The sequence below is a fragment of the Atractosteus spatula genome, chromosome 22 (assembly GCF_055471065.1).
Source record: "Atractosteus spatula isolate fAtrSpa1 chromosome 22, fAtrSpa1.hap1, whole genome shotgun sequence".
NCBI lineage: Eukaryota > Metazoa > Chordata > Actinopteri > Semionotiformes > Lepisosteidae > Atractosteus > Atractosteus spatula.
In genome coordinates this window covers 10,462,827-10,597,212 of record NC_142727.1, presented here as the reverse complement: position 1 = coordinate 10,597,212, position 134,386 = coordinate 10,462,827, and the positions used below count along the sequence as shown (strand labels likewise).

Sequence of the window (134,386 nt, the reverse complement as noted above, 5' to 3'; positions counted from 1 at the left end):
ATATCCTGCTCATATCAACCTCCACTCAGGGTAAAGTGAAATCAGATTTGTCTAACCTTTCTGTGCATGCCTTACTTTCTAGGAACTATCTTGGTAACTTTATTTGAACTTTGCCTAGAGAGTCAGTATTCCCAGCCTGTTTACCTGATTATATCATTCTGTTCTACTTAACAGATTAGCTGGAAACCTGGTGAATTAGTGAGCAAAGTATTAATCTGTCTTGTTTCCACACGATTTCATAGCAGGATGTTAACAGAAGCTGTAGAAACACTGTCAGGGGAATTGAAATATTATCACTTATCAAATCATATCACTGCAATATGATATGGAACACCAATTCTGACCATCTCCAATGCTGAAGAGACTGAAGACAGACCCCCACCTCTCAGTCAGGGCTCTTCTGGGCTGAAAATCTCTCTAGAAGGTCTTTTTTGTAAACTTATCTTCATTGGAAACATAAAAAAAGATATGTTATCCACAAGCCGTTAAAAGACTTCCTCCAGCAGTCACTCAAGACAGACGCAGTACTGGCAGGGCTAGCAAATTGTTAACAAAGTGTCCATCCATAGAATAACTGAATCACTGTAATAACAGGATCATGTAATTATAGAACAATAAGCCTGAATTACATTATTGTATTCGAAGCACTGCTGTTCCTGTTTATAGCGATGACCTAGATTCTGGTATAATTAGTACACCGGTCAGATGTGCAGACAATAATAAAACATGATATTCAGAAAGACCGAGATAAAGTTCAAGGCTGGGAAAACACCTGCCAGGTGACAGAATATTACATGCCGCGAGTACAAAAAGGGAAAAACAGAGTTTGAAGAGGCTGCTTATGAAACGGATATAGGCGTTTAGAACACGCTGCATAAAAAAGGCACACAAAATGTTCCGATAAAGCATAGGATTTAATTGAAGGACGTCATGTTTAAAACGAGCAATGCACAAGCAAGGGGGCAGTTGGAATATTGTGTACAGTGGCTAAAGACATTACAAAACAAAATGTACTGCTGCTCTGGAACCCATCTAGAGAAAAATAAGTAGTTGCATTGCCCATCTTAAAAGAATATTCTGATCTCTGCCAGTAACCCTATTGTCTGGGTGGTCTTAATTTGTCTGGCTTGTTTAACTATTAACGGCTTAATTAAATAGTAACTACCAAAAAGGGCTGCATAAACTGAATGCCCTACTTACTTACTGTAATTGTTTGGTTTTCACAGTAAGAAACACGAATGCCACTGCCCAGGCTGAGGTTTTCTTTTCTATGAAAACCTACCTAAACTACTGTGGGCTGGGACAGCTCATTTCTACCAGTGTTGGGCTTTGTAGATTATTTTCCGAGGAAAAATTAATGAAACAAGCACTGTTCAAGCGATCGGGGATCATGCTCAGGCAGGGGCCAGCAGTATTGTCAGACAGCTCTGCCCTGGCAAATGAGTCTTCAGGAAATATCTGTTCAGCTACTTCACAGGTTTTTGCGGCTGGCACTTTTAGGACAAAAACGAACATTCCTCTGAAGCGTTCATGATAAAATCCTCTGTGTAATTTAGGATGCATAGCACCTGCCAGAAGAAATCATACAATGCTGTTGTATTACATACCGATAGGAAGTTTTACATCTATAGGATTCTCATCCACCAACAGAAGACCTTGAAATTGCAGCCCAGAAGACTAGCAACGAACACAAACCTGTTCAGCACCCCAGTGCCCATCTGTACCCAAGCCTTTTGTCTAATGCATAAATCTAAATGTTCCCTGCAGCACTTACTTTGCCCTTGACTGCAATGGGAAACAGACAAGTTGGAAATCCACAGGCTGAAGTTTTATCCGAGACAGACGGAGGTTATTTGCAAGGGAATGAAAATAGCTCTGGACTCCCGTAGAGGCTATAACTACATTTTCAGGGAGAGTTGCAGCTTGATTTCAATTTTGTAAGAGGCCTTAAGTGAAAGCATTCTATTCTCAGACAAAATGTTTTTTTTTTTATCATAGGAATTTCACCCAGTATCCTACAAATAATCTTTTGTTTCCATTAAAGCTTTTTATGCTTGCCTCAAGGCAATGGCTATAAAAGGTCACATTAAAATTCTTCAGAACTTCAACCCAAATTACCCTAAACAGTTCAATGGTACTCAAAACACAATATACACAGTTTCCATTTGCTTGTTGATCTGGAATAATATGGCTTCATTGGTTTCTATCAGCCTTTTCACAAAGGAATTTGATTAAACTGCTCCTTGAAAGTGAATCAATAGTGGGCAAATGTGCACCAACAACACTGTGTTTTTGTCGAAATTTCTCGCGTGGGAAATCGTAGGCAAATTGTCTTTTATTTTGTTGAAAGGGGTGTTCTCCCATAAGGACAATAAAAACCCCAGTCTGAAGACAATACTGTACAGTAGTTCTTACTTTCAATCCGGAAAGCATTTGCAGTCCATACTCTTCTCTGTTATGAAATAACAGCCTTGATGCTACAAAGATTTTTAATTATACATTAACGCTGTGTTGATAAAATATACTGTACAGAAACGAGTACTTCCTGCTCCTATCTGGCAGACATTCGACATAGCTTAACCTTCAGTTTTAGTAAATAAAACAATCAGTTTTCTGGTTATAAGACAGTGCTTTGAAACACAGTGGTCTCCATGCATATGATGTTCTGTACCAATGCCACTTCTTAAGAGTTTTAGTATTTTCTTAGGTGAAAAAAGAGTCTTTTCACACTCTTTTCGATGGTATGGTGCATTCACAGTGCACAAGAGCGAAACCCTACAACACACCCAGACACACACATGCGGTCCACTTTGGAGCCACCTGTAAACCACGACAGTATGTGTCTGGGATGGTGGCAGGAAACTGGAGGACCCCAAAAAACCCACACCCCGCGCCAGAAATTCCAGCTGCTTTCCCAACAAATGAATATCTTCAATAACAGAAAAAGAATCCCGCTCATCTTGGGCCCAGTCTTGACGCAGTACATGTAGCACCGACTCTAATGACAAAAGGAAAGTGGAAGAGAGAGCCATTGACTGTTCTCACTCACATGAGTCCTAGTATTTAATTGATCCAGAAACCTCATTATAGATTTACATGGAGAATCCCAGATCAAATCGCTATGACACAGTTTTCTGCACATATCGCAACACCCCGAGCAGCGTAGTTCTACCACAGATTCACTAATAGTTAATAATTCAGAATTCACTAATAGTCCCTCTCAGGGGGCACAAGGTGGACGCACTAAGTAAACAGGATGAGGACTGCTAAAAAGTTTCATTACTGGCACTAGTGATGTGAAAAGAAAATCTAGCTTTGCTCTTTCACTGCAAAACTCTCTGCAGACAACAAATAACAGGGATCCTGTTAAATACACACAATGTCCTTGGCAAAAGATCTCCGAGCCTCTGCAGGAGTGGCAGGAAAGTACTGTACTTCTGACCTGTACATTTTCTGTGTCATTTTGACCTGTAGTCAGCAAAGTATGTTTATCTGACATGCAAATATATGTATTATTCCTTCACAGCTGGTTGCTAGCACTTTAGCAAACAAAAAGCACATTACAATTTTGAATTCTGAACACAATGTAGCACTAAAATTGATTCAGAATGTGGCATACTACTACTATATTACTTAAAGTAACTTTGAACATCTTCAGAAAATGAAAACTGTAATTAACACATATGCAGCCAATACAAAATACACGCAAGGCGTAATCTTTCATGAAGGTAGGTCACCTTTCCCTTAACTTAAAACAGGTCTTTGCATTCATTGCAGGTCCTCTGACATCAAAAGTGCCTTGACATGTAAAGAAACTTCCAAAACTCCTTTAACATCATCAGCATCATCACTGAAGAAGGATCTTGTTTCAGCAATGAACACTGGAGATGTTTTCTCTCAGGGCTGCGATCAGAATAAAGCTCAGCCGAAAGACTCAGTCCGTACCTGTTGTCCTGTCCAGAGCTGTACAGTAGGTTTCCAAATGGACTTGTTTTCTGCGCAGACTGCCACTCTCCTTACACTGCTTCGCTCTGCTCACAGAGGAAGAGAAACAGCTCTTAAAGAGAAACACCAGACTTTAGAGTGACTCCAAAAATACAGGACAAGAGCATTATAGTTCATTCCTCACAAGTTGAGCAAAACAGATTTCGAAGATGTCAATCATTTTATAATTAGATTTTGCCTATTTATTGGATTGGATTCTACATATTTGCATGTGGTTCCAGAGTTTACTGTCTGAATACCAGGACTGGTAGGGCAGAATAAAAGGATTCTGACGTCATGTATCTTAATTGAAATATATCAATTCAACTATTGTCCTTCTTCTGCAGACCGTAGGGCTAAGAAATGGCATTTGATATGCATCCTTTATGTACAATAGGATTCTTCTGTCTTTAAAGGGCTGTAAAAGAGGTTTCTTAGGAGAAAATGTTAAAAACTGGTTTGACTGGCTCTTGTATTTTAAGGCAGATAACTGAAACCATGGCATTAAACCCTAAGCTTTGGACGCTGAGTTTTTTACAGCGTTTCTACGTCACTAAACAGAAATGAAATTAATAATAAATTAATGGAGGTTCTCTTCAAGGAATATGCGCACCACAATGTTTATTTTTTCTTTTGCAATTAATTATTGCTGATGTGACCATTGCACTTTATGTATTGAAAGAACCTTTGAAAGAATATACTTTTCTGAGACAGAGACAAACCTCTGTGACCTCTGACATAGGCACTTGACTCCCATCATGCGAAAACACATTCATGTGATAAAAGATGAGAAATACACCTCCCTTCTATACCTGTGCAGGCAAGACTGTGTTCTTGTCAGGTGTATAGTTGTGCAGTGGACAGTGACAGGGCACTCATCCATGGGACTGTCACAACTCAGACACTGCACACCCTTTTAACCAACAGATGATGCTTGCCAATAATATATCAATTGATGAATTAACTGTATCTCCCAATTTTCCACTTCATTTCAATAAATCCATTGATTTCACTGATTTTTTCTAATAATAATAATTCCTTACACTTATATAGTGCTTTTCTGGACACTCCACTCAAAGCGCTTTACAGGTCATGGGGATCCCCTCCACCCCCACCAGTGTGCAGCCCCACCTGGATGATGCACCAGTACTCTCACCACACACCAGCTCTCACTGGGGAGGAGAGCAGAGTGAGGAAGCCTGTTCACAGATGGGGATTATTAGGAGGCCAGGTTTGGTAAGGGCCAATAGGAAATTTGGCCAAGACACCGGGGTTACACCCCTACTCTTTTTGAGAAACACCCTGGGATTTTTAATGACCTCAGAGAGTCAGGACTTCAGTTTTAGTCTTTTAACAGGATAGCATCTCCTTCACTATACTGGGGCATTAGGACCAACACAGACTGCAGGGTGAGCGCCCCCTACTGGCCCCACTTACACCTCTTCTAGCAGCAGACCCAGGAGGTCTCCCATCCAGGTACTGACCAGGCTCAACCCTGCTGAGCTTCAGTGGGCTGCCAGTTGCGAGCTGCAGGGTGATATGGCTTCTGGCAAAGAGACACATTCCCATATTGGGAGTCGAACCGGGGCCGCCTGGGTGAAAACCAGGAATACTAATACTAGACTATATGGTAGCACATAAATATTTTTAATACTTTTTTCAAAACTGGAAATCTAGATTTTCTCTGTTAGTTTTAGCAACGTTACATGATTATGAAGACGATGGCTCATTTGACCGGCATTTGAGCTAACATTGATCGAGCATGCTGTTTATAACAAAAAGAGGGTTTAAATCTACTGAAGTGTTTTGACCAGAAGAAACACTACCACCTGTTTCTCACAGGAGTGGACACCTGGTTAGCAACTGCACTTATCTCTTCACTTCATGGTGCTATAGTAAAGAAAACGATCGCTTTGATACTTCTAATAAGAATACTTCACACAATGTTAGGGCACACAATTTGATAAAACATAATCAATGAACATGCAATTGAAGGAAATTGTCACCATTCACCGGACACAGAAAACACCGCATAGATTGAAGCTGAAGTAAAAACAGTGTCTCCTTCAGCAACTAATGCATTATTGTCCTGTGCTGCCTTTTTATGTAAGATCTGTCAAAAACACAGGCTGAGTGACAGCTTGTCAATGGTCACAGCACACCACTAGGTCTTCCGTACTGTATTACTGTATATTCAATGCACAAAAGACAAGACTTTCCATTTCGGGGTATTATCAGTTCCGTTACAAACGCTTTCCTAGAAAACTGTCATTATTATCCATCCATCGTCAGAAGGACACTTATTCACTTAGTGAATTAAGGATCCCAGCCACCTGAAGTCTGTAGCAGGCCAAACGCGCACATATACACACCCTGTAGCTTCACAAAGGAACTTTGACAGCTTGTCTTTGAGAAGCAGAAGGAAGCCAGCACATGGTGAGACCATGCAAACTCCACACGGAAGGTGGCACCGTCCAACACCGAACTTGGGACTCCGGAACTGTGAGGCGACAGCACTAACTGCTGGGTTATTTTGCATCTCCAGCTATTAGAATTTCCAAATGAAAAGGCCAAACCGAAGGGTTGAGGCGGTGAAGGTATAGCAAATGTGTGGGGGGTTGCGCCTTCTTCTTGCAATGTTATTCTCAGACTACAGCACGTCTCAGTGGACCAATTACAATGGAGCTTTTTCCTCAGAGACACGGTGAACTTCAGCGAGCACTTCTTCTGCACTACTGCAGTGATCATGAATCTTGCATCAGATCACACTCTTATGCAACTCAATCATCACTCTACAGAGAACTTTCGTAGATTTGACCTGTTGTGCCCTACTAAATACACTGAGATCACGGTGTTCGCAAGAACTGCAATATTGCAAACCACACTAAGAGGAAACTTTGTTTGAACCCCTAGTTACAGTTCTGCAAACAGGTGGGGTTAACAAGCTCCTTTTTGCACACACTCAAGCATGCAAACTCAATCTCTTCGATTTGTCTGCCAAGGGGAATCAAGGAGCAAGCATGGTTATCTCTTATCATACCTCTGTGTGGTTTACAATTTCCATTCCATTATGTTTCTATTTTAAATAATCTACAGGTATTAGGAAATTTTCAAACTTCACAGCCCAGACTCTAACAGGATGGTGCATGGGGTGTTTTAAAACTATAGAGAATTTTACACTTAAGCCCTTTTTAATGTTTCTGAACTGTACATGTTTTGAAAAGAGTAAGAAGAGAACCTAAAACCATGCAAATTTTCCAGAACAACAACTCAGTCAGCAACTCTTTGTTAACACCTAAATAAAAAAAAAATCTATTTTACCTGCAGCTCGAAACACGAGGCACAAAGAATATCAAGGCACAAAGGGTGAGGCTATGGCAATCACATAGCAACAGCAAACTGAAAAAAAAATGTTTAAAACAGGGGGCAGTGTTCGCTATTACTATAGCAACAGGAAGAAGTTGCTACTTCAATCAGCTTTGGGTTTTGAGGAAGAAAAAAAAAAACTTTGCATAGCAACTCCAGTTAAAGCAGGGTGTTAATCGGTTTCTAATACTACTCCGAGACGTTGTACCTGAAATGAACTTGATGGCTCATCTGCGATTGGAACTGATAAAATAAAACCTGCAACTTGCAACTGCAAAGACATAGAAGTGAGAACTATATATTGAATAGCTGCATAATGGGTAGACTGTGGGTTTTCCTCCTCAGAGTTCAGCAGTAATAAACAGTGTCTGACACAGTAGCCCACTGAAGAAAATACAAGCTTACATTGTACATACATTGTAAATCTGTGCATTTTAGCCTGTTGTATATGGGAATTGACTAGCCTTGTGATATAGAGGATGAATAAATAATGTGAGTTTGAGGACAAAACCCTACAGACCTCTCTCCTTTAGTTGTCTATTGTGAAAATAAGCTTCAATGTTACTGCTGCAGATGACTGGCCGTTGACAGTGTCTGTCTTGGCATACATTTCACAGACCCACCCTGATGCAGCAGAAACACCTTAAACAATGAGTATTAAAGATGGAAAAAAAAACACTTCAAATAAAACCTCACCTTCTTGCAAGACTAGGCAGGGCAAAGCATATGGAATAAAAGATATTTGGCTTCTGTAAATGAAATGTTTAAAATGTTTATACAGTTAATAAAAATTCATTAACGAAAGAGTTTTTCCTGTAAATTAAATAACTAAATGCATGAACACAACTAAAGGATGATGTCTTCCAGACATCTTTAAACCTTTTCTTTGGTGTCTCACACAGTTTGAATGAACTTTAAATTCCATTAAGATCATTTTGAATAGTGCATATAGTTAAGAGCGGGAGATATGTGCAGTGGGTGACCTTGCTTTGTTGAATCCTCTATATTTTTTATAAATGATACATTCTTTTTGCAAAAATCCAGCCTTTACAACTTCTTAAAATCACGCTGTCAGCCAAACATCGAAATGCAGATTTTTCGTAGACCACGTGGCTTCTCACGCCGTAGTTTGTGTATTTACAACGCACACGTGACAGAAAAAAAAGTTATTTTTCCCTCCGACCGTTTCCCCCTTGAGAAGCGAAGCCTTTCGCTAGCTACCCAATTAAACGCCCACGACCCAGCCAATAGAGCTGCGACAGGCTTGCTCCAGCCAGCGAATCTGCTAGCAGCCCAGCAAGCTGATGCAACAAGCTTGCAATAGGAGTCAATATTCTGCCGGGTGAAAGACTGTGTCCTTCCTCGTCTTCGAGAATTTAACTAGTCCCCCCTCGCCCTGGTGCTGAGAACACGCGTGCTTTAAATTCATTTTATCGCAAAACCGTGCGTGACCACTCCCCCCCCCCCCACAGTCTTCGTGTTCTGCACTAATGTATTGCTGACAGTAACTTTCTTTCATACACTTCCACAGAACAGCAGCCATCCTAGGCAGGCGGGATGGGTTTTAATCCAAAGCATGCAAGATAATCGATCTTGTCCACTTTCCAGTGTAGAACCTGTAAAAAAGCGTTAGCACTGGATGCCAATTCCCCAGCCGATGGCATTGCTCCTGCTATTAGCCCGCTATAGGCGACTATGTCGCCGAATCATTCATAAGTGACAGTGACCGCGGAGGGATCCGAGCATCCCCGGGTGACGCGGTTGGTTGCTGGGTGTGGGTGAGGAACTACTTTACGTTCCGGCAACTTTCATTCTTAACTCATCTGACAGCGAAGCAGCAGAGCACTTTGCAAACTGTCCCGGATTATCCCAGGGAACAATGGCTTTTTAATCTGAGAGTGTCGCCACCCCGAGAAAACCGTGCTTTGCATCTGCAACGCACCCTCTACAAACAAACACGAAATTCTGCAAGAATGGAGTGAGTGATTTCGTTTTGTACACATGCTGCGTGAGCGATAGATTACCGCTACTGAACCTTTCTCTGGTGATGTTATGTAGCGCCCAGCTGAAAGATTAATTGCGATTCGAGCTGTGACACTGTAAATCGGAATCTTTATTTGGGTAACGTTAAGTGCCAGTACAATATTCAGTGTTTTAAAAGTGTGTTGGAAAAGTTGAAAAACTTTTGATAGATTTGACACGATTCATTGAAAGGTTGTATTTGAAATAAAGCTTATTAATTTTTTTTTGCGATCGTAGCACGTGTAGTTTTTGATTAAGTCAGTGAATTAATCTGACTTTGCCGAGCGTTGCAGATATGAACAAAGTTTCAGTGTATTGCACTTTGTAACTATAGCCGGGAGGTAGCTTGGCTTCATCAAAATAATGACTGATGGCGACATTTGATCACATGCTGATGATCGTCTTAATCCACATTAGAAGTCTTTACGTGCGGTTAATGTCATAGTTGTGCCCTGCTGTTAAAAATACCTGATTCTGACAAGTGCATAATGTGGAGTAAGTAAAAAGCAAACGACCCATTTGTAACCTGGTGGTCCGCCGTACAAGTGTGACAGTAAGCAGTAATACTGTACTTCGCAACTATGTGGCTCAGCAACAGATGTTCCCGGTTATAGAATTACGCTGCGGTTCAGTATCGCATCACGCTGCAGTTAGGAATGCACCGTGTTTCGTCACAAAGAAGGGAGGAAAATCTATTTTATGGTTTCTGTGAGGAGGGGATTGTCATTCTTGGCGGCCGTGACGAACTACATTACGTCGCCCTCGCTCAACTTTGCTGTACTGTTCTAGCAAAATTCACGCCTTTTTCCCCCTGTTGTATAATGTCTGTCGCTATTAGCGTTATTCCTAGTTTAACTGTCGTTCCTTGTGTTACTATAAATACAGTAAAATAGTATGTGTCTATTACTTTTGTTCTGTAATTAACCCGAACGCACGTAGTTTTCCACTCGAGCGCTTTGCCGATGGGACAAGGAATCCTGCCGGGAAACTGCTGTGGTGTAGGCAGGCAAAACTGGAGCGTACCGATCTGGTGATGATCTAGTGGTTTACCCCTTTAACTCGTGACTTGCTTGTAAGGCACGGCCGTGTAATTTCAACATGCCTTACAGTTTAACGGATGTTCATGAGTCACGCCACTGGTGCCGGCTAATGTCTCAACAGCTACACACTGGATCCCGCCTGACTTGACAGACTTGAAAGTCCAGGTGGAGATGAAATTTCCTTCTTTCGACTCGGCTGTAACAAGCCAGAGGTGTGGGCATGTGGGAGGGTGGCGCTTAGGGCATAGACATGATTTCTGAATGTTCACGGTTTCCAGAGGAACTACCCTTATAGCTTTGGATTGAATTCACTCTCTTGCCCCCTGATTGCCGAGTGACCCAACACCAAAAAAAAAAGGCTCAGATAGTTGGGTTTAGGAGGGACGGGTTATGCAGCTCAAGATATGTCCGGTCATTGGTCTGGTGAAGACCAGATCTTGAACATTTGTGTAGTTTTGAGAAGATGGCTTTCAAAGGCACTATATCAGATTCCTCCCTAAGGGCAGATTTTTGGAGGAGAAAGCAAAGCAGCTCTTTCAAGAAGCCACATAGAATGTGGAAGCAAACTCTGCAAAATGGATGTTGTTGTTGCTGATGGGGCTCTTGTAATAGACACAGCTCTCACTTGCTCAGGTAGATAACAAGGCAGGGCTGTCTCATAAAGCTCTCCTGGATTCTCTTTTTGTCCGTCTGTCTCTCTCTCTCTCTCCCAGGTCTCACAATGCTCCCTCAGCTCTGTCCTCCGTGGCTCATCTGCGCAGCTCTGGTACATCGCATCCGTTCGGAGTCCTGAATCGAAATCCAAGGAATGATGGCGACGTCGGCTGCTCACTGGAAAGTGAGCCCCCTCGCCTGCCCGGCAGACCACCTTGCTCTGCCTCTCCCACAGGCTAACGCCAGCCAATCCCAGGGAAGGAGGGGGGAGGAGTCAGCCGAGAGCCAGCACTTAATTGGTGAGTTCCGGTGAGGCGATTTTTGTTGGTTCCCCCCCCCCCCCCATTACAGGTGTCAACGCTCCAGCATGAGGAGACGATCCCAATCGGACGCTTTCTCGTTACATGGCACCCTGTGAGAAAGGCGAATTGATTGGACCCTGTGCTGTGAGACGGCAGTTCTTGTGTGTTCCGAACGCGCAAGGTACCGAAGGTCTACGCTCGTTTATCTAATTGGTTCTTTATATTGCATGTCTGCTTGTCAAAAAATGGAAAATGTTCTACTTATCAGTAGTTTAGGGAGGGCATTGTGTCTGCCGTTACGTGGAACACCACCATTATTTATCACCCAACCGAAGGCGCAGAAGACTAGGAAACCTTCGCCTAGCTGTCGATGTCATCTTCTTTTCCTGTGTTTTGCAGGTGATGGTCTGACCGACTGGATGACGGAAAAAGTGGATTTCTCCTCTTACCTCCCTCCCTCTCACTCCTCCCCCTCCCCCAACCCCTCCCTTCCCCCCTCCCCCCCCCACCAACACGACGTCCAGGTGCCCTCCGACCTGGAGGTCATGACCTCCCTGCTGCAGGAAGAGCTGGCGCAGCTGGAGGATTACTTCCTGTCGGAGACGGAACCGGAGAAAATGGAGAAAGCCGACAAAGCGCCTCTCCCAGCGGGGCCCCAGTCTTACTACCAGTTGCCCTATACCGCTTACAGCTCCGGTCAGCCAGAGTCCAGCCCGCTTCTCGTTACTCTGGCAACGGGGGAGCTCGACCTTCTGAGCTTCTGCGGCGGCCCCATTGGCCGACCCAAAACGCCTAGACCCGCCCCTTACAGCTGCAGCCACCCAGGTGGCAGTGGCGGTCGTAAGAGAGCTTCCGACAGTGGGAGGGTAGACGACAGATTGGATAATAGCATCTGGAACGGCAAAGGAAATAACTCAGGAACGCCGGGGGTGGCTCTTAGCTACTGCTTCATAGTGGACGACGTGGACAACAGGGTGGCCGGGGAGGAGTACTGTCACGACAGCACAGCGGGAGCTAGGAAAGACAGCACGTTGCTGAAAGAGGAAGAGAATTACTGTTTTGCGGAAGGTGTCACTAGTGGGGTTAAGGTCGTTGGGGCGTATTGTCTCGGAGGCGGGCTGGAGACCGCCCACAAGAAAGGGGGGCAGCTGTTTTACGGGTCGAAGGAGGGCGGCGGCAGGAACGATGGCACTGAGGTGGACAAGCTGGGCGGCGGTAGAGGCAGCGACCTGCTAGAAATAGTCGGCAGGGAGGCGGGCGGCGAGCCCTGTTTCGCGGAGGTCGCGGCGACGGGAGAGCCCTACGGCAGCTTCCTGGAGGCGGCCGCCCAGTCCGCGAGAGACGGGGAACTGGAGGCTGGAGGCCAGCACGAGGGGTTTGCCTTCGCTGGCTTCCTGGGAGAGCAGGCGTTAGGGGGAGAGGGGGAAGAGGAAGGGGGGTTGGTGGGGGCGGGGGCAGTGTCTCCCCCCCCCAGAGCAGCGTGGGTCACAGCGGGGGTCAGAGGGGCACAGGAAGAGGACCCCGAAGTCAAGTCAGAGCCAGAAACTGCCACCGGTGAACCCAAGAATGGAGAACGCAAGCAGAAGAAAAGGGATCAGAACAAGACTGCCGCTCACAGGTAGGTCTCCTTTGGAACATCTTAGTTCTGCCTTCTGTGGTCTCAACTACCAAGACGGCTAAGGATTTCGGCCTTGAAACGGTCCGAATTAGTCATGCCCGCACTACTACCTTACAGCTGACTGATCCTGTGTGAAGCCATTTTTGACATTAACAAGATGACAACCGTGACCATGCCTGACCGGACTTAACGTGGCCTCCTCTCCGAGAGCCGGCGACCCCCCGCCAGCTGGAGGTCGCGGGGTGTCGGGTCGGGTTAGGAACGCTCACGTGTCTCGGGTTTTCCGCGCCAGGTACCGCCAGCGCAAGAGAGCGGAGCTGGACAGCCTGGAGGAGGAGCTGAGGGGGCTGGAAGGCAGGAACCGAGAGCTCCGGGACAAGGCCGAGTCTGTGGAGAGAGAGATCCAGTACGTCAAAGACCTGCTCATCGAAGTCTACAAGGCACGCAGCCAGCGCCTCAAACAAGACACCAGCGCCTGACACCCCGGAACAAGGGGCACCCAGCTTTAAACACCAAGAAAACCAAGGACCTAGAGTGTCAAGGGGGGGGGCAGGAGACTGTAGGTGATTCTTCCCTTTTTTTTGTTGTTGCGTTATTGATTTCAGTCTGTCGGCTCCAAAACACAATTTGACGGTCCTTCTTGTGTCACCTCTGATGCCATCCAATAATATTTATTGGTGAAGAGAAAAAAGAAAACTGATTACATCCATTAGCACTGTGAAACTGACCATCTCTGGCGTTTTGGAACTTGTTATAAGGTCTTGAAACGCATTGCTTTTCCTTATAATTATTAAACCGTACAGTTTGTTTTGGTGTCGCTTTGAAAAGATTTACATTTGTCTTTTGTTGCTATACCCTTGCGCTATATTGGATGGGACACATAAGTCTAATTTTTGAAAACATTTTGCTTTTATTCCTGAAGACTGACTTAAAATGTTGTATTTCGTTCTTTATCAATTCATGAATCAGAATACATTTCATTAACGTTGAAGCTAAGAAAATGTGTTCATGTCAAAGGAGGGAGAGATTTCTTTGATGTACTGTTTTTTAACTTGCAGTTACCATAGTTAAAGAAGGCCGTGTTTGCAAAGTGGTGCAACAATGAATAAAAATAAATATACCATTTACAAAACCTCATACAATACATTTCCAAATATGCACTTCATAGCAATTGCAGGCTTATCGTATACAAGTTAATCACTCTTCTTTGGCTACAGTAGCCAAAGTTAGATATAATTAATAGGTTACAGGAATTACAGGTTGCATCCCAAGACAACTTCAAAAGTCACAGATTTCTGTATTCTGCATGGCACCCCTGACTGCCAACAGTAGTGAACGTTTAAGCACCTCGGGGCAACCTTGTTGTGAAAGGCGCTATATAAACATAAATTGAATTGAACGTTTTGGAGTTTTGTGAATGGACGCGGCACTGATAAGTGTGTGCAGATCTACACCAGCTCTTGTACAAAAAGTCAGCTTAAAGACTCCCCCCCTCTCCCCCAATACCCAAATCTGTATCTGCTCCTCACACAGGGATTCCTTTTCAAAGAAACTTGATGTCACTGCTGCACAAAAGGCGTGTTTGTCTGCTGACTGCTGCTTTTACATACTGCTCCTAATACCCTTTTCCCCCGGCTGTGGAAGCAAATTAGAATACTCTTCGAATTGTGTCTTTTTAATATTGCAAGGAAAGAGCTGTTGATCTTCTTTGGCTGTTTTTATTCCAGACTAGTGCTTTTGTGAAGTGTAGCTCTGCTTGACGAGATGCAGCGTCCTGGGTTTTTTTTTCCCATCATTTTATTAGCACTACTATTGTTAATACCTTTATGTAGGCAGCATGGCTATAAGCTTGCTATGGCATTCTGCAGTGGCTCTTGTAATGCTGGGAAGAGCCTTTTAATAGCTTTTTTTTTTCTTGCACTCGATGCATGAAGTGCTCGTTTACTTCTTAGAAATCGCGGAGGAGAGACCAGGAAGCTGCATCGTTTAATTTACGCGTTGACACATCTTGGCGATGTACAATCAGCTAGTTACATAGCATTCGTGTATCCAGTTTTGTCTCGTCTTGTTCTGTGTTTCGAGAGGTCCGAATTGGGACGAATATCTGAGCTTAATATATAATGTATCCAAGGTTGTCATGTTGATATAGCAGGGAATTACGAGGTGCTATCAGTACACTGATTTTGTATCGGCAAGTGTTGTAACTTAGTCATCTCTCTGCTTTGTTTTAACTTGTTAATCCTGTCATCTGAATAAAGTGACTTGTATCTCTGTTACTAAACGCATTTTCAGTTTTCACTTTAAGAGCCTGAGCATTCCACTGATATTGATGTTTGACGTTACTGGGAAGTGGAGCAGGCAGTTGAGAGAAAGGTTGTATCTTTCTGGTTTAATGCGTGAGAGAAAATGATTACAAATAATTGAATCTTTACCAACAATATTGATATTCAGGCAGACGTGTTTTTCCACTGTGGTATACACAATGTTGCATTGCTGTTTAAATGATCTTCTCGTGTTTTTAAAACAATGCGCGATTATTGCCGACTACAGTTTCAGCCACACAAAGAGTCGTGTTGTTGGAGGACTGGAGCTTGGTGAGGTGCTTCTACCCTACCAGAAAACACCGCTCAGCTCCAGTGGGTGGCAGAAAGAAACTCTCCAAGGTGAGGCCCTATGGGAGAAGTGCTTCTGGGAGCAAACACAGTGCGACTATGTCAGCTGTCAAAGCCTAACACCCAGCATACAATAGTGAACAAGAAGGACACAGAGGTAAAAGTGTTCTGCACACATTTGCATTCCTACCATTCCAGAGAAAGACAGATTGCAGACACATGCTAACATAAACTGCATTGGAAAACTATCTGGTGGCTTCCTGTAACACACCACAGGTTTAACATAAAGAGCGTAACCTGTCCTTGATGTAACTTTTTTTAAAATTTGGTACGTAAAGTCATTTCCTGCCCTGTTCCTAAAATTAGTTAAAAAAGTGATTCATGCAGCTTTGGCTTTTGGTATCTCTTTGGTCAAAGTCATTATTTTAATCTGCTGTATGAGTCGATTGTGAACGTGTTTTCAATACAGACTGTAAAATGTGAGCCAAAGGAGTTAACAGTCCCCCCCCCCTCCCCCTTCCCTTCCAAATTAGTGTTGCTTTGTCAACGTGTGTGTTGAGGGAGATTGGAGCAGAGAGACAGCAGCACTAAACTCCAGAGGTCGGGGCTATTCCTCACCTTAACGGTTTCACCTAACTACAGTGACTTCGGAGACAGAGACTAGAACACTCATCCTTTGAATGCAAATGTGTCAGCGGTTAATTCGTGTTTCAGTAGGGAAACACTTGTTTCCTGCAGCAAAAAAAAAAAAAGAGTGCAGTTATTCGCAGATTTTAGATGCTCATCTTGTTTTAAGTTGAGACCACATAGCGGTCAGGAAGTCACGTTTTTTTGATGGGTAAGGCAGATAAGCAAAAACGAAGATGTTGAGCACGACCTTGACAACAAAGCCCTGTGCGCATCTGTTTTTTTTTTTACATTTCAGATCAGTGAAAAGGGTTCTCCAGTGTCTGGAGTTGTTTTGTAAAGCTAAAGCAAGCACATGTGTGCCCCTCCTGGATAAAGCTGCAGGTGTTATTTGATGAAGAGGATGTTTTTATGTTGAAGGATATGTAATATAAGCAAGTGTGCTGATCACGGGGTTGCAGGGTAGTGCAGTGGTGTTATGTGACAGAAGCACATTTTAAAAGAAAAGGTGTAAAAAGGACAGCTTTTAACACTATCTTGCTAAGTGGCTCTATATTTTTAACCACCCATAAAAATATATTAATCACATATATTATACAATTTACATTATCTATAAACAGTTATGATATAGTAACATATCCATAAGACATAACAGATAAGGTTATATTTAATATTTATATGACATATAAATCACATCAATTATTTTTACATGAGTTCATATAACTTAAAATACTGTATGAGTTTTGTGTCACAAAAGATCCTGAGAACGTTTCTAGAATTAAGGCATTCTTGCTTTTATTTCCTCTTAACTACTGTACTTTTCACAAAGTGCCTGATATAAAGGCCAAGCTTAAACCTTTTCCCACAGCTGTAGTAAAAGCACTGTTTTTCTGCCAGTTTCTGTTTACATGATATAGGTGCATTTAGACCAGCGTCAAATTAGAAGGCCTGACCCACCTGATAGTCACAAATCCGGGACCTGAGACTGGATTTCCTTGGCATGTAACTTCTGTTGGGCGGAAATCTATCTATGGAAAACATGTGAAGATGTCATAAGCTATATATATATAGACATCAAGGGAGAGGTCTGCTGGATCTGAGGGAAGGAGACCATGTTTAACCCAAGCATTCACAACTCCAGGCCTGAGAGGCTGAGAGGCTGTGGCATCTGCAGCTTTCTATTCTACCTAAGCAGTCAGCTGGCTAATTGATCAAATTATTGTTTTAACTAGACCGACTGCCCCCCCCCCCCCCTGCTTTAGGCTCTGGTTAAATTGGTTTAACTATATTTGCACGTCTGCTGCTTGTTGCAAATGAAATAACTTTTAATAATGACAAACCAATAAATGCTGAGAATGAAGCACTAGATTACATGAACTTCACAATTTGTGGAGCAACATTGCGAAGGGAAAATGGAAGTCATACCTTTGTGACAGAGCAATATGGTATACCTTCACTGATAATCTCTTAATCAGCAGTCACAGCACCCACAGTGTCCAGTTGCCTCCCTGTCCTCAGACTCATTTCCAGCTCATTTTCTGGATTCCCTGCCGCATATCAAGTCCGGGCGAGTTCTATAGCACAAACCAGTACCACATTCTCCTTATAGAAGATCAGGTACATAATACAGGAGATACAGTGGCTCTGAGCTTCACACAAGGTTTTCCCATGTCTTATGCAATAGTACCTTTCCCCTGCACAGCAGTGGCTTGTGAAGAGTACTGAAAAATAAACAAGTGGTGCACAATAGAAACACAGTATGTATAAAACAGCCAGCTGACCTCATGCAAAGCTCTGAGCTTGTCCTGTTCTCAGAGCTCTTTGAAGCTCAGTCTTACAGATCTTGCACGTCCTGATGGATTCTCCTGCAAGTTCCTTTCTGAGCTGTGTCTAGCAATATTACAAATATAATGTACAGTATTCTCATATACTTTTTAGTCAAATTGGTGTCTTCATATTCCTCCCCAACAAAAATAAAGGTGAATCCAGTAAAATGCAGGACGAGACTGAAACTATATTAGGGTAAAAAAACATCTTTATTCCAAATAAAGTCGTAACAAAGTCTACGTTTGAAAAGATTACAAAATATGTCAAATCTTTCTAATATACATCCAATAAATAATAATTTTGAAGCATTTGGAACAAGAGAGTTCAGTTGTCCTCAAGTTTCTTGAGCTTGAACTACCGAAACCTGAGCAGATACATTTTTTTACGGACTTTCCTTAGATTTCTTACACATTTCACGCGCTGACTGAGGGGCGGAGCTTAGTAATGAGCCAATGGCAGTGGCGCTGGTGGGGTGCATGCTGGGAAACACGCCGCAGTTTCTCACCAGCGTCCAGGGAAACTAGAGCCTGCAATAGACGGATAGAGAGAGAATAAGACTTTAAAGAACAATTATTATTCTGTAACAGTAGCAGGCAGCCTAGGATGCATGCAGGGTCACCTTTTTGGTCCTCATAGGCTACAGCACTCCCAACAAAACAATTAAAAACTAATTTTACAACCACAAGTCCCCTTTAATTCATGCATTTCATAACGGTAAACTGTTCAGAACATAACTCCAGCGACAGTAATACTGGTAGTTTATTTTGTAAATCTCCTGGTAGCCACCACTTATGAGACTTGTAGACACTGGCCTTCGAATGATAGCAAGAATAGGTCAGCACAGAATTACGTGGTTGGCTTTTTTCTGAATAATTGATATTAAGGGTGACTGTTAACGACACGATAATGTCAAACTGAGCAAACGCTTATGCCTGCTGGTCAGTCTGGCTCCTGCGGCACACTGATCGGAGAGCGGCGTGTCGTCGGAGCCCTCACCTGACGCAGGGCGTCGTGCTGGCTGAAGGCGCGGAGGGCGGTGAGGGCCGCCAGCTGCACGGCCGGCTGGGAGTCCGTGCAGGCAATCCGAAGGAGCAGGCGGGGCCCGTCGCCCTGCAGCAGGGCAGCCCTGCCCCCCTCGATCGCAGCGAGGTTCCCCAACGCCGCGCAGCAGTGCCGGCGAACCACGGGGTCTGGCTCGGACGAGAGCGGCAGCAGCGCTCTGACCCCACCCCGGGCAAGCTCCACCCAGGCGCCAGTCCCGGCCGTGCCGTCCTTGGAAGGAAAACCTCTGGCTGGCTTGCCACCACCTGGTCCTTTAGCTGTCTTACTCACGTCCCCCTTCCTTTTCCCTGCCTCACGCTCTGTCCTTGTGAACAAGTGCCGGCCTTCTTTCAGCGGGCCGGTGCCCATGCCGGGCTTAGCTCCATGCAGCCTGGGCTTCTCATTCTCCATGTGTGACTCGGCCTGGCCGACGAGCCCCACCCAATTCCCTACGGCCCTGCAAGCGAATCGCCGGACTTGTATGGAGGGGTCCTGGAGCTTCTCAATCAGGCCCTGGAAGAGCAGGGGTAACAGCTGACCAGATGGGGCATGGGCGTCCAGCGGGCTGATATTTCCCAGAAGGCTGCAGGTGGCGGCTCTCACCCGGTCGTCCGGGTGGTCCATAGCTGTTCTGAGGAGGGAGGGCCTGACATACAACACGGGTAGAGGAGGGTGGAGGGAGCAGCGGGCAGCCTGGGAGATGAGGGACAGCAACTCCACGGCTGATCCTGACAGGCCTTCTGATTGGAGGAAAAAGGCCAGCAGGGAGCTGGCGGTCCGGCGCTCTGATTGGCCGGTGCCTCTGACATCACCCTCTCCGGCCCCACCCCCCTTGCTGCCAGCGGGTTCAACTCCGGGAGGCGGGCCGGCTCTGTTGCGCTCTGCTTCCGCGGAGGGGAAGAAAAAGCCCCAGGCCTCGGCCGCTGCTATAAACCGCGGGAGGGATTGCTGGGGGTCGCTGAGCAGGAGGCGGCACAGCAAGGAGAGCGGGAGCTCCAGGAGAGTGAGGGGGAGCGCCAGAGAGAGCTGGGGAGACACACGAACACACGGTGCGGTCAATAACACACCTGCTCAAGGACCAGCATTTGGAACCGATGGAGGCTCCGGGGGTTCAGCAGATAACTGTCCTTTGGTCGACCACGTCGGCATCACCAACAGTCCAGCGAGCCCACATGTAGTGCTTCTAGAACTCGGATAACACCACACACCACAACGACCTCTGATATGGCGAATGCGGATTCTGATCGTCTTGCAGGCTGCCGCAAAGGGTACTCAGATGTAGGAGTAAAGAAATACAACACAGCCACACCCAGAAGGCTTTGGCCACAAGAACGAGACTATAACTGCCACCTCTGTTCCAATTCAAAAACTCCCTACTGGAGTGCAACGGAAAAGGAAAATCGGATCTATAGTATTTACTTTGTTCCATTTTCTACTTACTGCAAGTAGACCGATGCAGTTTTTTAAAGATATCTGCCTAGCCTTGAACCCAAACCCCCTCATTTTGTTTCACTGCATTGAGACACATTTCTTCCCCAATTCGCACTCTTGGTGTCCCAGGCGCGAGCCGGGAACTCAAACCCGTGCGTCTGACCTGGAGCAGGCGAGGGACGATGTCGCAGCGCTGATAGGACTGCAGGATTTCCTCCACAGCCTGGTCAGGGATGTCAAGAGCGAAGGGGAAACACAGCAGGTGACAGGTCATCACCGACACGCTGTTTGCACCAGACGTGGAGTAACCGGAGGCGCCGTTCTCCTCTCCCGACATCTCCTTGATTAAAGCACTGTGGGGAAATGCGTTTCGGATCCTCAGCACAAGGCAATCACTTGCATGAACTTGTAGAACAGGAAATCTCATAAACAAGCAATTTTATACTTGGGGTAATGAACATATAAACAGAAACGCAATGATAGACATTTTTTTTAATTTGATATATGACAAGCTTTATGTCATATTAAGGCATGGAAGAAAAACTTAAAATAAATACTGACCAATCAGCAGTAAGGAGGTGGGCAAGGGTGGTTAGCACACCGTCTGTGTTGCTATTGGCTAACAGGGGAACACATTTGTACGGCTCCCTGGTGAAGACAAACTGAGCGAGGGACAGAAAGACCTGCAGACCTGTGGTAAAGAGAGAGAGTGTTCTAATTAAGAAAGAAAATCAGTTCTAACCATAAGACTGAGTATCGGTGACCTATTAATATAAAATCTTTTTAATATAAAATTGAAATGTTATGCTTTTAGCATTTCCCCCAAAGCTTGACGGTCAGATCGTGCTGAGGGATATTTTTATAGATAACATCTGCACAGTCAATCGCAGTGTTGGTACTTTACCGGTGAGTGAGAAACAATTCAGGTGAGGGGTAGTCTCCTCTAGTGCAAGATTAACTCTTAACCACAGGTGGCGCCACAGAGCAGAATCCAGAAACTGAGAGACTGAGGAACTTCCATCCTGCAGAGAGAGAGAGCACTGCAAACTGCAACCAGCCCTTTCCAAAATCATCACAGGGCATTCTTGCCTTTAATCAAGAAACTATACAGATGGACCAGTTATTATTTCATACATTTTCAAGCTGGCTGCTGTTTATCCAGAAATGTAATGAGCTCTTACCTTGAGTGAAATAAGGTATAATTCTATTATATTACAAAAAGGAGATAGTGTAACACTAGCATTGTGATATTACAATTACTGTTTGTGTATAGTTGGACAGGTATCTGTTCATATGTCAAATATATATGTAATAAACGTGTAGTAACATGTAGTTATATATGAAATAACCACAGTCAACGGGCTGCAACAAGACTACTTGTAAAGTGTTCTGGGAAGGTACACAACAAAGTTAACGCACTATATACAGAGAACACTGATGCGTAACACAATAGTGTGATTTTACTTGAACAGATATATTCAGATATCTGCAAAGATGACAAAAGGTACCATACCTTACCATAGCCCCTCGAAGGGCATATAAAGAGCAGACTGAGTGAGAGACTCACCTCGGAGACAGTCCGGTACAGCAGGGTGAGGAGCCCATCGTACAGACCCCAGCCAGGAAGCGCAGGCACACTCAGCTGAGAGGAAGAGAGCAAAAGACCATTACCGATACACATGAGGGATAAATCAAGAAACAAAGTACCAAGAGGAATTACCATGCGAGACAATATGTGTTACTGGAGCAGAGATCTACAAGTGACAGAGCCCGTACAGATGAATACGCACTCTCTTGAGTACACACCCCCTTTAAATGGAATGAAATGGCACTCTCCAAGCTCAGCACAGACAGCTGAAGCACTCTGCTGTCAGGGTTATCAGCCCAGCTCTCAGTGCCCTGGAGAAATGGCACTTGACAGAATCCGTTCAGTTGTCATGGTCTGTAAAAGCTGAGCAATCAAGTGCTTCATGAAGCTCAGGATGTAGTAGCCCCTTCCAATGTCCCATCCCTTTAAATTCCATCTACACATATCCATTCATTCATGTTCTGCCCGCGTTATCCAACAGGGCAGCCAGTGCCTATCCAAGAAAGGATGCAAGAAATGGGCACAAGGCAGGATACACCCTGGATGGGACGCCACATTCCAATTCACAAAAAGCAGAAATGCAATGCACTGTCCAGAAATGCACATTACGTAAGATACAGTAGATGTATTTTTACTGTCCCAAGAGTTACCACGAGTGAGTGTATGCAAACAATTGCTTCTGGTTTACTTTTACACTGAAAAATGTAGCCCGTACTATATTTGAGCTTGCCCCTAAATATTAATATTAATATTAATATTAATTAAAAGTAATTTAATTCTATTTGAGTACTGTGGATTTGAAAGATCCACCTCTGTACACATACCTCTACTGGAGACGATAACGTTTTCTCCATCGCAGCCATGAACTGGTCAGTCCTCAGCTCCACAGGAACACCGTGATGGGACAGCAGAGTGAGCAGGGAGGCAGCGAGGGACTGCGAAAGAGGCAGGCAGTGTGAGCAAATCATCTTCCCAACTAAATTCCCCAATTCAACTGGTCCATCACATAATCAAGAAAACAGACCAACACAGCACTCAGCTAGAAACCTTTTAGGAACACCTAAGGAACAGATTCAATAAAGTTCAAACCCTAATTCAATTATTGGAGTAATGTCACGTATTGAATGACTCCAGGAGCTCAGGACGCGAGGATATGATGATTCTGTAGAACTGAGTGCAAGATACTATGAGCGTGTGAATACCATGTGTAAGCCACATTAAGAATATCTTGTGCTCTATCGTTTTATCCAAATGAAAGTATGTTAGTTTAAAAGTAAATAATGTCCATCGTGGGTTAAACATCATCATCATAGCTGGGTCCGTTGTGTCTTATTTCAGAAAAATTCAGATTGGTCAGAAAACGTTTGGTGCAGAACTTCCAGTTTCTGCTGTGGCATGAGAGATGTTTATCCCAATTAACTGTAAGAAAGAGAGAAGAGTGTGGGATTTGCACCAGTAGGAACTATAGCACATGGAAAAGTATCATGGTTTAACTATGAAACTTGAATAGTTTGACCACATCTTTCCTTTTGATAGACTACGTACCCTCCCTTCAACCATAATTTCATTTTGGTAAATGGTATATCACTCCGGTAAATTATGCTGTGGGTAGCATCTTATCCCCACTCTTCTTTATTTTGCTTTTGCATTTATTAATCCTTTCTTGCTCTGTTGTGTATTTGCCTATCGTATAGTGAGAGGCATTAACAACACAACAAATGTGTACTTAACTGGAACCAAAAGGATTAGCTGCATCTTGAATGTCTCTCAGTACAACTGGAGCACCTGACCTTTTACTGTTTTTACACTGTTTTCTATTCTCCACTTGTACGCAACGTGTTACATTGTCAGGAGTGTAAATTAGAACAGTTTCATGCACGTGAGGAAAAAGTCACAGAGCCAATTTTCCAAGGTCGTGCAATGACTGGGACACGATGAAGAGGAGTCTCGGCAGCAGGGCCAGTGGTCTTACCGTCAAAGGAGCAAGGCAAGCAGAGTGCAGGACAGCAACCAAGAGCCCAGCAGCCTCCCCCATCCTGGGCGAGAAGGAATGAAGAACAGCAGTATGAACACTCGCCATGCAGTGCTCAAGATAAGAAGAGATCAGATCACTTTATTGGCCATATACAATTTCTTGCATTAGGAATTTGTCTTTTCGCATACCCCAACTTGCTCTCCATGAGACACACAGACAGGGAGAGAAGCCTGGGGTCAGAGCGCAGGGTCAGCCATTTATACAGCGCCCCTGGAGCAGCTGGGGTAAAGGGCCTTGCTCAGGGGCCCAATAGTGTAGGATTCCTCTGCCGGCTACAGGATTTGAACCGGCAACCTTCCAGCTACAGGCGCAGATCCTTAGCCACAGAGCTAAGGATCTGCTCCGCTCAAGGCGTGTTTGTCACTGTTTAAACCGTAGTCCGGTAAGCAAAGCAGCAGAAAGACAGACCACTCAGTGACACTCAAATATGCATTAGTGTATATACAGTATGAAAATAACCTAAATATTAAGAAATGTGTAATCAACCATGGGCAGCAGTTCCAACTGGATAACTGAATCTCTACTTATACTATTTGTACATGTTATAAGTTGAAAAATATCCGCATGGAAGTTTCAAGTCTTATGTAAATGTCACTGAAGATTTCAGGCAACACACGTCAACAAATACAATTTAAATCCGTACAAATACTAAACTATCACCGTGATAGTATTACAGTGTACCGTGCTAAAAAGAGCACAGGAGTTGAACTGCCTTGAGCTACATCAGAAGGTGCCCACGGAAGGGTATAGGGATGTTTGGCAATACCCTCAGTCTCTCTGCACCACATCTCTACTCCTCCTCTTCCTCCAGCCTTTCTCTCACCCCCTCTCTCTCGACTCCTGTGACAGCCGTATCTGTCTTTTCTTTTTGTTAGCTTCCTTTATGTTTGCTGTAAATTTCACAAGTTAAATGCACATCTAATGTATGTACTATAGGTTGCCCAATACTACTACTACTACTACTACTAATAATAATAATCCAATTTATGCCAGTTTCTTACTGTACCTGTCTCCTTCCGTATCCCAGTTGAAGTGTTTCTCCCAGTACACACCCACTGCTGTCATCAGGTCTCCCAGCACTGCAGCACACCATGGCTGCTGTAACAGGGAAAGAGTGGCTTTCATGAACATTAAACTAATGTGGATGGGCATGCATAGGAAATACACCTGTCACTAACAGAGGAGGTCAAACACCTGCACTGCTCGAGGCGTTCCCAGAAAGGATGCCTGAGAATCTGAATGATTCCCTTATAAAAAATCCAGCCTCTGTTTCCATGCAGTGAAGCATTTTGTCTTCAGCAATTTTACCTGGGACTTTGGTATATTCCGCTTAATGAAAGAGCACACGATTCCACCAAAGCCAAGCGATTAAGAAAAAGAGCACATACGACCCTCACCTGCTTCACCTGTTCATTCCCCAGCAGATCCGCGATCAGATCAAGCAGGAAGTGAGGCAGTTCGATTTCCTCGGCCACGGTGCCGCACAGCCCGGGATCTGAGTTGACGGTCAGCAGGTTCCACAGGACCCTCAGCGGCTGACGGATCCGACACGCCCCCTCCAGCATCCCGTCCAGTATCTGTGCAGAGCAGGGAGAGCACTCAAGCTGTTGTCCTGCGACGCCGAAGGAAGCTTTTCACGGACAGGCGGACAGAAAGGGCATCACCTGGGCTCTGGAGCTCAGGAGCCTTTGCTTCAGACGGGGCACGAAGGATACTGGAGAAGGCAGGGGGGCCTGGCTTCCTGGCTGTGTGGTCTCCACCAATCGCTGCCACTCTTCGTCACTCTCCACTTCCTGTCCCAGAATGGTAGAAAAAGGCTAAGACAACACTACGCCATCTAGAAAAACAACCACTTAGAGCAATCACCAAATCGCTCAGCTCAAAATCAAACAATCTCTGTTCTCAATAACCCTCAAAATCGTTGAGCCTGTCGTGGTCACCTGAAAAAAAGCAGACTGACGCCCCTGGTGAGTCAGATCTGAGCGCTCCCCCTATGGTGCAGATACAGGTGGGCTTCACAATGACGGTTTTATCAGCTACGCAAGAATCAAGCCCCCATGAGTCCAGCGCCACAACCTCTGTCACTGGCTTGGCAGCAAACAGGCCAGAGGGCAGGGTTAAGCCCTTTCATCATCACAAAGTATACAGCCCTTGTGTACCGCAGAAGTACCGTCTTTTATAACAACTTACAACGGTCGGTTGCCAGTGTTCTAGAAGCTTCAATCCAAACCGCATGATGATTTGCATGAATTAGTAAGTAAAAAAATCACAAACTGAGAGGTCAAAAAAATAGAAAAACGCAAGAGTTCCAAGAAAAGTTCGGGACAATTTATCCTGCTGGTGCCCTCTCAGGTAAGCGTGACACCACGTAGTTTGGGAAATTAGTGGATATACTGTATACACCCACACGTATATCCACCCCTGCTAGATACAGCTATGTCACTGGCTTGGCTCAGGGGCAGCTGCTTGCTTCCAGAGAGCGTTAATAGCTTGGTATTCGACACTTTGTGGAAGGGGAGACTGTGTTGGAAAATAAATTACACCATGAAACTAATTCTGGGTCTTTCAAATAAAAAAGAAAATACTAACCAGATTGTATAACAACACACTGGTGCCATGATTACACTTAAAACATTTCATTGACGATCAACTGCCTTCATTTTGAGTTGTGCCTCAGGACCATTTGACTCCTTAAAAGGGTAGAAATCGTCACACCCAGTTTCAATTTCAAAATTCAAATGCTGAACAAAATACACAGAATCTACTAAATAGGTCACATCTAAACACCCCCCAGACACAGAAGGATGTCTGTAACAACTGCCGGTGAGTGGGCGTGCTGATTCTTGAAGAAAACATTGAAACGGTATTATAGACAGACCTCGTTTTCCAGCCTGACCGCCCCCAAGCTGCTCCGCAGTCCCTTCTCACGTCTAGCGACCTGCCTCGGACCCACTTCCACGGAAGGGAACTCCCGTGCGTAGTCCCTGCTGATCTGCCCCTGCCTGGGAGAGAGGGCGCGCACGGATCAGCACAGAGACGAGCCGGATCCGAGGGGGCACATGTGTAACAGAAATCACCAGTTCAGCAGCGCAGGCCCTACAGTACAGCATGTAAGTCACGTACACTCATCGCTTTGCCTGTCCCAGCCTCCGAGCTGTGGTGGCGCAATGCTGTTTCTTATTTCGGCGTGGAAATATTGCACACCACATTTACTCCAGGAAAGAAATCTGTCACATATGCACGGCAAATGCAGGAAGCTATGAAGCGCTTGTGAAGCAGTATACTCTGCTGATCCCTTGCTGTACTGCTTCAGGGGACAGCAGATTTTTCAAGACTTTTACCTTGCGTCGTTGTTAATATCAATACCCGGGAAGTGAGTATACTGAAAGAATGATGGAGTTTTTTAGTCAAAATCTGGCTTAAGCCATGTGGTTATGGGCAAAACTCCTGGGCTGGGCCGCAGTGTGAGGTGACCAAGGACCATCAGAGTTGGAGAAGGGTATAATGTTCTAGGTGAGGAAATGGCGTCCGGACTGATTGCGAATTACTAACGGCTGAGTCCAATTAAACTTGCCTGTTGTCGTCCCTCCCGCGTGTCTGTTATAAAACATTTTTCTGAAAAGCCTCGGCCTGACTATCTCTCGTTACTTCTGTTCGCTTCTGATCTGTGCTAAGTGGTAAGTGTGGTAAGGTAATTTGATAGGCAAGGGCCGCTGGGGAGGTTACCCTTGGGCGGGTGGCTGGGCCACACGCTCATCTGATGTGCAGGCAGCAGGAAGCCTGGGATTGCTGTCGGATGGTTTAGGACCCACCAGGGCTGGCTCCGCGTGTGCCTTATCAAAATCACCTCCACCTGTGTTCTTCCCTTGAGCCCTGACTGTCAGGTCCTAGGAAAGGAATAAGAGATAAGGGTAAGAGTTTTTCAATCTCAAATAAGAAACTGGCCAGTATTCTATATCACACCTACTCTATTTATCCACACATACCTGGGGAAAAGTGTCTGAGGGCACATTAAGTTAGCCCTAGGTGAGGTGCCCCTTAGGAGGTTTTGAGCCAATGTACTGCCGAAAACCGCCTTGTAAACGTTGACTGAAAACGTTTTGGCCACCCTGACAAAACAGCGTATGCGCACCACAATTCCTCTTTCCTCCATGAAAAGTCAAACGCAAGGAATTTTAACCTTTCTCACATGGATTCCAGCAGACTTTAAAAAACATTCACTGCGAATAAAAGGAAACGTTTCCAGTTTTAGGTTACATTTCCCCCTGCAAACATTTGACATGCTGGGTGCCGTCAAAGTCAAAAGATCTGCACCTCCAGCTTAACCCAGATACCGTGTTAGAAACCAGCAAATAGGAAAAAAATGGACTTGGGTCAGCTGTAAACTCCAGATTTCAGGTTTGCACAAAAATAAGTAAATACACTACGGTGTGACTGGCCCTTGCAATATTGGGAGTCTCTGGTTGCACTTTGTAAAGTGGCAGCAGGGCTCCCAATATTGCAATATTGAAATAAAGACCTTACTCAGGTGAGAACTCTCTCTTGTGGCTTCCTTGATAGTTATATTTCCATGACACCCTTCACCCCTTTTCTCATTTCACCAGCTTTTTACAGTTTCCTAAATTAAAAAAGCAGATTTTTGGTTCAAGTAACCGTTTTTGCTGAAGATAACCTGAACCTGCCCTTTTAATTTGAATCAGTTTAAGTAGCACAAGAGTGGTGTGTGAATAGCAAAGACCCTACCAGTTTTAACAACCAATTCTTTTCTAATACCAGGACAAAATAATTGTACCAAACATTTAATGCCATATTCAATATGGAAACGGATCTCATTCAATCTCTGGATATGCAAGGGAATGGAAAGACATCCTAAAAAAATATGGAAATCGTCTCATTCGCTGGTGCAGAAAACAAACGGAAGGTATCTTCCCAGGGATACCTTGCTTCCCAGGGATAACAGCCCGGTTTCTCTTCAGCTCCACTGCTCTGCAGCCCTGTACCTGCTTGTGTTTTTCTCGTTCCTGCTGCTCTCTGGCCTTGCGCAGTAACCTCTGTTCTCCACTATGGGGCGCTGCCTTCTCCTGAGCCTGCTGTAGCTTTAGAGCCTGCAGATCGGGGCTGAGGGACACGGTGAGAGGACTGTCTGTCTCTTCATCTGAGAGGACTGATCGGCGATAAGGAGAACACAAAGACAGGAAAACTTTTACTTTTGAAACCTATTCCCAGGAAGCTAAAAAAAGACCACAAAGGCGCAGAGGCATGCAAACACATGAATTTGTTTTGAGTTCTCTGATAATGACTTCAGAAGCCACAGATTACACAAACACACAAATTCAACCCCAGGGACTTCTTCAGGCAGTACAAACACAATATAAACAGAAAACACTCAGCCTGAAGATGCTACTTACTGTATGAGAAAAAGTGTTTATGCTGAGAGACCCCTTACCTCTATATAACAATAGAAGGGAAACAGTGTTAGGATTTATAGTTCAGATGTAGGATTTAAACTAGGGGAGGTGAGGTTTAAAATTGCCTCAAGACCCCATTTACAATATTGTGTGCGATATTTGGTCATTAAATTCCAAACAAGATATTTCTACTTCGGACGCTTTCCAAAGAAGAGTGACCAGGCACACTCTTGGGCTCAAAGGCAAATCCTACACTGACAGGACGAAGGAACATTTTTAGTCTTCAACAGAGGAGACAACAAGGGGACCTCCTGCAAGTATTCAGAATCCACAAAGGCACTGACAGAGCCAACACAATGAACGTTGACAGAATTACCAGTGAATAGCAAATATGTCATTCAGAACTTGGAACAGGAACCGCTATTTTAGAACAAAGGACTGTGGGTCTGGGACAAGCTACCCAGCATTCTTTCAGAACAGGTGTCCTGGCTTTTTTAAAGAAATTTTCCGGATGGGATTCTTGAATCAATTAATTACTGCCAACCAAACAATGCCTCCTCATATTTCTGTTCTCATGTCTCAAGATAACTTAATGAATGTGTCCTTTCATAAGCACAGACAACCAGAGGCTTATATACAGAGATAAAACTTTGCACTCTCTCCTGTTTTGAAGCGTAGTTTAATTCAGCTGGGTCACTATCACGTATGAGACAATGCATATGCAAATAACAGACAACCAAAGTCCATCAGCTCCTGATGTTTTCAGGTGCGCTCTGTATTAACCGTGTAAAATATTTTAAGCTGGACTCCTAAATCGAAATAAGTCCAAACTAAACCCATCTTATCTAAAGAAAGTTCAGAGCAATTAGCTAGCAGGATAATTCCATGGATTAAAAGAGGCAGGAAGAGAACCTACAGAGACAAGATCGGAAACTCACCTAAGACTCCCTCAGAGACAAAGGGGTGCTTTAACAGGTGAGGCCAACACAGCCTTTTCTGGGGGTCCTTGGTCAACAGGCCCTTCAGGAAGCTCTGTGAACAAAGAACAAGCATCCTCTGTAACTCATGGCAAAGAGAAAAACAAAACAGCAAAAACACTGAGAGCACACGGTCAATTACACACATGCGCAGCAGCTGAAGAAAACTAACAAACGTCAGAGGTAGTTAAAATTGCCTGTGATCAAGGATCAATACTGGACTTACTCATGAGAGGCGGTGTTGACGTTGCTGCTCTATATCTACACAAACAAAGAAGACTGACAGGAGATCATATCTAGGTCAGACACATTTGAAATTGACTCCAAATAGTGTCCTTCTTCAAAGAGGATTGGTTAACTTCCGTTCTTACTCATCTAACCGTTAGATTCCCCCCCCAGATGGAACACAGTGTCAATGTGTTTGCTCCTACAGTAGACGCTCTTCGGGTGTTGGTGAGAAAGACTCCATGACTGCGACCTACCGTTCCAAGGCGCTTAACTCGAAAAACGGCAGGCACGGTCACCGCAGGATTGGTTAGATTTGATTTTTTCTTGCCCAATCAGGCGGCTCCCTTGCCGCTACAGAAGGGCTGGGAGGCGGGTGGGGAGTGTGAACGTCATTTCACTCGAACAGCGTGACGCTACCGTGCAATCAGGGCTCATGCTCTCCGGCCACTTGACCGGATCCCGGACAATGAGCTGCACCAGCTGGAAGATGGAGTTGGTGTAGAAGGGCGGGGCCCCAGTGTGGAGCTCGTACAGGATGCAGCCCAGGGACCAGAGATCAGCCGTGTGGTCGTAAGGCTTCTCCTCCACCAGCTCTGGCGACATGTACAGCGGGGTGCCTTTGATGGAGGTGAGGACCAGGGTGGAAACGCTCATCGCCCGAGCAAACCTGCCGTAGCACAACCGGGACATGAGGAGACGCGTCGGAATGCCACATCCCGCGTTCAGATACGCGCGCCTGCGGTTTGCAACATCAGTTTGCGTCAGTATCTATCAGAACTATTTCCCCATAAGCTCTTTCACTGATCAGCTCTAAAAGAGATTCACATCTAACTACTGACATGATATTTAATACCCATACTTACTTATTGGGTCCCCAAAAGCGCGGGTATTTTCAATTCATTTCCAGCTATCTGAATTCTGGAAGGTCATTTTAGGTAAGCTATAAACACAGACTCGAGCCTGTCGTTCCAGTAGATCTGGATGCTTGCCTTTCCTGAAAGGACTGAACAGAACTTCACACAGAATGCATCTGTTCAGGGTTGCTAAAACACTGGAGGAAAAAAAAAACTAAAGACTCACCTGCACTGAGTATTAGATGGACATGAGTCCCTCAGTGAAACTCTTTTTCATCACGTGCTTTTTCTCTTTTTCATTCTAAAAAGGGCTGTACAATCCATTTTTATTTTACTTTTTTGTCTCTTTCTTTATTATATTAATACTACATCTGCGCCGGAGGTGAAAAAGTTGCATTCACTGTACAATAAAAAATACAGTTTCTGTAAAATGGGTAGAATGTTTTAAATTGTGATCTTTTGATTCCTCAAGACTACTTCCTTAAGCTTTCAACTTGAATGTCGCACACTATGAAAAGTGGACCTGTCTGGCTTAAAGCCAGCAGGGCGAACTTCAGTGACCTCGGAGCAACTCTGTGACAGCTCTGTAGGAGTTTCAGGTCATCTGAATGACTTTGCCAAAACTTAAACTAACAGCCTCATTACTGACTTCAGTTGCTCCAAGCAATGGCTGACATTTAATCAGTGCCAAAGACTCCACTTCAGAGCCACACGTACATACCCAAAATCGCACAGCTTGACAACTCCGCCCTTGCCCAACAGGATGTTCTGTGGTTTCATGTCACGATGAAGAATCCTGTGAGAATGCAGGTAATAGAGAGCGGAGACCAGCTGACAGGCTATCTCGCGGACCTAGAATACATAGGGCATGAAACAGGAGGCCACTCCTTGCTCACTATCCTCCAAAAAAGCACAAAAAAGTTAAATGCAGCTGATGATTTTCAGAGTTGATCTCAAAGGATTATTAACATCACATCACATCACTTTATTAACCCTATACAATTTCTTGCATTAGGAATTTGTCTTTTCGCATACCCCAGCTTGCTCTCCATGAGACACACAGACACACAGATAGGGAGAGAGAAGCCTAGGGTCAGAGCGCAGGGTCTGCCATTGTACAGCGCCCCTGGAGCAGTCGGGGTTAAGGGCCTTGCTCAGGGGCCCAACGGAGTACGATTCCCTGTTATATGGGGAGACCAGAGCTCATTATCTCAAATAGAGACAAAAAAAGGCAAATAAGACTTCGAGGGAAGTGCAGGTCAAATATGACTTTTTTTATCATGTCGATGCAGATAATCATGTAGTACTTGAGGTACTGTTTGTGGGACTTTCCAACTGGTACACCTGAGGAGATGAAAGCCGGAAAAGGCCATCTCATTTGGTAAACAAAGTGGGCCTGTAGCGTAGTGTCCCACCCAATCTCCTGGATTCCTTGGACACGGCTCTTCACAGCTCCCAAGAGTGGAGATAAATCCTCTTCCAGTTCTGGCATATTTTCATCAGCACTGACGGCTAATGTATCCTGAAGACTTTTTTCCACTTTTTTCCCCATGACTGGATTTTACGATGGAGTGTTTGGAGTCAGGCTTGTGCACCAGCTTCAAGTGCAGTTTGGAAGATCATTTCGTTTTCAACAGAAAAGGTTCCATCCGGTCGGCATTTTCACAAACTCTTTTTTTTTGCAATAACTATGGGAATAAAAAAAAGTTTCTTCTAGGGAGAGCAGGGGGCTGCAGAGGATAAAAATAACTCACCTGAGCCTCAGGTAAGCTCCCATCATCCTCTAGAATCTGAAACAGTTCTCCTTCTGCATATTCTGTCACCACAACGACCTGTTGGAGATCAGCGTGCCCATTAGATTAAAAAAAGAAATGCAGCAACCGCTCAACGAAAAACGTCTATTCAAATTCACAGGTGGACACGTTTCCATCTCGTGAAAGAGGGCGACACAAAACAGCAGGGTTTGCCTCAGGAACAGGACTTGCAAGAGAAAACACGCCCCCACCTCTCTGTCCGTCTCAAAGCTGTCCAGCAGCAGCACGACGTTAGGGTGCCTGAGCCCCCTCATGATTTCGATCTCCCTCCTCAGACTGCGCAGTTCTTTCTCGGACCGGCCCACTTTGGGAATGAATTTGAGCGCCACCACCTGGACAAAGAGAGTATTAGTGCTGGGCAGAAGCGCAGTGAAGTCCGATCTTTATCTGTTCCGATAACCCACATTCAAAGACACGTGACTTTTACACAAAGGCACCGTCAGCACCTGGAACTTGTCTTTAGTCTTTTGGGGTCTTCCATGCAGGAGGTTACCCACACTCAGAGCTGGAATCCCTAGCTACAGGTCTTTCTCATGTCCATTCCCCTTGACTTCCCAACCAAAATATGCAAATTGATCCGAGTCTTTGCTTAACCAGATGCTCTATTTACCTATTTAACGGACAACTCAACAATTTGTGCTTTACAGAGATGCTGGCAGGCTGGGAAACGTTGTCTGCATCTTACATACAGTACAAAAGAAACCAAAAGCACTGGGCCCTCTCTGAACATTTTCTCAAGGCTTCTGTGAAAAGAATCTTAACAGACTGGACAGATTTCCTCATCACAGCTTCACTTAAAGAAAAGTCCACTCTTGCATTCACACACATTCACGTAATATACCTCATAGGCATCGAGGTATCTCGAGGTATACCACAGCAGTGCCAAAACAGAAAAATGAGTGCTGAACTGCTCCTGCCCTCTAGAAATACCGAACATTTTGGTGTCCTAGTTGAGTAGAGAGCTTATTTTACACAGTGAGACAGTGATTAGCACTGCTGCCTTGAAGCACAGGAACCCTGGATTCAGTTTCTGGGGTGCTATCTGTGTGGAGTTTGTATGTTCTCACTGTGTTCATATAGGTTTCCCCTAGGTGCTCCAGTTTCCTCCCACAGTCCTAAAACATACAGGGAGGTTAATTGGCTTCTGAGATGTTACCCTGTCTTACCCCCCTGACCCTGAATTGGATGAAGCGGTTAGCTAATGATTGGATGGATGGTTATTTTACTGCCTAGGAGATAAGGCATGTTGTTTATATGGTACCTGACCACTGTACTTCTTTCGACCTTTGTAGACACGTCCAAAGGAACCTTCTCCAATCATCTCCAGTACATGGTACTTCTCCATGGCAGAAATGCGATCTCAATGGAGCTTTTACAGGAAATGGAAAACAATTAAAACAAGTCAGGACGGCAGACAAAAGGTTTGCATGCAGACGGACTATTAAAGCTAGAGCTGAAAAACGCTTTACTTTCGCTTACGTCTGCCAGTCCTAACGAGATACCGTGCTTAAAGGAACTGTTAAATAGTATTAAGTAGGGGCACAATAATAAAACATAATAATGAGGAATACCAAAATAAAAATGATTATAAAAGTTACATTTTCATGCAGTTGCATTTTATTATGCATTTCACAAGAAATTAACACTCAGAGACGTTCGATTAGTTTATCGCTCTACAATCAACGCATGATTCACATTCATTCACAGCGTTTTAAATAATGACACAAACACACATACAAGAAGCGTGTGGATTTTTAAAACAGGAATGTACATTATTAGTAGTCCGCACAAGGAAAAAAAAAAGACAAACCTGCTTCAGAATTCACGGTTGTTACAATACAGTTCAATGCAACACCAGAATAGAAACGGGTGCTGATGATATTGCGCTCCGTTCAGAGCACTGCAAGAATACGAACCGCATCATTCACTATTTTGTCAAAGACTTTTCTCATTTTAGCCTTTGAAAATAAATTAGCACTTATGAGTCTGGCACCTAATTTTTAAATCAACTACAGTGTCTGAATCTTGTCGTTTTGACGACGTAATTGTAACAGGCGAGCCTCAGACAGCTAAAACAGTGTCCGGCAGCTGAAAATGCGTGAAGGACCCTTTGTCTTAACAACCAACATGCGTCTTGGCAACCGCGATCCCTCAGTAAACACGACAGTCCACATGGCTGGGCAGGCGACAGTATGGAGTCGTGAATTTGTTTTATACACTTTTATTTTTCAGATAGTGTTTCGTATGTGTTTTTCAAGCAATAATGTACTATATTAGAAACAATACTTTGAAAATACTGTAATATACCACAGTTAATTGTTCAGTGCTCAATAGCGTTCGGCTTTTGTTACAGTACATGTACTGTATAAAGGCGTGAAAGAAACCTGAAAATACTGAAATGTAGCTAATGTCATTAGGCGATGAATGTGGGTGTGTTGGGTTGGAGGCAAGACATCCCTCAAATGTGTTTCAGTGCTACGAGTTTTAACCTCAAATTCCCCTTATTTAATAGAATCTGAAAATAAATCTCCCTGGTTTTCAGTATAGAACCGTACTTACTGGAACTGTCTGTCATAAATAGCCTCACGATTTATCGATCATGTTGTACTAAAGGTGGAAAAAACGAAATACTGTAGTCAAAACAAAAACTAATAGACTAGCAGACTCCACCACCAGCACAGCTATTTCACTTGTGTTCTTAACATTGACATACTAACTATAACGTAACTATAACGTACTGGGGCTTGCCTAGTTATTCTGTATATTGGAAACAAAGAGCAATCAAAAAAAGGCGGTTTGGCCATATCTTTAAAGGTACATTTGTTAACCTGGAACCTTGTTTTGAATGTTTTGCATTTCATTATTTCCATATTTTAAGATAAACCAATTTAGTGCAAAAATCACAATTAAGCATGAGATATTTTTACATTCCACTCCTCTGTGTTAATTTCATGTGGGCTGTGACTAAAACAATCTCCCCAATTATTTTGTTAAAGTGGCCAACCTGGGGTCATTTAATAAACAATAATGTAATACAAAAATTCCAGTGTCTGGTGCAAACTAATAAAAATTTTATTCTGTTCAGTCTTAAAATTCTCTGTAATTTGTGACCTTTCAGGTATCCTCACAGGAAAAAAAAAAATCACACGGCTTCAAACTCTTTCTAACAGTTTTCAGAGTTCCCCCTCCAATAATACATTTCCTTTTTAAAATGGAAAGTTTGTTTGTTCACCCTATGTACATTGCAATCTGAAAAATCAAAGCATCGTTGTTTGAGTTGTGGCATACTAGATCATGAAAATATAATTTCTCCACCTCTTTAAAGTTTCGTGAAAAAAAATAAATCATAAATAATTAACTTCTCAACACTTGTGTTTAGATGACTATAAAGTTGCCCTTTACACAGTGTGTAAATTCCACTGAGTGTGAAGTGTTTTGTGGACCTTTTAGAACTAAGCCTATCAGTGACATAGATCTAGTGTAAAATGTTCAGTGTAAAGGGTGACAATAAAACAGCTTAGAGCTGGAATGAGAAAGCAATCACAATTATTTTGAAATCCTATTTTCTACATTATCATGCACCTCCTTCTTTTCCATCAAGCTTTCCCTTAACAGACTTTAAAGACAAGCAATCACAATTGTGCCTTTTTCTTTCTTGGAAAGTATAGAAGTACTGCCAATCACCTTTTAGCGTTCCAGGATTTCCAAAGTGCCTGATAATTGCTACATAAACATTACTTTTTTACATGAGTCTCTTGTTGTTTCTGCTCAGATCATTGCTTGACAATAATTGTAGAAAGAAGTACAGTACATGCACATTTTATAGCTTTTCACAGTGCATTTGTCTAGCCTTGTTCAGTTCCTAGCAATACTCGTGAAGAATCTGTTTCAAACCCCGTTCTATTTTTAATTGGTTTATGTTGTTCCTGTAACAGATAGAATTGAGGACATTTAAGAATATACAGGATGAACATTAGAATGAAAAAAATACAGGACGATGGAGGTTATCTAATCTTGTGTTGATATCTAAAGTATCGTGTGAAATAATACTACTTTGTTATGTGTTGTTCTTTTAATACATATTGTACCTTGTGTGCTTCCAAATTAGTAATTTACTGTGCCCTATGATGTCTTCTAGATACAACAATCTTGATTTGCATTACAAACATAAGTTGCTGTTTGGGTGCAAATGTATAGATTTTTTAGTAAAAGGATTTGGATGGTTGATCTTGAAGGGAAATAAATAGTATTTACTAGTATTTGCAAGGCTCTGGCCTCACTATTCAAAGGAGATCATTAAAAAGTCTGTCTACACACTGGGGCAGGTTCTGACAGACCATTGAATGACTCTGCTGGCAAAAATGAAAACATACAATTAGTGGTCGAAGCCCCTTGTGTTTTGTTTTGGGAAATTTTCAAATAAAGATAAGAAGTCTTCTAGTAAAGACAAACATAAACAATACATGTCTCAGAGGGCTGTAACTGCACCATGGGTATATCCATGATAGACCTCAGGCTACATATCCTCTTAAAGTAAAAGACACGCATTAGGATAACTGTTAATGGTTATTAGGAATCGAATTCAGATTAAAATGCTTTTCCACATTAGTTACAGTTAATTTTGTTTATAAATGACATTCTAAACCCCTTTTTAGAAAGAAGACCTTATGCAAATGTTAAATATGCAAACATACTGTTTTCTCCTTAGTCTACCCACTGATAGGTGAGTCTGCTGTCTTGCTTTTACAACGTAGCGAAACACTTTCTAAATTCTTTATCGCTATGCAGGTAACATCTGAAACCTCTGAAATGAGTTTAGAGAATGAACAAAAAACTTTTGCTCATCTGGCAAAAGACATATAATGAAGTCATTAATGTTTAGGGCTTTTCTTGATGTTTCTGCAGTCTCTTGTAATACACAGCACAGCTGCAGGTTTGTTTTCAGTAATTCAGTAAGAATAATAATGACCATGTGACATATTAAAAAAAAGAATATTTTATTCAAAACATCAATGCTCAAATCAAAGACAGCTACAGTAGATGTAACAGTAGTACAATAACAGTAACACTAGTACAATAAGGTTCAGTACGTTACAGTAAAAGTCAGCAGAAACTGAAGCAAAAAACAACATGAAATATGTTAATGGTGTAAGTATTCAGACCAATATTTACCGGAGGCACCTAAGCACCTTTGGCAGTAATTACAACCACAAAACCTTTGATGGAAGAGTCTACCAACTGTGTGCACCAGCATATGTAATTTTTGCCCATTCTTTCATTAAACAGAGATTCGCTCAAGCTTCCTCAAGTTGCTTGGGGATAGCTGATGGATAGCAGTTTTCAATTCTTTTCCCTTCAGGAGCGTCATGTATAGTCCAGTATTTACAGTGCCCCTGACAGAGTGTAGGTGACCCATCATCTTTTCATTGGTCAGGCAGGAGGCTCGGCACTACTGATATAGGAAGCTATTGAAATTGAAGCAGGTAGGCAGCCCACTCCACACAAGCATGCCTCTTTTCCGTCCTCCAAGTCGATGAATTCTTTTCTCATACTGGCCTGCTTCACAGCCAGGTTCAGGAAAGCAGCCAGTGTTTCCCTGGAAGGGAGTTATCAGTGAAAGGAGCTTTACCTGATCATTATCTCACAGCCCAAAGTCCATGGTTTTGAAGCAAAAAGTGTGGCTTTTCTGACCTGTTCACGTGTGGAAAACCTGCCTATGTCCTGTGTAGAGTTGGGAAACCTGGTACGCAAGGTAACAGCCGACTTTTAGCTTTGTCCTCTGATGTCAGAACCAGAAAGACACATAAAAGGAAAAAAAGTTCCAGTAAAAAGAGTACATTTACAGAATTCCCAACAGAAACTCAAAACTGGGAAAAAAACCAAAAGTCGGATGTCTCTTTTTGGAGAACAGCACCACTTTTTTGGGATTTCAGGCCTTCCTAAAAAAAGTTACCACCCATTTAACACCTGCCAGTCAGCACTTCTTAGAGGGATGTGGGACAGAGGAAGACTGTTGCAAAGGTTTTAAGACATCCCTTACTTCCTGAAGTGCTTCTGAACTCCAGGAGCAGGAATCAGATGTGGGAGTTTAAGGCCAGGGCACCTCCATCTATAGTAGTGCGTTATATGAGTGATGACATCAAACATAAACAACCTTAAATAAATTAAAACTTGAAATGGCTATATATAATATATCATTATTTAAATTTTAACCATTATTTACAATAAAGGAAAATATTCCTTGAATGGAGAACACTTTAGTGACAAAAACAAATCAAAGTATCAGTGATTCCCAACTTCCCTCAAGAAACACGCAACCTTCATTTCTAATTTCAAACTGATAAAAAGAAAGAGTTCTGTCTTTCTATACCTCAAGGGGAAAAAAAGCTTTGTTGATATGAATTCGATGCAGCATTTTGCTCCAGTAAATGATGGTTCTTTTTCCTCGTATAAGGACCGCTTGTCAACACAGACACAGGGAGAATGTAAACAGGAAGCACATTTATGCCCTCAGTTACTCTTCTGACTTCTCACTCTCCATTTCTCTTTTTATCAACACCTACCTTGCTCTATATTATAGCCAACAGTCCACCAATAAACCTGAAAATAATGTCACAGCACTACAAAATTAGTTGACACTCACAGACTTGACACTCTGTACCTGTAATTGAATGACAAGTGGCTTCTTAAGGTCAACAGACAATCTACCAAAATTCCTATGTAGTCTCCTTTAAGCAGAGAACTGCTCACCGCATTGTAAACTGGACTTGTGTACAACCCAGTAGTTAAACAAAGCTCTACAAAGAGAATATTTTCAGTTTTCTGGCCAGTATCATCTTACCTCTGGACTTTTTCTGTCACAACAAACACATTGTTCTTCAATTCCGGCTCTGGCTGTTAAAATCCTGTTGTGATCTTAATCTTTGCAATTGAACAAAAAAAAAGGATATGTAAATCAGTTCAGAAGTGAGTTAAGTGTAAAGGATAAAAAAGAAAGCAAACAGGTTTTTGCACAATGTTTTCTTTATAATTAGTGTGTTCAATGAATTTACACCTCAGCCCTGGGGAGATGAAACAGTGTGATAGATGAAGATACAGAATCACTTAATGAATCCATGTGAAAATCCCTAAATAGGCTTTGGAAAGCTAAATTATTCAAAGACTAAAAAGTGTTTAAACTGGAAAGATCTGAAGTCTGCACTAAGGATCTGCGCCTGTGGTTGCCGGTTCATATCCTGCAGCTGGCAGAGGAATCCTACTCCGTGGGGTCCCTGAGCAAGGCCCTTAACCCCAACTGCTCCAGGGTATAGGCAGTATAAATGGCTGACCCTGCGCTCTTGACCCCCAGCTTCTCTCTCCCTGTCTGTGTGTCTCATGGAGAGCAAGGTGGGGTCTGTGAAAAAAATGAAATTGTGTATGGCTAACAAAGTGATCTTATCTTATCTATGGCTGTTTCTTTTGAAGAGCAAACACAAAAGTTTCTTTTTGCACCCTGACGTTTTCAAAAACGATATTATTACACAGGGAAACATCTGATCCTGTCTTCAATCCCCAAAGGAAGGAGTCTAAAATGTGCCATCTAAAGCCATCTAAAGTGGTGCAGCCATCACTACACTATTATGATCCTTGCATTCCACAGCTCCTTTTCTGCTTGAAGACTCTTGGCTGTGTAGTTTGTAATAAAGTACATCGTCTATAGCTCCTATAAACCCTGTTGTCTTACAAATTATTAAAGTCTTTGAATTGGTCATCAGCTACATATACAACTATATTAAAGAAAGGTTGAAACTTGTGCAGCCAGTACCTACAGTATATAAAAAATAGAAATTATCTAGTCCCTGCTTTGCAGGATTTGAGAGAACTAGAGTGAGTTACCATCATGATAAAAACATTTTCTGAACACTAAGCCACGGTGCCAAAAACATCTCAAAAGGTGAAAATTAAAAGCTGTGTATTCTGGCAGACATGAATGGAAGCATGATAAAGGCTGAACGGGGCTTGTTTTCACAAGCATTCGCACTCAAGATTTAATATAGGGTTATGCAACCAGGTGTAGATACCTAGGCCTGAATCACATTTCAGAGAAATTCCTGTTCAGTTTTCGTGGAATGTTTGGTAGAGAAGACGATCTATTCAGAAGCCTTTCCCTTATAATTCCTCGAGTTCTGGGGTGACTCATTGGTTATTTTTACACGAAATTATTGCATTATTATCACCAGTGGGGCTGTAACTGGAAATGTTTAAGATGTATTTAGAGTGAAATGTGTGTTTGATTTGGAATTTGGAATTTTTTTATTTGATTTAATCCTTTGATTTGATAAGTCAATTGAGAACAAATTCTTATATACAAAGAGAGATCCCAGTTGATGCTCTAACATTCACTCTCAGGCCTCATTCACTCATGAGGCTCCCAATATGAATATTACAGCTGTGTACACTCACATCACGACTTTGGAAATCCTGGTCACAGTCCACTGGCAATGTTTCCTCCAACTACCTCCGGAGTACATAGCTGAGCTGGCATTCCAAAGGGGAACTTTTCCTGATAATTTCTCTGGGGAGCCCCTGTTACTCAGACTTTCTGAGGAAAGGGACCTTCATTGTGTAAAATTTGGGAAGTCATTCACAGAAGTTCAGAGTTCTCTGGTTTTAGTTGAACTGCCTGTTTTACTAACATCTTGACACTTTTGTCTACCTGCTCATAGCAGGCTATTGTGTCGTTTCAAGTCACTGGCAGTTACAAGAAATGCGTTTTTTGACAGGTGTTAAAGTTGGCGCTTTTTTTGTGATCAGCAATAGATGAGCTGAAGATGGTGAGCAAACAATATGTGGGTTGAAGATAAGGCGTAGCCTGTGTTTAGGCGATAGTTAGTGAGCGCTGGCTGTCCTGTGAATAACATCTGTCTCTCATTAACCGTAACTTGTCAAAAATGTATTTCAACATTCGGCTACTATGCCGGGTATCCTTTACCTTCATTAACTGAGCTGTGCTGTTTGCGATTCAGAAGACACTTAAAATTGTGTCTATAATATAATTATAATATAATTCTGAAGTATCATCATTTTCGAATAGTCAACTGCAAACCTTGACCACTGCCAAATCCCCAACAAGCTACCTGGAAAGATGGGGACTGTGCTGAAAAAACATAGGGAAAGACTTCGCTAGGATCAAGGCCTTACTTGCAGTCTGCCACAGTGCTTACTTTTGATTTATTTGTAAAAGACAACTTTTAGTAAGTAGGCTCAGAATGCATGCTTTGTAACTTAAGATCACAGGTTGAAAGGTGGCAGGCCAGGGCAAATAACTGCCAAGGCTTTGATATTAATATTCTCACCCTTGGAAAAACAGAACTGGGAAACCCACACAGTGTGGCGTCCACTTTATTGATACTGTAGGTGCCTGTGTAAGTTAGTGTGTCAAGCAAATCTAGTGTGAGCCTGACTGTTCTTTTCAGGAAACACTTGAGGTGTTGGCTTTCTGGTACCTGTGGTACTAAAGAAAGCAGTTTAACACAAACACACACAAAACGTCCTTACTTCATCTTGCTTACTGTACCCATTGCCCTAGTCCTGATTTGTAAGCTTCTGCTGAGCCTTAACACAGCAGAACACCCTCATGCCCCTGTATGTGGAAAGCCACACAAAAATAAACCTTAAATTAGCTCGACAGGTTCAAACTCAGCAAGTGTATGGTAGATCAAGGCACAAGTGCGTGTCTGCGTTTGTTTGTTTCTTGTGAAATTGTATACCAAGGACCTGAAATAATGCTAAGAATCACGAGAAAAGGCAAATGTCCAATCTGAGGCTTTGAGCAAAGCAGAAGTTTCCCAAGAAATCAGGCCTTTGTTTTGCTGCTGTGTAAAAAAACAAATATTGCTGCTCTTGGAAAAAATAACCCAACACTATCAAACAAACAAATGACAGCACAAACATACCACAGTTTTGGCACCTTCTCCAGTGCTCCAGTGAGCTACAGTGCCAGCTCTGATAGCCCATTTCTCTGGAAAGGTGGGGCTTGGTACTTTTCCAAACAGCACACTCAACCTGTTCAGCAAGAATGGCCGAGCGGTGCACAGACCGGATGAGAGGGGAAAAATATGGCAGCTGCACAAAAAAAGCCTTTAGCAATTCAATTTTTCAAAAAATAACATGACAGGAAGCCTGAAATAATTTTTGCCTAAGAGCAGTTTTGGCGAACAGATTCCTGAAAAAATGATTGGGCCTTCCTTGCTGCCTGCTGTTCAAGTTAATGCTTGCACGTAGCAGTTTATATACCGTATCTGTGAACTTCCAGTCAACATAGCAGAAGGCTGATATTTTGCCTTCGCTGTCCACAGAAAAACAGCTCCTAGACTTCAATAATTTTAAGATTTAAAAACTGGGGATTTGTTTGTAGCAAATAGGAAAATGGAAACACTTTCTGCAGAGAGATTTACATCCATTAGCTCAGTGGTAGCAGAATATTTTAGATTCATATCCATTTGCTGAGTGTCAGTGGATGTGCTCTGGTTACATAGGCCGGTGTGCTAGACTTTCCTTGTTACTGGGATACCAAGACAGCCCAATTCAATTTACCTGAGCAGCAGAACCCTGTGCTCGTAGCTGTCATAATATATATCCTCTAAACTAAACCCCAAGCCTTGAGGTTCTTGAAACCCATAGCTTTGTATTGTTAAAAACGTCACTAGGTTAATTCATTGTCATTATCGCCACATAGTTATTGAGAATCTTCTAATATTTTTTTAATGGACATATAATAAAATGCAAAATAATTTCTTAAATAAACATAACAGCAAAGTCTGAAATGTTTGTGTGATGATTCAGAAGCCATTTGGTTAATTAATGCAATGTTGTCATAATTGTTTGGCCTTTTTTTTCACTTAAGACTTTTTTTATTAGTTGTTGTTGTTGTTGTTGAGCTATTTAATTCTCCCACTTTAAGGTCTGCCTCCAGCATAGAGTTTTCTGCTAGTGAAACACAGCCACTTTCCTGCCTTACAGCTTAAATACAACTAGATTAAATGGATCAACATTTAATATTAATTTGTCAGGACGCTAATTGAAGCTTCTGGTTTATGGGTCTAGTCTGTAAACAGAGCTCTTTTGCCACTTTCCTTAGTCAAAGTTTGGTCTCAGTTAAACATTTACCATTGGCTATGTTCCCAGGATTTACCAAGTAATAATTTGTATTTACTACTGTAGATAAAATCCAGGTCAAGCTTTTCCTTTTTAGTGGCATAAGCTGGCATTAGCCTGTGTCTTCCATGGAAATCCAGAGTTTATAATGACAACACCTGAAGAAGGCTCCACGGCCGAAACGTTGTGTTTTCTTTCTTCTTTTTTTCAGCATGGAATAAACCCCTTACTTGTTCATAATGACAGTTATATGACTTAGACCCTCCGCATGTATGAGGGGTGTTTGTATTGTTTTAAGGCTCCTTCTGTGCTGATGTGTCCAAACAGAAAAGTTAACGTAGGTAAAAAAAAAAAGGAAAAAAGACATTTCTAGCCCACTTGTAAGAAAGTAAGGTGGGTGAGTGTTTAATTGCCATCCAGCTCAGGGCTCTCCTGAAAAACAGTACAGAACACCATAAAGGTCATGAGTGAGAGGAGTGCTTTTAGGGTCACGTAGCCCAGGAGCTTCAGCTGGTTCTGGTAGCAATTTCCCCTTTACCAGATACAAAATCCTCTTAAAACCCTCACCCACCCCCCATTATCCCTATTAACTCTAACCCGTGTGTCTTTTGGGAAGTGGGATACGAGTGGACTCCCTGGACAAAACTCACTCCAACACAAAGAGAACGTGCAAGCACCACACAGAAGGATGTCCCGCTGAGCCCAGCGCTCTAGAACCGTGAAGCAGTTGCTTCAAGCAGTCCATCGCCTACACCCTCATGCTTGACTTGCCTGCTTTTGGGACCGCATCTTCACGAGCAATATGTGTTCCACTTTTTCTGATCTGACATGAACAGATTTTCCTAAAACTGTTTCGGGGACTAACATGCAGAACTGATTTACTGTTTCTTTAGCCTCTTGGCCTCGAGAAGCTCACAACTGTCACCTTTTAAAATGCATTTCATAAAATGGGGCGCACATTTTGTTTTGGAGCATAAAGAACACAAGCTTCTTTGTTCCCAGCTTGCAGATGTTTTGTGTTTTCATTTTCTGTTTGTTTTTTAATCATAGGAGAGCAGCTTAGGTAAAACTTTGTATCAGGATGGGAAACCTATGTACCTCTTTCTCAGGAAGTGTCCACCTTTTCTCAGCTGGACCCTCACAGTGCCTACAGCAGTGCTGGGATCTGATGGAGAGAGAACTGATGTGGTTCTCAGTGGTAATATTGCTAATTTGCCCCCAGAATAATAATAATATCATCACTTTATTAACCCTTTACAATTTCTTGCATTAGGAATTTGTCTTATCACATACCCCAGCTTGCTCTCCATGAGACACAGATAGGGAAAGAGCATGGGGTCAGCCATTGTACAGCACCCCTGGAGCAGCTGGGGTTAAGGGCCTTGCTCAGGGGCCCAACGGAGTAGGATTCTTCTGCCAGCTGTGAGATTTGAACCCACAACCTTCCAGCCACAGGCACAGATCCTTAGCCACAGTGCCACCGCTCTGCCACAAAAGCCACCCAGCTCATCATCACTTGATAAGCTAAGGGATCCCATGTCCCTTATCCTCCTGATGAGTTTTGTGCGATGCAAAGTACTGTTTCTCAGGAATATTCTTGCTCGAGTTTCATCAGAACGTTTGAACTTAAGAGGGCCAGGGGTTGATTTTGGCTTAAGCCATGCAATGAGAGAAATGAAAAACAATTAACATAAAGCCACCTTCCAGTGTTTTTATCTATCTGGTTTTTCTCTTTGTAAGATTACTAGTTTTTAGACAATTTTATTGCACAACTTCAAAACCCACAACTAACTTTATAGCAGCATAGTGTCAAGGCATTCCACATCGTAGTTGATACCAATTGTTTTAATAGCATTGTACAGAATACACGGCTGTCATTTATCTTAGAAGATTTTTATAAATGAACACAGGATCCCACTTATTAAATCTCTGCACTTATTACATTTCATCCAACCCAAACGTGAATAATACAATTTTAGTTATTTTCCCTTCACTGTGAGGTGAGGGAAGAGATGTTTTCAATGCCTCAGTGTGATGAGATGCCATTTGACTGTCCAATGTTTGAGTAGAGCTGACGGTCAGCTGTGGCGAAACAGGCTTTCTGTCTTTTTCCTTCTGTAGCTTAATTCAGAACCTTTGTTTAGCACCTATGTGTTTGCTAGGAGTATATAGTGTTTGTTTGGCATGTGTGTCTGTTGTTTTTTGGGAGGAGAGTTCTATTTGGCGTTATCAAACATTTAACTTTAGGGGCAATAAACCTGTATTCCAACTACTTCTCTAGGTTAAATAAAGCCAAAACAAAAGCTCTTCTCGAGGGTGGGTACTACATCAGGAAAAGTCATCGTTAATAATAATAAACTTTATTTTATATAGCGCCTTTAAAGGTTGCTTCTCAAAGCGCTTTACAGGATGACAACAACAATAAATAAGAAGAATACACAAGATAAAACACAATTACGATATATAGAGGAGACCGTGGATGGTGGTAGTAAGAAAAGCAGAGGGGTGAAGAATGGAACCAGTTCAGTAAAGGCTCTTTTGAAGAAGAGGGTTTTGAGGCTGGATTTGAAGGAGTTTAGAGAAGGTGACTCTCTGATATCCTTGGGCAGAGAGTTCCAGAGCTTGGGGCCATAACAGGAGAAGGCCCTGTCACCCATACAATGTAGACGGGCTTGAGGGGACAGTAAGGAGGGCAGAATTAGAAGAGCGAAGGTTGCGAGGTGGGGAGTAGGGCGATAATAGTTCAGACAGGTACTGAGGTACTTCTCTGAACACCTGGCCAGAAATACCCTGATACTGTATAGCATCATGGTGCAAATACAATTGATGTAATGCTTGTGTTGTGATTAAGTATCTGAATGTGGATTTCTGATGTTCACTAAACTGAGGCAATTAGTTTTTCTGTAATTCTTTGACAATGGGTGTTATTGTTCTTTCAGTTTTCATTTAAATGAATTGTGACTTTTTATCTGAGTCCGTTCCAAAGCTGTAGAAAAATAAGATCAAATCACTTTATTGGCCATATACAATTTCTTGCATTAGGAATTTGTCTTTTCACATACCCCAGCTCACTCTCCATGAGACACACAGACAGGGGGAGAAGCTTGGGGTCAGAGCACAGGGTCAGCCACTTATACGGCACCCCTGGAGCAGTTGGTGTTAGGGGCCTTGCTCAGGGGCCCAACAGAGTAGGATTTGAACTGGCAACCTTCCAGCCACAAATTCTTAGCCACAGTGCTACCGCTCTGCCCCATGATAGAATACATTAGTGAGCTGATGTATAACCTTTTAAAGAGAACAGAAGAAATGCAGATCTCTAATTATAATGTCAAATTGACACACACAGGCTGCTGAAATGTTTTCCCAGAACTTACAAAAACATTTATTAAAAAAAAAGATATACTTTAAACTTCTTTCACAGGAACAGCAAAATGATTTGGAACGTTTTATGTTAAGCAAAACATAATCAATCGCATTTCCTGGGAATTTCATTGTTATGATATACAAGTACAGAGGATTTAAATGGGTTAAATGTATCTTTTCCAGTTTATCTCTTTTGTAAACAAGTTACTTATTTTAGGATTGTTTTAGAACATGATCCTAAGGGTTTTTTTTTAATGTAAGCTTGTTAAAATAAATAGACTTGGCATTTTCCTGGTTCTTTGGAAAAAAATGGAAAATAAAACTTTGCTGATTGTCTGATCCCAACTTACCGTAGGAAAGATAACTGGAGTGGAAATAAAAATAATGATCAGGGAGGTGAATTTAATGTTGGAACTTGTAAGCTGGCAATTCCAACATTAAACATTAAAAGTAGGTTTTATCTGATTGAGTGTCCTTTGAAAGCTATGAATCTGTCTTACTTCCATTTGAAATCTGCAGGGACAAGTCAGCAAAAAGGCTTTGTGTTTCAGTATTTTGTTCCATATTTCGATTTAAGTAGTGAACAATATGTACATAATGAATGACTGGATTTTTGTTTTGATATACTGTAAGAGTAGATAAGTGCACTTTTTTACGCTATGTATCTATTTGACACTTTTTTAAGCAGAGGAGAAAATACAGGGTATTTTGTAATCACAATATAAGTCAGAATCTTTATAAGAAAGAGCAGAAATATGTTTTCTCTGTACCCATAACATAAACATTTATCCACTGGCTCCTGTTTTTTCTCTCTCCTTTTATTGTCTATTGTCTGTTTATTGTTTTTATAAAAAAAAATGTTTTTTTTTAATAACATACTCAGTATTACAGACACCATAGTCACGAACCGACCAGCTGGATGACATTTCTGTTCAGAACGTTTCAGTTATTGAAGCTTTGATATTGTATTGAAGCTTTTTTACTGAAAGCGCCACAAGAGTGCATTTATCAATTTTGTAACGATAGCTGCAAGCAAAACTCTTTTTGTGTTTTCGTTGTTTTTTGTTTGGACACTGAAATGTGTGGGGTTTGCCAGTTGTTTATTATGACATTTGTCATGGAAAATGGAGACAGTCTGATCTCTCTGGTTTCATTTTTTTTAAAGAAGCAAAAAGAGAAGGAGCCTTTGAAAGCTGAAATACAGCATTCTGCATGCTCATTACAAATAAGCATTCTCTCGAATTAAAAGAGGAAATTGTGTCAGGTAAGGAAGCATGATCTGGACGTCTGCTACCATGAAATATTTATCAGAATTATGACCAACCTCCATTCCTAAGGCATGTGTCATTTGTAATGTGGGAGTGCTATTAAAACTGTGAACATGAGGCACATCTTTAACCAAAGAGTGGTGGGAGTATGGAACACATGCAGCCTGGCTAACTTGTTGAAGCAGACACCCTGGCTTCTTCCAAGAAGATGCTTGGGTTAATTAGCGTCTAAATCCCAAATATGCCATATGGACTGACTTATTCCATTCTTAAGCATTCTTATGTCTTAACAAACAATATTGCACATGCACAGCATATGCACATATGCTGCTGAAATGATCAAGAAAACCTAAGGTTTTACTGATGCTTTCCTCTGTGCTCCTCCAACTGTACCTGCCCGGTAGAATAAAATCACTTTGGTCACCTTTTCCAAAGTTATGCCTTGAACAGTGGTCAATGCAGCAAGATTCCTTTTGGTTCAGTGAGTCACCGAACCACAGCCTTACCAGGTAACACTACGCATAGATTAGCATTCTCACTGCTGACTCAGTTTCAGCACACAGAAAGAAAGCAGGTGGGCAGAATTTCAGTCCGATACAGCTGCAGATTGCTATCTGGAAATGTTGTGGGTGGCTCGAAGATCAATTGTGCGTGAGTCAGACTCCTACCGCTCCACCTTTTGCATTAGAAAGTGATGACCACACCATAAATAATGGCACGCAATACCTTAATCTGTTTCAGCATTTTCTTTCCAGGAAAAGATAGGAAGGTTTAATAACAATCATTAGTATTCCTTGAAAAAAACAGCCCTCAGGGCTTTGGAGACCTGGAAAAAATTCAGAGATTTCTACCTTTTTTTGCCCAGAAAGACACAACAAATATGAGACTTGTTGAAGCAAGATTTTGCATGGGATTGAAACTCAAAGAATCCCACAACATGTTAATGTTGCGAAACATCAGATCTGCCATTATCAATGTTCATACATATATAATTACAAAAGATGTATGGGCCTCTAATGTTGCAATTATACCAGGTCACGGCGTCCGTCGCAATATGCTGGAAACTGGCTGAGATGGTGGAAATGTTCTGTGTTCTCTTTCAGGTGAGCACTCACTCCATCAGTTGAAAAACACCTACAGTACATTGCACTATGTGTTCAGTGTATGAGTGTCTCCATTGCTGAAAATGTGTGAGCTTGTCTAAGCCTTCTTTTCTTGGTTGTTAGTCCAAATGTCTTCCATTTTATGATTATTCGATTATTTTAATATTATTTAGCATATGTACTTTCCAGACTCAAAACCCTCTTCTTCAGAAAAGCCTTTACTGAACTGGTTCCATTCTTCACCCCTCTGCTTTTCTTAGTACCACCATCCACGGTCTCCTCTATATATTGTAATTGTGTTTTATCTTGTGTATTCTTCTTATTTATTGTTGTTGTCATCCTGTAAAGCGCTTTGAGAAGCCAACTTTTAAAGGCACTATATAAAATAAAGTTTATTATTATTATTACTTTGTTTTATAGCCACTTAGCTCACACAGGAGTTCCTTCCCTCCTGTATATCTAAGTCAATCAAAGAAATTTACTAAGAAGAATGTAAAACTCTGGGTTTATAAGGGGGAGAGAAAACCCAATGTAGGCGTGAGGCACATACAGTACCTGGATCAAAAACAATTCAGTCCAGGTTAGTAGTCAGGCAGTGAAAAATGAGTAATGAATGTGAAATTGACTAATATTTAGAGACTTTAGAGATGTCTCTATCTGCTATATATCCGCTTTCTCTTCCCCGCACTGGTTTTTAATTTTTTAATTGTTTTACACTTACATAGCACTTTTCTGGACACTCCACTCAAAGCACTTTACAGGTAATGGGGACTCCCCTCCACCACCACCAGTGTGCAGCCCCACCTGGATGATGCGACGGCAGCCATAGTGCGCCAGAACGCTCACCACACATCAGCTCTCAGTGGGGAGGAGAGCAGAGTAATGAAGCCAGTTCAGAGATGGGGATGATTAGGAGGTCATGAGCGGTAAAGGCCAATGGGAAATTTGGCCAGGATGTCGGGGTTACACCCCTACTCTTTTCGAGAAACACCCTGGGATTTTTTAATGACCACAGTATACACACTATACTTTATACAGTATGGTGTCCCCGTCACTATACTGGGGCATTAGGACCCACATATACCGCAGGGTGAGCACCCCATGCTGGCCCCACTAACACCTCTTCCAGCAGCAACCTTAGTTTTTCCCAGGAGGTCTCACATCTTGGTACTGGCCAGGCTCACACCTCAGAGCTTCAGTTGCAGGGTGATGAAGTCTAGTTTTAAATGAATTTTAATAGCGGTAACAAGATTTCCTATTTTTCTTTTGCAAAACAAACATAAGCTGATATTATTTTTATTGCTTTATTTGTTTTGATCTTAAACCTATTGTTTCTTACTAGAATGTATTTTATACAATTGATAACAAATTACAGTTTCTATTTATCTTTGTGGCTGCTTTGCTCAAAACACTTTGCTCACGTGAACTGAACAAACCCATGTTTTGGCCCAACAGTGTCTTCATGAATAGGATAATGTGGTCAATATTTGTTTTAGTTTAGTAGCACTCCTCTAGGCTAAAAATACGAAAAATGTACTAAAAATCTAAAGTGATTTTTACATAGTACTATTTGAGGGTAAAAAAGACTATTGTGGCTTTTTGCAGTGATGTGAATTCCAGAACTAGCTTTCAGTGTTTGAACTGCATTTGTTTGGCTTTCACAATATTTTCAAAATGTGTTTGTTTTGCAAAACATTGTCAATACATTATAAACAGGGGGGAATCACATTTGCAGTGTATGCTGGTTACGTCATGGTTACAAAAAATCTCATCCTTCCCATTGCTGCTGAAAGCAGATCATACGTCACAGATCCAAAGAAAATGTTGAGATACTACAGAAAACAGAAGTTGGACAAGTGAATGCACACATTCCAGGTTCATACACGACTGTGCTCTGATCACGAATGCTACCATCAGGCTGATGCTGCTTCTTTAACTTGTTCTGAATCTTCAGGAACAACTATAGGGGGTCATATTGAGCCAAGGCACTTGCTTTACCTGCCAACTGGTACTGAATAACACACATTTAGTACTATGCACAGCAATGCCCTTTGCAGGGAGAAATGGTGGTGTAGTGGTTAGTGTTACTGCCTTACAGCGCTGGGGCCCTGGGTTTCAATTCTAGACTTGGGGTGCTATCTGTGTGGAGTTTGTATGTTCTTCCTGTGGTTGTGTGGATTTCCTCCAGGTGCTCTGGTATTGCCTGGTACAGTAGGTTAATTGGCTTCTGGGGAAACTGGCCCTGGTGTGAGTGCATGCTCGTCTGTGTGTGTGTTTCTGCTCTGTGTTGGACTGGCGTCCTGTCCGGGGTGTATCCTCTCTTGCTTGTTGGGATAGACTCCAGCTCCCTTGTGACCCTGAATTGGATGAAGAAAATGGACGGATGTCCTTCAGATTGCTACTGTACACGGATGCATGAATATAAATTCATTCAGCTCGCTGAATTTTATATTCCAAAGGGACTCTGACACCATTTCACGGATGGTTTGCAATGAACTCCTGTTTGGCACTTTGCGGACGGAAAGGAATTCAGATTTAAATAGGTCTTCTCTTCAGCTTTGATTCCATTAATCAATCTTGTAAAATCCTGGCTTCGGTTTAGGGTTTTAGGAATTCGTACGTAGGAAAACCGAGATTTCACTGCCCGATAATCAAACTTTATTCATAAAAACTAGCAGACCAAAAAAATAAAAGAAGAAAAAGAAAAAGAAGAAAATAACGGACACAGCGCGAGCCTTCGTTCTCACTTCAACCGTCCACACCTCACTTTTCCCTGCGTCAGAGATTAAACCAGACAACTCACGCTAAACAAATCACCACATACAAAATGCTGAATATGTTAACCCAAATATGTCTCACATTATGATTCGATCCATACAGGCTACGTGTTTTTGTGCTAACTGCTTGTACAAAGGTTCTGGAAAATGCTGAAATTCTTGCAGAGCGTGTCTTGTCTTGGGAGTATCCATGGGAAGAGCTGAAGACCGACACTGCGATGAGTAAGTGAATGAAAATGTCATTTTATTAAAAAAAAATAGCGACTTAACCTGTACTCTACATCGACCTTCAATAAACTCAAACCCCCTAGTATTCCAGGTGCGATGTTCAGTTTGCTTTCCAGATTGGTTAGTTTTCGGTATATAAAACGTGAGAGTCAAAGATAAAAATGAAAATGAAAATATTGATCTTATAGAAATTTCATATCAGCTCACTCATAAAATATGCTAATTGATTCTCTAGAAGAGGTCTGCTGGCTTTTATTTTGTTGTTTTTTTTTTCCTTCTCATCTTTTCACCTCCCATATGCTCCGTTATCAGAGTTTATACCGTTCCGTTGTATTATCTACAAATTGCACTGGGCTGCCACGTACAAAGTTTTAATGACTCCTGGTCGCCATCTATATATATATTCCAGTTTGAATCTAGGTGTTGTCATTGGAAGAAGAAACGGTGTGATTAAAACAGGAGCAGCAAAAAAAAGCAGCTATGTATCATTATGGTTGAAATGGTTCAGGTGTGTAGCTGCGTCAGCATGGGCAGGCTGAGTGCTCACACCTGAAGAAGGCAACACGGCTGAACCGTTGTTTTCTTTCTTCTCTTTTCAGCATGGAATAAACCTGGTATTACTTGTTCCTACGTATCATTATGGTGCTCATAAGACACAAATCAATTTCCCCGACAGCAGTCTATTCCAGTGCCAATATTAGCAACGGCGTCGGCATTTCATTAATTTAATCTGCCGCAGCGTTCACGACAAATTACACGCCTGCAGTCTTTGCCAAACCTGATTTAACAACTAAACAGGTTTTTGTCGGTAGCTGCTGTGCTTTCTCATTCACACAGAAATCACGCCTGAAGAAGGCTCAGCTGCCGAAATGTGGTCTTTTCTCTTTACACTTTTCTGCGAGGAGCAGGTCTTTCCTAATTCCCTGTGCATCCAGCGCAAACGGCCGGAACTTGACACTCTCATATTCTCCTGTGGCGATCAGTGGTACTGTACGTTAGTGACCAACAAAAAAAGCAAGTTTAAAACACGGTGGATCTCATAAGCTTGAATGGCTGTATATTTTTAATGTTAGACTTCCGTAAAACCCCAGAGTCCCCCGCTACTCTGCAGCATACATTCATAAAGAACCATTATCTGAAACGGAAAATTTCCAACTTTCATGCAAACACCTAGTCTGCTGTATCTTCGATAAAATAATAAGAGTTCGCGTGCGAAAACAAAACCCAAGGATTTAATTGGTTTGAGTAAACTTGATAAATATTTAGGTGACAGAGAGATTTGATTCCTCTCACTTGGCTGAGGGCCAGATTGCTGGCCATGGTACAAAGAGCCTCGGACTCCCAGTCAGACGTTAACCAAAGGGTAGGTGTTAAATGTGGAGAATTGGACGAGTGTGTGTGTGTCTTTCGAGAAATGACGTCGGTAACGATTATGATTTACACCAGCTGGGGCAACAATGTCTTGGCTGTAGGCTTCAATTCACAAACTCTCCTTTAAACTGAAGATAAAATAGTTTAATTTAAATCTATAACGCGCTGAAGCTTTCAATAGCATTGACCCTACATTTTATTTTCCTTTTAATGTTTTAATGTCAGCCTGGCGATTTGTGATTCCATTATTTCCTACGTGTTGGGTAAGAGTTTTTCTTAAAAGTGGCCGGGAAAGGAGACGATATGAAAACGACTTAAAAAAATAAAATAAGTAGCCCATCAGATTGTAAAAAGCGATGAAATAATCATTTTTATTCGATGCATTTTTGCTGTTCTTAATGCAATAAAGCTTTATAAGGCTCAAATCACTAACATACAGTATATCATGCAAAACATTTACAAAATTCCACAGCACACAGTAACACGTCTGGTGAATCGCTGTTGGACTATCTCTCACTGTTCCCTACCAATTGAACTTCTAAACCAATGTAACTGCTCAGATAAAACAATATATTCCATAACGCGAGTGCTTAATTTTTTATTACCCCTTTTTTCACTAGAAGAACTATTGTGAAATGGACTGCTTGGAATATTCAGGCCTTTGATGTAATAGGAAGGTTTTCTGACAGGCTTATCACTTGAAAAATCAAAAGCCCAAGTGGTCTTTTATATGATTTTACAGCCCTTTTATCCTCCTTGTTTTGCACTGTCTGCTGACTTTGCAGTACGCTTTAACAGATAACTGAGGACAAGGCCCTCAGGGAAGGGTGTCATATTCAAATTTTGTTTGTGGTAGAAGGAAACCCTGTGCAGTCTTCTGCTGCACTTCCCCTTGGGTGATCTCTGGGAACAAACACTTCTTCAAATGTTGTAACAGTACTTGCTACAGGTGCTCCCAAATAAAAACACGGCCCATCTTTTGTAACATCTATTCTGTAGAACACGTCAAGGCATGTCATTTGCCAAACCACTTTATACCAAACGGTGTCGCGGGAAGCCGGAGCCTACCCGGTAAGCAAGAAGCACAAGGCAGGGTACCCCCTGGACAGGACGCCAGTCCATCGCAGGGCAGGTGCAAACCTATCATACATGGGGAGAACTTGGAGGCCACGGTAAAGGCGGAGGGGGGAAATTAGACCCAGACACCGGGATAACTCCCTACTCTTATCGAGAAAAAATGCCTGGGGATCTTTAATGACCACTGAGAGTCAGGACCTCAGTTTAACGTCTCATCCGAAAGACGGCGCCCACTACAGTATAGCGTCCCCCCCCACTATACCGGGCATTAGGACCCACACAGACTGCAGGGTGAGCGCTTCCCGCTCTAACACCACTTCCAGCAGCAACCATAGCTTTCTCAGGAGGCCTCTCCTAGAACAATTTTTCTAAAAATAAAAAGATTAGAAACCCTTTGCATTGGCTCTGCTCACAATACGTGACTCATTAAAATTTGCGACTCATTAAAACTGCCTTTGATGACAGGGTTTCTGAACTATAAAGCAGCTTTCTTTCACAAGCTGGTCATGTAACCACACAGGAAGGCGGCAGCAAGTTTTGCTTTATTTATTTACAGTGGAATCAAAGAGTTCACATGTAAAAATATAAAACAAACGCCAAGCACAATCATATTTTACATGGCAACCATTAGCAGTTCACAGATCATCCGTCAATTTATAAAGAACAAAATTAAGAGGGATAGAAAAAAAGTTCTAAGATGTCTTTCATGTACTTTACCTGCTTAAAAAACACACACATTTTACATGTAGCAAAGTAAAACAAATGAATACAGATGAAATGTTTGAAGAATTCAACTAGATTGAAAATTTTAGTATCGTTATTGGAGTTATATATTGACTTTTCATTGATAAAATATGTCAAACAAGTTGCAATTCGGATATTCACTCATGTCAAATTGAGGAAAGGGAAAACCATGAAACTGGTTTCTCCCCATTATTCATTTCTGAATTTCTTTAACTAGTACAACTCACTAAATAAGCACCAGTGTTCAGAACTATCGTACCCTGAAATATACAGTAAAAGCCTGCAGACTTAATTTGCCTGTGAATATTCATAGAGCCCACCATTAGAAAGTGAAACGAATATTCAATTCGACCAGAAACACAAAAGAATGCAGAAATTACTCATCATTTCTCCATAACATTAGTATTTACAGACTGCTATTTTAATGTAGCAAACTGTGGAAGTTTCACAGAAACCAGTTTATTGGCAACCATTGGCTTGTAACAGTTTGGGTCACCCAAGCTTTCTCAAACTTTAGATTCCAGCTGGTGCGGGCCAAGCACCTCAACTGTTGTAGCCTATATTAAAACTCTGGTTGCATTACCAGAAACCCGAACCACACTGAGAACAAAAGGAACTGATTCATTTCAAATGAATTACTTGGGATCTTTTTGATCTTCCGATTGTAACAAATAAAGATTCAAAACATGTTTTTTAAAAATAAATCTCCAGCTGACAATAATGTAGATAAGACATTTTAAATGGATGTATATTTCTTTTCTTTTACCATTATTTCCCCATGATCTTTTTCTCGGCATGTTCATTCTTTATATTTAGATTCTTGTTTCAAGAGCTGCTTCTCATGCAAACCTCTGTTTCCAGAAATGGTTCAGGCTTTTACAATTCAAAGACGTGTACTGTCAGGTCACCGGACTGCCAACGCAGGCAGACTCACAGGAAAGGATTAACCAGCATCCAAACTTTGCGATTTCCCTGTCGAAGGGGGGAAAAAAAAGGAAAAGGAATTGGTTTAGTCCCAGCCTCTTTCTAAAGAAGAAGAATACGAAACACGATTGCGAGGTTGGTTATGAACTGACTAGTATGAAAAGAGAGAGATTCCAGTTTGCAACAAAAATGTATCCCACAAAACATATATAGACATCCATGCAAATTTTATATGTACTGTACTTGTTACACCAAGATGTTCTTGGTATAGGAAACATGTAATGCGTGTGCTATACATACTGTAACATTTCAGATTTCACACAGTTCACATGATTTCATAATTGCAACTTAACAGTACATCAGATGCAAAGCTAATTAAATGAATTCTGACAACACTTACTTTTTTAGAAACAGTTCTAAAATTGCAGATCGGTGTTAAAAAAACGTAGTCCTACAACTTGCGCCGCAGACTGGGCGGAAATAAACAAGACAAAGAATCGACAAGCTGTAGAAACAAATCAGGGGCTCTTCCTACCTTTCTTGGTTATCACATCAACTGAGCAGCGCACAGCGGAAGAGTTCTGAGGCCTCATTTCTTGTGTAAAGACTTCTCAGATGACACGATACATCCAGCATTGTTTGAGACGCATAATCCTGTAACACAGAGAGAAGGTATACACAAATTAATACAGAGCAGTGTCGGTTATTCCTTTGTGTTGCCAAGTAGGTCAGCTGAAAACTAATTCTCATTTACAATGATGGCTCACAGACCCACTGATACAGCAGGACATTTACTGGTGCAACTTATTGTTTTATTGTACCAAATCAGCTCCCAATACCCCACGCTTTGTATAGCAACCCACCTGGGATTTGAACCTGCAACATTCTGGTGCAGAGTCCAACCCACTTCTCTAGACAATCATGGCATAGGATAGTTATGCTCCCTGCATGGAAAGGATTTGTGCATTGTTTTCAAAATGTAAGCTATATAATAATAATTTCATTTACAGCCACAAATATTGCTCTTGTGTTTGGAAAAGGGGCAAACAAAACATTGCTTTAAAAGACAGAAGCTTTGCGATAAGAGTGGAAAAACCAGGAGTACAAATTCTCTGCAAATGTACAAGATGATCTCCGACTCATCAGATAGTGTTCTGAGAGCCGCTCTCATCCACAAAGACACCTGTGTGAAGCATGCAAATGAAGTTTCCTAAGAGAACTGCTGCAAGTTGGCTTTAAAACCACAAAATGACAAAGTGCAAGTTAAGTAGCCTGGGCAGTTCCTAGTATATGCAGAAGAGTCATCTCACACAGAGTATATTCGATGTGGCTGGCCTGCCTGAGGAAACTGGCAGCTTCAATATAAGGATGAGACTGGCCACACTCCCCTCAGAGTGTGACGATTAAGCCAGGAATTTGCTTTGGGGGTGTAGATGAGATACCAGAGAGATGTGCTACTGAAAGTCCTGGGTGCGAGATTTATATACGCAAGCAGAAGTTTGAGAGATAACGTTTCAATCTTGGTCCTGAATTTCTAGTAGAACTTTGTCATAATTCCATTTTTATATATAATTATAGGGCTAGCTGATGTTAACTCATATTATTTTCACAACACTTGCAATAATACTTCATTTAATTTTACTAAATAAGATATCATTTGATGACATTTGTCTACCTATTGGTATTACACCAGGCACTGAATACAGAATTGTTTGAACATACAGTTTTATTCCCATAAAATGTTTTAGGTCTCTGCACAAATCTATGTAAAATAAAAAGAAAACTGATTTATATTCAAAATGTTTGAATTGAAGAAGCACACTGCCGTTTTATTTTTTAGTAATATAGTATAGATGTCGCAGAAAAAGACATGGTAAGTAGGCTTTTAAAATTAAGTTTCTGCAACGGGGAATGTGCTTCATAACATGTTAGAAATGAAAAGAAACACAGAGTGACAGATTTCGTAATTTCAGTATGAAAGACAAAACTGTAGTTTTATTACAGAGATTACTGTACTGTAATCTCATTAGCATAACTGAGACCTTTGCAAATTTATTACTCCAAACTGGGGTGAAGGTTAAAGATATTCATATTTTAAATCTACTGAACTTGGATGACCAACTGTATTCAAACTACTAACACTATTGCTAAACTCTCAGGAAAGGGCAACACCTCTTTTACAAACCCTGTGTACATTCTTGCATTCCAACCAATTACCTTTTAAATAGTTACACAGTGCAGGTGAAACATTTACAAGCAAAAGCAACACTTCTGTTGGCATTGCAACTCTTCACATGAAACCTGCCGCAGTGCTCAGAGCAACAGTACCAAGACTTTTCAACAGAATTCGTAATATAACATGCATTTTCTCTACTGGAATAAAGTGAAATTCACATAGATCAGTCTGATGTTTTAAAGATATACATTAATAAAAAAAAATAATAATAATGTTGCTTTATTAGCCCTATACAATTTCTTGCATTAGGAATTCATCTTTTTGCATACCCCAGCTTGCTCTCCAGGAGACACAGACAGGGAGAGAAGCTTGGGGTCTGAGCACAGGGTCAGCCATTGTACAGCACCCCTGGAGCAGTTGGGGTTAAGGGCCTTGCTCAGGGGCCCAACAGAGTAGGATTCCTCTGCCAGCTGTAGGATTTGAACCAGCAACCTTCCAGTCATAGACACAGATCCTTAGCCACCACTCCACCCTATTATGAATGCACTCTACTAACACACTTATATAATGCACTATTTATTTAGTTAATTCAAAAGCAAATCATTGCTTCCAATGAACATAAGGATAGTGTTAGGCAGGCTGTCTATTATTGGCCTTTTAGGGCCAGTGCTTCTGTAGGGTTTCATTCCAGCTCAGGTCAGAACACATTAAAGCACCTCTTGACTGACTCCACTGAACCAGTTTCACAACTGCTCCCAGCTCTCCAGGCCTTACAGAGACAGAGAAAACCTGGAGACACAGTGGCCTTGCCAGACAAGGATTAGACTGCTCATGCTGCTGGATGACCAGATTGCAAAAGTAAAATAAACATAGGGACATGGAGCGTTGGTTATAATTAAATGTCGAAATAAAAATAACATTTTGTGTAATATTAATTATAACCCGAGCAACCCACACATATCACAGCTTTAGATGATCCACCATTATAAACACTTTTGACTTATCAATCTTACATATAGTGATGTGTATGTTCTAATAATGTTGTTCTGGTTCTGCTGACTCACTTCAAGAGTCACAGTATAATCTGCTAGAGAAATGAGTGAAGCGCAGTCTCTGGCTTCAATCAGAGTTACCACTGACCCAAACATCTTGCCTGGGAAACGTGGTACTTTTGGGCTTTCCGTGGTTATTTTTGGAAATTTTTCGATGCATTTTTGTTTTCTTTCCCAACTTTTGCTATTGACAGGATCTCTGCTCCCACTGCTCCAGTCAGACCTGTCATTTCATGACAATCTGATAAAGCATGCCATCAATAAAGTCCCATCACGGCATTGCTCTGTTTACTTTCTTATCTAAAATCTGGATTACCTCCTTATCGATGCCACCAAATTTACAGCAGTGCCTCTGGAAAAACTGGACGAGCTCCACATTGTTCTCCACCTCAGCGAGATTTACAGCTGTATAGCCCAGGAGGTGTTCCTGTAAGGTCATAAATAAATAAATAAGATCTGTGTATTTCTTTTGCTCCAGCTTAAAAAAATTAATAGACCAGAGATCCTCACACACCCACAAGAGTGGAAGACTGGATTTATTCCAAATCATGCCGCAGTGACATGACATATCTGATTAAGTACTTCACCAAGCTGATGTTCCCTTTCCACATTTGATCAGGACAGGCTTTGAAGTCTTTGTCTTAAAATATGTAATCCAGAACAGGCAAGGAAAGCAGTAAGACAAACCCAAGCTAACTGAGATGAAATAAAAATTGGAGTCTTTGACTCCTGGTCTTGGTACATACTGGAGCATAGGGATTTCCTCCCATTTGCAACAAATATTCCAGAGTTTCGTACAGCTGCTCCTTGCGCAGAGTCTGAAACTTCACCTCACTGGGCGTCTTGCAGTGCTGGAGCTCTTTCACCGTCGCATTCAGAGCGAGGACTGCGCAGTGCAGGGGCGTGAGTCCTGCCGGGGAGAGAGAAGAAGTCCGGAAAAGTACGTTACCAAAAGGTTGCAGCTTCTTTGAAGTTGCCTCGTGATGAATGACAGAAAGATGTGAAAAGAAAACATGCGTTTTTGAAAAAAAAACCCGGCATCATGTTGTGATGGTGACCCTCAGCAGAGACAAAATGATTTAATTTCCAGAAATAGCCCCTTATTCTTTAAAAGGAATTCTGGCAGTTTGCAATTAGGAATAAAAGAAGATGTACCATTGTTGTCTGTAGCTTCAACTTCCACATTCATCCCATCACTAATGGAATTTTTCAACACCTGAAAAAAACACAAGGATAAGCAATTTGCATACATTTTAAAAATGAAACATTTTAGCTTTAAATATCCAAATATTTCATGGATTAAAAGAGACAGCATGTAATATGAAACCACACAATAATAAGGGTGTATTTGTTAGTGGCTACTCATATAAGAAACAGAGATCCACTATTAGAAACAGAAGTGCCCTGTGCCTTAATGATGCTCTTGTTACTAGACGTTTCTTTAAATAAAGAAATACTGGCCTGTAAGCTCTAACTGAGCTCAATCCAGCATGCATGTTTACCTCCAGCACCCTGACATATCCATTTTCTGCACACAGGTGAAGAGGGGTCTTGCCAAACTTGTCCCTTTCATTCACACTGGCCCCCAGAGAAATCAGATCAGCCACCATCAGATGCTGGTTCTTCTGCGCCGCCAAATGCAGAGCTGTCTGTGCATGAAACACACAGCAGAAAGTGGAGGAGTTGCTACAGTATAGTCGCAGCTAAAGCTTGTATACGTGCTTGAAGTGGGGGAAACTCTGGAAAACACTTGCTGAATGTGTAGAATAGGAACTACAGAACATTATGACATGTATCCATCCCAGATTTACCTTTCCCTCAGCATCTTTAGTGTCCAATCTGTTTAATGCTGCCAACCTCTTAGCAATGGCATACACCGGGGCTCTTTTCCCTTGACCGACCACATCATGAAGCAGTCTGGAGGAAAAGAACAAGAAAATAAATCCTTCAGAAAAATCCTAATGCCCCACAACCTGAGGAGAGAGAAACTACGGGATTATTGTTTAACTGATCTAAATGCTGAATATTGTTACCATTCATAGTGGAAAGGAATATTGTCTTTGTTTTAATACTCATGCTATGTTTTATGATCGTGAGCAGCATTTGTCAATATACTGTACCATAGGTAACCACCAGGCTGGGAGTTATCAGTCATACACAGACACACTGTTAAAATTCTACCAGGGTATTTTCATCTGGTTTGGAGTACTTCCTGCTGGAGTTCCATGGAAAGGCTGTATCCTCAGCAATCCATAGTTTCATTGTCACGGCTGTGATAACACACGCAACATTACCCCCATGCTGATAAACGTCTAAAGGGCATTCACTGGAAAACTCTACAGGATGCAGGGAAGGTTCACACTGAGGTCTGCTTCCATGCACTGAATAAGATCAACACATACGGCCAGGCTTCGTTTATATTGCTCTTTGAGGAAAAATCTGACTAGTTTTATGACAATCTGTGCTCCTGGTATGATAAGAGTAATAATAGTGAGCATGGGCGTTTAACAAATTCTGCACAATTCCCCATATTATTCACAACAGAAGCAGTAGCAATTGTTGTGTATCCTGAATGCCGCCAAAATGCTAGTGAGGATCCTACCTGTGAGGAAGTGAAAGGAGTGAAATTCTTTCCAAAAAGACCGTACTCACATGCTGCCACTGTTGTCCACTCCCAGCAGCTCCTGGTCAGGAACGCCTCTCAGCACACTCTCTTCTCTCTTGAGTTGAAAGTGGAAAAAGGAAAGACTGTTCCAGTCCTGCTGCAGTTCGTAGGAGCACGGGGGGCTGAGGCCTGACGGATGGTCCGGCGGATTTTCAGCATATCTTTCGCCGAAAAGTAGCGGGGGGCTGTGGTAGGCGGGGTCCGGGGGGGATGGCACCTGGTAGTCGGAGCTGATCTGGGAGCAGGCCGCCGGAGGGTGGGAACTGGACGCCGCGTCCTCTGGGCCGTCGGCATAGAATCCTCCTGGATAGCCGGGGGACGGTTCGGGGGTCCGCTCGTGGGACAGGGGGGAGAAGAGGTCACAGCCGTCTGGGGAGCTGGCTGGGGAGAAGTCAGCGGCCAGGTGGTAAGTGGGGGCTGGCGGTGAGCTGCTTCCCGAGCTGTGCTCCACGACAGGGCTGCGTTGGGGAAACTCCTGCATCCAGGGCTCGGCCCGCTGAGCCGCGAGGAAGGGGCTGGCAGAGATGTAGGGTTGCGAGATGCCTCCCTGAGACTCTCTGGGGTTCCTGTGGGGCCTGCTTGCCTTGAGGTCTTCTTCCAGGACTTCGACAAGCATGGCAAGATCCTCCAGGCTTTTGGGGGACTGCCTGCTCTGGAATATTCAAAGGCGTGTAATGTTACATGTGTTTGTTAAGTCAGGAACTGCATATTCCTGTATCACACCGGCTGATTGCAGATCGCCTTTATTGTGTCACATTGCCCTAATCCTTACGAAAGCCATCTCTGTAGCAATTTTCCCATGTCAACAGCATGCACTGGATGGGTCGGCTAATGTTAAAACCGATTCGCCCACGGCTTCTGATACATCAATTATTATAAAGCTTACCTGCCTAGGTTTCCGGTCTCCAAGTGGATGGGCTCGTCTTTTCTCCCCTGCAACGAAAAAAAAAACAGCAGCACATTTAAACGAGTGAACTTCACACACGTCTTTTATCTTGAGTAAAGACTTCTATTAAAAAAAGTAGTGTTGTGTATTCATGCTCTAACACACACCTGGCATCGCTTTTGAAGATGCTTTCCCAGGTGTTCCCTTAAAAAAACAAACAGCAAAAAGTCAGAAACAATCAGGATCTAATTAAAACATGCAAACGGGAAATGAAAAACACGTCAGAGTGACAAAAAGTCGTGTGTTACCTGGATTTCGATAGGTTCCAAGCCTTTAGCAATCCTTATTTTCCTGAGCATATCCCTGACAGGCATTCGTACTCTGACTCCCAGGTACTTTTTCTCCGATTGAGAGTTCAAAAGTATAGAGTCTAGGAAAATAACGTGAAGGTAACTAAATTAAAACGTGTACTGTATTACTGAGTTAACTAGAGATTACACCCCAGTCCCCATTAGGCATCTTTTGTACATCTTGCACAAAATTAACATTTTGGAGGGTATTTACTTCCTACTACTTGTTCACAAAACACATCCCTTTTTTCTCTTCTCGAAAACAAACGTTAAAAGGCACGTACTATACAGTATCAGTGCATTTAAACGCACACTATGCAAACACCCAGACACGATAGTTTCGTAAATAAAAATGAACCCCCTAAAACGTCTTATTAATTTGGTAATAACATATCAGCCATACCGGTCGAAGATTTCGAGTCTGGCGAGTTGAATTTTGGCTCCCCCTCAGACTTTTGGGTGTCTGTGTCACCCGACCCCGGCGATCCGGGACAAGTTTTGAGACCTGGCAGCGGTGACGTATTGCTGAAGTAGTCGGTGCGGCTGGGTGCTTGCCTGCCCTGCTCAGTCACAAAATCCGTGTGGTTATTGAAATTGATGATCATCTCTCCAGTGCTGGAGGTGACGAAATGCCGAGAAGTTGAGTAGACGCGCTCCCCTCCAGAATTATGAAATCAGTCCTTATCCAGAGGGAGGGTGTTGTGTTCACCGTCCACGTAGGTTTTATTTGGTAGTCATCAGGACAGATCTGAACAATGCACACTGCAAATGAAAAGGAAATGATAAAAAAGCCAAATATTCCTGGGAAGATGAAATATGATCATAAAAGATGCACACTTCCCAAACACCTAGCTGCGGTGGTTAACTACTGTACTGTTTGTGAGGGAATTCAATCCCTCAAGACGGTGAGCGCTTATATTTGAAGCACGGGGCGTGGCATACGGGGAAAAAAGTGTTTCGTGACATAAGCAGGTTCCAGAGAAGTGGTGAATTGCTTTGTACAGCGTCTGTTGAGATCAGTTACGTAGCTGATGTTTCGGTGCAATATTGCCAAGTTCGTATATACGTATGGGACAAGCAGTCATTTGATTGAATCAGCCAGATATTTCGTTGTTATTTCTTTCTTCTGACTTGCAGTAAACATTTTTTTGCTGTCAGTGAGATAAACGTAATGGGGATGATTTTTCAAAGATCGGGATCCCTGGGGTACAGCCAAAAGAATACCCCTCATGTTTCCCACAAACGCCTGTGGGCAGGTGGGTACATCAATATTCTTCACATGATATTCTCGCGTTGGAGACTTCCGGCTTGACGGGGGATTACGGGTGACCTACTGTACGGTACTGTACGTTCTCTGTCAGCAACAATGTAGGTACAGTACTCCTGGACTTCTGGCAGTGGTGATTCATGTCTTGGGAATGCACAAGGTGCAATCTGTAGATCTTATTTTGCTAGTGGTTTTCAAAATCAGAGAATCCCATATTTTCATACTATAGAGAATTACCTGCACTTTCACCGTATTATATTTATATTTATATATATATAAATATATTTCATATTTTTTCAGCCTTCGGGCATGCACATGTTGAAGATGAAAACACTACGCTTGCGTAGGCGTCATTACCGTCACTTGAAGAATGAGCAGTGAGTTTGAGTGCCCTGTGCCAACAAGATAGCTATAATCATTTTTTTCCACCCGTTTGAACTGTACAATGTACAGTAGGTCTGTGGCAAGCAGTTTGGTGGTTTGCATGTTTTTTTCCCCTAATGTTCTGAGGTTAAAAGGCACACTATAATTTCCACTTTTCTCCTCTTGGTTCACGTTCCAACCTTTAAGCTAAAGATGTCCATTGGGCTGACTTTGTCAATGACTTTGAGGAGTTTGAATACTTCAGGAAGGAAGTTCACTTTCTTCACCCTGTTAGTGAAAGACATTCCTTTAAGCCTGGGAACTGGTTCTGTCTGGTTACACTTCTCTGGACTAATTCCTGAGCAGCAGTTTCTATTTTTCTGACAAGGTGGCTGTTATTGTGCACAGTATTATATATTAGGTAATATTAGAGCACTGTGCAATTTAAACATACTATACCATCACTAGATTTGAATTTGATAGTTTATGTAGCCTAACAATGTTTGACATTGTCTTATTTTCCTGGTCAGAAAATGTAAGAGCCAAAATATTACGACTCATTTGGCAAGAAGCCCTTTCAGGTTGAGTGCTTCCTATCTTATGTTTATAGGGTGTTTTTACAACCTGCATGCATTTATATCCACCAGATAGGAATAAGAAGAGGTTACTTCCAGTACTGTCAAGTAAAAAGCCTTCTTCAGGTGTGATGACGTTTCTAAAGCCAGGTGCATTTTCTCTGCTTTGACTTCTAATCTCTGTCTCTTACTTTGCATGCTGACAGAGTTCCTCACTGCGGCTACATTGAAACCAAGCCAGCTGTCTCTGCTGCTGAATGAAATTGGTTCCAACACTTAATAGCGTCACCCGAGGAGGGGAACGCTAGGAGCTACAACGTACCACTGAGAGTCACTTAAACACGAAGCCACTCTAATCCCGCAGTCAGTCTGGTTATGTCCGCACCTGGTTTTGGCGAATCAAGAAGTATTGCGATTTTAAATGGGTTTGAATTTGGTGAAATGTGACACGAGTCGGGGGACCTGGGCTGTTGTTAAAGCAAGAAACCCTAGCAGACGCGTTGAGAATGAGCAGCAGTGGCGCAACATAGTATATTGCTACATGACAAGAGTTAACGGATATCATAGACAGTACAACTCCATCCAAAGACACAATAAGAATACCTTTTAGGGGCTTCCTCCTTTAGGCATTATATCTTATTCCAGGAGTGGCCCACCCTGGTCCTTGAGAAATTTTAGGTGTCCCCACCTAAAATTGGCAGTTTCTAAGCGCTGGGAACAATTTTGTTTTGGCCACGGTGATGTATTCAATTAATGAGTATCGAGATCTTCCAAAACAGGACTTGAGAGCTACTGGCTAATGCCCCCGATCTCTCAAGGACCACAGCTGGCCATTAATGTAACCGTTGATCTTTAATCAAAAGTGACCTGTGTTCAGCAGGTAACAGGTCCAAGGCAAGACTCACACTGGATGGGACACCAGTCCATCACAGGGCACATTTTATTCAGGTCAATCACACTAGTCACTGTAGAGTGTGGAAGATAACTCTCTAAGGACGTGGTCATATGGAAAATCATCATATTTATTGTCTAATACTGTTGTAGAGGCACTTCAACTCTCTTTTACACCCACCCCAAGCTTCCCCTGAAGTGATCGCTATCCAGCAAGCTGCCTCTAGATGGGAAAGATACATAATTTTCTGCAGATTATAAATGTTTCGTGTTACCTGAAATCCTGCTGAAGCTCTATTACTTAAGGTGGGTAAGGGGATGAAACTGCATTAAACGTACTTTACAAGGTTGACTAATGGTTGTGGACTAAAAGAGCTAATGTCTTTTACCTTGCAAATATTTTAAAGTTCTAAGTTTTTTTAGTTCTCCTTTGCAAGGAAAGGGGTTGAAAACATTTTCTGTAGCCAAACCTTGTGCAGTTCTGCAGGAAAGATATCAGATCAGCTCAAATCAGCCCTGATCATGGAGGTAGAAAATGTTGTCTTTTGCCATTGTTTCAGAATGTTCCTTTATTGTTTGTTGGGGCATAGATCTGGTGACTGAGAAGGCCATGATACTTGGATAACATCAGTGTGATGCTCATCAAACTATTAAGTGCTCCCTCCCGAGCCACTTGCTATGATCCCTGTTCTATCTCCCCTCGTTCTCGTTAGTGACCTTAGTTAATTAACTAAAACGTGTCTAGGCTACCACCAGAGGGCAGTGCTTCTCACCTGGACACCAAGAGCTCAGGAGGAAAGCAGAGCAGAGAAAAAAGAAAAAAGAGACTATCTCCCTGTTAGTTAATTAAGACCCCTAACATGTATCTGGACAACCACCAGAGGGCAGGCTTGGAGCACCAACCAGAGAGGCGGCCACAGAAGTAAGGCACCCATGAGACCATAAGGAAGACACACACTTTTCTTTATTAAAACACCAAAGTTTTATAGTTCAAGTACTGTAGGTAGCTGCGTCAGATGCAAAGGCACAAGTAAAGGTTTATTCTGAAAGATAGGTCTGAAGAAGGTTCCACAGCCAAAATTTTGTGTTTCTTTTCTTCTACTTTCAGCATGGAATAAACCTTTACCTCTTAGTTTCAGACAGAACCATCTGAATTGCTGTTGGAGACACTGCATATAGATCAAAAAAGCATCTCTTGGACCTTGCAAGTCAGATCAGATTCAACAAGGAAATCCCTCAAACAAATGAATGATTACTGTGGTGTGACAGCTGTCGCAGAGTCCTCTCTCTTGTGCCACACAGACTGAAGAATCAGTCTAGCAAGAGCTTTGCAATTTTACAGGAGCTTTGGTTTTCCACAGAATAGAATCCTGAATTTCCAGCCTGGGAAGGCCATAAAAACATAATTCCACATTGTTATAGAAAATGTCATGTCTTACCTGGCTTAGAAGGTCTTGGGAAACACTTTGCTTCTCTTTGTGGTGAATCAGACTGCAGAGGTGAGCTTTTCAACACTTTCTGCACCTTGAGAGGCAAAAGTAAACAGGAAAATTAAGCCTATGACACCCCTGTCACACCTGCTTGTTCTGACACTGAATTAATGCTCAAGTCCTCACGCCCTCACCAAAGAAAACCTTGTTTCCTCTTAAACAAGTGAAAACCTAAGAACAGGAAACTGAAAGTAATAAACTTTAAGTGGCTAGTTCTTTTAAATTATTTCCCATAATTAATGCATATTGTTTGATTTTCAGAAACTCAGGCCTTCTTCATCCCTTACGAATTTGGGACAGCCGCCATCTTGTGCTGTACCGGCCAGCTTGGATGAGCTCTCGAGCTGCCTCTAGTAGCAGTGAGAACTGCAGCTCAAATCCACTTATGCAAATCCCATGTTAATAAATTAATCCTAACGAAACATGCCTATTTTATGCATATGTTATTCCTTATGAAAACTGATATTTAGATGATAAAATGTTCTATATGATTCTGTAAAAATCTTTAGATTCATTTCTTAGGGGATGCACTTGACATATTCTTTGCCTGCAAGGGAGCTAATGACTAATCCTGCATGAGAAACCAAACTGTTCTGTACGTTGATATTTCAGGGTCTCTAAATAATTTTTCATACTCACACACATGCTTTTTAATCTAGCAGTGTGTAATCATTTTAAAGGTGGAGAGGCAAGATAATGTCCCCAGACCTGGTTCTTTCAGAGCCTTATCAGTTCCATGAATTTGCATTGGTAGAGCATCAAGTGTCATGCCAGTTCCTGTGTGCAGAAAGCCTTATTCTTATTATGATACCAGTTTACATGAAACAATACTGAATTTCCCATAGGGGTCAAAGTGTCGCATTTGTAGAAACTGAGGCTTCATCTTCAGTGCGCTGAACAGGAAAAAGGAAGCCTGAATTTTACTATCCAATCGTCATTCTTGCCAAAGATCTTCACTGCCTTGTTTTTTCAGACTAAAGAGAGGGAGAAGAGGCTTGTGTGACTCACACTGAGGGGCACGGACTGTGAAACTGTCACCTTCATAGTGAACTTTCAGTTTGGAAGCTGTTGTTAGTGTGTAAATGTACAGTATGTGAAAGATAGATGAGGGCCGTTTAAAAAAGTTAGTGCTTTAAAACCTGCAAGGTTTATTCATTAAAACTTAATTCATCCACCTAGCCAAAAAAACATTTAGAAAGAAACTGTCACCTTCATAGTGAACTTTCAGTTTGGAAGCTGTTGTTAGTGTGTAAATGTACAGTATGTGAAAGATAGATGAGGGCCGTTTAAAAAAGTTAGTGCTTTAAAACCTGCAAGGTTTATTCATTAAAACTTAATTCATCCACCTAGCCAAAAAAACATTTAGAAATATTGTATTTAAGTATAGCTTTCCAAGACAGATCCAGTCATGTTGTATATTGACCTCTTGTTTAAGTCCTGTACATGTCATATTTGTAGGAAGAGGAGAGAAGAATAGTGTTGTACTGCCGTGAGATCCTGCATTTATTGACAGCACTGCACTGTGAGACGTGTGTGACAGAAACATCTCTTTGCAAATTAATTTTTGTCCTGCAAATTGTTAAGGGATTATTAGTTAGGACTTCTTGTATTTGTTTAATCAGTAAGTTCAATAACTCAATAACTTAGTTACTCCTACCCTTGAAGTCATTACACTTCATTGTAGAAACTGAGATTTTATGATATTTTGGATACAGATGTGACCAAAAGACATTAATCTGTAAATCTACTTCTTTTTTAGGGATTTTAAAAAAGAAAAACATCCCTTGAATTTGTACACAATGGCTGTAATTGCAAACGCAAATATCCTGTATTTTCCCATGTCTGTGTTAATCCCCAAAACAAATACAGTGAGTTTGTCCATAACTGCTTCAGTTCTGAAAATAAATGCCTTGGATTTGTACACAATCGCTGTCATTTTGAAAACAAATCTCCGGAATTAGTCGGTGTTTATTGTAATCCCAAAAACAAATACGGTGAATTTGTTCATAGCTGCTGTTGTTTTAAAAACGAATGTCTTGAATTTGTACGCAATCATAATTCGTGCCAATAACAATAACAACCACAGTAGTGGTTAGGGAGGCACTGCTAGAAGTATTTGCCAAGCGAAACATCACTCTTTATGATTTGTAAAGAGACACCTGAACTGGTGCTTTGTTTGTGTTGAAGTTCCTTATCAGAGCAAAGCACTAGACCTATTTATAGGTATTCTTTGCTTTTTAAGGCCAACAGTTACACAGTATTTATAGATTTTTTTTAAAAAGTGTAAAAGTATTCAAGATTATAATAGTATACTGTACTTCTGGAAACGTTTCCCAGATTTGCATCGCACCTTCCTTTGTCTTCATCACGTAGCAGGATAGCATGATGGATGATATAAAGAATTTTGTTTTCACTCTCAAATTAGAGCTTTTGTGTAGATCAATAGCAACAAAAAATCCCAATTAACCACATTACGATTCCATATTGTAACAATAAAATGTGAAAAGGGGAGTGAATACTTTTCATAGCCAGTGTATATTGTTAGAGGTGTTTTAGGCAATCCAGTTCTTGATTGCCTTGACTTCAACATCAACTTTAACAGCCAGCAGCCAATTTCTGAGAAGACGTGTGTTTGAAAATGAGGTCTATCAATCCATGATCAGAAAGCTGTTTATTGCTGGTAAAGGTTGTGGAAAGCCAGAACCAGTCGTAAGCATGAGGCACAAGACATGTCTCTACCCTGGACAGAATGCCAGTCCACCACAAGGCCCAAACACGGACACCATAGAGATACAAGTTACCCTAGACAAGACGGGAGGAGCACCCAGTAAAAACCAGGCAAACATGGGGGAATATACAGGTTCTGCACATCAGTCCAGAATTGAGCCCAGGATCCAAGATCTGCGAGGCAGCAGTGCTAGTTGCCACCATTCCACCCTCAAAAGTAAGTCAGCCAAGTTAGATACGAATAAGGCAGTGTTAAAATGCCCCCCCACCCAGTGTTCAGCTGCATTATTGTTGTTCTGATCCATCCATCCATTTTCCAACTGCTTCTTCCAATCCAGGGTCACAGGGGAGCCAGAGCCCTGTACACCAGGGTCAGTTTTCCCCGAAACCAATGAACCTACCAGTATGTTTTCTAGTGGACTGTGGGAGGAAACTGGAGCACCTGGAGAAAACCAGATGCAAACCTGGGGAGAACATACAAACTCCACACGGAGAGTGCCCAGAGCCCCAGCACTGTGAGACAGCAATTGTAACCCCTGTGCCACTGTGCCACTGTGCTACCTCTTTTCTGATCTAGGCATGTACCCTAAGATGTATACAGCTGCTCATGCAGCCCTGTCTGAAACAAAACACACTTGGAGATGTATTGCTACCAGCAGGTCGTTGTGGCAAAAAAAATGGTACTATGCTCTAATAGTAGTAAAAAAGTCAAACAACCAGGTAGATTCTCTATCTTTAAAGGAATGTCCTACACCCACAGGTTTAAAGAATCTTTTTTCTTGTCTTGAACAGAAAAGACTTCAAGGAGACCTGATTTAAGGGCTCAGAATCCAAGTACTCAAGATTTGGATTCTGATGGCTTTAGTAGACTTTAGGAGCCTATTCGAACTTAGTCAACTCAGTAGACTCTATCAGAATAAAAAAAAAAACAGAGGGCAGCCTGAAACTACTCACCCTGAAACTAATATTTTATCATTATCAAATGGAACACTAAAGGACAGGCTTATTAGGTATTTTGCAAGAGGAGAAAGTCTGCTCATTTCTTTTTCCTAGAGGGGAATTTAGAAACTTGAATATTAAAATCAGTATTGCAATGGCAAATTCAAATTCCATCCCAAACGACAACCAAACATTCAACTTTAGTTAAATGTTGTGACCAGTACTGGTGGTTTCATATGGCATTTATAAATTTGAGCAGTTTCTCCTGTCATAGTAGCTTCGGATAGTAAGAGAGGAAACCTGTGAAAAATATCAACTTTAAATACTGAGGAAACGTTGAAACATTATGGATAATTGCGTTCATTAGCACACCACCAACACAGTTATTCATTGTTTGTCTGTAGTCAGACCAGTAGATGGCAGTGTTGTATAAAGTTCACATGAGAGATACCCTTTGCCACTAGATGATGGTGTATATAACGTAAATTGTGGATTGGGGCTCCCTCTTGTGGAGTTCCTATGACATGTCCCGTGTTGTGTGAGCTCCGTCTTTTTCCTCACTGCACTCTAGCTCGCCGGGTTTACTGATGCCTTTAAATTGTCCTTGTGTGTTTGTGTGTGTGTGCCCTGTGATGCAGTATCGTTAAGGGTGGAATTCTGCCTTATGCCTTCTGTTCCCTGATTGTTGAGACATTGCTGCTTTCAGATGATAACCTCCCATGACCGTGTTCTGTGTCCCGAGTAGTAAATTGCTCCTCCATTTTCCTGTTCTCTGCCATGCATTGCAAAACAAAGTTTTTGTCATGAATGATTCTTTCTGTTGTTGGAAATAATTGGGCTTGCCACGTGTGCTTCATTTTAGAAACATCATTAAGTTTATCTTTCATCAACCTGGAGAGCTGACATGTTCAGTTTCACGAAAATCAAAGAGGCCCTGTACTAATGTATTCCTGGAAAATAAAGTAGAGAATGAAATTAATATACATGAATGCGTCAGTAGAAATTGTGAATGGGCTAACATGGACTCTAGTGCCTACTTGGTACGAAGAACAGTGTTTAATCATCAAAGGGTTGACGATAAGAAGAAATACAATTTCACTTATGAACGCCTTAAAATCTCAAAGAGTTTAAACGATTAATCAGGAGTATGACTTATGCGTTACACATCAAAACTTTACTGAAAAGACGGGACCCTGCTCTTCATCTGAATAAGACGACAAGAATTGACAGATCTAAGGTTAAAGAGGTAATCTATACACATGCAGCAAACTACTACAATAATCCAGAGTCTATTTAATTTCTTAAAGTTGAAAAAGAACTCGGGATATACGAAAGCCTATTTGGTATCTTAGAACATACCCCAGTAAGTCAAGCATTTTAGTACTGTAATCTGTATGAGATAAAGGCATGTATCAATATTTCAGCATGAGGCAGACTAACACAGGAGGGAGAAAGAGGTCATTTTGATTTGGTTAACATGAGCTGCAGATGAAAAACAGTGTCAGATCTGACACCGTGGTTTCTAACTTCCATCAAAGCTGTGGTTCTGGCACCATAACCAAAAATGAAGTCATTGTCATGCTGATGTTGGGAGCCTATAAACAGAACATCAGATTTGTCCCTGTTTGGCTTAGAAAGTTTGGTTATGTCTGTATCTTAAAAGCAGACAGACTTGACTAAATAGCAACCAGCTGCAGCAGTACTATCCAATTTGGTCAGCCTATTGATCTAAATGTTAGCATAATGGTGAAACAGAGTCAGCGATGGTGAATAATCTAAGCAATTGAGGCTACATGTAAATACAGGTCTTAGTCTGGTCTTAGGTCTTAGTACAGAACCCTGTGGGACACCCTGCATTAACATCAGTCTTAAAATAGTCAAGACTTGTCTCCTGGCTGTTAAATAGGAATCACACCAGCAAAGGGAACTCTCTGCAGTCCCTAGATCATTTTTCATGTGATCCAGTTGGATGCTGAGATTGACAGTATCAAAAAAGATGCAATTCAGTTTAATTCAGCAAAAACGGGATTTTACTGTAAGTGACCTGGATTCAGAAGCCATCGCCATAGTGCTAGCTACCTTGACAAGGGATGTTTTAGTGATTAGATCAGTGGATCCTCATAGTGGATCACAGAAGACACTTAAATGAGATAGCAAAGGTTTCAGATTATCCTGATGTATTTTGTTGCAGTGCCACTGCAATTTTTTCTGAGACGTGGTAGGATCCAAGTTTAATTTAAGGACAGCTGAATGGAATCTCTCCTTCTCTCACAGGGTTTCTTGGACCCCAACAATCATTCTAACTCAGGGAGGCTGGCATGCTATATAGGTTGGATCCAAAAGTGTTGCTTAAACAAACGAATATGTTAATGATCCTCATGATTGAAAAGCGTTTGGGGAGTCCCCCAGCACCTGGGAGATTGAAGACACAGTTTAGCAGTAACACATTTTGGCAAAGTGTAAACTACCATTCAGGGAAGTAATAAGCAAGCTCTTACCATGTTGTTGCTGTAACTTATGTGCAAATTCAGCATTTTGACTTGACCGCTGGTCCACCTTTAAACAAGAGATCTGGAGTTAAAAGAGATGTAGTGAACACTGAATCATTTTTAAGGTTCATAATGTCACTACCATAGGAACTCTCACCTTTGATTCACAGGTGTTATAAGATGTTACCTGGATGCTTCTCTGCTTTCATTTGTTCCTCCTCCAGGCTTGTCGATAGTGACATGGCTAATCAATTAATTAGAAAACACTGAACATCATTTCCTTTTGTGCAAACATGTTCTCACCATTTATTCCCGTTACAAGATATAAAGTTCTGAACCATTGTAGGCAGGTTTTGGAGGATGAGGAGCAGGGTCACTACATGAAGAGTATTTATTTATAATTGCAGACAATGTCCAGAGCAAAAAAAAAAAGAACAAAGCTGCTTTATCTGGAATATGGAACATACACAAGAATTTGAAAGGAAAGGGAGGAAAATGACTGTTATTCCACTGTACAGAAAAGATTGAACCTACTGGCAATCCTTTCAAGTGCGTGAATTAGAAAAAGACCGTTTAGAAAACACTGTCTGCGTTCAGCTGTTAACAGTAACTGATGCTGTTAGAGTAACTGTAAGGCTTTTTTCCCTGTCTCACTTGAGTGCTGTCCTTAATCCATGCCCAAGTCAACCCACGTCTGCATATTTTTATAATCAAATGCAGGACATTAAAGTTTCACAGCCTTTTTAAGTAGTAGTTGTCCTTTATTATTTGCAGTTCTAGTTATCAAACGATTTTTAAAAAAAATATTTTATTAATATTAAATATCTGATTTTCACAATTGCATCTTCCCTGCAGAAGACTGTGGTATTTTACAATTGAAAGCGTGCAGCCAGACTGAGCAGTGCTCAAGAAGACTAATGGGCAATATCTTCTCCAGAGCATGTAAACTTAATCTGTATCTGGTATGTGTATAATGTAAGGTATTCCATTACTTTATGAGAGGATGGTACTCAATCTATACATTTAGTATGAAAGTCTGTTTTATTAAAAATTAAGATCATTTGTTTTGATTAAATATAAAAGACTATAACATGTTCAGATAATAAAATCTCTTTTTATGCTTTTTTGCCTAACAATGACTGTGCATGACCCGTGAATTAACTATCTGCAGTTTAGTGTTAACTGAAAACCTTTTATACTCATCTCCAAATTGTTCGCAGTTTTTCTTCTAAATATGAACTTTTTTGAAGTTATTCAGGCTGGGTTTTCTGTCTGTTTGCAATGACAATTAGGAACACCACAGTACCAGTTTTTTTTCTCCCTTCTTCCCTTTGAGTTACTGACCATTTTCCTTACGGCAAGAAGCTCTTGCCTAATGCAAAGGAGCCATAAGTCTCACAGGAATGAAGTAAGATAAAATCTTGGCACCAAAAATACTCAACCGAGGAAAACAAAAACACGTCTCAATGTTTTCTCAACATATTCTGATTTTCGCAAGAAATGTGTTATTATTTAATCTCTCCTAAGGATTTTGACAAAACACCAAAAGATGTGTATGCTGGCAGTTAAACTGGTTTGTCTAGGATAAGGAAATGAATCAGCCGAGACTTAAACCGATTAGCCATAGAGGAGACAACTTCTGGAAAAGCCGTCTTATCGGCGAAATAGAAATCGAAAAGATTCTGAAACTGTACCGAATTTGCCTTTTTTTGTGTGATTTATTATTAATATTATTACTGCTTTGAAAGCAAACAGGAGAGAATCAATGAAAGACAATGACTTCTAGATGAGAATTCTAGAATTCAGTAAAGCAGAAAGCAGTGTAAAACCTGGTGCGGTCCTTTTATGCTGACATGCTGAGCAAAGGAGATGTGACAACTTGACACTGAACTTGACAGTGACAGCTTGACACTGAACACATGCGCCTGTGATCACAGCATCGCGGCTAGGTCATATCTCAGTTCTTCACGTTCTCTTGAAACATGATCTTGGAATCAAGAAATAATAATACATAAGAGATATAAGTGTAAGGAGTTAATATCATCATTTACACAGGAACTGGACAATGTCACATTTGATTTCTATAGGTGGAAGTCCCAAGAAAGTGTTTCAAGAGAACATGAAGAACTGGGATATAAGCTGGACAAGATGCTGTAATCACAGGCTCATGTATAGGTTGAATTCTACACCTCCAGGGAGGGGAAACTGGAATGAGTCTTATAAATGTTGGATTTTCACTGTTGCTCACAGTGACCACAGGTGTTTTTGAATAGTGATCCAATGTTCTGCAACAAGGGCAAAGTGTGTTTCCTGAAGTTTAGACAACACATTCTAATTTGTCATTCTAATTTGTTCAAGAGACCATGGCACCTACATGAATCATCTATTTATATGAATGCTTAGATAATCTTTCACGCAGACTCTAGAAGACCAAATCCTGAAATTGTCTGCTGCTTTTTAAATTATTCTTGACTTACAGAGCCAAGTTCCATGAAAGGTGACAGTGCATTAGTTATCTCATTATGTATATGTACTGTATATGTATTGGCCCTTACCAATCATGGCCTCCTAATAATCCCCATCTATGAATTGGCTTCATTACTCTGCTCTCCTCCCCCCTGATAGCTGGTGTGTGGTGAGCGTTCTGGCGCAATATGGCTGCCGTCGCATCTTCCAGGTGGGCTGCACACTGGTGGTGGTGGAGGGGATCACCATTATCTGTAAAGCGCTTTGAGTGGAGTGTCCAGAAAAGCGCTATATAAGTGTAAGCAATTATTATTATCATTTGTCTTAAAAGTTGCTTTTGGTAAATGTTGTTGCTCTACTGTACTACTTGTGCTTGGGGTAGCAAACGTCTTGTTTCCTGTTTTATGCAGATGTTAAAGGAACCACTCCACTCATAACAAATAAACCAGTCATGGGAAATATCATCAATGTATGAAACATTATTTTTAGGCAGGTCTGGAGCACCAACCACTTGGAGAAGGCAATAAGTTATAAAAACAGTGCTCATTATTTATGCAGAGCAAAGAAAACAAAACATCACTGTCTTCTCTGAAGCTCCAGCTGAACTCTTCAGCAAGTATCCTTTCTAGGAATAGCCAGGCAATATGACAGAAAATGTTGTTTTTAACTTCAACACTCACAAAGCAATGTACCTAAGCCAGTTCATTGGTCACTTCCTTCCTTATTCTGGTGAAGTACTGTACATTACAGGGTGTCATGCAGTCTCGCCTGGACAACAGATGCCATTGGACAACAGGAAATCTGCACTTCCTGTTTTTAAATCTTCCCCTGACCAGCTGTCTTCCTTATATCGGTCAGCTCACAGGTCATTTCCCATTATTCTGAGGACTGCAGTACTGACAAGATCCTCCATGATGTCTGAACCTACTGTACCACCATCTTACACATAGCGGTAACGAACAAAATCAAAAACTGTGCTCATGCGCGGCAAGACACTAGACTGCTCCTCTTCTCCCATGAACCTGAAGTGTGGAAATCACAGCTTGCGCTGGGGAGAAAGCCTACCAAACTTCCAGTCTTAATTTCTTTAGCTCACTGTCAAGACAGGTGTACCAGCAAATGGGCTGCTAATTGGAAAAGACCTGATTTGTTTTTAACAGACATCTCCCATCTGTGAAACTTCATTAAAGGAACACCTCTGGTGTCTTTATCCATGATCTGCGCTCCTCAGTACTTGTGAAGTTCTACTTAAAAACACTTCATGAAAATGCGTTTATCCTTTAACCAATGTATTGTTTGTTTGCTTGGTCTTCAGGAGACTTGTAAACATATTTAAATGTATCATACAGATTTTAACATATCTTTACTTGGGCTTCTACTGTAGTAAATTTAGCTTGTGAGTGACAATATTCCAGGATCTTATTTAATGAATAAACCTTTTAATGTTCAATCTTAATGGTGCGTATAAGTACATTTCCAGTATTGTGCGGAGGTATTTGGAACTGTTCCCCTTTCCAAGACAAATAAACCAATCGTGGGAAATCTCATAGATGTACGAAACTTTAGTTTTATCGCTTTTCAGATGAACACTGTGTGTTTGTGTGTTTTGAAAATACAGTGGCCGACCATTGCTAATAACAAGAAACCTACTATGACTGTTGCCAGTACTTGTACTCTTGCTATTTAAATAAGAATACGAGGATTTGAGAGACAAATTCATGGTTGGAAATGATTGTTCAGGCCAGTGTAAAATTACAAAAGAAGGTCTTTGAACTCTTAATGACCACAGAGAGGTTTTTGTGGTTTGATCCAGGCTGTAATGGAGTGTTTAGACTGATGGCTACATCTTTGTGTGCATTTTAAAGTTGGAGATTATTGTGTTAAGACATATAAAAGGGCACATGCATGCCTGGAGTAAAGACAGCTGTACACAGTAAAGGGACTTATTGTACGGTAAGGGATTGTAAAAAAGAAGATGTTTTTGTTTTGCTTTGTTTCATTCTTTTTCATCTTCTGTGCAGACGTCTTCCACAGCGATGTTTTCTTTCTTCGTTGTTCGCTCTCGCTGTCCCCCTCCTCATCTGTGGTCTGATAAATACTATAGAAAGGAATTTGCATGGCAACTGCTGGGAGACAATCGGAGTTTATTAATGCTGGCTGCTCTTTTGCTTAAGCAAACACGGACTGTCTCAAATTATTCACCCCATGGATTGAAAAGGCCTGAGTCATTCCTTATAAAGAAATGAAATGCCAAACGCCAGATAGGAATAAGAATAGGTAAGAATAGTCATCTTTAACAAAACGGCTGTTCTTTTAATAATCTGCATGCAAATGTTTTGGATGAACTCAACAAGGTGAAAACAAAAAACAATGAAGATGGCACCGTATTCGCTTCATCACTACAAAGAACACAGCAGACTGACACAGTCCTCATATTCACTGGGTTGCTGCTTGCAATGAAACAAATCAGAAGGAGAAAAGCCAGAAATGTCCTCTATTTAAAACAGTCCCTCTTAAGCAACAAAAGTTTTACTTAATGTTTTAAAAGCATGGTTATTTTTACAAATGCAGAATCAAAATAAATCCAAGACCAAATCTGAAAAACCCAAACAAAATGTTCGTTTTATTATTGCCCTAATGGCAGAAGGTGAGTGTGTACTTCTGTCCCTTTCTTTGGTTGAGATGAGCAACCCAGGCCTTAGAATAACATCCAGTGTTGTATTATGGAGTCCCAGGGAGTGTTTTTTTAAAAAAAATAATTTCCCAGGAACCCAGCTGAAAGCTCAGATGTGCTATTGATCACCCCAGTTGTCTATCGTTTTGATTAATATGAACATTGGGACAGGTTTTCCAGTTCCCAGTGTTCATTTTTTCAATGATATCCATGAAATCGACAGCTAAAGGGAAACATCCCGGACAGAATTCAATGAAGTATGATTGTACCCTTTTTGCTGTTTTGTTTAAAGTGGGCGAGGAATACAGAAACGACAGTAAAAGAGTTACCAGCAGAACATCTTTCTCTAGTGAGATCGCAGAACCATTTTCTGAATATTTTAGCAGTCGCAAGCATTTGGTACTGCCTTTTCTCTTTACAAGAGTGTAGTTTACTAGATAATTTATATGGAGGCAGATTTAATTATTATTACCATTAATCATTGATAGTGATTTTGATCTTAGCTGACATCTCGCCCTCTAGTGCTGACACCACCAGGTCTGCTATTATTTCTTCATGAATCAATCTATCGTTGAAAAAAAAATGATATCCACTACTCCTGACATCCAAATTTCAGATTATTAATATGTTTAAACTTGCATTTATTTGTGTACACAATAATAGGCAAGTCAGAACTTTGCTCTGTTTGGTTCAATAAGAATGGAACAGGCTAAACTGGTCCTACCAACAGAACTTTTTTTTCCCACACCTTTAACTCGAAACCTCTTCATCATTTCTCAGGTCATGGTTTTGAACATGACAAGCCCCAAGATTTGTAGCCTAAATCACCTGCAGTGAAAAGTGACTGCCCCCCCCAAAAAAACAAACCTTAGGCCACACAAAACTACCATTTAATAATTTACGAAAGTCCAAATTAGATTAACAGAAGGGGAAAATGTTCATAAACCCCTAACCTATTAATGATTACCAGTTTAAAAAATAGATTTTATGTTTTATTTAATGCGGGTTTATAATTAACTTAATATAATTATTAGATTTCATTTACTGTGGCAAGCATTTTAGCCTGGAATAAAGCAGGGGTGGCATGCTTTTATTGAGTTCTGAACGTTAATGTGCAATAGTGCCATACAGATGCGAAAACTTCATTTTTCATTAAGAAACAGCGTCGTGCTTGTCTGCCTGTCATCTGCTTTCATCCTGTGCCTGCCGAAGTGAATTCTTTTGATGGATTTTACATTGCCTTCGCTCTTCTTTTGCTGCTTTGAAAAAGAGCAGACTGGGCACCACAGAAGTGAAATCACTGTCATGCGGATTTCCATGTTCTTGTTTGATCCGCTGTCGTGTTGCCCGCTACTTGTAAAACATCAGGGTGTTGCTCACAATTCACCTCCCTTGACAAGGTTCAGCGGCTGAAGTTTCTCGCCTTACTCACTGCCTAGACATCAGTTTTCCCAGCCATGGGAGCTGTCGTTTTGAGGACGCAAAAAAAAATCGATGCAGATTCCACTTGATTAGGCTGTGGTTGAAGGTGGTTTCAAACATCACAGAGACCGTACCCTGAAACTTAAACCCTCTAGATGTATTTTTTCCCTTGCAGATGTTGCCAGGTACTTTTCTGAAAGCTGGAGGTCTGTTAAAGATTTACGGAGCTTCGGTACTTCATGACACTAATGACAACTAAGGGAGTAGACGATTTCTGGAAGTTAACTGTGAAAGGGATGGAAAAGTAATGTGTGGATGTTAACACAAAATACTTTTACAAAAAAAGAAGGAAATACATTCTAAGATATTTTTACCACAAATACTAATTGTGTGTTATTTTATTGTAACACATAATGCATTATGATTTTATGTCCATTATGTCCGAAGAAGGCTTGAACTACAATAATTATGCACAATATATTATTATAATTATTAATATATAATTTGCTTGTTTTGCTATAGTCTGTGAGATAAACTGTAGGAAAATAGGTTAAATGTAATTTTTATAGTTCTAGCCCCAAACATAATGATTTCTAAACTTTTAATTAATGTAAACTTAAAATGATGTATTTGATGGGAATTTCGACTGGTGCTTCTTGGGTAAACGTGCCTGCATGCATTCTCGTGTAATAGTGATATGTATAAAAATCAAGTGAAGTGTGTTGAAGGGCAATGGTTTATATTATCACATTATCCTTGATGACTGGATTTAAAAAAAAACGACACCTACTTCAGGTTCCTTATTCTGTGACTAATATGAACAGCAGAATTCCTCAGGAATTCTGCTGTCTGACTGGTGGGTCCATTGCCTGCTATACAACAGCTTTAATTTCATGTTGGCCACCTCACCCTCAAGCGGTGTGTTTTGCATTTTCATAGAAACAGAATGTTATCACTAGAAGGTGTGAAAAAGTGTACACTTTTAGTAGCTCTATAACACCTGTATAATACTGTATAATATGTTTGAACCAAGGACTCTTTTGCACTGAAATATTCTTTTTAGCCTTCTGAATGGTTTTTCATTTATTTATCTTTATTTGAGATCAGCCATGACCTGTGAAGGCATCATCCTATGAGCTCTTTAATGCCAAGACAATCTGGGAACCCCATTTATGTCTCCCGTTTCTTTTTAAGAAGTCATTTTTTAATCATCTGGTTGGAATAAAAAGGGACATTTTGGGGGAGCTTTTTGGAAAACGAACCCTGGAGTAAAACAACAATTGGTAGGAAATGATTTATTTCTGATAAAAAAAGACACAGGACTGATCACATTATCTCTGTGTATTTTAATGTGTGTGTCTTTTCAAGGTGAGCATCATATCTGAGCTTGTCAGGACAATCTGTCTCGTCATGATCTGCAGTTAAAGTACTAGACAAACATTCCTGTAATACTAGATTTTTTTAAAAAAGTATAAATGCATGAACATTGGCAGATATATTAGATACAGGTGTCAGTCAATCGATGTACTGTAAAACTTATACTGTAAATGCTCAAGAAAGTACACAGTTACAGGTTTTTTTTACCAGATTGCTTTATAAGGAGGGAAATCAGTGTTCATCCAAAAGGAGCTGCGACACCATTAATATTATTTGGTTTTAAGAAAGGCAGAGGGAACATTTAGACATCCTGCTGTAATCCGAAAGAAGAGGACAAAGGAAGCGTTCTGCCTTGAAAGAGCACCTTCCAGGCATATCTGTCATTGGTAGTTTTTAGAAGGAGTTACAACTCGTTCAGAATCAGAGGACTGCAGCTGTTGCTTCAGAATGTGAGGGTCACCAGATCGGGGGCGAAGCCTGGATTTTTAGGAAGAAAAGTTCCTGGATGTGATTTTGAAACTTGACGGTTAGTCAGGCACAGCATAATGGATCAAAAGCCCCATGGCTTGAACTGGGATTCTGGTTCTGAATTCTGTATCTGCTGGAGTGTGTGGGTGAACTTCTGAAAGCCCTTTTAAAGGGCTAGTAAATGCTTCATTAGAAAACATTAAATATTAACACTAGACTCGCCAGTCTCCTTTGTCTCTTTGCTTGGTCATGTCCTGGAGCTCATTCTTTAACGATTATTAGATATCAAACTGTAATGGGGCAGAACGCGCTGTCACATGCTGAGGAATGAAGGGGCCAAGATTGGCGCAATAACGGCAACACTGGCACCCTTTATTCTGGTCCTTATTTTCCTAAATCGTTCACTGTGTGAATGTAGAACGCAGTGAGAACAACAAAAAAATATGTTTTCCATCTGGCTTCCCCTGGCTGGGGCTTTTGCTTGGTTCCGTTGCTTTCTCTGGGTGTCTCCCACAGAGCTCCCTGGTGTGCTGTAATCTGCCTCACACCCTGGCCACAAGGGAAGGCAGGTTTGAAAAGGGAGGAGCCCAGCTGTGAGGTAATGATCATTCTAAGGGCCGACAGCTGGCTCCTCTGAGGCAGTGATTAGAGCTGATGGCCTGTCACGCAGTCCTGCAAGGGTCCCGGACCTTCTCGAGTGCTGGCCTGCCCTGAACACAACAGATAGCTCTCTGACCCCCCCATCCCATCCTGAAAACACCTGCACTGACTGTCACTATAGAAAGCAGCGTTCTACTTCTGGAGTCTTTTACTGAAGAATAGCCGTCAACGGTTTCTTACGAAATCATTTTTGAAAGTTTTTCGAGAAGGTCACTCCCTGGTCTTGCCCACTTCAAGTTCAAAACATTTAGGACTTTTCTCTTGCTGCGAGTCACCTAGTAGCCGACTGTATTCGTGCCAACTTCTAGAGTCCTGTTCACTCACAACAGTTTGCACCCGGACACTCCCAGCAGCGGAAGATGTCTTGGGTTCTGCATCCATACCAGTCGGACCTTCGTACTCCTTTAGTCCTTTTAGGTGTTCTGCTCAGCCAGGTAAATTATCCCAATAAAGATCACTATTTGATCCATACAGACCTCTTCTCCATATTAATCAGGGTTTGATCAAACTACTGAATTATTATTATAAATGCACGTCTGAGGAATCAGGAACATTCAACGGTTAGAATTAATACTGAATGTTTCAGCATATTTAAAGTTACAAGCCCTCCGAATAGAGTCATGCAGTAATCAAAGCAGGAGGAGATGCTGGAATAACTCTTTGATTGAATGATGGTGGAATATCAGCAGAAGTACTCATGGGGTCTTAACTACTGTGAAAGGCAGGAGAGTGAAGAAGGTACAGTATATGCATGCTGTCATTTCAGTTGTGATTACTGCTGCACGTTTTCTGATTGATCAAATCGGACATGTACCAAAAAAGGCAAGAGGTTACCATAATGCATTGAATATATTCAATGGTAGACCAGATCCCAATGTTGATTCAAAAAGGCAAAAAAATGTTAAGTATCTGATTATATTATTCCAGTGTCATTTGACTTGATACAGTAGGTGATCTGAAGTGTGTGACACTGAAGTCAAGAGATCAATGTTACTGGCATTTAGCTAAGTAAATAATAGAGCAAAAAAAAATGAAAAGTAACATTGCATGCTAATAATGTCATGTAAGTTATAATGTAAATTAAGTCAGTGAGTCCCTCTGTTTGTTGATCACTGTAAAACAAATGGAACATTCATTATCAAGCTTCTGCTGTGGTAATGTGATCCTTCCCTGTTCTCTGTTTACATTCCACTCACCTAGATAAGCTCTGTGCACCCAGGAGTAATGTCACAATAGCACCTGGCAGTCACTTTTACTGAGGTGAAAGCCTTCTCCAAGTACCTTGGAACTGCAGAGCCTTTCTTACACAGGTGGCTGACATTTACCTTATCTTTGCCTTTCAGGCTGGTGTTTACTAAATCTTAAATTAATTGCCACTTGGGGAGTTTTCCAAGGGTTGTAAAATTTGCTTGTGAGAGTGGAGGCCTCAGCCCTCTTGCCCAGCACATTAAATCTAAACAACATCTAGGATATTATCTGAGGATTTTTTTAAATGTGGACTTGTAGTTACCTGTGAACTACTGTAACTCTTCTTACGGTCAAGGGCTGAACTGCCTTAGGGTCACATGCCATTGATAGGGTTTTCAGGTACTTCAGAACACATAGAGGAACCCATGCATGTTCTGTCAAGCTGTGTTCCACATTTCTTCATATCATGTTGCAGCATCGAAATATGTGGTCACAATGGCCAAATGGTTTTCAAATCTGATCAATTTGCATGTATCGCAGTACCTGTCTTTGTTAGCCAGCCGAACACTTATGAATCTTCACAGAGTAGAAGGGATCATCCTATTGTAAGTCAGCTCGGCTCCTGGTTCTTTCTTCTCGTAGACCCTGTTTATTCTTAATATCCTTCGGCTGATTCTGATACGATTTTGAAACACAGCTGCATGCTAATCATTCCCAGAGGAAGCGTTTTGGTTTTCCCATTGTCTCGACACGTACTTCGCCAGGAGTTTTGCCAATTTCGGAGAGCCACACGAACCCTGTAAGTTCAAACAAACACAGCCATAATTTAATATTTGCTTTTATCGCAGGTGCCAAAGGAAAGGTCCTCATGCTGCCTCCCAACCTCTCCACCCCCCGAGCTGACACACACTATCTCATGTTGCTTCACACAGTTAATAACCTTTGTACATTAAAAACAGTTTCTACTGTAGATTAACGAGGGAGAGCTAATTCCCTGTAAAGGAAGAGAAAGTCGTGGGGAAGCCAATGAAACTTTACTTTGAAGGATACAGCTGTCACAACATTCATTTTTTTTTGTTGTTGTTCAGATGAAGGCCAGGCCAAAGTCAATTCGAAGAATGAAGATTTGAAAATGTCAGACTCACACACACGCACAGCTCTTCTTTAAACTTCCAAGAGAAACAGGCCGTGAATCCACCTGCGACTGGATCACATTTGTGCACTGTGCCGTGACGCATGAGATGTTTATACGTTGTGATTTGTTTTTATTTTCATTTATTTTCACGTTTGCCTGTTCCCGGGATTGTTAGAGAAACACGTTTGGAAATGCTGAGTCAAAAGCAAAGCAGATCAAATCTAAACATTAGCTTTGGTATTTTCGTATCCTAAAATGTATCCTAAAATGTTCAAGTAGATTCAGAGAAGAAATGTGGAAGTATGATTGCCTATAATCACATTTTTTTATCATGAAAGTACAATATATTGCAGTAGTTTATCTGTTCTCCTGTCTGTACGATTTTTCTCTTCGCTGTTTCTTTGAGTTGCTGTGCATGAATACAGAGGGCGATTTTTCTTTTTGCCTTACTCTCCAGAGGAGGGCGCTCTTTTGCTTCATGGCTATCAGACAGTCATTAAGCTGGCACTCTTTTCTCTAGACCAGAATTTTCTGAACTCCAGTATTCCAAATTCTACTCTGGAATTGCACAGCCTGGCCTGCCTAAAACCCCTGAAGAAAACGAGAGACAGTTTCTCACTTCCTGATCTGCTGTGTAGCGAGACTGCAAGCACAAGACCGCTACCACTCCGCATGCAGACTGGAGCTGTTATCCTTATTATGATCTGGTTATTGTTACACAAATAGAGAGATGTATCTATAGATAAATGCAGGCATGTTAAAAAATGCACACAAGAACTCTTTGCATTAATTTACGATTCCAGGTGCCAGTGATGTTTAAGCAGTTCTCTAAGCCAATATGGTTGCTCTAAGCCAATATGTAAGTGCAGGAATCCAGTACCTGAAAAGGAACCAACAGTAACATACAGTACAACTAAAAGGTACTGGAATGATCAAGTACGAATCTTTTACCAAACAAAAATTATTACAACTCATGTTTTATTTGGATCATCTTGCAGTACATGCTAGCAGCCAATAAATAAACTTGCACTCACATACAACAATTGCAGACACAGCAATTTGCCACATTGTGTCCTAATCTCAACAGATCTCAGGAACTGAGCAAGGCTGGGCTTGATCAGTACTGGGATGAGAGACAACTCCAGGTAATATACAGTAAGTGGGCCATTAGGTCGTGCTCTTTCTGCCTGACCAGAGTTTTCTGTATTCTAAATTCCAATCTGAGATTGCACAACCTGGCCTGCCTTCAGCTCCTAACGAAAACCGGAGAGGCAGTTCCTGCTGTGTAGTGAGGCGACTGCCTCACTTGGGATGAAGACTGGAGCTGTGCTTCAGTTGTGATTGAGTGAATCCCCTCTAACCCTTAAATTGTTTCAGGATCCTTCTTGTTAAAAGGCGCTGTATGAATGCAAGGGCACATTACCATACGGGCAAAGCGGTGGCTCTGTGGCTAAGGATCTGCGCCTGTGGCTGGAAGGTTGCTGGTTCAAATCCCACAGCTGGCAGAGGAATCCTCCTCTGTTTGGTCCCTGAGCAAGACCCTTAACCCCAACTGCTCCAGGGGTGCTGTACAATGGCAGACCCTGCAATCAGACCCCAGGCTCTCTCCCTGTTTGTGTGTCTCATGGAGAGCAAGCTGGGGTATGTGAGAAGATAATTCCTAATGCAAGAAATTGTAAAGGGTTAATAAAGTAATGTTGTTATTATTATTATATACATTTGCACAGTTTGTGAATTGTGAATGTATATTGAAGTTACACTGTCTTAAGCTTAGATATTTCCTGAAGGGCAAATTCATGGAATTTGTGTTTCTAGCAAAATGTGAGGCACCTCCTTTCTTACTCTCCTCAATTCCACAAACACGTTGATGCTTGTTGACGTGCTTAGCCAGCTCCAGAGGTATTGTACTCCATGTAAACATAGATCTGGGAACTTCTCCTTTTTTTTTAAAAAAAAAAGATCCATTCCATAGGCAAGTTGGAGCAGGGACAGAGAGATTATTCGATTCCGCAAAAAGAGTTTTGGCAATACCTGTGAAAAACGTCATGCCAGAATAGTTCATTTTGAATTCGATTTTGTCTGAAATTAGAACGAATTGCAAATAGGAAAAATAATACAGCTTTGAAACCCATCTACTTTTTGTTTCAGCTTGCAGGTTATTTCCAGCTCAGTGCTGAAACCATAATGCTCAAAACAAGCCAGCTCAGTGCGAAGGAATATCATATTCCTTTGGTAATTTCCAAGAACTGATCTTTGCTGCATGAACAGAAGTATCTTCTCTTGGAACATGAGCCAAGCATTTTTTAATGGGAATGACTGACCTATAAAATAAGAAGAGAGAAAGCTTTGAAAAAGACATTCTCATCTTGGTCACTTTTACAGTTTATGGCCTAATAAAGATAGTATACACGCAAAAGCAGACATCTTGGCTTGCAAATGATACTGAAAGGGCCATTTGATGTGAAAGCCTGCGTCTCTTTAAAAGACAAGTAGTATAATAATAATAATAATTAATAATTGCTCACACTTACATAGCGCTTTTCTGGACACTCCACTTTACAGGTAATGGGGACTCCCCTCCACCACCAGCAGTGTGCAGCCCCACCTGGATGATGCGACGGCAGCCATAGTGCGCCAGAAAGCTCACCACACATCAGCTATCAGTGGGGAGGAGAGCAGAGTAATGAAGCCGATTCATAGATGATCTGGTGATCAAAGATGACGACTGTGCTATATGAAGCTTTAAGAATCGACATTTCACCATTTGGCAGGACACGTTTCTTCTAGGTGACTCCCAGATTTTTGCGGCCGTACTCATTAACAGAGCTCCCTGAGGCCGAACTTCAGAACATATTACAAAATGGACACAGAGTCTCGGTTGGAGTAATACACAGTAGCTGATGAAGAGAGAAACGAAGTAGACGTTTCCAAACGCAAATAAAGAAACAAACCAAGAATGTTGGAAAAGACTGAGCGGACAGTTTTGTTGAGAAGCCAGTGTGTCTTGAATCTGTGTAACTGCAGCGCTCGCTGAAGGTGTGCAGGAACTGAGTGACCCACATAGAGCACTATGGGAATGGTTAGGAGCAGTGCCATTAAAAAGGAACAGCAGAAGGGAAAAGTAGCTTTGTGATCACAACCATAGAAATAGTAAACATTATCTTATCTCATGATGTACTGTCTGGATTCAGCATCAGATACCATTGAAATGTCAGCCTGGGGGGAACGTAGCGAGCTCAAGACAAAGGGGACGATACCACGATCAGCGCGACTTTAGTTTTAGCTCCACCTGTTTTGTGTTTTTTTTCTGGTCTTGTTTTCTGCTTAGTTTGTTAGCTTTGTGTCATTTACCATGCCTCGTAAGGGAGTGTTGAGTGAAATGATTATATATCGACAGTAACTTTATCAAAACAAAAAGTAAGAACTGTAGGGCGGGGCACCCCCCCCAAAAAAAAACGCCATGATAGTGGTCTGTCATATTCCGAAGTGTTATGGTGAGACGTTTTTTTTTGTTGTTTTTTCAGCCAATGCTTTTCAATGTTGATCTACTTTTTTTCAGTTAATTGCAGCTTCAGGTTTCATCATCTCTCCCCCTTCCCGCGAGCAAAGCTGGGAGTTCATTTGTGATAATGACACTTCTCTCTTAGTTCCGTGCATTATATCTGCTCATCGCAAATCTGCTAATTGCAAATCAATTGACACCTGGCTGTCTTTCTGTCACTCACAAGAGCAAACCTGTTCAGCTTGCCTTCTAAGTGTCAATAGCATGACAGATGTCACCCGAAAAAAGCTCCATTTGAGAATTAAAGGTCAAAAACTTGATGATGGCATGGTACAATTTGTTTGGCCCCATTTCAGCGTTCTGTTTTCACAAGGAACTTGAAATAGAGTGCCTCAAACAGGCCTTTAATTTCAGTTGTGAGAGTCTGTGACAAGCTACCCAGCCCTGTTGAGCTTCTCTCAAGAAACAGCTGGATGAGATACTTGGTTCAATATAGGGTACAGTAGGTTGAATGGCATCCACTTGTTTGTCACCTTTTTTTGGATGCTTACTGAGGGACAGGGCCACATATATTATCTGGGGGGAAAATCACTCAGCAGGAGGTGGCAGTGAAGGCGGGTGGGGGAGATCCCAGGGCAGAGCCAGCACGTGTGAGCCTCTGCATGTGTAGGGGGGCTCTTGAGGGTGGAGGGGTGGGGGTGTCTGAGTTTTGGGAGTGAAAGCACAAACCGAAGGTGGGGAACGCTTCGCACGCAGGCTACATTAAGCTCAGACACACGTGCACCCGTGGACAATGTGCCTGTTTATTTGCACAGGCTCAGACTGTGTGTAGATATAACGGAAAGACAGCTTTTCAGCTTTTTTACAATGCTTTACATTTCATCCCTAAGACCCTGTGTTTCATTTACAAAGCTGAGGAAGACTGTTTTTCTAGGTTTTAATGGTATTGTGAGGAATGCTGATTGTTTTGAATCACGATTCAATCAATGCATTTTATTGCTAAAGTAATTGTGGTCATTGTGGTCATCTTGGCATTTTTACTTGTATCTTTTTCAGTTTTCTTCATAATAGTTAAGCTGACTTAATCTATAACTCCTGAACACTCAATTCCTGTAATGCTGGCCCCGAGGATAGGTCCACAATAATGTCAGCAGCACCATCAAGATATTATAGGCAGTATCTTGAAAACCCTTTCCCCTTGGTGCATAACATTTACTAAAGTGACTATTTTTAATCTGAACTTTAATCCTCAAATAAAGGTGACAGATGTGAAATATTAGCCAAAACAAACAAAGAAAAATAATTGGGTTCACCCTCCTGATGAGTACTTGGCGTAAACGCTTTTGGCAGCACCTCCAGCTGCAAGTCTTTGGGATAGGTCTTTTCCAATTTTCCACACTGGAGGGGTCCTGTTTTTGCCCATTTGTCTTTGCAAACGACTAGCCCTGTCAAGCCAGTTGCAAATCGTTGGTGGGCAGCATTTTTCAAGTCTTGCTACAGATTTTCTACCAGATTCAAGCCTGGATTTTGACTGGATAACTCAAGGATATTCGCTGTCATCTTGTTAAGCCACTTTGTCCAATTGCTTTGGATCATCTGAAAGGTGTATTTTCGTCCATTTTTTAGGCCTTTAGGAGAACGAAGCAGGTTTTCTTCTATGATGTGCCTGTACTTTGCTCCATTCGTTTTAATCACAGTCTTGTCTAGCTTTCCAGGCCTTCCTGCTGAGACGCAGCCCCACAACATAATGGCGTCAACACAATGCTTGGCAATAGGGATGGTGTGAATGGGTGATACACTATGTTGGACTTGCATCAGGTGCAACAGTTCCAAGTTTTGGCTCATGCTTGCGTCTACCATGTAGAATTTGAGATGGGTTTGCCAACTCTGCCTTATGAGAGTAAAACAGAGTATAGCGACCGATACTGATGATTCATATTCTTCAGTCTCACCCTTGGAACTCTGTAACTCTTCCAGAGTGGCCATTGGCTTCATCTGTAACTGGGTGTGAGCCTGGCCAGTTCCTGGATGGGAGACCTTCTGGGAAAACTAAGGTTGCTGCAGGAAGAGGTGTTAGTGGAACCAGTAGGGAGCGCTCAGCCTGCGGTCTGTGTGAGTCCTAATGCCCCAGTAAAGCGGTTTTGTGATGGTGACACTGTACTTAAAAAAAACACTTTTCTAATTTTGACTGCCACCGCATCATCCAGGTGGGTGCTATACGTTGGTGTTTTAATCCTTCATTTGCTGGATTTCAAAGAAAGCATCTATTGCAATTCCTCAAATTTTATTCCATGCTCTTGCATTGCAGTGAAATACTTTTGGTTCATATATTTCTTTTAATTCTTATCAATGAAGGGAGATTATGATTTTTTTTAAACTCCCATCTCCCAGATGTACACAAATTCTGATACGGGGCCTGCACAAATCTATGTCGTCAATGTCCCGCTGTGTGTGTAGTAAAATATTAATGTTTTTTTAAAAAAATACAGAAGTGGAAGTGGTAAGCTTCAGTAATTAATGTCCTAAAAGTACTCTTTGCAGATCTTATCTTTTTATCTAGCTTCAGCTAGCTTAATAATGAGCTTAATAATGAGCACTGACATTGTGAAAATGCTAAAGCAAAGCAAATAGCTGATGTTTGGATGTGACTGCATTCCTATATGAATGTTTTTTATGTGTGTGTATACAGTACCTACCGCATAATCATGAAACAAAATACGTATGTGAGTTTTATTTATTTGTCTCTTGCAACAAAATGAAATGGAAATATACAATTTTTAATCTGTTTGTGTATATTATCTCATTACTCTGTATTCTGAAAGAGGAGAACAGGTATTTATCATCATCAGCTACAGTGGATATGAAAGGTCTACACACCCTTATTGAAACTGCAGGTTTTTGTGATGTAAAGCCAGAAATCAAGATAAATCATGTCAGACTTTTCCATCTTTAATGTGACCTTGCAACCAACAAAAGTCAAGAGAAAAACAAATAGACAATTATTAGGAAAAATAATTGAAATTAAAAAAACCTGCAACACCCAGGTTGCATAAGTGTGCACAGCCTTTTATAAGGGGGGCTGTAGCCGTGCTCAGAGTTAACCAATCACATTCAAAATCATGTCCAAAGGTAAGTAGCATACACCTGCCATCAGTGAAAGTGACTCTGATTAACCCCAAATAAAAATCAGCTGTTCCTGTAGGATTTCCTTGAAACTTTCATAGTTGCGTCCTACTGGGATAGCCATGGTCCGCAAGGAGCTGACAATACATCTTTGGGATCTTATCGTTTAAAGGTACCGATCAGGAGAGGGGTATAAAAGAATATAAAAGGCATTGGATGTACTATGGAGCACTGTGAAGTGTAGAAAATTTCAAAAAGGGTGCATAGACTTCTTATATCCACTGTATGTAATGACAAGAATGCAACATTTTTTTTTTTGCAGTGATTAAAACGCCTTTAACTAATGAAATGATAAGAACATTGCTTCTTTGCTGTTTCAGGTGATTGCTCATTTTCTGTAAACCCGCAGTTTCTCAGCTTTTCTGTTTGCTGTGAACTCTCTTCTCCGCTCGTGTGCTTTTATCTCGTGAACGTGGCTCTTTGTGTGTCGAGATCAGGTGAAAAGTTTTACCGTTAATTTCAGCCAGTATAGTGCCAATTTTCATACTTCTGAGGTGACATTGTGGGAGTGCTTTACCACCTTGCATACTGAGTGAGTCATGCAATATTAAAATTCCTTGCCTTGAAGAAACCATTTTAGCACTGTGATTGAACTGAAGAGCTTCAAGACTAAGAATTGCGTTGGCTTGGCCTTGTCACTACCTGACTAAATCTGCACTACAGTGACCAGTGTCAGAAAGTTGAGCTTCCTAATATAACATGCTGCAATTTTAATGTCATTTGAACCTGGTATTGGATCACATTAGTCAACCATGGTAGTCTCAGTATCATTGCTGCAAAGACACAGGGTCCACCAACTACTGAAGCAGTTTTCTTTAATTCCTGCAGTCTTTTCAAATCCACAGAGGCCAAAAGCTACAAAACACATTCTAAATTGTTGCATGTGAGTTCACATGAAATCAGTGTCTTAACTTTTGCTGATCACCCTGTATTTGCTTTTATGTTAAAGAGGTGATGAGGGAAATTTTTTATAATCCCCTGGTATACAGCTCCTTTGCATTTGCCTACTAATAGCAAACACGGTTTGCATGGTTTACAGTGGAAGCAGAGGACCTCTGATCAGCATGAAAAACAGACAAGACAGGGTACATGGGCATACACTGGATCCTTCACAATCCTTACAGTGGTATAGTAAATTTCTTAAAGTTCTTGCACTTACAGTAGATCTTGGTTGCTAGAAGCTAGAGAAACAGTAAACGGGTATCTGGGCTTGACAACACATGGGATACTTGTCTGTTTATATTTGAACAAGTTTTATTGTTATTTTGTTCTTTATAAAAGAAAAGGCTATTGTTGACAATTGGCAGGTCATTAAATGTGTTCCACTTTAATATGTATACATTTTTTTGCTTGTGCAGTTCTTGTGGGGAAAACAAGGGCAACAGATTGCTTCTGAAAACTAGACTGACTGAATTTAACAAAAAGTTTCAATCACTGGTAGTATTAATGATAATACTAAACTGACCGTATTTAAGACCTGCTGGGGTTTAGGCAAGTTTTTTTTTTTTAGCTTTGAATCAAAACCAGATCTAACTCTTACCTCTCCAGATCTGAAGGGTAAATCTCATCATTGTGGATTGACAAAGGGCTAGTTCCTTCAGGTGGATGTAAAGAAGATGAAATTAAATATACATCAAAAACTTAAGAACTAAATGCAGTCTCAAGAAGAAAAGAGAGGTGAGAGATTGCCTATGTATTAATTTTAAAGATGTTCAAATGCCTGCTAGACTTTCATCAGCCCCACTATAAGAGAAAAAGGAGGGGAATATAAGTTGATGGTCATTGCTGTATTGCTTTCTGACATGCTGTGCTGACATTGTGGTTGAAAACCAAACACTTAAAATAGTGCTTGTTATGAAGTTCAGAAAAGGAACTTGAAGACTTTAAAAAAGGACTTTGCTGGTCAATGAAGCTTTAAGTGCTACAGGTGTTTCCTTTTTGACAGATAACTTGACTTGCTAGAGTTTCAACTCTCTGTTTGAAATGGCCTCAAACTCTCAGGCTCTGTCTGAAACTGCAGTTACGCTGAGATGGTGCCGTGTAATTCTGTGCCACTTTAAAGATGACATGTTTTTCTTGTTCAAATATATTTTATTTTTTTTAAATATGGCATAAATATCTGGTGAACCTTTGAGTCAGGAACTTCGGATTCAACAATCAAATCTGTTTTAGATGGTGGGGGGGGAGGGGGAGATGAATATCAAACATGAAGGCCAAAAATGTACCCCAGAATAGATTCAGAAGCATATTGCCAGCATGCATCATTTGTGAAAAACACAGCCAGACCACAGCACTCTTCAGTTTAGGGCTGAGTGGAGAACATTTGTCACCAGAACAGTGTGTGAGAAGGTGATGTCTGCTTAACCAGGGCTTGCCACCAAATGTTACACCTAACTGGGCTTTCAATTTAAGTTAAAGGCTGTGAGTCTGATGGGTATGAGCAGGATTCTATAGTCTTTGTCCAGGAGAGCCAGAGTCGGCAGATTCATCCCAACTGGGTTTTAGATGGTCTGAACGAGCTCATTATGGGTTTAATCGGACCAGCTGTCCAGCTTCTCTCAACTCTTCATGTTCTGTTGCTTTAAAGATGCCGAACAATACTCCAGACAAACAGACTCTCCAGGAAAAGGATTGGTGATCCTTGTGTAGGAGTGATTGACCAGGACTACTCTGTGTATGTTCCATTTGAGTCATGCGCTACAGCTTCGTAAAAGTATTTAATTGACAATCGGTTAGGTAGAGTATAGCTACTGAGCTGCTTGTCAAATTTTGGGATGGGTCAGTCTGGAAAACAGCCATAAGCTGAGTTGCATTACCATTACCTATCAAGCATAAATTATTTTTTTTCTTACTGTGCATCAACCTTCCAAACACATCGTGCTCAGTATTTCCCACATGCCTGTTTTTTTTAAAAAAAAACAATGCAAATCTTTAAATATGTAAATGTTCTTGTTTGTTTTTTTAATGTCAGAATGCAGTTTTTAACCATGTGCAAAAAGTGATAACTTCTGTACTGCTTAGAGATGCTGAAATGTCAGAGATCTACAGTAGTTCTGACAAGTTGGGGGGGGGAATTGATTTATGTATTTTCAAATCAAAAGCCAAACATTTACCATCTGGTAAAAAGAAATTCTAAGCAGACAGCAGGTGTGCTCTTCCTAAGACTGCGTTTCTGTCTCCTTCGCGACTCGTGTCTAATACGTTCCAGTACTGAACAGCTACTGAGACTCGGAGATGGGGAAATAAGTCTGTGGTTGGAAGTGTCATGACATCACTTGAGGTTTTATAGCGGGCTTTTAAAAAGCCGCTACGAGAGCTGTCACTTGGCTGAAATTTCAGGGTGCCTTGACGGTTTCTGAGGAAAACGCAGAAAAGTGACAGACCGCTGAACATGCACTGGGAAAAAAGTAAGTGAAGTACATTATCGATTTGACATTGACCAGGTTTTCTGAAAGAAAGATCAATTTTAAATCCTTGAAGGTTGATGTTTACATTTCTAATAAAACATTTTATGATGAGTTGGTGTATGGATGATGACGGACCCAAAATGACTGATGACTACTAGCACGGAGTAGGGAATATCCTCTTCTGCACCCTTCTGTTTTGTCCTTTTACTTTTTTATTCTGAGTAGTTGTGACTTTATATCACAAGAAATAAAGGAGTAATTGATATCTCCATCTCCATTAACTAGGCAATTGCCTGCAAATTTTTGTAAAAAGATCTGAACCTCTTTTGTTACATACAGTACCAAAAAACAACAACATCAGGGGAGTAAATATTGCAGTTTGACATTTTCTTTCCTCCCCCTCTGCCTCAGTTATAAAAGTGGGGGCAGTATTATTTCCTTTTCTTTATTGGAACTTTCACGAAGTCAGTAACTGGGCTCTCCCATTTTAATGTCAGTCGAATTTTGCGAAAGCTCCCATATTCCTTTCAGAAACAGACTAATGCAGCCTCAGTTTTTGTACTCTGTATCTGCACATGAGATTAACCTAATTAGCCAACAATGAAAAGCAATGTTCGTGGTCAGCATAAGAAATCATTTTTATAGACACCTCTCTAAATTCATATTTTCATCGCCAACCTCTCATGACTCACTATCTAGCTTTTGTTGTGGTAACATTGTGCCTTAGTGTCACTATTTTTAGATGAAATTAAGACTATCAAATTGATTATTTTTTCCATCCACTTACATAAAATGAGTCATGAGTTAAATGCGTATACATGTTTTTTTTGGGGGGTATGTTTTGGAGTGCAACACTTTTTCTTTGAAAAAAGAAAAGCTTGCCAATGAATTTTTGAGGATGCTGTAAAAACGCACAAAATATTTTTTTTTCCCCCATTTTAATTGCGTTTTGTTAAAGCTAAGCACAAATATAAAGTTTGGGAGGAAACTGGTAATTCCATGTTTAAAAGTTTGACAGTTAGGTTGTGAGGTCACTTGAGCCTTCTCATATTCCTTGCTTCCACTAAAAATAGAAAAACTTCAGGATGATCAGGAGTCTATAATGGGACTAATTCATCTCTATATCACTCTGTCTACTAGTCTGATCGCTTCAGAATTTAGGGACTGGGCTTTGAAAATGTTATCTGAAGTGTTATTGGATGATGATTCATGATTATTCATGAGATTCAATGTGGACAAAGGAGAACACGTGGTATTTTAAAAGATGCAAGACTGCATATTGATGTAAAACAGGAAATGCATTCTGTCCTTATTTATTTACATGGCTTGTGTGTTTGGTGTTTTTGGCACATTGTGAAATACAGTAGGTGGTTAAAGACCGCTCAAACTCAGTCAAGGGTTCGACAGTTAAAACCCTTTAAAGAAGAAATTTACTGTAATATGACTAGAGATATTTACAAACTTTTACATGTACTATTGTGGAATAACCGTTTTTCGAAAACAGCACACAGCATTTGCTTTGCCCTCAGAGATGACAGTGTTCCCTTGAATCTGTAAAGGGGGGAAATGAACTTCATTAAGACTTTGGTCAGTGTGTGAAATGATTAACTTGAATAGAATGCGTGAAGATCAACATCTCTTAAAGGATATTGGGACCGAACACGTTTTATTGCTTATGTCATGTTTTTGCAACCCTGCAACTGAACAAAGTCCGGGATGAGATTTTATGAAATGAGGAAAGCAGGACCTGCAGTGAGTGATAAATCAGTAACCGTATTCTACCACGTGGAATATAAAAAACTCAATAGGTGCAACAGGCAGAATGGAGGATTACCAAGTCAAAACAGCTGATCTTTAGACCCTATACTGTACTTCAGGAACTTCATTCTGTTGTATGGGTTTTAAGATCAATTACTTAATGCTCACCACATCCCAATTCTTTTTCTCTGGAATGAAGGTTCTTCCCTTTCTAAAACGACCTTAATTTCCATGACTTCCATTTGGAATTTCTTATGTATTTTGGTACAGTATGTATGCTTCCCATCACATCCTGTCCCTCACATGCTGTACTTCTCACTTTGCATGAGAATGGCTGAGTCTAATGACTCTGTCGTTGGAACGTGACTTCTTGTAGGAATGAAACATTCAAGACTCAAGTGAGGTGTAGAATTGCAGATGTATTTCATCCATTACATTTGATCGTAACAGTCACTCGTAATCCCTACTGTGCTGATCTATATTGGTTTAATTTGTCAATGTTTCACACAGTGCAGATTTTATGAGCATATGCACCATTTATGCACGGGTCCCAGGAATTAAATAGAAAATAATAGGAACTGACTTGAAAGATTTGTATAGATTTGGATAACTAGATTCATCGATTTAACAAATCGAAGGTGCTATAACCATGATTCTATGAGACCACAGCTCTAAGTAAGGACTTCCGTAACCATTTTCTGCCAATTTAATGATCAACTATTCACAGTGCTCAAGGGCAGAGATCTCCAGCCCTGAGCCTGGAAAGCTCCAAACTCTTCATTCTTATCGGTCAGACTAAATTGCTCAAGAGATGAGGTTTTTGCCCAAGAACAGTAAGTGGTCCTTACTGTTCGAAGAATGAATTTGTTTAAACTGAGCAAAGGCAGTCCAGGCAAGGATGCAGAGACTTAATTGGGATCATGTCACTCTAGTAAAAAGACAATAGTGTTGCACTCGGGTGAGTGAGAAACTGAATTTCTCTCAGTGTACGGGTTTCAGGGGGCACTGTAGTGTAGAGTTTCTGGTCTCATAACTGCGGGGGAGTGGAGTGAACTGTATAGCTGTATAATCTCTGCGATGGACTGGCATCCAATCTGGTTTGGGAGGGTCACATACTCTAGTCCACTCAACCCTGCAGAAACCAGGGTTGTGGCTCAGATATGGACATGAGCTTTGAGAAAATGCACTGCATTCAGATTGGACTGAGGGATCTGTTGTGACTTGAGTTTGTGGGGCTCTTAAGTACTTCTGTGCTGTTTCAATGGCATTTCTTTAGGATCGGGTTTCAGAAGGTGCACTTTTTTTTATTTGTGATCTGTTGAATAGCCTTTTGCCTCACAATCATTCATTACTCATTTGTCTTCCGGGAACAAAATGGATGGGAGGTAGGTTTAAGATTTACAGGGAAATTCCCAGCATGTACCTGAACAGAGAGGAATACAGTTGTCAATAACATCTCATCAAGAATTCGAATTTGACTGGGAAATATACCAGGAATGCTACGTACACATAACTTTCAACCTAAGCAGTTTGTTGTTAGTCAGAATTTTAAATTGAGGAATGTTACAAAACAGGTCACCTGTCATCCTTTTAACTGCACGTTGCCTATCTCAGTCCAGGGAATCTCCCTGTCCGTGTACCTTCCTGTTACTTTTTAATCAATTTAAATGGCAACTTCCTTCACTGGTCAAGTGCCTGACTGCAAAATTTGAAATCTTAATCTATAAAATGCTTTTCTCAGTCTTTTCTCGGCAGAACACTGCTGAATATGAAAGCAGATGCGAGAGTCTTGGGGGGGCATTTTAAAACAGGTTTCAGGTTTGTTTTCAGGACAAAACAAGGGTGAAACTCTAAGATGTTATACTGCCAAATTCAGCAAGAGAGGTCTCAGGAGAGAGGAGTAACCTGTGAGTAAAAATAGGTAGCGAATCAATTAAACCCTTTGTTGGGGCCATTTCGAGGATCACACATTTTTTTTGTCCTGTAGGAACAACAGCTTATTTTCTTAATAAACTTATTAAACTACAGCCAAGCATTGTTATATTCCAGTTCTGGGTCAATCTGATCAAATCTGAATTTGGTTTAAATGTAACATTTAAATAGAAATCAATTGCACCCACAATACTGGTTGCTTTTCAAAACTTGTTCTAATTATGAACCAGGTCAGGTTAACACTCACATGAGTTTATTTTTAGGGAAATTGCATTGTTTTTGATGATAGTTTTATAAATATCTCATTATCTCTCATTTTTATGAGAGTGGTATTTGTCTTTAGGGAAAAAATACTGTCCTGATATTTAGATCAGGATGTAAAAACTTTGACACTCCAGCAAATTACTAACATACTACTTAACACATTTCCACCGAAGAAGGAAGCAGCAAACGAAACTCAGCTGTCAAGGTACGGGTTTGTGATTAATGATAAGCACGTGAGTTTTTTAATCGATAGCTGTTTCCACTTACGGAGTTGCAGAGCACAGAAATAATTTTTCCTTTGCCCTCAGGGTAATCAAATGTTCAAATTTCCTCCCCTGGATCCTCTATCTTTTCCTTAAATGGGTATCCTTTTGTTAACAGAGTTTTTAACTACATTTTATTAAAGCACTTTGCATCGATACAAGCAGACTTTCATATGGCTGAAGTGTTTTGAGGTTGTGTGCTGTTGTTTTCATAAAGCTGTTAGAGAAAACCATTTAGGGGAAAGTCAGGGACGAGGGCAGACTGTAATCTCGCACTCCCTCCCTCCACCCTATCTTCACCCTTGCAGCTGTCTCCCTGGTTCATTCCTCGCAAGTGAAGTGGGTTCCTTCAGCCGTGATCTCAAGGTGAAAGCTGTTGTTTCTTCAGTCTGACAAAATAATATCAATCATTAAAATACTGAGTATGCTATCCCTTCCTAGTCTTCATCTTGACAAGTGAATTAGTATTTGATCAAATATTGAAATATATATTTCCCTCTCCATTTCATATTCCCCATTCCACAGAGTTAAACAGATTTTTCCTGAAGGTAAATTTACCTTTAATAAAAGTAAACAGCATGACAGGCAGTGGTTTATTTACTGGAAACAGTTTATTTTAAGTTAAAATAAAGAAACCATAGTGCTTGTATCACATAGGTGGTCTTTTAAGTCAATGAGCATCACTTGACAGGCTACTAAATCTGAGGTGTTTCAGTTATCAGTGCATTCTGACACATTCTATAGTAATATTCTCCATTTAGTCCCTCATCTAAACAATTTCTTCACCCAAGACTGCCTATTGCACATAGGCTTTTGGCCTTTGGAATTAAAAGCGAGCTTATGTGGTTAAAACCAGAACAAGCTTATCAGCTCAAATGCTCTGCGTAAAAGGCAATAACACTAACCCCATGTACTGTAAGAGCTTTGAAAACCATGCCTGTAAGGCAAGCCTGGAAATTAAGAAAGAAAGTAAAAGGGGAAAAAAAAAAGATCTGACCAAGACCAGTAATTGTCTCACAATAGTTTGCACTGTAGGTTTTCTGGAGGGAGTAAAAGTCATTTTGATATAGTTAGCATTTACAAGGCATCAATAATCCTGATATGCAAAAACTCTTAACGGCAGCTTTGCACTGAGAGCAATCACAGCTGTGCGGCAACCATTTGTTGTTTATTCACTTGCTGGACCCAGGTCTTCCTCTTTTTTTTGAAATGAGGTACTTCCTTGTGTGGGTGTCTGTGTGTGCGTGTGTGTGTGTGTGTGTGTGGGGGGGGGGTGGTATGCGTTGGAAAGGGAAGAAATAAAACAACACTCAGAATCCAGTGTTTTTTTTTCTCGTTCGTCACTGTGCTCCTTTGTCTCGTATTTCTTCTTCCTTGGGGGGGAAAATGCCAGAAGGATGTTACAAAAACTGAAGCGGCGTTTCTTACAGGTGTCTGATCACCCCCAGCTACGAAGGAATGGCTAAAAGCAACAAAGAGCAAACCTCAACAATCAAAGAAAGAGACAGGAAATATCTTATGAAATGATTCATGGTGACTGACTCATTTATTAAATTGTGTCATATTCCAACGAATCACTTTCATAAAAAACATTTAAGGACATTTTCCACTATATGAAGTTCACGACATCTTTGGGACACGGTAAAAAAAAAAATGAACTGCAAAATTACACTCTACCCACATGTGAATGAATTGTTTATATAAAGTACTAGGATCTATTCAACTTTAAATGACACATCTCTTTGTTTTAATGCTCTCCAGTCTCAAATAGCTGACGTTAATATTTCTTAAACCCGAAATATTTTCAAAGCATGAACTTAATTAAAGTCCAAACAACCTTTAGTGTCTAATGTCCCATCTGTGCTTTAAGTCCATAGGTGCTCTCTTTAATGGGTTTGTTTTATATAAACTTTTTTTTTCCTTCCACTTTCGCAAGAATAACGGTCACAACCACGAACAATTTCATATTTCCATTTAACTTTCAACAAAACAAGGGAAAAAAAGAACATCACACATCCCATAGTAATGTAAGACACCGGTCGACCTCTGGCGAAGTTTTTAACGGATTGATTTTTCTTTCCATTGGTGGCATAACCTAAAAATATTGATCGTCTGGGCGCTAAGCGGAGAATTCTGGTTCCGCTCAAGTCGGTGGTGGAATAGGCCGTTCCACGTTGCTCTTCCGTGAGTTCACAGGCAGACTCTGCGTCTTCGAGCAACACAATGTAGCAGAAACGATTCCCTCCCACCCTCCTGCCACCCCCTTCCTGTCTCATTGAAGTACCTGCTCTAGATGTGGTTACTGCTTCTCAGAATGTTCTGTGTACAGCCGAACAGTTTCCTTCTGCTGCTGGTGACCTGCTGTTGCCACGGTAAAAACAAACAATATCTTTGAGCATCAGGCATTTCTTCTCCTGTTCACTGTTCTTTAGGCCTTGTTGTGCTTTAGAGATATCTTCCATTTTCCACAGCCTGTCAAATTGGAGGTTTCCTATCTCTGTAGGTTTTTGGTGCCGTCATTTTACGATTTAAAATTAGATTCATTTTGGACGTCTTCACTCAACAAAACTGAGCCAGCTGAAGGTAGAATGTTCCAACTGTTGAGATATTAATGCATTTATTGGATACTGCAATCTAAAATTATGGGCAATAGTTTATTTTGGGTTACATTACACAGTTGAGACTGAAGTATACATTCATAAAGCACTGATGACAAATAAACACGGTTATTCCTAAGGGTCGCTAATTACCAAGTTATCCACACTTTATCAGTATTCTCTTGATGTATTGGGGGTTACAGTAGGCATAAATGTATTTTTATAAAGAAGGAACTTGTGTAGCTGCCAAGTAATTACTGCCTTCTAGATACTTCAGAATTTTTGAAATCTTGCTTTCTTTGTTGGTGTAGTTTCCAGCTGGGGTTCCTGACGTTTGTATTGTTATCTCATGTTTGCATGGGATTGTGGTTAATCATGCATTCCTGCAATATCATGGGTGTGTTTGACTGGCTACTTTAAACGGTCTCGCCCAAGACCCAATCCCTGGCTTTCTTGAGAAGAACACACCAACTCCTTCCTCTGCCCTGTCTTTCTGTAGAACATATGCTCAGAATTAAGGTGCAGGTTGCACAGATGGGTAGTTTTCTTCCCCTTTTTGAGGAGCTGTCTAGGGCGTTTTAATCAAGGAGAGGGGGGGGGGGGGAAACGTTGCTCTTCCTTATCTGGAAAGGTCCTCCGTGTTTGAAAAAGGACCGAACATGATACAGTAGCTGGCGAGCATCATCAGATTTGTGCTGTTTGCTGTGCGCCAGCTGCCAGGGAGGTCTTTGAAACAAGTTCCTGGGGAATAAATCGAAAAGAAGCAGGTGGCCGTGGACTGATGGGGCTTCACAGCTGGACTGGCCGTGTTTACCTGAGAGAGCTAGACATCCGCAGTTATTTACTAATGCTACAGCACCTCGTCCAGCTGCCCACTGAACAGCAGACTGGTACGCTCTGCACGGGCCCTGGCGCTCTCTCATTCGGCAGCTGCTCTTAAAATACTATTGCACCCATAAATTTAAATTACCCACCCTTCTCTTTTCCCTAGAATGATATTTCTTCTAGGTCTGCAGGACTAGGATTACTGAAGAACCAAACACAAAAAGGCAGATGCATCCATTCATCAGTGCACAACCACGATAGGCACCACTGCTATGTTCAGTGGTGTAAGATACAATTTTAGGTAGACGTTTATTGTGTGGTATCTGTATCGGGCTATAATGTTTTCAGTAAAACAAGAATCTTCCCACAAGCTTTAGCCATAAGCGATTTGGTTTATGGCCCCGTTTTGTCTGATCTTTGCCTAGGCCAGGTTGTCAGTCTCAGTTCCTGACAGGCCTGCTGTGTATAGCGCTCCGAATGATTTGGCTAGTAGCGTTGTGGTAGATGCATCACGAATGTAACACCGCTTCCACCCCCCTGGTTATCTGCGGGGTTCGTGAATCATCAGTGATAAAAAAACAAAACAATGAAAACATGAGACGATAAAGTGAGAAACCCAGTAAACGGATAGCTGAATTTGGAAGGTAAACCACAGGATTGCGTTTTCCTCACTCTGACTTAGGTCACAAGCACCGATCGTATGCCTCTCAAGAGTCTGAAGGAATTTTTAGGAATGATTGAGCGTTCCTGCTAGTATGGCAGTAAAGTAAACGAATGGACCAACAATAATAATAATAACAATAACGATGATGATAACAAAGGAGATCAAGAGAAAATGGCACAAAATACAAACCCAGATCCTATGGCTCTATCTGTAAACTTTGGGGTGTCATCACCAGTGTTATAGGCTTGCCCAAGCGGGGCTCAGCCTTAGCAGTTTCTTACTTCTCCACCTGATCTCCTGTGTACTGGAGCGGCTGTTGCACATTGAGCATCCCACATCACCCATGAGGAGCTGCACGTCAGTGGCAGATGATGTCTGTGCCCTCCTTTCTACTCATTTGGGTTTCCCTTTATGTAAATACTGTTATTATTGTGTATATCATAGTAGGTTTTGCTCTGTCTCTTGAGGTGAAACGTAGCCCAAGCCGGTTACGTCGTCAGTATCCTCGCGTACAGCTATGTAAACATTTACCTATTTAAATGATATAATATGAGACATAAAAAGGGAATATCTAGCTCTTCTCTGGTGTTTTAATGAGAATGGCTTGCCATGGTACTTGAACTCAAATGGCAAACTCATTTTGCATGATGTGAGAGATTGCTGCAGTGAAAGGACATTGTTTCATAAAGTTAAAGATACTGGTAATTGCGCAGTCGTAATGTGACAGACATGAAAGAAAAATAGGAACACCCATATTACATTTAGAAATAGCAAGGAGGAAAAAAAGTGCACCGTTTTCGAGTCAGTGGTATTAATTTTAAATATTCAGCACAGATAAGCTTGGTTGGTGGTGTCAGGCATAAACTGATACCAGGTGCAGCATTTACTGTGGAGGATGTGTGGTCCTTACTCGACGGGAACTGAAATAATGATGTGTATTGGTTTTTATATACATTTGTACGGTGTGTTTTCTGCTGTGGTGATCATTTTGGTTACAAAGTACGAAAGTGCAGTTATTGCTTGCTTTTGTAGTAGGGACAGTGGACTGGTCTTTCTTGTTGCTGTTGAAATAAATCATTCCTCATTTAAAACCTTTTTAGGCTGTGCCTATAACCTAAATTAATGACATACAGTGGCTCTCCATGATTTCAGGAGGATGGCAGACTTTATGTACCTAAAATTGAGAAGGAAAAGATGCCTTTTGATTGCCCTGCCTCCAATTTCCTAAAAAAGGAAATTATTCCTTGTTTTTTTCCTAAAACAAGTGAGATCTCCTGAGCAGAGATAAAATGGTAGTGGCTTTGCCAGTTTTCCAGTGTGATCTCATTCCTCAATCTGTGCATTTATACTGTACATGTTAATGATCTCACAGTAACTGGCCAGCATGCAGGTTACATCATGTCCAGCAGCTTCCGAACAATTTCAATTGATATTTGCAGCAGTCAGAATTCTCACTGACAGGTGTCGGCAACGATTTGCTGAGCTACAAAGAGCTACTGATACAATGGCCTATTGATTTAAAAATACATATTTTGAAAATAACAACTCATTCATTATATAGAAGCATTTATGTGTGCAACGGTAAGCATCACCTAAAACTGACAATTCTGTCTGCTGCATATATATATACCTATATTATCTATTCACAGTAATTTACCTAAAGTTTTAGGTTTAATCATGTATACATATTTTTTTGTTATATATAAGCAAAAAGTTTAAAAAATAAGTGCACTAAAAAACAGCCTAAAACCACAGAAACCACAACTTATTTCTAGATGAAGCCATAGGCCCGTCCACCCTTAATTATCCATTTAATATGTTCAGTCTGTATGTTAAGTTTTTTTTTTCAAACTAAGTTAAACATTTACTGAATTTAAACATACTAAGGCGTTGGCTCTTAGTAAAGAGCAAATAAAATGAATATCTGTAAAAAAATTGAGCAAGTTCTACATTTTTCCATTTGACTCCCTTGGGATCATCTTTCTACAGATGTGTCTGACGTGCAGAATGTTTTTAGAAACTGTTGACTCAGCCTTATGTTACAATAACAGAACAGTAATTGTTCACTCAATAAGAACGCACCCTTTTGCTAGTCTGATGGCAGCATATTAACTTGTTTTTTGTATTTCATTTTCTTATTGCCTCGATGGATCTGTGAAATATTATAGTGTTGCTAATCTTTAACTGGCTTCCATCTTAAAGTAGGTTACTAGATTATTTTTCTTGAAAGGATCTGTTGACATTGCTCACCTCATTTGCCAATGTAAGCCTATCTTCCTAAATAAAATTCACTGGAAGGTTTATTAATAATAGTGATAATTAATAATAACTAGTTTATAAACAGTAGGATTTCTCCTCATTAAGATTTTAGCAAGAACAGCAAGTAAGGGAATATTTCGACTAAACCATGACTTTGTGCTAATTTTCAACACATAAAAGGTCGATGAATAACAAGATAAGGGACTATTCAATTATTTATTTGACAACTATATCCAAATTAATTGACATTTGTTCCCCTTTATAAAGCTAGGCGTTTGATTTAGTGATTGAACGAAGTATAATCCCACAAGATTTGAATCTACAACTTTCTAGTTATAATACATCTTGAACAATACTCCTCACTGCTGCTGCCTATCGTGATGTCATAAAAGCTATGACCATTTCACAGAGTTAGATAACAGAAACTTCTGAAGCAACTTTTAATTAAATTTTGATGTGGAATTAATACAGATAAAAAAAGACAGAGTAGTACCATTGTACTTAGTACGACGTACCCACAGTAACACACTCTAAAACTATCTAGTAGATAGTGTGCAGGATAAGGTATATAAATTCTAATATGTACTGGTAAGTAAGAGTAACAATTATACTGACTAGTTCAGAGAAACCACAAGTGACAAGCCAAATTCTAGAGTCACTACACTACCCTGGGACTGGTATATCCATCTGATTTACCCCTTTATACCTTTTTGGACTTCAGTGGCTTCAGCACAAGAAACTCCAGGAAGAAATAGCTGATAAGACTTACTGCAGCTGTTCACCACCATGGAAATGTTTGCATGCATAGACAGCTGAGAGACAAAATAATGGTTTTCTGTAGACTATAGGCCTGAGATGGAGATAGGCAGACTGTTGAATGGTTTTATCCAATCGGCAATGATGAGTCCATTTTGGTGGTGTGGTCAACCTCCAATTTATGTCACCAAAGAGACAAGGTTATGAATCTGTAGTGCCTTTTTGCCATCATTGTCTGCGATTCAGAACGATAAAACGCCCTATTACATGGTAAACATGCTTTTGCAAATTTTGCTGCTACGTTAATTTGAAATATTCATGGATATATGAAATATTCATGAAACAAGACACGTACAAGACAAGGTTGTTTTAGATACTTTAGCTAAGTATTGCAAAAAGAGCAACCTGCCAACCAACTAAAATACACTCGTATTCAAATTTTACAAACGGCCTCCATCATTTACATTAGTGGTTATTTTATGATAAATCACACCTAAAAGAAAGAGCCTAGCAGGAATTAGATTTGCGGCAGACTTGCTGAGCCATAGCCCATGTCATTGCCTGAAAAGCTGATTTAAATGAGTGCAGCTGAATTGAATTCCACAATTCAACTTCAAAACAGTTTTTGCAGCCAAATACTACTCACTTGCTATCTCAACATGCAGATCACATTCCAACATTTCTGGGGTGAAATGTCTGCTGCACAACCTGTACTTATTTGATCGTATATCATGCTGAATCTCGTTGAGAAACTTATAGATGGGACCAACATAAGTGCCCATGTTTATTACTCATCTCAGTTTGACTAAGTGTTGATCCAATTCCCTCTTTTTTTAGCGCGACCACTATGTTCTGGACAGTCAAATGCTCTACAGAATGTACAGTATACGAGTTCAAGGAGCCCAAAAAGGATTAACATTGTTCAAAGACCATTTGCTTGCAGCGACTAGTGAGCAGGAAGGGCCACTTTCACGTCACAATTTGCAGTGAACTCTCACTCGCGCCCGTGCCTAGACAAGTGCGGTTTTCTCGTCTGCCAGTGACAACATGGCAACCATACCATACTTTCACAAAGGTCACGAGTTGGCACTTAATTGGAGATTTATAAAACGTTGCGATACCATCAATGCATTTATGTTGTTACCGAGATTTAATACCCAGTCTGAGAAAGTGACAGTGCAGTTCTCCTTTAAATCTGGAAATCCTGAAACCTTATGTACTAAATTTGCATTGTTTTCTTGTTGAAATCAATAAAGTCTTATCAGATTTCTTACTTAAAATGTATTGTGGTACTCTGATGTGTGTGTTTGTTATACTCACAATATATGCATTTATGATATTTAATTAAATATTATTAACATAGTGCTGCATTTCGTACGTAAAAATATATAGAAATGTAATGAGGTGTCTGGCTAGGGTGTTACCGGAATTGACATCTGGGGCCCCTAAATGAAAATGAAAAGATGAACAGGAGCATGATTAAAAAAAGTACCTTTGGCGTTTGAATTTCAGTTCCTGTGAAATGCAACTTAGCTTGGACCTAGCCTTTTCTTAATCCTCTCCTGATCATGAAGACCAATCAACATGCTGGGGTACTGTTAGGATGACTAATACCAGTGACTGTTCATACTTTCCACCCCACTGTGCTGTGGTATACAATGACATACACCTATCGCATTGAGCCTTCCCCAGATTGCTGGGGTTGTATTGCCCCAGTCTGTTTTTATGTCATTGAAATTAAATAAAGGTTAAGGGAATGACTGCACGTTGCAAGAGATTCATTTGATTGTCTCTGAATGTCTGTAGAGTGATCCCTTCACCTTAAACCTTCTTATTATTAAGAATAAATTGTGCACAGTTTTATGTAGGTTTGTATATGAAAACAGAAGAATGCACACTCAAAACCTCTAGGTGTGCCTGAGAAAACAAAAACATAAAATGCAGAGCGAACTGGATGTACAGTCTACAACCCAAAGTAAATTTTATTTAACAACTGATGGTTGGGGAACTTTGATATACAGTGGAACTTCAGCGAAATATGTTTGTCCTGATGATTTTATGTAGTTTTGTATATAAATACATCTTGCTGTCTCCGACTTACCTTATGTATATCTGACCTATTTTTCTGCAGATTTTTATGTTCTATCTCTACTCCTTTTCTTCTGTTAGGTAAAAATTGCCATTGTTTTTACAGGTCAATTCCTGTAAAAGGGACTCACCTCCCATCCTGTACCAATGAAAACATCCTTATTATTCTCACCCACTTAGAGTGCCAATGGAATGAGTAAGGTTCTTAATGAGTAATGACCCCAAAACAGCAAAATGAGTTTGGAATGTGCATTTGCTCTCAAGGCAAATGCTGTCTTGTTAGTCTTAAAAGTTTAAGCTAAAAAAGTAATTGTAAGTCAAATCATAAATGTGCCTTAAATAAGTCACTTTGGTGAAGACGTTTTCCATCAGCAGACTGGCCTTTGTTGAATGGATAGTCAGAAAATCAGAAAATAAATCTTCCTCTCTTAGGCAAGGAAAGCCTCCACTGTCCAATGTCTTTAGAGAAAATAACTGTAAATAAAAGCATGCAAAAATGTCAAGCTTATAGTGGTTATTATCTGATTATTAATGTAAAGTTTGTATGTACTTTTTCCAAACACAGTAGTGACAACTGGACAAACCCGTTAGGTGTGGCTTTCTTGTCAGCATGAGAACTATCTGCTGGACAGCAGTACATCTCCACAGGTCCTGTGTGCCGGATCAGGCCGACCACCTAAACCCCCTTCTGGCTACTACAACACCGCCCGCACAAAGCCTTTTAAATCTCCTGGCTCCAAAGACATCCACTGCAGTCAACCAGGACGGGGCTGTTAAACAGATTTTATCTCCGACATGACCAAGACACCCCTGAGAGCTTGTCCCCAAAGAACAAGAAAATGAAGTCAGAGATCTATTGTGCTTGAGTCGTCTTGTTTTTACGTGACCTACAGCAAAGAGCAGTACAGGTGTTTGGACATGCTAAAAAAAGAAAAAGGAAAGTACAGCAAAGGCCTGCACTGCAAGTGTTTGGCCACATTTGTAAGTAAAAGATGCACATGATATTTCACAATATCACTTCATTTCTGTGCCAATGTACAGAGGTACATAGATGGGGTAGGTGGATATCTGGCAAAATACAACTTTCAGCCTTGTGGTGGTTCTCGCACTGAAATATGCTTAGGAGTGTCAATTATTTCCTGCTGTATCAATGCTTGGAAAACCGAATTGTATTAGAGCTTTTAATTCCACCTTTTGGCGTAATGAGCAGAGAGATTGCTCCATTAATGAATTGATTGACTCATAGTTGCAGAACTGTACATGATTTTAGCAAACGGTCTAGCACTTGCGGCGGAGGAAGGTGACAGGTTACAGCTCGGGCCGACCCTCCAGTTAGGCGGTGTTCACCCCCGGGCCACCTGTCACAGGAATTGGAAAGCTGACGTCAGTGCCGAGGTCGGGCTCTGCGACGGTACCAGGTACTCTCTCTGATCGAAGCACCCGCTGGCTGATGACGCCCCGTCTGCCTCTAATTCTTCTGTTTTGTTTTTCAGCTCCGTGCTCAGAGCAGCCCGCACCCAGGCCCTATCAGGGAGTCCGTGTCAAAGAGCCGGTCAAGGAGCTGCTGAGGAGGAAGAGGGGAAATCTCACTAACACTAAGCCAACAACTGGCACAGCAGTAAGGACAGCAGTCACGCCCTTTCCTTCTAATTCCTGAACAGTCGCAACGCATTCGGTTCACATCCCTAAAGCAGCCACTTACACACTAGTAAATTAGGACACTGAGTTTGTTTAAGCTGTTAGCCAGTCTGTGGGACTACTATAGAGTGAGAAGCTCATGTTTGTCTCCCCCTAAAGTAACTGTGTAATAATACATTCTTAGTTGGAATTTTATTTAAGTCAGTTTGTTTCATTTTACAATAACACCTGTTTTGTGTTATTGTAAAATGAAGTCAGCAATGGTCCCCCCCCCCCCCGACAAATGCATTTGATTGGAGCAAAAGGAAGTCGGCAATGGGATTTTAGATTTCATTGCGTCTCTGTGTTTTATTTATGTTAAAAGAGGAGAGGGAGCCGTCGTTCTGTGCACTGTTTCACTTCTTTTCATGTAAATTACTGCTACTGCGGGGAAACAGCGGAGTATTCCTGAATTCAAATGAACCTGGCTTTTATGTGGCGGTGGACGAGCCCAGAAACATACCACTTGTAATAAGAGAGGTGGGTTTTCTGTGAGCAAGGAAGTGTTCAGCACCTTTCCAGATCACGCCTGGGGAAGGAAAGAAATTAATAGGCGCTTTCTGCAAGCTGGCCTTAAGTATTCCAGGTGTTTTTAGCTGACAGTTTAAACCTTTCCCTCAAAGCGCTGTAGGGCTGGGCATGTAGCCCATGCAAATCTCTGTATCGTCCTGCCAAGAAGACCACTGCCAGCATAACAAATTTGAACCTGCCAACAGAACCATAAATACAAATATACTTAAAAGCACAAGTACAATATTAAACCTGGTTATTTGGAAAACTAGAAAACCAATAATGGAAAAAAAAAATCTGAAGACGCTGTTAAACCTATCCATGCAGTGATACTGTGCTGTACAGCATATCACTGCATGTTTGCAGGTAAGAGGTTCTCTGGGGACACAGAAGTAAGGGCTGTCAGAAGGAATCATGAATTAAACAGTGAAATGTAATTCTCGACCAGCTATTTCCTCTCAAAGGTGACCAAAATGCTTGTGATACTTTCCATATTTGTAAAAGAAGCATAAACAGGTTGAAAACAGGTTTGTGTATGAATCATTTTCACAATATATCAGTTATGGCCCTTCAATGTGAAATGTTACTTTAAGAGTAAGTTTAGTCTCCAATTATATATTGCTTAGTACTTTATGGTAACAGCAGTCCCCTTTCAATTATAGAATGACAACTTTAAAGAGACATTTTTAATTTTTTTACATCTTACTGGGTAGTCTAGACATTATACACAGTTCCTCCTACGCATATTTACATACCAAGTTCCAAAGCCTTCTCAGAGGCGTTGATAATGCAGTGGGGTTTAAAAGCACATATGACTATTAATATTTCTAACTGCATTTTGACTGAACAGTTCCCAAAGAGCAATCAGCTGTGTATTTTGAAAAGGTGCGTTTCCTGTAAGATATGAAGTGGGTGCTAACTGTCAATAAACTGCTGCTTATGAATCTTATTAACTTAGAATGTGTTTGGAACAAGTACACCAGTAAACACTAGTAGTAGTAGTTCCTTTAGTTAGAGAACTGATCTGAAGGAAAAAGTTAAGGGAGGAATATATGATAATTCGCAGTTAACTAGATACAGTAGTTGCTGGGATTGTGTACAGTTGGTAAATAATCCCTGAAAAATCCAATCGTACTTCTTGGACAGATTGCCTCTTGAAGGGTTATTTTTTAACCACGGTTTTGTATTCTTCACTTTGATCACTTTGCTGTGTCTTTTGATTGTTTAATAATTAAATTCCCAGTATAAATATTACCTGAGTCATGGGATTTAGGAATGAGATCCAGAAATATCATCAGCATTAATATCATTATTGTTGCCCTTTCATGTTCTAGTTGTATGATCATTTAATATTTCTTCCTCTGTGCTCAAAGTGCTTATGTTCGCGCAGCAGGCAATAAAAATGGTTTCGCCCCATTATATATGGGTCACAACAGGGTAAAAGATTTCTTGAAAAGACCGTTGCTGAGGAAAATAATGTTACACTGAAGGTTTGACCTAATGTGAGCTTTTTACAGGGGCAGTCCATTAAATGAAAAGGAAAAAAAAAGGTTTAACGTGCAATATGACTGGATTGCTTTAAGTGTTCGGACCTAATCTGTCAGGGACAAACAAAATCTTTGACGGTATCTTATTTTTTTATAGAAAGTGTTAGTTAGTCATCCTCTAAGGTCGAAGAAAACTGCTTGTGGTTTTTTTGGAACACCACAGTGGGCTAATGATCAAGCCCATGCACTCTTTCCATAATCCGCCTTGTTTCGTTTATGTTATGTTCGACATTAAGAAGCAGAATTTAAATGTGTCTCGGACTCCTTTTTTTTGCCTTAGTTCCTCATTGCTTTCTTACCGTACTTCCTCAAATGAAATTTTCCCCTCCTCTCGTGTGCACCCAAAATCAGTCTTTTAGAAGAGCTCGGCCGAGAGCACTTAGAACAGGTTCAAGCGAATTGTTTGGAATCAGTTTTGTAGTTTGTAGTTTGGCAAAAGCAGAGGGGAGTTCCCCATCGCTTTACAGCACACAGATTTGATGCTTAAGTTTAGGTTTTGTTTAAATAGTGACTGTTTCATCAACTGGGCGGAGTGGTAATTAAAGATGCCGTCTCGGCTCCTGGACCTTGGGTTTGTTTCCACACCAGGGTGCCAATTGGAAAGTTTACGTCTTCTCTTTGTGTTCATGTGAGGTCACTCCAGAGCTCTGGTTTCCCACACCTTTATAAATCAAGTTCTTTGGTTAATTGGTGTCCCTAAATTGTCCTTGCATTTGTGTGTGTGTGTGCAAGAGGAGGTATTTCATCCAGGATGCAGTCTCACCCTGAGCTGTTTTCATCCGACTTGGGCTCTAGGTTACAATGACCCTTACCAGTAATAAGTGGCTTTAAGATAATACACGGATGGGTGGAAGTTCTGTAATTCTGCCATGGTCCCTGGACCTCAGATCTATGAATGTTGTGCCGTTGCAAAATACTGCGTAGTTTATTATAGAGGTAAGAATTATCTCTTCAATCATCTCTTCCAGGTAGTGGTCCCACACCCTACGTTATCAACATATCCACAGATTGGTAAGTTTACATCAGACTTGGTCCATTCTGAAACAGAATTGAAAATGGAGAAAAGCTGCTTAAAATGTACTGATGTCAAAAGCTAAAATATATTCCATAGAAGAAAAGATTGAAATAACGGTTCTGTAAACGTTATTTAAAAGGTCAGGCAAAAAGGCTTATGATCTGAAGTATTCCTAAAGCTAAACAAATGGAATTGTGCGCGTTACATAATTACAATTTCTTTGTACCTGTTCCTGGAGTCATGATTCAGTGAAGAAAGCGATACATATTTTGAGTTATTTGCCTGCCCTCTTTCGAAACGAGGGCCCTAACTCTGCTGCTGTGCCCATGTCATATACCTGTCTCTCGCTCCCCAGCCCTTTGAAATGCAGATTAAGGGCAGAAAGGTTAAGTTGGAAAGGACTGTGCGCGACATCCTAGACGTCAGACATCAGTCCTCACACCGATGCTCTCCATCTGATGTTGACATTCAGGCCACTCCGGGTTTATGGAAGTGGGCAGCAGCGGCCCGGAGCTGTCCGCCTCGGAGGACGGCGCCATCTGCGCGGGCTGGATCGCCCAGCCGTCCGGAGCGCCTCTCCAGCCCGTGTCGCACTGGACCGCCTGTCCCGACTACCTTCCTCAGGATCCCTCCATGTCTGCCTACACTGCCGACATGTACGTGCAGCCCGTCGGCCCCAGCTACGCGGTGGTGGGGCCGCCCTCCGTGCTGACCTACACGCACGCGCCTCTCTTCACGAACTTCGGGGTGAGTTGCGTTTTCCCGCCGGCACTCCCCGACCCTGACGGCCGGCCGACAGCTCTTTCATGAATTGCTTCTCGGGGGCTTCCTAAAGGGCCGCGGCGCACGGAGTCGGGTGAAGGAAAAACCAAATATCGATACCCGCCAAATCGCTTCCGGGCTTAGAAATGTAGTATTTCGAGCGGGTACAGCGTGTTTGTTATGTCCTGCTGTGGATCCCAGATTTTAATGAGTTTGATTGGAAAAATGTCCTGAGCCTTTAAACAGCATAATAGTTGCTCAACAGACTACTCAGTCTTGTTGTTAAAGCCTTAAGCTTGGCTTCATTCAGGCCACGACTGGATAAGATCCTTGGATCATTAAGCTATGAAGTACCAAACGGACTTGATGGGCTGACTAACTCTCATTTGTAACCATTCATATATACAGCATATGAGTGACACTGACACTAATGTACCATTGACCAACACTGACCAGTGGGTCGTTGACTCTTCTCACTATACACTGCATTAAAGTAATGTGTGATGTGCTTTTGCAAGTCGAAGAAATAAGGACATATATTATTGCGGGCGGAGCGGTGGCTCTGTGGCTAAGGATCTGTGCTTGTGACTAGAAGGTTGCCAGTTCAAATCCCTCAGCTAGCAGAGGAATCCTACTCTGTTGGGCCCCTGAACAAGGCCCTTAACCCCAACTGCTCCAGGGGTGCTGTACAATGGCTGACCCTGCACTCTGACCCCAAGCTTCTCTCCCTGTCTGTGTCTCCTGGAGAGCAAGCTGGGGTGTGCAAAAAGACAAATTCCTAATGCAAGGAATAGTATAGGGCTAATAAAGCAACATTATTGCCAATCCTTTTTTTTACTTGAGGAGTAGATCGCATCCACTTCTTGTTTGCTGTGGCAGGGTGGTTTTTAGGAGGGTGTCGGGGGACCCCGTCTCCAGTGATCGGGTATCTTTAGATTCCTCAACTGCGGAACGCTGAGTTCCAGAATTCCAGAAAGGACAAAGAAGATGAAGTGTAATTCGGACCTGGAGTAACAGCTGCCAACTGTTTAAATTTTAAGATTTAAAGTTTGTGGTCCGTAGCCCTTTGATCTAAAAATGTTTGCAAATATGAAGCTAGTAATCCTGTTCGTTACCACGGATTAACCTTATCTCATCAGATCTTAAATATTAAGCAGAGGTGGGTATACTCAGTACTGCCATGGGAGACCTGGAATGAAAATCAGGTTGCTGCTGTAATTAGTGTTGGTGGACTACGGGGTGCCAGTGTACCCCCTGGGATAAAATTTCCAAACCAATGGTCCATTATGGAACATTGTGCCATGGGATTTCCCATCCTTTGGATGTAACAAATTAAACTAAGGTCCTGACTGAACAAGGTCTTTCAGTACTTCAGGGTGCTATTCATAAGAGTAGTCGTGTTAACTACAGTGTCCTGGCTAAATTCACTTCAGACTTTTGCTCTTGTCTACATTTTGGTCTGAATTTGGTGATCTACTTCCACGCCTGATCTGCCGTGTGCGGCTTCACCCCTCACCCAGGTGCACTAGTGTTAAGTGAAGAACATTAATGGTACAGTAAATGAAGTGGGTCCCCTCCTACAATAGATTAAGCGCTTTGGGCTGACTCCTTGCCATTAAAAATGCCGTTTGAATTCAGACAGCTATGCCATGAAAATCACGCATGAAATGAATGAAACTTGGCCCTCTGAAAGACAGTACAGAGCTTATTCCAAGGGACAACAGCTTTACACACCAGAGGGCATTAACCGTACTCATGGCCACTGAGGAATTTGCCTTGCTTTTCCTATTGTGTAATATAGCCAGTGAGCCTACCCCCTCCACTGCCTGCGACTGTTCATCCTGTGGTTCAATAAGGAAATATAAAGAATTCTGCACGGCTGATTTGGTGCGGTTTCTAAAAGTCAAAGAGGATGTGCTTTAATGAAAACATCAGGTCTTTAGTCATTCGGACAGGAATTCAAACATCGCAGTGAAAGCCCACTCAATCAGGCAAACATGCAACCCAGAAAAATTGCATTATATGGTATTGCATTATTGATAAATGTTTGTTTAACCCCCCCCCCCCAAAGAATGAACAGGATTAAAGGACTGCCTTGTCTCTGTGCAAGCAAATCGACGTAGCGTAGGTGTGTCAAAATCCCTAAACCCTGTCTTTTCCTTTCCAATGTGCGGACAGGCCAGAAACGCTCCGCCCACGGCCCTTGCTCAAGCTGACCTCTCCGAGTCCTCGGTGACCTATTTCCCCTGGGCGCAGTCCCTGGCCACCCTCCCCGCGCCGGCCATGCAGTGCCCGCCCGGCGTCACGGCCTTCCCGCCCGCGCAGCTCGTGCCTCTGCCCATCGCCGTGCCCGAGCCGGACCCCCAGAGACTAGATCAGGCGCGGGCCACCATCGGCAGCCTGCCCATCGAGAAGCTGCTGCAGGAGGACGAGGACAAAGACACGTACGTTCCCATCAGCGCGCTCTTTATCGAGGGCATGTGAGGCCCACCCAGACGTGCAGCAGGAGCCACAGACTCTGCATAGATTCGAGCGTGTGTACAGGTGTCTCTGCAGGAACATGGGGCAAAACCTTTGCCCCCTGTGGCAGGTTCTGCAGAGCTCAGCTCTTGCCAGTCTGACCTAAGTTCCCTTCTAGAGAAACGCAGCATTCTGACAGCATGACCTCCACTTCCTCTCACGTGCTCCAAGAGGACGTGGCCACCGCGTCCCAGCCGGACGAGCTGAAATTGTATCCTAAACACAAGATCGCTCCGATTCCCCATCTTCCTGACGCGGCCAGTCCTCTTTTTTCCAAAGCTTGCCAGCTCATACCTTTGGCTGGGAGGAAAACCCAACATACAAATAAATTTGTTTAAAAAACACAGCACTTTCAAAAATTTGAATGGGGCGGGGGGGGATTCTTACCTGACAGGGGGGGTGGTGGGGTAAGAACCAATCAAATTTTCGGTGGCAGCATCGGTGTTGTCGAGAAATAGGCCTTGTGCCACTGCGAGATACCAAACCGAAACAGCGGGAGAAGGGATTCCCTCTCCAGCTACCCCACCTTGCCCTTGCAGTAATCCTCCTTTTGTTTAACAGCTTGGCTTAAATCAATCGGCTAGTTCAAATACCAGTACCCCTGCAGTAAGATCTTATCCTTTCCAGTCAATTATCTACCTTCTCTGTGTCTGCGATTAGAGTTTCCCCTTGGGGTCTGTATATTCCTTTATTTAACTTTACCCCCAAGGGCAAACTGACAAAGCCCTGTGTCCAAGAAGCCATCCCTTCATTGGCTGTGCTGGTGCCAAACGCGATACCATGCGCTGTATTTCACGGCACCCTGTCACTCAAAGCCTCGCTGCTTGTTTCAGTTAGGAGAGCAACGCCCCACGCTTCTGTCTCAGATGTGGCCAATATCAAGACAGTTCAACCTCAATAGGCCCTAATGCAAACAGGCCAGGATCAAGAGAAATGAAAGATGTGATGCAAATGGATAAGTGGTTTGATTTGGCTTAGCCGAGCAATGACAGCAAAGGCCTGTTCTCCACTAAAACCAAAAACAATGCTGTTTAGATTCCTTGTTTGATTATGGAGTGTGAGGGTGTTTTTTTCCAAACTGCATTTACGGGGACAAATTGAAGTGATTTTTGTGAACCTGCCTATCAGTTTGAAGACAGACACAGAAAATATGTACATATAAGTTCTGCAGTAAAATGTATAACATTAGTGCTGGGTATCTTTCTCAGTAACTATATAATGATTAGTGCTATAATCATCACAGTATATTACATGTTTGTGCTCAAACATCACTCCCCAGCTAATCAAGCACGATGATTCTTACAAAACGGAACCAAGTTTGAGACCTCTTATTTCTTTAAGGATGATCATAGCATCCCTGTCTAATTTTACCATTTAAAATACAGTGCATGTTCTACGAGCTGGCTAAACGTTTGAAAATTAAGTGGGGAGATTAAAAAATTGAAAAAGGTCAATTTACAGGGAAAAAAGTGCTTTGGAAGGGATTTTTTTTGTTTTGTCTGCCTCGTTTGTCCTGTTGCAGATTTTTTTTAAATATATTTTCTTTCTGGGTTTTTCTGCTGCAAAGCCCAGTGTGATACCCACAGTGGATCAAAATGTAAGGTCAAATCATCACACTTTACAAAAAGTTCGTTTTATATTTAAAGAAAATCCAGGCATGAAAAATCACCACATTTACAGATGCATTCTACACTTTAAATCGGAACAACCAAAAAATAATTATTTTCTCAGGAGAACCTACCTCCCATATTTTTAAAATTTCTTTCTTTCACATGGGAGTGTGGGCATAATATTTTGAGGGGCAATTTGGAACAGGCCAGGGTAATTTTGCAGAAAAACCCAGTAAAGATTTTTTTTGTTATTCTTAGTTGCTTCATTAGGCTTCCAGACTGTGCTATTCAAAGAAAGACATGATTTTTCTGTTGGTCCTTTAAATAACGTATGTAAAACCTGTATTACATATATAAATCTTTTTGGGTTGTTCTGCAAAATTAAAGCTTGGAATTGAAAACGAAATAAAATATGAGTGGTCATTAAACTATGTGCTCAGTGACTCATTCTTTTTGATTACTTCGGATTTGCATTGTCCTGATGATTTTGTTTTGCACGCCCTGTGTTTCACCCATCTCTCTCTTGCTTCACTCCTGCCATCGCTAACCTTTAAGGCACCAAAAACGTTCACATTTTGCACCTTGAATTCAGAAAAAAAGCTAGAACTCGCCTCTTAAAGTGTTCATATAAATTTGCCGAGCTGGTGCTTTTGAATTATCCTCATTCTGCACCAGGAAATAAGGAAGGAGAATAATATATGAACAGAAGCATGAGCTTCAGAACTTTTTGTGTATTGCCCGGTGAAATCTTTAACAGGTGACACATTCATGTGTAAAGACCTGCTAATTTGAATGTTTCTTTTCCTGAATTTTAATCCGTAAAATGGCGCACGGATTTTGACATGACAAGTGAGCTAACGGCGTGAGCAGTCTCACTGTGGTCTCATTGGAATGGCTTGCTCGTCGGAGGTGCCCTGTGTTTCAGATACGAAACTCCCCTTGAGTGGGGGAGTAAGTGCTGACCGGAACAGCGTCGATCTGCAGAGACTGATCTCCCAAGCCTGTCTTTTCTCGCCTTAGGATTCTCCACATTTATGTAGCCAAAGAAATGAGAGAATATGCGTACGCAGCCGCGGAGAAAATGAGAGAGCTGCACAGAATTGATACAAAGGAACACCATGGGAAGGTAATCTTGGGAGCTCTGTTTCCTTTTGCTTGTTTCTTCTTTAAAAAGGGTGAGGGAATGCTAGCACTCACACTTCCACACTTCAACTGCTAAACCAAGATGACTAATATCCAAAGTTATTTGGGGTTGTGAATGGGGCTCTCCTTTTATTTAATTATCCCACCCACAAAAATGATTCAAAGGTCTGATAGAATCAGAGTGTCTTGATCCCCATGGGCCAACAGGAAAAACGGCACGCAATACTAAAAGGAAACATTGCTTCTTCACTGGTTATTTGGAATATAATCTAGTAGTGGGCCTGTCCCATTCTGAATGCGATGATTAATCTGCTTGTTACTGGAAGAACCTAATCAAATAACTGCCAGCCAGCCCACAAACTGTTTCAGCTATGTTAATGTGCCGCAAAACTGCCTTTCATCAAAGCTTATTTTCATCAGGTAAAAGAAAAACACTCTTTTTTTTTCTGCCTTTTTTTTGCTTCCTGACACACCTACTCCGTAAGAGGCAGATGTTTTCCAAGGATCTGAAAGTGACAGGTGGCAGGACTTCTGCCAGTGTGTGGGGCCCGCGGAGATGCTCGTTAGATCTTCCGTCACTTGTTCCTGCTAAGGGAAGATGCACAATAATGCCAGACTGGATTTGAGTTGCCTTTCAGAAAGCCTGGTGCTGCCTGTTTATCTCATCGTGCCTTCATTTCAATTGAGTGTTAATCTTTTTCTCCACCAGTATTTCATCTTTACTGATTCCAGCTCCGCCAAGGAGGACTGACTGAAAGTAGGCCCTATTGTCCTTGCTAGCACTTTATAAAACCTCCCAGCAGACATCACTCAGTACACTGAGGCCATGAGAAAGGTGTCGGTGCCTAGGAAGAGCACCCTAGAGCCCTACCTTATAGAACGACAAAGAAATGATTGATTTCTCCTCATCTTGGTGTTACAGACGTGCACCGAGATTACACAAGTATTCAGAGTCTGCTTTCTGCTTTAACTTTACATGGTACTTTAAACTTGACTCTCTTGTGACACCAAAAGGATGATGCCATACATACCAGCAATTCTTCACTGGCTGAGGCATCTGCCTTGCACTTGTTTATTAAGAAACAATGGCTGCCCCCCCCCCCCCCCTTGGGGCTGGTGAGCCTGGCTATGCTGGCTCAGAAGTGTCACTCCTGTACTTGCAGACCCCCTTACTGGTTGCGGTAACCGCCAATGAGCCTTACATCGTACACGATCTGATTGGGCTTGGCGCCGATGTGAATGCAGTTGATGACAGGGGCCAGACAGCTCTGCACCTCGCTGCCACATACGGATACTTGGAAGTCATTCAGGTACTGATTTTTTTTTTGGCACCCTCATAGTGATTGGATTGTCCCAATGCAATGTCTTTTTGCAGTCTCGTTACAGATCTCTCAGATCTATACGTGTGGCTTAAACCTTTGGCACCACTGGGGGAAAATTGCCAGGCACTGCCTGGAACCGGTCCTTTTTTGTCTCTCTCCTCCTACTTTTATATCGCATGGCAGCTGTTATCTTTATGATTTATGGGAGTTTATGAGAAGAAAAGAACACCTCATTACTCTGGTCTTTAGACGTACTTAGTCTAAAACCTGCCCCCCCACTACAGTATGAGTATCTGAGGTATGATAACTTTAATCCAGAAGCGTAGGGCAGGATTACACCCAGTACAGAATGCCAGTATGCTGCTCACCCACTCACAAGAATGTGGAGATATCAATCATCAATCAAATCAAGGTGGGAAGGAACCTGGAGAGAATCCATGTGGACAACAGGGAAGATAATGATTAGTATTTCGATGAAGAGTTCTCTCTAGCAATGAACTCCCATATTCAGATGTAACTTTTAATATTTCTGTCATGTTTTTGGTATTTTTCAATACTAGTTTCCTGAGGAAATGTGGAGTTTTATTTGCACTCCTGCTTTTGTACACATAATCACCTGCTGTTCACAGCTCTGCACACACCTTTTCAAATACACCCCCTTCTCCTTTGCGACTGACTCCCTGGTTCATTCCTCACAATAGAGGGGGGTATCAGCCTTGTCCTTATGGTCAGGACTGTCATTATCTTGGCCAAGCGAATCAACACCAAACATTAAAATATTAAGTATGCTATCCCTATATATTTGTTCTCTTGTCCTCACATTAATTAGAACTCTACTGAACCACTGGAAGCTACATAAGAAATATTTATTATTCACCGGGAATGTCAACAGATTACCACCAGTGCTAAAGAGCAAATGAAAATTCACATTGGAGTACAAAGGAGAGAGCGAAACATTTGTAATGTCAGCAATGATAAATAAAACTAACAAGCAAATTTGTTAACGTTATTAACAGTAATTTGTAGAGAGGTAATGGAAATGGGCATCTGAATTTTCTGACACAATACAGGAGTATTATTTTTGTATAAATAAAACATTAGTAACCATGATGCACGTCATCATCCTCACCACAAATGACATCTGCCAAAAGGTTAGAGAGAAGCAGACTTTTGCTTCTTATAAGCGTGTAGTTCAGGTTGGAGACTCAAAGATACATCATTTCATATGGGTGTCATGAAATCTGACCTTCAAGGAGAAACAATTACCTCCCAGTTTTGTTTCTTTTCACCTGGAAGTTAACCATCACCATAATTGATGTGATTTGTTTTATGCATTGAGCATGTAGTCGGTCATAAGAAGCCCTCACAATAATTGCAAGCTATGTGGGAAGAAGCAGCCTTGAGCCAGCTAAAACCTTTGGCTACAATGTAACCCTTTTCCTTGTTTTTCTGCAGAAACGCAAATCCATGCACATTTTACATTTAAGGCAAGCCTCTGTAAGGCAGAGACCCTTCAGTTGAAACATAAACAGATGTTTGTAGGTCATAATCTGCAGTTCGGCATATTTGCATAGCCTTCCCAGTGAGTAGAACATCTAGTTTCCTTTGTGTTGGGGTTGCCAAAACCCTGCATTGGCTGCATAGCCTATAGACATAAGCTGTTGTTGTACTCTTCTAAATGGAGGAGGGTGTATGAAGGCTGATAAGAAACCTCTGACCTCTCTACTGCAGTCTCTGACATTTCGGCTGGTATCCAACACAACAGTTAACACCATGGGTTCATGTACGTCATATGGATTCATGGAAGTAAAAATCTCAGCTGCAATGTGAGCCAGCAATGGTGTGGATCCACTGTGCCAATTGACATATACAGCTGGTCTCCGCTGTGTGTGTCTGTTGTGTGATATTGAAGTAATCGTTTTACTGAGTTATTAAAGACAGTAATGTTGTATCTCTCTTCTGAGTCTAGAATGCCTTTGTCCAGCTCTTCTTATGAACTGGTGAGTACAGCGAGTGCCTAATGTCTAAATTCGTGGCCTGTGCAGAACAAAGACCTTATGCAAATTGTGTTCATAATAAGGCAGGCTGGGATAAGAAAGAGGGGGTTTCCAGGAAAAACTAGTCAATTGAAAGTTCTTCCATGCACAACAATGTTTTTTCACTCTGTCAAGGTATCTGGAATAGGAACCTTGCCAATACTTTTTGCATATTTCGCATTGTTTTATTTGTAAGTTCTGACTGTTAAAAGAAACAGATACCATTCTTCCAGTACCATTATATTAGCTTTGTGTATTTTATGTTATATGGAAGAGGAGACGGATTGCAGTCCTGTCGGAACTGAATATATATATTGATCCAGATTTCAGAGTAACAGCTTTGTTTGTAAATATTTCAGACAGAAGTTCTTGCTTTGTTTTGGTGTCTGAAATATGAGGCAGTAGTGTCTGTGTCAATTTACAAGCTAGCAGGCCCAGACTGATCTGTATGCCATTAAAAATGTGTGTGAAAAATGAGCTCACCTTCTGCCTACAGAATGTAATAGCAGAGAACACAGGTGAAGGCTTGTTTCTTTTGATAGAGGTCCCAAGAGTGGTAAGCTTTAAGCTCTCAAATCTCTAGAATAAAGCCTTATTACGGCTGTAATTTGTCATCTTTTCTTTTTCCTGTCTTTCTCACTGTTCCAACTGCTTTGTCTATCAGTGCATCTGTTTATCTTTTCAACTTGATGTATTTTTGATCATTGTTATTTTTTTGCAGTTATGTTAGCATTATTAGTACAAGTATTATTATTCCTGGGGTTTAACATGTTGAGCTCTTTTTGAAATGGTTAGTCATTCCAGGTCTGCTTATCCCCAGAACCTGACCTTTTATGGATGATTCTCAACCTTACATTTTATTCATCTGCCCAACTAGCTCTTGCAAATATCTTGACTTTACTAGTAAAATGCATTGAGATTAAAATGCTGGCTGTACCTTCTTTAAAGCCCAGTTTCAATGCTTGTCTGTAATATTACACATGTTGCACTGCAGAGCAACCTCAAAGAGTCTGTCTAGAGGGTGTACAGTTTTTGTGAGTAGCTACACATAAGCTACAAGGTGTTGTTTTCAAATTGTGGTGATTTCTACAGCTCCTATTTCATTTATTTGTCTGCTGAACCCTAACATCTGGGGACACTTCTTGCTTCTATTGCTTACACTGGAAAGTTTGAATTCCTTCTCATTTGCTAGGTTTCTTTGCATCAGTGGATTCTGTTTTCCTTGAAATTCAAGTCAGCACCCATGAGATGCACTTAAGTGGGAACAAAAATCCCAGGAAACTGTTATGTCCAGTGAAACCTCTTGCAATCTTTTCTAAGGAAGTCTCTCTGTCAGGACATGCAGGGGTGTTCGGAGAATAGTTTCATATCTGTACACCTTTTGCCAGACCACAAACTAATACAGACAGAGGTATCTGTTTTGAGCATATCGAGCAAGTGTTTTGTTTCACCCGTGTGTTTAAAGGGGATTTTCTATAATTTGCTTCGTACAATGACATCATTTCTTCTTTCATTTTCGTTGAGGTGCATTAACAGACTAACAACACAGAAGACAGTGTTTCTTTGGCCATAGCATATCCGTTGTTAGCAAACATTGTCAAAACATTGTGTTCTTCTCTTTTCAGCATGGAATAAACCTTTACTTATTCCATTGTTAGTATTGTTGTTTTAAAAATGTTTTAAAGCCAGCATCATTAATAGGGGGGATGTTGATACCAATTCTTATACATTTTCTCTGATGTGTCCTTATCAGAATAAATACAAAGTCTTCATTTGTTCATGGTCCTGGTGAGAAATAGGCTTAGTGAAAATCACAAAACAAAACAATACTCTATGCTCAGAGAGGCCTTGTACCCTCATTTAGTCTAGAAATCCCAACATTCCTTGACAACTACCTTGAGATGTGACTGGCTTGTCAATTTGAGTGCTACTCAGACAGGACGGAAAACCTCTTGATTACTATTGGCAATATCTATGGAAATAGTGCAGGCCATGGACATAAAATGCAAATTTAAAGGGGATACACCCTTGCATTGTCCATTAAAATTAAAGATCCCAAACAACAGTTAAGTGTTAATACTTTGCATTGTGATTATTTGTTATCCAGTCAATCAGACAGTACCAATTATGCAAAAGCTTATCCTGTCTCTTCTGGGCAGGGGTTTAGAGTGGTTAACATACTCTTGGCTCCGAAGCTCCAAAACTAAAAAAAAATACCATTTAGCAGATTGAAGGGGTAAAGATCTGCCCGTCTCCTGGTGGAACTGCTGCAGATCCAGTCCACAGGCTGTGAAGCAGGGCTGGAAATGGTTTTTTCACCCAAAACCTGCCACCGCAAATTTGATTCAGTTTCCAGATCCCATTCATGCACTGGTTTACAATGAGTGCAAGCTTGGTCTGCCATTATTGGCTCTGTCTTGATGACCAAGCTCTTGACCCTGTGAATATTGTATATGCCCCAGCATGCCAATGGCAGTAGCCTTTGGATCTTCTTTGAGATATGCCTCCTCCTGATTAAAGGAGCTACATTGCTGACATTTCCCCTCAACGATGAAAGGTGCCCAGCTGGTCCCTACACTGTTGTACAGTAAGCTAACTAACCCAAGCAAGCTATTGTACCACATAGAAGATCCTGTTCACCACCACTCGCAGCTGATGTGTGAAGTCACTCCGGCTTGAACAAGAGATGTCAAAACGATCAGGCTCTGTCTGCGTTATGAGCAACTGTCTTCACTGGTTGAGCCACTTGAGAGACCAGCCCTACCAATTTGTTCAGGTCTTTCTTTGAACTTTATTTTCCCCTGAGGAAGGGCTACATCCTCAATGGTCAAGCAACATTGTAAAGCTGCTTTTGGGACCCCTGGCTATGATGTTGATCAGGCTGCTTGTCTTCAGAGTGCTGCAGTCTGATCTGAATTGCAGATATTCTCAAGAGATTCCTCCTTTGTCACTGCCCATACGAGTCACAGGTATTCTGAAATGAAAAGCATCCGAAAGCTTAATGGTTAAGATCAGACAAGCAGGGACGTGTTGTTGAGCCAATATATTGCACACCCCTAAAAATTAGTTTAAGTAAATGAAAGCCTAAAGCAAACAACATACAAGTCCAACAAATGCGAAAATGCATTTTTTTGCAATGAGAAGCATCCCAAGCTCCATGAATTATGCAAACATGTGTCTTGTGCCATGTGAAAGTCTACGCTGCATGCTAATGAATGACTCAGCCGAAACTACCTGATATGTAAAAAAATGTAATTAAAAACAAACCGCTGCTCTTTTAAGTGCCTACAGTACTAACTGCATGGAGGTCCTGCAGCTCAGACAGAAATGAATTTCTTCTGATCTCAGAAGTGAAATGCATGCCTCCTACAGAAACCCACAACTCTGTGTTATTAGGTTTTTGGGGCGGATGCTTTCATCCAAAGAGATTTACATTTGTATCCATATCCATTTCTCCAGTAAGGTGCTTTGCTGGAGCAATCTAACTGAAGCATTTTGCTCAAGGGTACAACAGCATAGCTCCACCCAAGATATGAATCTCCAACCTTCCAGTGAAAGACCAGGAGCCCCTGCCACTGCTCCACACTGCTGCCCATTACTAGACCATTCTGCAGTACATGCCGAAAGATAAAACTCATGCCACTATTGTATATTTGGTTGTATGAAGAAAAGATAGTTTTCTTTTCTGAAGACTTCTTCGGCGTCGGATTGAAACTGGTGAGGTTGCCAAAGCTTGGCAACAAAGTCAAAGTCCTTAAAAACAGGATCCGCACTACAAACATGAGACCCCAAAGCAGCTCCCCGCTGTTTGCACATCAGTTTAATTGTCGAAGTGCAATTTAAAAGCAATGCGTGTCCAGACCCGATTGAGACTGCTTTAAAGCAAAGTTCCAGATAGAGGTGCGTACAAGGTATATACTGGCTCTTGTTCAGTGCGTCATACTTTTAGAAACAGCGGCTCCCCTTCTAGTCGGACAGTCATCCTGTGAATGACAATGCTCAGATGTTGAAAGGCCTTTGGAAATGAGGAATTAAAGAGACTGAAATCGCAGTTGTGCAGTGGTTAACACTGTTGCCTTCCAGCACTGGGGCCCTGAGTTCGGCTCCGGACATGGGGTGCTATCTGCATTGGGTTTCTATATTTTCCCCATGTTTGTGTGCGTTTCCTCTGGGGGTTCAGGTCTCCTCCTATGTTCTGAAGATGTACTGATTGCCTGCTGGTGTAAGTGTGTGCGTATTTGTCACTGCGTGTCTGTCTTGCCCCCAGTGCATGTCATGATAGCCTCCCCCAAGACCCGGAGCTGAAAGATGCCGTTAGAAAATAGGTGGACGGAAAAGGCAGCTTAGACGATACATTACTTCCCCACTGTATTTATTACATTTCCTATTGCTGTTGTAGGCAGGATACACTTTTAATTCTTCTTTTTTCGCTTTTAGGTTATTCTGTCTTCTGCAACAGCCGTCAACTTAGAAATGCTGGACTTTGAAGGTAAAAAAGAATTAACGGGCAAAAGCCAGAGTATCAGAGTGACTTCGATACTGCCACCTTTTCTGATTTTTGTTGCACGGCATGACAGTTCGGTGAAAATGAGAAATGATCTTACTCCACTTTCCTCGTTTGTGGAATCCAGCCAAGATGTCATTAAAGCACCGTCTGTTGAAATGCTGCAAGGCTTCTTCACGTTGGGGACATTCTTAGGAACGATGTTTACTCTTGCCTAGTTCATCGTGTTCTCAGTGGATGTTTTGAATACGTTAGGTGTTTGCTCACTAGAGGCACCTTTGGATGCAGTTGTAATTTAAACTTGGTTTGCCCATACTGCGTTACACGCAAGGGGGAATGCAGCTGCAGTTTTGTTTTTGTCTTTGGGACTGACACGGCTTATTTCAGACGCCGCTGCTATTACAGTCTTCAGAAAGAAATGTGTCAGACTATTGCAAATCTGTACATTTGGATGTTGTTCTGATTTAGCATGTTATACTCTTAACATCCCGTTGTCTAATAGTAACAACGGTCACAACAGAGTGTGCTGTTAAAAAGAGATGTGTCTTCATTTCTCATCCTAGGCCATACACCACTCCACTGTGCTGTTCTGACCCACAATGCCATGCACCGGGAAGTACAGCACGACCTCACAATCTCGATGGAGACAGTTAAAGATGTGGAAAGCCATCTTGTAAAGGTCATGGACTGCATTAAGTTTCTAGTTCAGGCAGGAGCCTGTGTTACAAGCCAGGTAGGATAACACAATTACTCAAAAAGATATGGTACTATCGCAATGACTATTGCTTTCTGCTGTCTATTAGTGGTAGAGATAGGCATATTTCACCACCTAGGAAGAGAATAACCATAACTGAGATTACACAGAACCACAAAGACAGAAACCCAGCTCTGCATTTCTGCATTGCTACCAATAAACAAACGGGGTTTCAAATTCTTCACCTTTTCTGTTGCAGGACATAAAGAGCAATAAATCTGTTCTCCATCTGACTGTTCAGGAAGGGAATTATCGCCTGCTAAAGTTCTTCTTGGATCTCAGCATTGGAAAGTCTGAAGATTTCATTAACATGAAGGTAATCCTGCTGCCAGGGTGGAAATGTAAGCTTTGACAAGCTTTCTCTGATGCCCATGTTTCGCCCGTAACATCAGGCTCCTCCAGTTTTATGGTAAATTTTACTTCAGTATTTGTTTTTTTCTTGGAACGAAGCCAACCTGTGTGTTTTAACTTGAAGGAGCCCTCCTGGTTCTTGGAGTCTACATGTTTTCCCTGTGCTCCCTTGGGGTTTTGCCAGGTCCTGTTGCTTTCCGCCCTCCTCTCAAAGGCAGGGCTGTGGTTGACTGATCACTATCTGGGATTGGATAGAGAAATTGTTGAGGGGATTTGCTCCCAGTGCATCCAGTCTGGGCAATGCTAGATTATTGTGACATCATTTATCTGACATGCACTACACCAGTATTGTCCCCTTATCCTTCAGACACTTTTAGTGGCCTGGCACCACTCATATGTTGCTGCAGTCTGACTGACCCCCTCTGGGCTCATAGATATGTTTATCCTCTTTTTGGCAAGACTGAGAAGATTTGTTTCGTCTCCTGATCCTCCCTGTTCTCTTCCATCTCACAGCTCTTATCCTTTTGCTCTCCACCCTCTCCCTCAGGGTAGCCTCTTGTGTTGTGTGTGGGGTGCACTCCGTCATTTTCTCCGTGAGGCCAATAGTGCTCTCTCACCTCACATTTTCTCCTCATCTAGGCACAGCGGGTCTGTTATGATTCACTCCGATCACGGCTTTAGCTCGTCTGCCTCTCCTTCATTCTTTTCCTCCAGATCTTCTCAATGATCTTTAGAACTACCTCTACCTCACTCTGACCATCCACCTGCCTGTGATCAGGACACGGCATTCACTAGGATTTACTGTGTGGTTTGTGTGGTGAACTGCAGTGAGAGGATGCACTGTTGTCTGGTCAGACAGTGCCTCCCTCCTTCATTCGCTAACACCAGCTATCGGCACACTTCACCTCTCAGCCTGGCAAACAGTCTACCATACAACCTGTCTTTCCACTACTGGTAAATATTAATAAATAATTCTTACACTTATATAGTGCTCTTCTGGATACTCCACTAAAAGCGCTTTACAGGTAATGGGGTCTCTCCTCCCCCACCACCAGTGTGCAGCCCCACTTGGATGATGCGACGGCAGCCACAGTGCGCCAGTCCGCTCACCACACACCAGCTCTCAGTGGGGAGGAGAACAGAGTGATGAAGCCAGCTCAGAGATGGGGATTATTAGGAGACCATGACTAGTAAGGGCTGGGGGAAATTTGGCCAGCTTACTGGGGTAACACCCCTACTCTTTTTGAGAAACTCTCTGTGGTGATTAAAAACCCCAGAGAGTCAGGACCTTGATTTTGTCTCATCCAAAAAACGGTGCCTTTTTTTACAGTGTAGTGTCCCTATTACAGGCAGCAGGGTGAGTGCTCTCTACTGGTCCTGCTAACACCTCTTCCAGCAGCAACCTTAGGTTTTCCCAGGAGGTCTCCCGTCCAGGTACTGACCAGGCTCACACCTGCTTGGCTTCAGTGGATTGCCAGTTGTGAGTTGCAGGGTGATGTATTGTAGCTGCTGGCTGCTAAATGCTGGTTATGCAATAAAGTACTGCATGTTTCACTATATCTTCTGAAGCTACCATCAGCTCACCGAGTCCTCCGTGCCTGTTAATTAGTCCAGTTCAGCCCTAGGAGCCCTAGGAGCCCTAGGAGCAACTTCTACTTACAGAACTTCTTAATGTTTTGTTTGGTTGGCCACTTCTCCATACTCCAGACTGGTACCACTGACACAGTAGCTGTCACATTAATATACTGATCTGCTTCTCAGCTTCAGTACAGACTGACTCAATTTCCCCCTCAAATAACACAGTTCTATTGTTCTCAGTTACTCAGGAGTATCGATAATTCCAAGGATGCCCATCCCAATAGCTCCTTTCCCTCCATTGAATGCGGCTCATTCTTCCAAGCACCCCAAACTCAAAGCTTATGTGTGTCTAATTTACCACCTATTTCTGGTTGCTTTTAGCAGCCATCTTGGCTCAAGGGCACACCACTGGGCCGAGCTGGAACCAAGACGGTGGCTTCCAACAGAAGCCTCTTCTCACTCTGTCACACACTACCAGAGAAATAACATCAAGTGAGCACGATGGGCCTAATGGATTCCTCCCATTTTCTGGCAATCTTTTGTTAAGATCATTCATTGGATTTGAGTAAAGTAAAGGTTTGATCCTGAAACGTTCTATTTTCTCCGAAAAATGCACAGTGTGCATGCAGAGTGGCAGCAGTCTTAATAAATGACGCTAGATGTTTTCAAAAGCTTGGCAAAGATCTCCTTCCTCTTAGGAACACAACCGTACGGGGATACATCTTCAGAGAGAAGTTGCCATGGTGATCCCCGCGGTGCGACGGGCCTCTTCGTCCCTTCTGTATTCCGACCGTTTCAAGGGCTCCTTCTCTGTGCCGCCAGGCTCATGGGAATACCGCTCTCCACATGGCAGCCGGCCTGAGGAACGAGGTGTACCAGGAGGAGATCGTGAAGCTGCTGCTGTGCCACGGAGCCGAGCCCGGCATCCGAAACCTGGACAATGACCAGCCCATCCACCTGGTGCAGCCCGGGGAGGAGGGTGACCGGGTAGGCACTCGCGGCGGTTTGCATGGGTTCTGACTGGCAGAATTCCACCAGCTAATCTCTCCTGAAAGCGCTTGTACAGTATGGATTGGCTCAAGATTAAAACAGCTGAAAGCAGACGTAAACTGGAAGTATTCTTTAAGTTCTAGGTGTGCCTCCTCTTAGCTACACTTGCAAATCGGGGAGCACACATTTCTCAGATCCTTGGCAATTGATTAAAATGCCTTTGTTTTTTTTTGTTAATGGAGAGCAAACCGTTTCACGCCAGATATTGCACAGCTTCAGTGGCAAAAGAATATAAGTGATGTTTTATGTTGTGTTGAACTGAACAGCAGATGATGAACTGATATTTTCAACAGTCTGCACACACTCCGGATTAATCCAATGGACAACACGCCTATGCTTCCAAAGTTTACAGCAGAGCAAGAAACGAGCTGATCTATCTTTCCCATTTGCCAAGGCTTTCTCCTCCAAGTTAGTATATTCTTAAAGAGCTGGCAGGGTTAAAGAATGCCAGGGAATTAAATTAAACAGGGATCAAAGTGAAGGACAAAAAGAAATACGGTCAATGTCATGTCATTTGGTTTGTACCAACATGCAACATTCCCACAAATTCCAAAAGGTGGTCAACGAGTTAATGAAAATGTAGGAAAATGAAGTGCATATTGACGAGTTTATTTCTTCTGTAATAGTGTCTAGAATAGTTTGTTTTTTTCTTCATGGAGTACGTCGGATGCTAATGGAGGCACCTGTGTCTCGGACTAATTGCAAACATGTTTTATGTTGCATAATATTAATTATGTATTTACAGATAAGGCAGCTGTTGAGAAGGGGGAAAACATTCCTGTCAGCCAGTCATCGGAGTTCAACATGCCAGGAAACCTGAAGAGATGAGATAAAGATATTTTACTACTGAATCATCGACCCAGCGATCTCTAGCTATGATATATTTTTACTTATCATGAAATTCTTGATGCGTAATAATACACCAATTTGTGATGTAAAGATTGAAACTGTTTGAAACTGATGTTGAACGATATTCTGTGAATTTGCTATTCCTGGTCTCAGAAGAAGACTAATTCTGAAATCTGTAGCATATGTGACATGTCTAAATTAATCTGAGATTGAAGAACTAATTAATAGTTTTTCAAAACATTACTGAAAAAACACTCTATTGGTTTCAGACAAGAAATTGTTGGGACTAGGAGTTAGATTTCCTCAAAGGATGATAGAGTCTTTTAGCTAGATTACATTAAAAAAAGTCATTTTTCGCTTCCAGTTCTCAATATTTGTGTATAGAATTATGCATCGTCATGTACAGATGCTTACATGGCTAGAAGCTAAAAAATAGCAGGACCAGTAGCCTTTAAAGTAGATTCCATACTTTAAAATTGTCACATCCTTTCATTTATAATCAAACTGCATCGTCTTGGCTGTTGCAAGGTATTTTTTTAGTTCTATATTTCTATTTATTATCAATAAATCAATTAGATCATCTGATATAGGTTTCACATTGAACAACTCAGTGACAACTCAGTTCATTTTGGTAACGAGCTATTTGTTGAAGTCATGGAGAGATTAGTATAACTGAAGTATTTTCGGGATGTTTTAGGAGAGATTCTGAAGTGATGCTGCTGAAACAATTGATTGTGCATATTTAGAAATGGTCCACACTGTGCCTTGGGATGTGAAAAATGTACACAGAACTGTATTTCACATGAAATAGTCAGATACCTTAGGGTTGAGAGTCAAGATTTATTTGAAAACTTATCACAATACATTGAACAAAGACAGCCAGTCTGAATGGTCAGTATTTCAAAACACGAGACAGTTCATGCAACAAGCAAGCAAGTTGAACAAACTGTAACAAGTAATCTTCACTTTATTGGGATTGAG

General features: G+C 41.5%; 4 protein-coding genes across 4 annotated transcripts; 2 read left to right on the top strand and 2 right to left on the bottom strand.

The window, feature by feature from the left end:
• Positions 1 to 9,159: 9,159 nt before the first annotated feature.
• Positions 9,160 to 15,259, top strand: atf5a (activating transcription factor 5a). The gene is made up of 4 exons (XM_088939585.1): positions 9,160 to 9,328; positions 11,126 to 11,365; positions 11,768 to 12,986; positions 13,279 to 15,259. The coding sequence occupies exons 2-4, from the start codon at positions 11,221 to 11,223 to the stop codon at positions 13,463 to 13,465; spliced, it is 1,551 nt and encodes a 516-aa protein (XP_088795711.1). The 5' UTR covers positions 9,160 to 9,328; positions 11,126 to 11,220; the 3' UTR covers positions 13,466 to 15,259.
• Positions 15,260 to 18,242: 2,983 nt separating this feature from the next.
• stk36 (serine/threonine kinase 36 (fused homolog, Drosophila)) lies at positions 18,243 to 34,797 on the bottom strand. Its single transcript, XM_088939642.1, has 20 exons — positions 34,690 to 34,797; positions 33,620 to 33,760; positions 33,369 to 33,446; positions 32,336 to 32,466; positions 31,178 to 31,427; positions 30,494 to 30,587; positions 29,148 to 29,311; positions 27,874 to 28,034; positions 27,026 to 27,149; positions 25,812 to 25,940; positions 25,545 to 25,724; positions 25,154 to 25,245; positions 24,085 to 24,148; positions 22,937 to 23,047; positions 22,092 to 22,166; positions 21,429 to 21,546; positions 21,086 to 21,215; positions 20,688 to 20,877; positions 19,049 to 20,119; positions 18,243 to 18,579 (listed from the first exon to the last, which is right to left on the bottom strand). The coding sequence occupies exons 1-20, from the start codon at positions 34,771 to 34,773 to the stop codon at positions 18,466 to 18,468; spliced, it is 3,501 nt and encodes a 1,166-aa protein (XP_088795768.1). The 5' UTR covers positions 34,774 to 34,797; the 3' UTR covers positions 18,243 to 18,465.
• A 21,849-nt stretch (positions 34,798 to 56,646) lies between these two features.
• Positions 56,647 to 65,373, bottom strand: LOC148816785 (uncharacterized). Its single transcript, XM_088940034.1, has 12 exons — positions 64,952 to 65,373; positions 64,507 to 64,628; positions 64,366 to 64,402; positions 64,199 to 64,245; positions 63,300 to 63,964; positions 62,459 to 62,564; positions 62,150 to 62,296; positions 61,803 to 61,863; positions 61,394 to 61,557; positions 60,964 to 61,074; positions 57,955 to 58,073; positions 56,647 to 57,467 (listed from the first exon to the last, which is right to left on the bottom strand). The coding sequence occupies exons 1-11, from the start codon at positions 65,151 to 65,153 to the stop codon at positions 57,972 to 57,974; spliced, it is 1,764 nt and encodes a 587-aa protein (XP_088796160.1). The 5' UTR covers positions 65,154 to 65,373; the 3' UTR covers positions 56,647 to 57,467; positions 57,955 to 57,971.
• Positions 65,374 to 68,504: 3,131 nt separating this feature from the next.
• On the top strand, positions 68,505 to 133,376 carry LOC148816784 (NF-kappa-B inhibitor delta-like). Its single transcript, XM_088939762.1, has 13 exons — positions 68,505 to 68,566; positions 69,396 to 69,493; positions 111,671 to 111,795; positions 114,880 to 114,922; positions 115,399 to 115,673; positions 117,867 to 118,132; positions 120,839 to 120,944; positions 122,125 to 122,271; positions 128,757 to 128,808; positions 129,387 to 129,556; positions 129,777 to 129,893; positions 132,329 to 132,493; positions 133,302 to 133,376. Exons 1-13 carry the CDS (start codon positions 68,505 to 68,507, stop codon positions 133,374 to 133,376), a joined length of 1,701 nt encoding a protein of 566 aa, XP_088795888.1.
• The last annotated feature ends 1,010 nt before the right edge of the window (positions 133,377 to 134,386 follow it).

Bases quoted from the DNA above. Each gene is read 5' to 3' on its own strand.
- atf5a (XM_088939585.1), top strand. From the start codon at position 11,221: ATGATGGCGACGTCGGCTGCTCACTGGAAAGTGAGCCCCCTCGCCTGC. The intron at 11,366-11,767 runs GTGAGTTCCGGT...TGTGTTTTGCAG, and splicing joins CGAGAGCCAGCACTTAATTG to GTGATGGTCTGACCGACTGG. The intron at 12,987-13,278 runs GTAGGTCTCCTT...TTTCCGCGCCAG, and splicing joins AACAAGACTGCCGCTCACAG to GTACCGCCAGCGCAAGAGAG.
- LOC148816785 (XM_088940034.1), bottom strand. From the start codon at position 65,153: ATGATCATCAATTTCAATAACCACACGGATTTTGTGACTGAGCAGGGC. The intron at 63,965-64,198 runs GTAAGCTTTATA...TGAATATTCCAG, and splicing joins GAGACCGGAAACCTAGGCAG to AGCAGGCAGTCCCCCAAAAG. The intron at 61,558-61,802 runs GTACATCTTCTT...TCTCCCCGGCAG, and splicing joins TGAAGCTACAGACAACAATG to GACTCACGCCCCTGCACTGC.
- LOC148816784 (XM_088939762.1), top strand. From the start codon at position 68,505: ATGTATCTGGACAACCACCAGAGGGCAGGCTTGGAGCACCAACCAGAG. The intron at 69,494-111,670 runs GTGAGAACTGCA...TTTGTTTTTCAG, and splicing joins TCGAGCTGCCTCTAGTAGCA to CTCCGTGCTCAGAGCAGCCC. The intron at 122,272-128,756 runs GTACTGATTTTT...TTTCGCTTTTAG, and splicing joins GATACTTGGAAGTCATTCAG to GTTATTCTGTCTTCTGCAAC.
- stk36 (XM_088939642.1), bottom strand. From the start codon at position 34,773: ATGGAGAAGTACCATGTACTGGAGATGATTGGAGAAGGTTCCTTTGGA. The intron at 33,447-33,619 runs GTGGGGGCGTGT...GATCTCCAACAG, and splicing joins GCTTTGAGACGGACAGAGAG to GTCGTTGTGGTGACAGAATA. The intron at 32,467-33,368 runs GTGAGTTATTTT...TATGTATTCTAG, and splicing joins GGAGCTTACCTGAGGCTCAG to GTCCGCGAGATAGCCTGTCA.